Source organism: Babylonia areolata, chromosome 28 (assembly GCF_041734735.1).
Source record: "Babylonia areolata isolate BAREFJ2019XMU chromosome 28, ASM4173473v1, whole genome shotgun sequence".
Lineage (NCBI taxonomy): Eukaryota > Metazoa > Mollusca > Gastropoda > Neogastropoda > Buccinidae > Babylonia > Babylonia areolata.
Window position 1 is genome coordinate 2,041,399 of NC_134903.1, and position 121,945 is coordinate 2,163,343.

Genomic DNA, 121,945 nt, shown 5'->3' on the forward strand with positions numbered 1-121,945 from the left:
CTGTCTCTCCTAGTCTGTGTGATGAAGGAATGCACGTTTGTGTCTATATCTTCCTGTTTGTCTCTGTCTCTCCTAATCTGTGCACTGAAGGAATGCACGTTTGTGTCTATATCTTCCTGTTTGTCTCTCACCGTCTCTCCTAATCTGCATGCGTGTGTGCGTGCGTGTATATGTACATATGTACATGCAGTGTGGAGAAATGTAATCCTGTTGCCCCATTTGGGGTGTGGAGGATACAGTTACAACAAACTCATTGAACCACACAGTCATGGCAGACACAGAGAGACAGAAGCAGAAAGTGAGACGCTGGCGGAAGTGAAGGAGATAGTGAGAGAGACAGAGAGAAAGATAAACAGAGAAACTGTCCGACAAAAACAGAAAAGGTAGGAGAAGAAAAGAAGACAGACACACCGACACACACACTTTGAGAGAAGGAAGCAGCACAAGTGCGGACGATCTAAGGGAAACAACTACTTTATAGTAATTAGTTGTGTAGAGTGACCTCCCATAAAAAGGAATTCTGCCTCATTCACACCAAAAACAACAGACATAAGATTATAAGATTAGTGACCAAACAAAACACGGCTCAGACAGAACTATGAAATTTGATATCTGTTCACAAAATGTTTGTACCCTGTCATTCAAGCAGCCATACTTATGTTGGAGCTGTGTGCACGCTTGTCTGTGTTTCCAAGACCAACTGAAAACTGATCAGAATTACCGGGTATTTGACATGCATATTTGATACAACCAACAGGGATTACAACATGCACATTTTATCTTCTGCATTCAAACACCAGCAGGTCAACTTGGGAGACAGAATACACACAAAAAATTCACATCATTGTAAATAAATCACCTGATTTATTTGTAATATTTATTTCTTACTCAATCAAGGCAACATTGGAGTAATACATCCCACAATGAATCATATATATCCCACAATGAATCATATATATCCCACAATAAATCAATCATGTTATCAACAGATCCAATAAATATTGGTACATCCATAAGAATGGATCTCCAATTTTAAAAAAAACTGTTCTTATCACTTAAGTAAATCTTTATAAAAACAAATCATCTTATCAGTTAGTCATCTTTAAATATAATCATAAGACAAAATCTATCCCAAAAACAAATCGTGGTAAGTTAAACAATTTCTTCAGTTCCTGATGTACACGTGAATGAATGGCTCCATACACACAGGCGTTAATATCATGCCTTAATTTTGTTCTCTACTGTCAAACATAGAAATGAAATAAAAGACATCATACATTTACACCCCCACACATGATAAAACCAGTTCATTTTATGTACTGATAACAATAACCAACAAATAAACAATGAATTGCGCATATATGTGTGCATATTTAAGATAAAACATCTCTTGGAAAAATATCATTTCCAGCCATATCAAGTTCAATCACAGATAATCAAATGCATGTATATAAGTACAGCACAAATCATTTTTAACACCTTTGTTTTATTCTTGTTGCTGCCCTGTCTTCCACACTGTTCAAATGGCATCAGACAACTGTCAATGTTGTGTCCTCACAAGGCCACACACCGGAGAAGGCCCTGCGCTGTTGAGCCTGTATGATGTCTGTGTGATGTTGGAAAATGTGTCTCTGATACTTTGTATGCCTGTAGGATGCTTGTGTGTTGTGTGATGTGATGGGAAATATGTCACTGATACTTTATATCACCATTAGATGCTTTGTGTGATGTGTTAAAAATGTGTCACTGATACTTTATGAGACTGTAAGATGCTTATGTGATATGATGAAAAACGTGTCACTGATTCTTTCTTTTTTTTCCCCCAAATGTCTGAAGTCAAATCAAAATCGAACCAAATCATGTTAACAGCCCAATTCAAGTCATCAGCCAACCCCAGCTGTCAAAACAAAAGTCAACGTCATACAATGCTTAAAACGATCATCATCACCTATAATACAGATGATCAAGAACTGTAACTGTACAAAACCCTAAACGATCATCATCACCTATAATACAGATGATCAAGAACCGTAACTGTACAAAACCCTCCATCACAGGCAACAGCCCACCTGTCAAACAGACAGCATCCCAGCGAGTATCGTTTTTTGTGTCCCCGACCTGGTCGTGAGTGATGGGGGAAAGTTTGGACAATGTGCAGAGAAGGCCCCATCTTCGTAGACGAGAACTGTGTATGAATGTTAATTGTTCCAGACAAGGATTTAGAAGCGCTTCTTGAAAAAGTTGTTGTTTTGTTTTTGTTGTTGTTGCTGTTGTAGTTGTTCTTTAAGCGCGGAGACCAGAAAGGTTCCCGGGACTTAAATCGATTGATAATATATATATATATGTATATGTATGTAGCAGTGTTTAGAGTGGTTCTAATAGGGTACAGCACAAAAGACTTAACTAAATATGATTAATTGAAAGGATAGATGAGAATTCCCACGCACAGGCCAGGAACATATAGAGGCCAGTCACAAATGGGGTTTTCTATTGTTTTATTTACAATAGTTATAAGAACATAAGAAAAGGAAAAGCGATATATAGCAAGGTGTCAGCCGTTTTGGGGGTACACACGACACAACACACTGCTCGACGCAGCAAGGGAGAGAGAGAGCAGGCTCTGGTCAGATGACTGACCAGGTATGAAAATGACCACTCATCACTCACTGTGCCATTTTAAGCAAGTTTAGCGGACCGCAAAGGCCGTCACGTGTGCTGCGAGCAGATCGTCACTAATCAGCCCAAATCCGATGAGAACTGTGCTTGTTTCAAGGTGTTCAGTGACAGATTTCTAAATGATTCCTGAACCGATTTGCGTCGGATAAGTTGCGAAAGAAAGAGCTCAACAGCTACTTTATAATGAGTATAAAATGAAGTGCTGATTATTTAAGATAAATTTATAATCTTAATTTAAGTCACCTGAACAGGGTCAGTTTTAACGAACTCGTCGCTGAAAATTACAAACTGCGTTAAGTCAGTTTGACGTAAGCAAACACAAATGGAATAGACTTAAAGATGGAATTGCGACGATTCTGCAAGTATGTAATACTTGTAGTTTACTGATCTGACAAAAGAGTTATTAATTAAATACTTTGGAGCAGAAACACAGATTCCAGCTCAGCCAATAGCGTACTGCGACGCGACACTGGTCGAGCGTGAGCAGGAGGACAAAATGATGTAAGCGGAGTGACGTCATACATTCTGTGCGCGGGTTAGGAGGGAAAACTGTCGTCTGCTAATACAGCTTGTGCGGGAGGCAAGCTAATACAGCTTGTGCGTGAGGCAAGCTAATACAGCTTGTGCATAAGGCAAATATTGGAGCAAGCATAGGACTTGGTCACATGTATATATATATATATATATATATATATATATATATATATATATATATATATATATATATATATATGTTGTTGTTTTTACACGTTACTTTTCAGCATTCACCATTCCCATAGCCGATCCCGGGGATAAATACTAAAATAGATTGAGGTAGGGCAGCCTATTGAGGCAGGGCAGCATTAAGTCATTCTTTCGGTAAGTGGGAGGCGTTCTTTCTGTCAAGATAGTTAGACCCCCCTCTTGGACCCCATCAGTCATCGTGTAAGATTGTGTTCATGCTTGTTTGATGCACCAGTGTGAGTGTGTAAATAAGTGTTCTGACCTGTGAATGCTTTGCCTGTGTATCTCTTGCAAGACGCTGTTGAGTGTGTTACAAATCGAGCTGTGCCTGGAGACTGTTTCCCGGAATAGATCTTGGGTACGTCACACACACACACACACACACACACACACACACACTGCAACTCCAGACTGTTCCAGGTACTGTAGGGTCCATTGTTTTTTGCTGTTGCTGTTGATCAAAGACCAGATGTATGGTACATTCGTGTTGGAAGAATCGGCCGAACGTTCAATCACAACACGAAATCTGTGTGTGCATGACGAAGATAAGGTGTCCCAGCTTGCCCGCCAACAAGCCTCAAAATTCATACCAGCCGCCATGGCCAAGTGGTTAGTGTCGCAGACTATGACTGGGAGGACATTGGTTCGATCCCACATCGGAGGTGGTGATTTCCTGCCCGTGGCCGGCACGTGCTCAGAGTTGAGTGTGCTGTGGGCTCGTTTCTCTCATCCTCTCTCGCCTTCACTATTGACTGTAACTCTCTATTGTCTGGTTTGTCTCTTGACTACTGAATGTAACTCTATTGTCTGGTTTGTCTCTTGACTACTGACTGTAACTCTCTATTGTCTGGTTTGACTCTTGACTACTGACTGTAACTCTCTATTGTCTGGTTTGTCTCTTGACTAGTGAATGTAACTCTATTGTCTGGTTTGTCTCTTGACTACTGACTATAACTCTCTATTGTCTGGTTTGACTCTTGACTACTGACTGTAACTCTCTTGTCTGGTTTGTCTCTTGACTACTGAATCTAACTCTATTGTCTGGTTTGTCCTTTGACTGCTGACTGTAACTCTCTATTGTCTGGTTTGTCTCTTGACTACTGACTGTAACTCTATTGTCTGGTTTGTCTCTTGACTACTGACTGTAACTCTATATTGTCTGGTTTGTCTCTTGAATACTGACTGTAACTCTCTATTGTCTGGTTTGTCTCTTGACTGGTTTGTCTCTTGACTACTGATTGTAACTCTCTATTGTCTGGTTTGTCTCTTGACTACTGATTGTAACTCTCTATTGTCTGGTTTGTCTCTTGACTACTGAATGTAATTCTCTATTGTCTACTTTATCTCTTGACTACTGACTGTAACTCTCTATTGTCTGGTTTGTCTCTTGACTACTGAATGTAACTCTCTATTGTCTGGTTTGTCTCTTGACTACTGACTGTAACTCTCTATTGTCTGGTTTGTCTCTTGACTGGTTTGTCTCTTGACTACTGACTGTAACTCTCTATTGTCTGGTTTGTCTCTTGACTACTGACGGTAACTCTCCATTGTCTGGTTTGTCTCTTGACTGCTGACTGTAACTCTCTATTGTCTGGTTTGTCTTTTGACTACTGACTGTAACTCTCTATTGTCTACTTTATCTCTTGACTACTGACTGTAACTCTCTATTGTCTGGTTTGTCTCTTGACTACTGAATGTAACTCTCTATTGTCTGGTTTGTCTCTTGACTACTGAATGTAACTCTCTATTGTCTGGTTTGTCTCTTGACTACTGAATGTAACTCTCCATTGTCTGGTTTGTCTCTTGACTACTGACTGTAACTCTCTATTGTCTGGTTTGTGTCTTGACTACTGACTGTAACTCTCTATTGTCTGGTTTGTCTCTTGACTACTGAATGTAACTCTCTATTGTCTGGTTTGTCTTTTGACTACTGACTGTAACTCTCTATTGTCTGGTTTGTCTCTTGACTGGTTTGTCTCTTGACTACTGAATGTTACTCTATAGTCTGGTTTGTCTGTTGACTACTCAATGTAACTCTCTATTGTCTGGTTTGTCTCTTGACTACTGAATGTTACTCTATAGTTTGTTTTGTCGTTTGACTACTGAATGTAACTCTATAGTCTGGTTTGTCTCTTGACTACTGAATGTAACTCTCTATTGTCTGGTTTGTCTCTTGACTACTGAATGTTACTCTATTGTCTGGTTTGCCTCTTGACTACTGAATATAACTCTCTATTGTCTGGTTTGCCTCTTGCCTACTCAGTGTAACTCTCTATTGTCTGGTTTGTCTCTTGACTACTGACTGTAACTCTCTTTTGTCTGGTTTGTCTCTTGACTGTTCAATGTAACTCTATTGTCTGGTTTGCCTCTTGACTACTGACTAACTCTCTATTGTCTGGTTTGCCTCTTGACTACTGAATGTAACTCTCTATTATATGGTTTGCCTCTTTACTACTCAATGTAACTCTCTATTGCCTGGTTTGCCTGTTTCATCCATTCAGTCCCTTCAGTGCACACAAAACTCTGCTGCCGGACTTGTCCTCAGAAAGAATCTGAGCACATCACTCTTCAGTTGCAATATCTCCATTGGCTCCCTATCTCACACAGAATAAAGTATAAGATCAGTACTCCATGTTATAAATGTATTCACAAATCTGCCCCTTCCTATCTCTGTGGCTGCCTTCACCTCTACACTCCATCTCGCTCTCTACAATCGGCTTCGGATTCACTCTGTTTACGCATACCCAGATTCAAACACTCCACTGTTGGCCGCCGTTCTTTCTCTGTCTCTGGACCTTGCATTTAGAATGAACTTCCTCTTTCGCTTCATCAGGTCTTCGCATTCAGCTCTTTCGAGTCTGGCCTTAAAACCCACCTCTTCCCAAGACAGCCTCTCTAGCTCTTCCCTACCTCTTCCTTGTCTTCAGTATTTTCCAGTTTAGAGTCATGCATGTGCGTGATTGACTGGTTTGAAAGCGCTTTGATTTGTCTCTGTATAAGATTCAGCGCCATATAAATACTACAACTACTTATCATTATCATCATTATTATCATTATCATTATCATCATTATTATTATCATTGGATGGGAAGAAGGAACCATACAGTGCAGGGTCATCCACTTCATGGAGTCTTTGGGAGTGTGGCTCAAATTCCTGACCAAAACTGCAGATGTGTGTATCTCTCAGTCTGGTGGACGCCAGGAGAGGATAATGATGTGAAAAAGAAACAGTCTTGTCAGGTGAACCCAAACCTAAACGGGCCCCATGGCAACATCGTCATCACCCCCGTCATCTGTCATAGTCGTCAAAATAATAGAAAACAAAATATAGGAAATTCTGTGCGCGTGCACACGCGCGCGCACACACACACACACACACACACACACACACGCACACACACACACACGCACACACACACACTGCTACCCAAGTGTGTCCCAGGTACTCTATGGTCCATTGTTTTTTGCTGGTTGTTGTTGTTGTTGTTGTTTTATTATTCTCCCAGCGGCGTCAGTACGCCAGCCCTTCAATCTGTCAGCCCATCATCACGACCATCACGGCCCAAGCGTGGGGGATTCTATCAACACGGAGACCACGTGCTTGCTCCATCGCGTGGGGACAGTGATCGGCCAGAGCAGATAGCCCACGCCATCGTGACGAAGGTCCTGGCTTCAGCACGACTCTGCTCAGCATATAACCTGCGCCAGCATCCTTCTCCAGCAACGTCTCTTCTTCACTGAGCTGGCAGTAGCAGCAGTGCTGAGTGACTTGGACTTCTACAGCCGGGTGTGTATCTTCGTTGCTTGAACGAGAACAGCCAGCTACGAGGCGTCTCCTCCTCCAAAGTTTTGGGATCGTTTTGTCCATTGACAGTAATTCGTTCAGTTCACCGCTCTTCCGCCATGAGATCGCTGTGGTTTTCTGCTGCTGTCCTCCTCTCTGTGTGGGTCTGTGGTGAGTAGGACAGGGCTAGCATATATATATATATATATATATATATATGTGTGTGTGTGTGTGTGTGTGTGTGGGTGTGTGTTACAAAGAGAGGGGGAGAGAGAGATACAGACAGACGGACAGAGAGACAGAGACAAAGACAGTGAGATACAGAAAGAGAGATACAGAGCAGTTGAATGAGCCGAAATCTTTTTTTTTCTGTTTTAATTGATTGAAGCAGACAATAAAATATTGAATTGATGTAAGGCCCGACCAGCACTTTGGGGTTTATCGTGGGTCAGGCACCAGTTTCCTTTAACAATAAACAGGGAGGGGACCAACTTCCTTTAACAATAAACAGGAAAAAGAGAAAAAGAAAGAAAAGCAGATGTGTTGAATGAATGGGTTGGTCCACAGGCTTTAGTGCCTCCTGGAAACAGAGACAGAAATTGTGCCCACCTAGGGCCGTATTCAAGACAACAGTCATTTTACCTCAGGGCAAGTTATCTTCGACATGGTACAGACCCATGGGTATAGTTTAACATGAAGGTTAAATTATCTTCATATTCAAGGCATGCACTGTGCACTCATGCAGCTAAACCATCGTCAATGATTAAAATCCCGGTGATTCCCTTCTGTGCATGTTCTTTTACTTCGCACAGCACCACAGTTCAGAGCAGTCAGAGAGTTCGCAAAACACGTGCTATCCGCAAAGCACGCCTGTTTTCCCTCAACAAAAACACAAAAGGATCCGTCATATTTACCTCTGCTTCGTGGGCAGTCACCTTTGGCAGATAGTAATGGTAAATTGCCTATGGGTTTTTTGACCCGTGGGTAGGCTCTCGTGTTCCTGAATACCGGATACTGCTTACAAGTTTGCCTTGCCTCAGGCAGATTACCCGCAGGTACACATTTACCCGTGGACACGATGGACTCTTGAATACGGTCCCTAACGGGAGTCTGCCATCCCAGTCAAAGACCTTCCATTCATTGCTCAAAATCTTCTTCAGAGAAATGATGATAGGAATTCAAAGAAACACCATGATTTTTTTTAAAAGGAGTGAAAGGTCTTTGCAAACTCTACAGTTATAAGTCCAAGGATTTAACTATTGTTTTATATTAGGTAAGCCATTGGCCGACTGGATTCTTAACTCAGTGTGACATAAGTGGTTTGCTCTGAATCCCGGCTGCTTTGGAAGAAAGAGTTCAAAGTCATTTGAATAATTCAGTATTTATATGGAGTTCCAAAGTATAGACATATAAATCCATCATGGACTGCTTTTTTGAAGTCATTGGATTATGACTTTTCTGGGTTTGATTGAGAACACTAGACTTGAACATTTTGCCACAGGGGATGCTAGTTCACTGCCAATGTCGGGATGTCTGAGGACTCCACAGGGTACATAAATGCAGTCATATCAGGCATATAACTGGTTCTCTCCCTCAGAGAGAATTCAAATGGCCCCCAACTGCAGTCTGTGAAGGATGTCGGTCATCAATTTCACATTTCCCTTTTTTTTTATACAATATATATCGTTGCCATGTTATTTGAATATCGGAAGGGTTGTTTGGTTGTTATCTGCGCTTGTTTTCCTTCACTGTCAGTATATCCTTAATTTCGTCAGCCAGTGGTGGATAGCATCTCTTCGGAGATCTTCACTATTTGTATATCCTTAATTTCGTCAACCAGTGGTGGATAGGATCTCTTTGGAGATCTTCACTATCAGTATATCCTTAATTTCGTCAACCAGTGGTGGATGGCATCTCTTTGGAGATCTTCACTATCAGTGTATCCTTAATTTCGTCAACCAGTGGTGGATAGCATCTCTTTGGAGATCTTCACTATCAGTGTATCCTTAATTTCGTCAACCAGTGGTGGATAGCATCTCTTCGGAGATCCAAGTAAAGTCTTCTGTACACGACACTTTACCGGAGTCAGTGCTGTTTGGCTGTCAATGCTGACCACCGTGCTCAGTATACTTCTTCTTCTTCTTTCTTCCTTCTTCCTTCGTGGGCTGCAACTCCCACGTTCACTCTAATGTACACGAGTGGGCTTTTACGTGTATGACCGTTTTTACCCTGCCATGTAGGCAACCATACTCCGTTTTCGGGGGTGTGCATGGTGGGTATGTTCTTGTTTCCATAACCCACCTAACGTTGACAAGGATTACGGGATCTTTAACGTGCGTATTTGATCTTCTGCGTGTGTATAAACATATATATACGTATGTATGTATGTGTGTGTGTGTGTGTGTGTGTGTGTGTGTACAGAGAGAGAGTAAGAGAGACAGAGAGAGAGGGTGAAACGGGGGCACAGATATAGAGACAGAGACAGAGAGAGAGAGAGGTGTCTTTCTGTCCTTGTACACGTCTGCTTTACGTCTCCACGTGTGTGTGTGGATGTGTGTGTGTTGTGTGTGTGTATTTGTGTGTGTGCGTGTGTGTGTGTGTGTGTGTGTGTGTGCAGACGTCAGCACAGCCCCAGCCAGTATGGAGAAGGAGGAGGACAGGTTCCTGGGAGGGTATTCCATCATGGAATTCCTCTTTTACCCGTTCTATGTGGAGGTGTTTTATGGCCCCAACCACCATTGTCATGGCGTCCTCTATGACGAAAGCACCGTCATCACAGTGGCTCACTGCTATGACAATGTGTACGCTGCTCTACCTCTCGTTCTAGCTGTTGTTGTTCTTCTTCTTCTCCTTCTTCTTCTTCTTCGTCTTGTTGTTGTTCTTGTTGTTGTCGTTGTTGTTGTTCTTCTTGAATAGCAGTTTCTGTACTAAATGCATCACATTTTTAAAATAACCATAGATATATATATTCTAATTTAACACGTCAATTAAGAAATATTAGTTCCAAAATAAAAACTCCAAATGCAACAATAGAAATTTGTTTTTAAAAAAACGTGGATCTGCAAATATACAAAGATAAAATTAGAAAACAGAGCTAATGTTGAATGTGCAAAGAAAAAAGAAAGTACATTGCTTCGTGCCCAGTGACACATGAGGTCGTCACCAATGATGCCCACTGTGACACATGAGGTCACCAATGATGCCCACTGTGACACACGAGGTCACCAATGATGCCCACTGTGACACATGAGGTCGTCACCAATGATGCCCACAGTGACACACGAGGTCGTCACCAATGATGCCCACTGTGACACATGAGGTCACCATTCATGCCCACTGTGACACATGAGGTCGTCACCAATGATGCCCACTGTGACACATGAGGTCACCAATGATGCCCACTGTGACACATGAGGTCACCAGTGATGCCCACTGTGACACATGATGTCGTCACCAATGATACCCAGTGTGACACATGAGGTCACCAGTGATGCCCACTGTGACACATGAGGTCGTCACCAATGATCTCCACTGTGACACATGAGGTCACCAGTGATGCCCACTGTGACACATGAGGTCGTCACCAATGATGCCCACTGTGACACATGAGGTCGTCACCAATGATCTCCACTGTGACACATGAGGTCGTCACCAATGATACCCAGTGTGACACGTGAGGTCGTCACCAGTGTTGCCCACTGTGACACATGAGGTGGTCACCAATGATGCCCACTGTGACACATGAGGTCATCACCAGTGATGCCCACTGTGACACATGAGGTCGTCACCAGTGATGTCCACTGTGACACATGAGGTCACCAGTGATGCCCACTGTGACACATGAGGTCACCAATGATGCCCACTGTGACACATGAGGTCGTCACCAATGATGCCCACTGTGACACATGAGGTCGTCACCAATGATGCCCACTGTGACACATGATGTCACCAATGATGCCCACTGTGACACATAAGGTCGTCACCAATGATGCCCACTGTGACACATGATGTCGTCACCAATGATGCCCACTGCTGCCTGTCTGCTGCTTCGTGCTGTCTCGGCAGGCCTCCTCCATGTGTTGAACCCCTGAGCACCATGTCTCCTTTTGTTTCATCTATTGATTGATTTATTGATTTATATTCATTTGTTCATCCACCTTTCTGTTTTATTTATGTCAATTATCTTTTTATTATTTTCTAACACAGGCTATATTTTGTCTTGAACACCATCACATTTCCTCTATATATGTGTGTGGTTCGTCCGTCGGGATCGACTAGGACCATCTAGTCATCCTGGGGGTGGTTGGGTTGGGCTCTGTGGGTGTGCAGATGATTGGTCAGGCCAATCCGCGCCCGGAAGGTTCTGACGCAGTGTGGACAGGGGATGGTGGCGGCTGTCGGGTACTTGCTGGCACTGCTTTTCCTGCCCTGTCTGTGTTGCTCTGCTGCAGCAATTCTGTTGGCCTCAAAGGATTTGGCGCCTTTGTGGACAGCTGAACGCCACTTTGGTCTGTCCATTGCATTCAGCTCCCATGTGTCGTGGCTGATGTTGAAGGCCTTCAGAGAAGCTTTCAGAGTGTCTTTGAAGCGCTTCTTTTGGCGTCCATGGGAGCGCTTGCCATGTTGGAGTTTGCGGTACAGCAGTTTCTTGGGGAGCCGGTGGTCTGGCATGTGAACTGCATGGCCTGCCCAGCGCAGCTGGGCCTGCATCAAGATGGTGTAGATGCTGGGCAAGTTTGCACGAGTGAGCACCTCTGTGTCAGGGATCTTCTCATGTCACTTTATGCCGAGTTTTCTGAGGCTGGTGGTGTGGAAGTTGTTCAGCTTTTTGGCGTGGCGTTTGTAGACCGTCCGTGATTCACATCCATAGAGCAGTGTGGTGAGAACTATGGCCTTGTATACTTTGAGCTTCGTCTCCAGGGTGATGCCTCTCCTGTTCCAAACGTTCTTATGGAGTCTGCCGAAGGCAGCGCTGGCTTTGGCGAGTCTGGTATTCACCTCGTCGTCGATGACAACTGTGCGAGAGAGTGTACTGCCCAGGTATGTGAACTTGTCCATCGCATTCAGTCGTTGCCCGTTGATGAAGATGTTTGGTTCAACGTAAGGCTTTCCTGGAGCTGGCTGGTGCATCACCTCAGTCTTCTTTGTGCTGATTGTGAGGCCAAGGTTGTCACAGGCAGCAGAGAATTTGTCGACGCTGTGTTGCATGTCAGCTTCGGAGGCAGCGTTGAGAGCGCAGTCATCAGCAAACAGGAAGTCGTTGACGGTGTCTGTCCTCACCTTGGTTTTTGCTTGAAGCCTCCTGAGGTTGAAGAATGAGCAATCTGTGCTGTACCTGATGCCAATGCCTTCGTCAGTGCCTCTGAAGGCATCTGTCAGCATGGCTGAAAACATGAGACTGAACAGGGTGGGGGCAAGAACACACCCTTGCTTGACTCCGTTGGAGACAGGGAATGGTTCTGAAGTCTCTCCGTTGTCTTGGACTCGGGCCAGCATCCCATCGTGTAGTTGCCGTATGATGGTGATGAACTTTCTGGGACATCCGTACTTCGCCATGATTCTCCAAATGCCATCTCTGCTAACAGTATCGAAGGCCTTGGTCAGATCGACATAGGTGGAGTAAAGGTCGGCGTTCTGTTCCTGACACCTCCTGGAGCTGCCTGTCAGCAAACACCATGTCGATAGTCCCGCGTTCTTTCCGGAAGCCACACTGGCTCTCTGGTAGGAGACCTTGCTCGAGGTGCGCTATGAGACGGTTGAGTAGCACTCTGGCCAGAGTCTTGCCTGCAACGGACAGCAGGGATATTCCACGATGGTTGTCACAGGCCTGACGATTTCCTTTGCGCTTGTACAGGTGTATGATGGAAGCGTCTTTGAAGTCCTGTGGAACTGCCTCATGCTGCCAGATGAGCTGGAACAGCTGATGAAGCTTCTCAGTCAGCGCCATACCACCTTCTTTGTAGACCTCAGCTGGAATGGAGTCGGGGGATTTGCCATTGGATAGAAGACAGATAGCTTTCTGGGTCTCCTCCAAAGTTGGAATGGCATCCAACGACTCACTGACTGGCAACTGGGGGAGTCGGTCAAAGGCTTCCTCATTGATGGTGGAAGGGCGGTTCAGTATGCTGTCAAAGTGTTCAACCCATCTCTCAAGGATCCCGTCCTTGTCAGTGATTAGGGTAGAACCATCAGCACTGAGGAGTGGAGCAGATCCGGAGGTGGTGGGACCGTAGACTTCTTTCAGGCCGTTATAGAAGTTCTTCATGTCGTTCCTGTCTGAAAAGCCCTGGATCTCATCAGCTTTGTTGTTCAACCGGGAATCCTGCACTGTCGCAGCTTCAGCTGGATGGTGCTGCGTGCGCTTTTCAGTATGTCTTTCTTTGACTGTGACTTGGGATCTTCAATGTGAGCTCTGTAGGCTTGGCGTTTGTCTTCCAGTAGCTGCTTGATCTCAGTGCAGTTCTCATCAAACCAGTCTTTGTGCTTCCTGGCAGAAGGCCCCAGGCACTCCATGGCAGTGTTGTACACCGTCTCATGCAGTGCGCCCCATGCTGCCTCCACATTCTGGTTGTCCAGCACGGTGGACTCAAGGCGTTCCTCCAGGGTGTCAGCAAAGCTCTGCTTGATGTTGCCTAGCTCCAGCTTGTTGACATTCAGGCGTTTGGGTGCTTTCATGCCCTGAGGCCGTCTCTTGGGCTGGATGCGGAGGTTGTGTTTGGAGACGATAAGGCGGTGGTCTGTCTAGCACTCGGCGCCGCACATGGCCCTCATAACTCGTACGTCCAGCCTGTCCCTCTTCCTGACGATGACAAAGTCGATGAGATGCCAATGCCCAGAGCGAGGATGCATCCATGACGTCCTGTTACGGGTAGGGAGGCAGAAGACGGTGTTTGTGATAAGAAGGTCGTGCTCGACACATATCTGTAGAAGTAGCTGACCATTGCTGTTACAGTTGCCAACCCCATGCTTCCCAATCACGCCTTCCCAGGAGGTGCTGTCACACTAATGTAACAGAATGTCAATTTACGACACAGTGAGCAATGCATTGCATGTACCGTTTGACTACGCTCTGCAAGGGTATTTCAACAAACAAACAACACTAAACAAACGTAGAATAACGTGTAGAACATGACACCTCAGTTCTTAACTAAAGGTACATATTGGCAGTTCTACTACAGGTACAATGCCATATGATTATCTACGACTTCTCAATAGCTTTTCAAAAATATAAAAAGAACAGCAGAGGAGGTAACTGATGTCCCGACTATATGGGCTAGAATATTTGATTATAGTGGAGAGTGTCTTGCCCAAGTTACATCCCCACTTTCTCGGCCAAGAGGGTTTAAGGATAGTCGGCGTTGGGAATGATTCCCAAAGGCCAACTAGAGCCTTAGGCTGCAGCACTAACAGCCAGTGCAACTTTGCCTCCTAGATTAAGAGTCATAGTCCTTCACAAAAGACTAAGCTGTAAATGATTTCCTATTGCAATGGAGAAACCATTGATAATGCAGCTCTCACTTTGCTGCTGGCACAACTATAAGCTTATGTCAATCTATGTTATAAGCTGAGTGTTGGCAAAAAATCGTGATAATGCATTTCCTTTACATATATCTGTTTTTCTATTGTGTACTTTTTTCATATAGTTCAGTAATACATGCGTGTAAAACTGGTTTGACCTTATTCTGCATCTGTCTACGAAAAAAGAGAGCTGCCTCGTTTCGTTTTTTCATCAGTACCAGATACGATAAGCTCGAGGCTGAAGAACAACTTTCACAATTTCCACATATTTTTTTGTCTTTCATCTTATTTTCGAGCTGAAGCCAGAACAATCGTATAACTTGGCAAAACCACAAATATTGTTGCACAACATCTTTTTCAGTGTCACAAGAATTACATCTATCGTTTTCAGTATCGTCCATTTTAGAAATATTAATCAACACTAAAATTCTATCACAGAGTTTGAGTTGAAACCATTGCATCTGTATTTCCTTAATGTTCCTTATCTTTCTTAATACAGCCATCACTCCAGTGCTTGCCTAAAAGCCTGAACATTAGGTACCCCTGTTCCTCCGTTTTCTGCGTCACACACCGCAGACACTCATTTTATCTTGTTTTGTTGTTGTTGTGTCCATATCCTTTTTGAAGCCTTAAAAATTTCTGATTCTTTGGAGTTGCCCCTAATTTCCATAAAGGCGTTATAAGCTAACAAAAACTTAATTGACCTTTCCACTTTCCACTGCAACCAATAAATGCAGAGTATGTCACTGGGTTCCCGAGCAGCAGAGTACTTTTCCAGGTGACCTGTACACGCGAGCAGTGCATGTCAACAATGGCGTCTGACCCAGTTTCTTCCCAGTTCCAAAACAGACAAATCAGGCGACAAAGCCAACGTTTTACAGCGTTGAAAGTTCTGGAACTGCTTCAAACAGAACGTTCTGATGTTGATGAGTAAGGTGATGACAGTGATGAAGAACATGCAAGATTATCAAACACTGTCTTAATCAACATTGGTTTCTTTGTATCATGTATATTGCTGAAATACGGAAGTTGCAAAACTATGTTTCTTTATTTGTATCATGTATATTGCTGAAATACGGAAGTTGTAAAACTATGTTTCTTTGTTTGTATCATGTATATTGCTGAAATACGGAAGTTGTAAAACTATGTTTCTTTATTTGTAACATGTATATTGCTGAAATACGGAAGTTGCAAAACTATGTTTCTTTATTTGTATCATGTATATTGCTGAAATACGGAAGTTGCAAAACTATGTTTCTTTATTTGTATCATGTATATTGCTGAAATACGGAAGTTGCAAAACTATGTTTCTTTATTTGTATCATGTATATTGCTGAAATACGGAAGTTGCAAAACTATGTTTCTTTATTTGTATCATGTATATTGCTGAAATGCGGAAGTTGCAAAACTATGTTTCTTTATTTGTATCATGTATATTGCTGAAATGCGGAAGTTGCAAAACTATGTTTCTTTGTGGTCAATTTCAGTTTTACCCGAAATCTCACTGCACGGTGTGGCGGTTATCAACGCAGCGCTATTGAGAAAATCATCCTGGTGAGTGTGTCTGTCTACACTGTTTGTTTATGTACGTGTGTACGTATGCAACAGCAAAGTGAGAGCTGTATGATCAATGTTTTCTCCATTGCATTCAAAACTAGATGAAATAAGTTACAATTGAACGCTAACAAAACTGAAGCAATGATCATTGGAACTAAACAAAAACTATCTTCCATCACAGTGACACAGTCAAACGTGACAGTACATCCATCCCCCTTTCCAGCTCAGTCAGGAACCTCGGCGTTGTCCTTGACAACACACTGTCAACGCAAACAAATATCAGTCAGGCACGTCAATCCTGCTGCTGTCAGTTGCAGCGCATCAGTCCCCTTCAGAAATATCTGTCCACCGACGCAACATACAGACTTGTCCTTTCTCTCATTCTCTCTCGTATTGACTACTGTAACTATCTGTTGTCTGGATTGCCTGCTTCATCCATTCTGTCCCGTCAGCGCATACAAAACTATGCTGCCCGACTCGTCCTCAGAATGAAAAGATCTGAGCACATCACTCCTCTTTTGCAGCATCTCCATTGGCTCCCTGTCTCACACAGAATAAAGTACAAGATCAGTACTCTATGTTATAAATGTGTGTACAAATCTGCTCCTTCCTATCTCTGTGGCTGACTTCACCTCTACACTCCATCTCGTTCTCTACGATCAGCTTCGGATCCACTCTGTTTACGCATACCCAGATTCAAACAATCCACTGTCGGTCGCCGTTCTTTCTCTGTCTCTGGACCTTGCATTTGGAATGAACTTACTCTTTCGCTTCGTCAAGTCTCCGCACTCAGCTCTTTCAAGTCTGGCCTTAAAACCCACCTCTTCCCAAAATAGCCTCCCTTCCCTGCCTCTTTCTTGTCTTCAGTTTCTCCAGTTTGAGAGTTATGCATGCGTGTGAATGACTGGTGTGAAAGTGCTTTGGTTTGTCTCTGCACAAGATTCAGTGCGAAATGATTATCATTATTATCATTATCATCAATATTATTATGATTATAATGGGAAGTATGGGTGTACGTATATATGTTACATACGTTTCTCTCTCTCTCTCTCTCTCTCTCTCTCTCTCTCTGTCTCTCTGTATCTCTGTATCTCTGTCTCTCTGTCTCTGTCTCTCTCTCTGCACACACACACACACACACACGCACGCACGCACGCACGCAATCATACACACACACACACACACACACACACACACAAATATATATATATATGATGACTGACCAGGTAGAAAAGTGACCACTGATCACCCACTCTGTATCATTATACAAGTTAAGCAGACTGCAAAGACAATCGCGTGTGCTGCGAAACAGATCGGCTCAAATCAAGCTAATTCTGATAAGAAGTGTGTTTCTTACAAGGTGTTCAATAATATATTTCTAAATTATTCCTGAACCGATTTACGTCGGATAGGTCGCAAAAGAAAGAGCTCAACGCCTACTTTCTGATGAGTATAAAATGAAATGTTGATTATCTAAGATGAATTTATAATCTTAATTTAAGTCACCTGAAAAGGGTCAGTTTTAGCGAGCTCGTCGCTGAAACTTACAAACTGCGTTAAAACAGTTAACGTAGGCAAACATAAATGAAATAGATTTAAAGATGGAATTGCGACGATTCTGTCAGTATATAATACTTGCAGTTTACTGATCTGACAAAAAAGATATCAATTAAATACCCAGCGTCAGAAACACATATGTCAGCTCACCCAATTGTGTACAGTGATGCTGGTAATAGAGTGATGTGTGGCGAGACAAAATGACGTAAGCTTAGCGTCAGTTGAAATCTTTAGACTGACGAACATGCAACTGAAATCAAGTAAGCTTCTAGCTGATTAAAATGTGTGTGTAAGCACAACAAATATAATATTACAGTGAATGATACAGACACTTGATTTAATAAATGATTGGAGCCTTTGTCTAAAAGGGGATTTGCATTCAAACCGGGAATGGCGTCACACATTGTGCGCGAGTCGTTGTAGACCGGCAAGTCAGTTGCGAAAACGGTGTCTACTGTTGGTGTTGTGGTAAACAGTCAGTGAAGCCAGCCTAGCGCTTGGCTACACACACACACACACACACACACACACACACACACACACCTTTATATATATATGTGTGTGTGTGTGTGTGTGTGTGTGTGTGTGATAAACTAGCACAGGAAACGAACTTGACAGGGTGGTAGAAATGAATGAGACCTTTAAAGTCACCCCTTTATATTGGTGTGGTAATCAGGATCAGAGGACTACGGCAAAATAAAAATAAGATAAAGACCGTGGTGTGCCCCAATTTTAATCAACCTTGGTCTTCTGACTGGTTATGGGTACAGTATGATCCCTAGAGAAATTCAAAATCAAAGGTTAAAGGTCAAGGTCACAACCTGGCATACGATATCAATAGGAAATATTTCTGCGAGAGAGGTCTGCTATGTAATCTTCGGCAGACTTGGTAAAAAAGATTACTTGTGGTGAAAGCGAAACCATGAAAAGAAACAAAAGTCAAAGATCAAGGTCACAACATGACCCCCTAGGAAAAATGTGAAAGTCATAGAAGTTTGGTTTTTTCCGATTTTCATACAACATGGTATACCAATGCTGTGTAAAATTCTGTGTCAAAGGTAAAGGTCACATCAGTGTATCTTTTAACCATATTACCCATGATGATTGTGCATGACTTTTTTTTTCTCTCATCGTTTTTTTCATAATTCTAAGTGCATACCACAAGTTAGTCTTGAAGGCCTTGCCTCTCTCGTTAAGGTGGGGTTTTTTTAATATGATTTTATTTCTTCTTTTTTTTCTTTTTATGTTAACGTTTCACACAAACATGGAACAGGGTCTCAAGGCACGATCAGTGCGTTGGATCTATGCGAAGATCAGGCATTGACTCAAAACAAAAAAATATATATATATTTATATATAATTATGTGTGTACATATATGTTGTTGGTTTTTTGTTGTTGTTGTTGTTTTTTTAAAGCAGATGTGTTGTAGCGTATATGGATCAGTATGCATGCTTTGACACCTCAACTGAAACTGTTGCAGTTGGTGCTGTTTTGTTGTTGTTGTTTGTTTGTGTCGTTTTTGTTGTTGTTGTTTGTTTCTTGATTATTTCTCCATCCCCTCTATTATTTTATTTTTTTATTATTTTTTCTGTCTCCCATCCCCAGCACCCAAACTATACTGAGGTGCGTTTCTTGCCGTTCAACGACGTGGCTCTACTGAAGCTGGCTGAGCCCTTTGATATGTCCCACTTCTGTCAGATGGCCATTCTCCCTGACGATGACATTGACGATGACGACCTGCTCCAGGACTATGTCTTCGCCATTGGCCGTAATGCCGGTATGTATTTGTATTTGTATCGAAGTGAATTTTGCTACATGATTTTGCCAGGGACAACACTTTTGTTGCCGTTGGTTCTTTTACGTGCACTGAATGCATGCTGCACACAAGACTTCGGTTTATCATCTCATCCGAATGACTAGCGTCCAGACCACTACTTAAGGTCTAGTGGAGGGCGAGAAAATACTGGCGACTGCCGGTGTGATTCGAACCAGTGTGCTCAGATTCTCTCGCTTTCTATGCGGACTGTATCCCTCTCGTTGTCACTGGCACCATTAATACTGCTGCTGCTGTTGCTGTTGCTGCTGCTGCTGTTGCTGCTGCTACTGTTGCTGCTGCTGCTGTTGCTGCTGCTGTTGCTGCTGCTACTGTTGCTGCTGCTACTGGTGCTGCTGCTGCTGCTGCTGCTGCTGCTGCTACTGTTGCTGCTGCTACTGTTGCTGGTGATGATGATAATGCTTGTGCTACGACTAATGTTCCTGCTTCTAGTGTTATTACTACTACTCAGGATGATGATACTGATGATGATGGTGATGATGATGATAATGATGATAATAATAATAACAATGATGATAGTTTCAGTTTCAGTAGCTCAAGGAGGCGTCACTGCGTTCGGACAAATCCATATACGCTAAACCACATCTGCCAAGCAGATGCCTGACCAGCAGCGTAACCCATCGCGCTTAGTCAGGCCTTGAGGGGGAAAAAAAGGTGAATAAATGATTGATAAGCTTACACAAATAAATAAATAAATAAATAATAAATAATAACTATAATGTAAAAAAAAAAAAAAAAAAAAAAAAAGCAAATAGATGTAAAACATGAAGACACACATTCACATATACACCCACACATGCATAACAGATATGCACCGAACATGCAGTTTCACAGATATGAAAGCAGTCAAATACATATAAACGTACATGAGCTCCAACACACACACACACACACCACACACATTACCCTGCACCTCCTCTACCCCCCTCCTCCACACACTCATTTCTGGTCTACGTAACACAGCTTCCACGGCACACACACACACACACACACACACACACACACACACACACACACACACACAGATGAACACTTACTTGTACAAGCGCACACACATATGCCCATATCTCCACACACATATGTACAAAGATATATATATATATATATATATATATATATATATATATATATATACATACGTTCCAATATCCTGTTGCTCCCACAGTGTAGGCATGCATACACTCACATACCTCATCCTCTACCCCACCTCCCCCCGCACCCCCACGTCCCCCTCTCTCACACACACACACACACCCACACACACACACACACACACACACACACACACACACACACACACACGCACGCACGCACGCACGTGCACAGAACTCTACTGACACCTGTGTACACTTACACTCTCGCGCATGCACAAACGCACTCAAAAATACAGACCCACACATGCACACAAACACACACACATACACACACGCACAGAGGCTGCCACTGATTGGCCGCAAGAGGGATGGGAAAAGATCTCTGATGCCAAGAACGTGGCGTCTAGTGTGTTGCTCAGTCTATTGTATTTGGAAAAGCCCACAGAGACTCTGTTCCGTTTTGAAGAAGTTTGCGCAATGTTGGTTTGGAAATGATGCCGATATTTGTTTGATTAGCAAAGCATCGTGCTCTACCTTTCATGTTAGACTTTCGGCCACTCCCTCTCTCTGCTTTTATTTCTTTGAGGCGATCGATGGTGTGATGGCCTTGTACCTGTTCTTTTTGATATTCTTTGACTTTTCTGAGGATTTCCGATTGTCCTAGATGTAGGCCGCTCGTTGGTGTTGCGTTACCAGCAAGTCTGTCAGCTCGCTCATTTCCCTTAACACCTGCATGTCCCGGGCAGTATGACCATGTGAGTTTTTTAATCTGAAAGGCCTCTGGCCATTCCCGACAATGTCTTCCTAGAGTGGGTGAAATGGCTGTGTTGAATAGATGGTTGAGGTTTTCGGGGTTTTTGAAAATTTCACAGTCTTTCAAAGGAATGAAGGAAGAGGAGTAGCATGATGATAATAAGGTGGTATTCGTTTAGAGTTTATCCTGCAGCTTTTAGTGCATTCAGGCACTGCATCCAGTATAAATAAGAGACATGGTTCCTCGGTCCTTGACATCTTTCACAATCATGGTGACCAGGGCTCAATATTCCATCGTCATCATCGCAACACCTCTTTCGATTAGTTTGTCTGCAAGTGTGTGTGTGTGTGTGTGTGTGTGTGTGTGTGTGTGTGTGTGTGTGTGTGTGTCTGTGCGTGTGTAGGCGTATGTGTGTGTGTTGCGGCGGGGGGGGGGGGGGGTGTTGTGTGTCTGATAAACAGTCTTAGCTCGGGTGGCATTCTCTTGTGAGTTTGGAAATGGCATATACTCTGTCACGACTTGGTTAAAATGAGATATGTGTACGTGTGTGTGTGTGTGTGTGTGTGTGTGTGTGTGTGTGTGTGTGTGAGGGGAGGTGGGAGTGCGGGGGGAGGTGGGGTAGAGGATGAGGTATGTGAGTGTATGCATGCCTACACTGTGGGAGCAACAGGATATTGGAACGTATATATATATATATATATATATATATATATATATATATATATATATCTTTGTATGTACGTGTGTGGGGTTGGAGGTGGGAGATATGGGCGTATGTGTGTGTGCTTGTACAAGTAAGTGTTCATCTCTGTGAGTGTGTGTTTGTGTGTGTGTGTGTGTGTGTGCCGTGGAAGCTGCGATACGTAGACTAGAAATGAGTGTGTGGAGGAGGGGGTAGAGGAGGTGCAAGGTAATGTGTGTGTGTGTGTTGGAGCTCATGTACGTTTATATGTATTTGACTGTGCTTTCATATGTGCTTGTACAAGTAAGTGTTCATCTCTGTGAGTGTGTGTGTGTGTGTGTGTGTGTGTGTGTGTGTGTGTGTGTGCCGTGGAAGCTGCGATACTTAGACTTGAAATGAGTGTGTGGAGGAGGGGGCTAGAGGAGGTGCACGGTAATGCGTGTGTGTGTGTGTGTGTGTGTGTGTGTGTATGTGTGTGTGTGTGTGTGTGTGTTGGAGCTCATGTACGTTTATATGCATTTGACTGTGCTTTCATATATGTGAAACTGCATGTTTGGTGCATTTCTTTTATGCATGTGTGGGTGTATGTGTGAATGTGTGTCTTCATATTTTACATTTATTCGCTTATTTATCACCATTGTTGTCTTATTTATTTATTTATGTTTTATTATTATCATTTTATTAGTATTACTAATATTATAACTACTACCTTTTTCTATATTATAATTATTTATTTATTTATTTATGCAAGCTTATCTATTATTTATTCCCCCGGTTTTTTTGGTTTTTTTGGGTTTTTTTTGTTTTGTTTTTTTTTTTCTCAAGGCCTGACTAAGCGCGTTGGGTTACGCTGCTGGTCAGGCATCTGCTTGGCAGATGTGGTGTAGCGTATATGGTTTTGTCCGAACGCAGTGACGCCTCCTTGAGCTACTGAAACTGAAACTGAAATTGGTTAAAAAAAATATATAAAAAAAAATAATAATAAAAAAATAATAAAAAGCATGTGCATTTGCTTGCCCAAGAAGAAGACGGTGAAGAACAAAAAGAAAATGAAGAAGTGTTTATATGAGGAAGAAAAATAGGGAATACTTGAAAAATACATTGCCCTGGTCAAGTTAATTACGTTTCGTTTCGATTACAAAAAAGCAGAAAACAAAACAAACACACACACACACACACACACACACACACACACACACACACACACACACACACACACACACACACACACACAAACCAAAAAACAAAAAAAAAACCACACACACACAAACACAACACAAACACGCAAGCGAACATACAACCAAACATGGAAAAGACAGCAGCCCTCACTGACTTCATGAACTGCTCCTCGGACCATGACGGAGGAGTGCTGGGGGCTGCCCCCATCCTGTTTTCTCCTCACTAACAATGGTACTAACCTGTGCATTCTATTGGACCAGACAAAAACCTAATTTTTGAGTTGTGGAAGATTTCAGCACAAGGGTTGAACCATTTACGGGTTAACTGGCCACAGCAGTCATTTAAGGCCTGTGCCAGGATGAATGACGGGCACAATAGCCGAGTGGTTAAAGCGTTTGACTTTCAATCTGAGTGTCCCGGGTTCGAATCTCGGTAATGGTGCCAGGTGGGTAAAGAGTGGAGAATTTTCCGATGCTGCACATGTCAGCATATGTGCAGACCTGCTTGTGCCTGAACCCCCTTCGTGTGTATTCGCAAACAAAAGATCAAACATGCACGTTGAAGATCATGTAATCCATTGTCAGCGTTCGGTGGGTTATGGAAACAAGAAGATACCCAGCATGCACACCCCCGAAAACGGAGTATAGCTGCCTAAATGGCGGGGTAAAAACGGTCATACACGTAAACGCCCACTCGTGTACATACGAGTGAACGTTGGATCACGAACGAAGAAGTAGAAGCACAAGGGTTTTATTTTTTGTTTGTTTGTTTTTGTTGTTGTTGTTGTTGTTTTTGCTGCCCCCTCATCTGCACCGTTTCAGTGGCATTACTCCCACGCCGCTCATTTAGATTCCCCCATACACGGCCACACCCGGGTTCGTCCGTCACAGTTCCAGCGTCGGCAGTCCACAGGGAACCATCGATGTTAGGTCGCCAGGAGGCCACACACCACAGGAGACCCTGCACTGCTGCTGAGTCACTTCGGTGGTGTTCAGTGGTGCCTGTTCTGATTTAACGTACTTAGGACACCACCTACTAAGCCCCTTACTAACGACAATAATGGTTTAGTTGCGGAGCCAGACTGAGTGAGCGTCCCTTCCAGAGTGGAGACCGCCACCACGTCCCTCCAACAAGAGCCCCGCCCCCCCCCCCCCCCCCCCCCCCCCCGCCCCCCCCCCCCCCCCCCCCATGAATCTGCCGACACTGAAGACATTGACAGGACTCATCCCAAGCACAGAAGTGGAAGGGTATTGAAACTGAGGTCACCATGAGAGCAGGGCATGAAAGGCCACAGACTCTGACACTGTGTTGTCTATATTGATGATGATGGAGGAGGAGGATGACGATGACGATGTTGCCATGGAGGTCCATTTTGGTTTGGGACTGCGTGACAAGGCTGTACTCTACGCTTCTTGTCATAATGATATCCCGGCGTTAACCAGGCCCGAGAGATACAGGCACTTGCAGTGTTGGTCAAGTAATTTGAGCAACACACCCAAAGACGCATCCTTGAAGTGGATGACACTCGACTGTGTGGTCCCAGTGTCCCCATTTAAGCCCACAGCACACTCAACTCTGGGTAGGAGCCGGCCATGGGCCGAAAAACCCACCTCCGCTGGGATTTGAACCCGCGTCCTCCCAACCGTCAGTACGCGACGCTAACCACTTCGCCATGGAGGCTGGTAAGAAGCACAAGGGTTGAACTTCTCACGGGCTGACTGCCCGCTACAGTCATTTCAGGACCAGAGTTGAACCTCTTGCAGTGACTGCCCGCTACAGTCATTTCAGGACCAGGGTTGAACCTCTTGCAGGCTGACTGCCCGCTACAGTCATTTCAGGACCAGAGTTGAACCTCTTGCAGGCTGACTGCCCGCTACAGTCATTTCAGGACCAGAGTTGAACCTCTTGCAGGCTGACTGCCCGCTACAGTCATTTCAGGACCAGAGTTGAACCTTTTGCAGGCTGACTGCCCGCTACAGTCATTTCAGGACCAGAGTTGAACCTTTTGCAGTGACTGCCCGCTACAGTCATTTCAGGACCAGAGTTGAACCTTTTGCAGTGACTGCCCGCTACAGTCATTTCAGGACCAGAGTTGAACCTCTTGCAGTGACTGCCCGCTACAGTCATTTCAGGACCAGGGTTGAACCTCTTGCAGGCTGACTGCCCGCTACAGTCATTTCAGGACCAGAGTTGAACCTTTTGCAGTGACTGCCCACTACAGTCATTTCAGGACCAGGGTTGAACCTCTTGCAGGCTGACTGCCCACTACAGTCATTTCAGGACCAGAGTTGAACCTCTTGCAGGCTGACTGCCCACTACAGTCATTTCAGGACCAGGGTTAAACCTTTTGCAGGCTAACGCACTGATCTAAAAATAGATGGATAGCTCTTTGGCTAGGAAAGCTTGAGCCAACTGGACGCAATACTGACACTTGTACCCGGCTGTCAGTCCGTTGAGAAGTCGTCTGCAAACTGGTGGTAGTTGCTGAACTCTAACCTTGTATCTTCGATATAAGTCGCGTTATGTATGCTCCCATGACATACCAAATGTTGTGTCTTGATCGATATCTGCCAATGGTTTATTAACCAAAGTTACAACAGGAAAACAGTGCAATGACACGTAGCGCAAATATGCTGTGGAGGCACACACAGGAATGTCAGCTTAACTAACGCCACGAGCAAGCGAAAGCTTGCCGTTAAGCAGTCACCGTAGCCAACTGAGCGACTGGCTGCATAAGTATATGAAGTAACTGCTTCGCACTGTACTTTCATGAGTAGCATAATGGCTGATTCAGCACTTCCACTGGCTTCAGTTAGCAAAGGGGCTCAAAGAAGGCATGGGCTATCCACCGCTTTTGAGACCAGTGTGGCTAACTGCCCACTGCAGTCATTTCAGGCTAACTGTCCACTGCAGTCATTTCAGGCTAACTACCCACTGCAGTCATTTCAGGCCTTCACCAGGATGACTTCATGGGGTTAACTTGGAGGGTCGTGGTGGGAGGTGGGGGGGCGGGGGGGGAACGGGGGGGGGGGGGGCATTGTGCGCTATCACACCGGTGTTGTTTGTGACAGCGAGGCTCGGCCATGGACAGCCAGTGATAGTGGCGCTGATGATCCAGCCCGACGGTGTTTGCATCGCTTACTCTCTGGATTACGACGCTGACACACAGATGTGTCTGTTGAGCTCGAGCAACTATGAGGCAGTTTGTTTTGTGAGTGATCTGTGCTCTCTGAGCACTTTCTGTTTTTTGACATCTTTCACATGAATAAGGGTTTGGTTTTTGTGACTGATCTGTGCTATCTGTACATTTTGTTTTATCTGTGCTATCTGTACATTTTGTTTTTAATATCTTTCACATAAATAAGTTGGGGTTTTTTGTGAGCTATCTGTGCTCTCTCTTTGGGCACGTTTTGTTTTAGACATCTTTCACATGAATAAGGGTTTGTTTTTTGTGAGTGATTCGTGCTATCTGAACACTTTGTTTTTCACATCTTTCACATAAATAAAGGTTTCTTTTTTCTGTCTGTGTGTGTGTGTGTGTGTGTGTGTGTGTGTGTGTGTGTGTGATCTGTGCTGTTTTGTTTTTCACATCTTTCACATGGATAGGTTGGGGCGTTTTGTGTGCGTGAGTGAGCACTTTTTCTTTTTTGACATCTTCCACATGAATAAGGGTTTATTGTGAGTGATCTGTGTTATCTCAGCACTGTTTGTTTTTCACATATTTCACATGGATAAGGGTTTATTGTGAGTGATCTGTGTTATCTCAGCACTGTTTGTTTTTCACATCTTCCACATGAATAAGGGTTTATTGTGAGTGATCTGTGTTATCTCAGCACTGTATATTTTTCACATCTTTCACGTGGATAAGGGTTTATTTTGTTTGTTGTTGTTGTTTTTAAAGTGATCTGTGCTATCTGAACACTTTTTGTTTGACATGTTTCACATGAATAAATATTTTTTGTGAGTGGTCCATGCTAGTTGAGCACTTTTTGTTTCAACTGGATAAATGTTTGACGAACATAGTGCATGATTTTGATCACGTCTTGCCTGGTTGATGTAACAATGTTGTGCATGTCAAATTATCCACTCTCTCTTTGTTCGATGTTTGTTTGTTTGTGTGTGTGTGTGTGTGTTTGCGTGTGTGCGTGCGTGCTTCACACATGCGTACGTGTTTGTATGTGTACTTCCTTAAAACCCACCTCCTCCCACACAGCCTCCTTCTCCTGCCTCTTCCTTGTTTTCAGTTTTTCCCCAGTTTTGGGTTACGCATGGATTTGACTGACTGGTGTGAAAGCACTTTGATTTGTCTGCACAAGATTTAATGCTATATAGATAATCATTGTTATCATTATTATTATCATTATCATCATCATTATTATTATTATTACACGACTTAATGTGTGAATGACGCTAAAATGTGATGTGTACTGACCCAGTCACAAGAGGGAGAAGCCGCAGCAGCAGTGTGTTTTATGACCCTTTACTATCCATGTTGCAGAGAGATGGAGATAATCATGTGTATGACCTCTGACTATCCATACTGCAGGGCTGTGCAGGTGGCCCTGGGTGTGACCTTTGACTATCCATGTTGCAAGGAGACGGAGGCAGCCCTGTGTATGGCTGCTGACTATCCATACCGCATGGCTATGCAGACAGTCATATGCAAGATCACTCCCTAACCAAAGGGCTATACAGGCAGTTACATGTGTGACTTTTTTTACTATCCATGTTGCAGGGAGACAGAGGCAGTCCTGTGTATGGCTGCTGACTATCCATACTGCAGGGCTCTACAGCAAGTCCTGTGACTATCCATGTTGCAGGGAGACAGAGGCAGTCCTGTGTATGGCTGCTGGCTATCCATACTGCAGGGCTCTACAGCAAGTCCTGTGACTATCCATGTTGCAGGGAGACAGAGGCAGTCCTGTGTATGGCTGCTGACTATCCATACTGCAGGGCTCTGCAGCAAGTCCTATGACTATCCATGTTGCAAGGAGATGCAGGCAGTCCTGTGTATGACCACTGACCACCCATACTGCGGGGCTCTGCAGGCAGTCGTATGACTATCCATGTTGCAGGGGGACGCAGGCAGTCCTGTGTATGACCACGGACCGTCCATACTGCAGGGCTCTACAGGCAGTCCTATGTATGACCTCTGACTATCCATGTTACAGGATGACAGAGGCAGTCCCGCTATCTTGGGTGACAAGACAGTGGTGGGCCTGGGATCATGGGTCTTCAATCAATGCTGGTTTGACAAAAGGTAATGAGTCAGTACTCTGCCAAACACTCCAAATGAGTGTAACCCCTACACTGCGAAACACTCCAAATGAGTGTAACGCCTACTCTGCCAAACATTCCAAATGAGTGTAACCCCTACACTGCCAAACACTCCAAATGAATGTAACCCCTACTCTGCCAAACACTCCAAATGAGTGTAACCCCTATACTGCCAAACACTCCAAATGAATGTAACCCATACACTGCCAAACATTCCAAATGAGTGTAACCCCTACTCTGCCAAACACTCCAAATGAGTGTAACCCCTACTCTGCCAAACATTCTAAATGAGTGTAACCCCCTAACTGTTGATACCCAGTGAAATGACACACCAGTGTCGCAAGAATTTGAAGAACAATAGTTGCTATATCCGTGTTACAATTGTGTGGAGGGTTTTTTGTTTGTTTGTTTTAAGTAGATTTGTTAACTTTGCTGGGCAAAGTTAGTGAAGTCCAAAGAGGAATAACAACAACAACAACAACAATAATAATAATAATAATAAGTAGTAGTAGTAGTATTGGTAGTAGTGGTGGTGGTGGTGGTATTGTTATTATTGTTGTTGTCATCATAATAATCATCATTATCATTATTGTTATCATTAATGTTATTATTATCACTACCGTTATTATCACAAAACATTGTGGTCAGACCATATGTTCACCATTTCATGGGATATCATGACAAGGAAATAGCAGCAAGCACAAAGAAAATCACCACAACACCATCAGTCTTTGTGCAGAATCCTTTCTGTTAGTCACCGATAGTCTTTCTTTAGAGAATCCTTTATGTCAGTCACTGCCAATCTTTCTGTGCATAATCCTTTCTGTCTGTCACTGCCAATCTTTCTGTGCATAATCCTTTCTGTTAGTCACTGCCAGTCTTTCTGTGCATAATCCTTTCTGTCAGTCACTGCCAGTCTTTCTGTGCAGAATCCTTTCTGTTAGTCACTGCCAGTCTTTCTGTGCATAATCCTTTCTGTCAGTCACTGCCAGTCTTTCTGTGCAGAATGCTTTCTGTTAGTGACCAATAGTCTTTCTGTGCAGAATGCTTTCCGTTAGTGACCAATAGTCATTCTGTACAGAATCCTTTCCGTTAGTGACCAATAGTCTTTCTGTGCAGAATGCTTTCCGTTAGTGACCAATAGTCTTTCTGTGCAGAATCCTTTCCGTTAGTGACCAATAGTCTTTTTGTTCAGAATCCTTTCCGTTAGTGACCAATAGTCTTTCTGTGCAGAATGCTTTCCGTTAGTGACCAATAGTCTTTCTGTGCAGAATCCTTTCCGTTAGTGACCAATAGTCTTTTTGTTCAGAATCCTTTCCGTTAGTGACCAATAGTCTTTCTGTGCAGAATGCTTTCCGTTAGTGACCAATAGTCTTTCTGTGCAGAATGCTTTCTGTTAGTGACCAATAGTCTTTCTGTGCAGAATCCTTTCCGTTAGTGACCAATAGTCTTTCTGTTCAGAATCCTTTCCGTTAGTGACCAATAGTCTTTCTGTTCAGAATCCTTTCCGTTAGTGACCAATAGTCTTTCTGTGCAGAATCCTTTCCGTTAGTGACCAATAGTCTTTCTGTTCAGAATCCTTTCCGTTAGTGACCAATAGTCTTTCTGTTCAGAATGCTTTCCGTTAGTGACCAATAGTCTTTCTGTGCAGAATCCTTTCCGTTAGTGACCAATAGTCTTTCTGTTCAGAATCCTTTCCGTTAGTGACCGTTGTAGATTTTGTCTTGCAGCTTGATTGTGTGATGGCTTATTGTTGGCTTTGCATCGCAGTCTGAATGTTTGAGCGATGAACCATTGTTGATCTTGTTTTGCAATCTGAATGTTTGAGCAACTAATCATTGTTGATCTTGACTTGCAGTCTGAATGTTTTAGCGACGAATCATTGTTGATCTTGTTTTGCAATCTGAATGTTTGAGCGACGAATCATTGTTGACCTTGTCTTGCAATCTGAATGTTTGAGCGATGATTCATTATTGAATTTTGCCTCGTCGCCTGAAGGTTTGAGCGATAACTATTGTTGATCTTGTCTTGGTGTCTGAAGGTTTGAGCGATAACTATTGTTGATCTTGTCATGCAGTCTGAAGGTTTGAGCGATAACTATTGTTGATTTTGTCATGCAGTCTGAAGGTTTGAGCGATAACTATTGTTGATCTTGTCTTGCAGTCTGAAGGTTTGAGCGATAACTATTGTTGATCTTGTCTTGCAGTCTGAAGGTTTGAGCGATAACTATTGTTGATTTTGTCATGCAGTCTGAAGGTTTGAGCGATGAACTATTGTTGATTTTGGTCTGTAGCGTTCCATCCTACTTCACTCGCTTGTCGTCATACATGGACTGGATCGAGGAGGCTGCCGAAGGCGAGGATTAAGTCCGCACCCTGACCCACATCCACCACACAGTCTTTACGAGTCTCTACATCTCCGTCTGTGAGCTGTACCTGTCCTCATCATCAATGTCTGTGAGCTGTACCTGTCCTCATCATCAATGTCTGTGAGCTGTACCCGTCAGTCCGTCGTTCATCAGCACCAGCAACACCACCACCCTGGTTTCCTTCAACTGGAAAACAATGCTTTTGCCCTGTCAGGAAATGGATGGATAAATGAATAAATAGATAGATAAATATATAAATAAACAAATAAATATATTCTTTTAAAAGATAAAGAATTGCAAACCACGTTACAAAACGTTTGCTTATTATAACTAACTTACTAGTTAACTAACTAACAAATAAATAGACAAATAAATAAATACATACATATATATGTGTGTATATATATATATATATATATATATATATATATATATATATATATATATATATGAATATGTAAATGTAAATGAATGAAATAAAGAGATAAAGAATTGCAAACCACGTTACAAAACCTTTGCACAATGATGCAAAGGGCAAGGAAAGTTTACAGCCTCAGCCTGTATTGTTTTTTTGTGTGTTTTTGTTTTTCTGTTTTTTGGCAACATTGATATTCTAGTGGGCAGCCACCAATGATAGAATCACTGGGGTTCTTCTGGATCCCAGAGCTGATGCTGAACCACTTGTTGTTGTTGATGTTGTTTCTAAAGATTTGAGCAACCACATCAACGAAATAAATTGATCAAGAGAAAGATACAGGAGTTGGTTTTGGTTCTTTTGATTTCCTGTCCTGAAAAAAATGCTCAGGGGAAAGACAGAGGTGTTAGTTATGGTCCCTTTGATTTCCTGGTCGTTGTCTTTGGACACGGTCTTCAAAACTATAGTGCGATGTCAAAGTGTAGTTTTATGAAGAATTTGTTTTTCTCAGTGGACATTTCACTGTTTTCCAAGTGTCATTGCCAGTGTCTGTAGCTATCGCTACCAACGTTGCTCGGTGTCTGAACGTAACCCAATTGTAGCATCGTTTCTGAACGCAGTTGCTTTACAGCCTCGTTCTGATCTCTCTGGCCACAGGCATCCCGACGGACGGACCTGTCCGAGTAAGTGTCCACCTCCTTCATGTGTCCTCAGGCGGGGAAGGGGGGGGGGACAGGGGGGTTAAGGAGTCTCCACCTCCTTCATGTGTCCTCATGTGGGGAAGGGGGGAGGACAGGGGGGTTAGGGAGTCTCCACCTCCTTCATGTGTCCTCAGGTGGGGAAGGGGGGAGGACAGGGGGTTAGGGAGTCTCCACCTCCTTCATGTGTCCTCAGGTGGGGAAGGGGGGAGGACAGGGGGGTTAGGGAGTCTCCACTAGCTAACTACACAAGCAAGGAGAGTTTTGACGCCAGTGTGCACAAAAGCGCGTAGTTTAGAAAATCAGAAGATGTCAAACCCAAAAAATCAAGATAAAAAAAAGAGCAAATTTCTTTCCTGTGGTGCGAATCCAGTATTCAATGTGCTCTTCAGGAAGGTACAGACAGATCAGAAAGTGTGTGCACAGTGCGTGAATGTAATAAGAATGAAACCAAAGCATGCTGGACATGAACCGGAGCTTAGGTGAAAAAACGACCTTTTCAAAGAAAAAGAAAAATATAATCCCAACGAACAAGACCCCCACCCCCCAAAAATGATGCATCAGTTCACTCTAACCCCATAACCCCATTCACTCCCCCCGTCCCCCATCTCCCCCTAATAAAAAGGGATCAGGTTAAGGTAGAAAAATGATGCATCAGTTCATTCTAACCCCACTCATCACACACACCCTCACCACCCCTAATAAAAAGGGATCAGGTTAAGGTAGAAAAATGATGCATCAGTTCACTCTAACCCCATTCATCACACACACCCTCACCCCCCACCCCTCGTTTCTCGGACAGAGTCGGTAGCTTCTGGAGTCTGTGGGATCTTGGAGAGAATGTTCTCTCGCTCATTTCATTTTCTCTCTCTACTCTCAACTCTATGTCAGCATTAAAAAAAAAAAAAAGTGCACTCCAGTGTTTGTTAAGTCTGGCTTTTGTTGGCACGGCGCCTGAATTCTGTTTTAAAGTGTGTTCGAATTGAACTACACTCCCACCCCCCACCCCCCACCTATTTTTTTGTGGGTTTTTTTTGTTTATTTGTTTGTTAATCAAAAGCTTCTGTTAAATCAGAAGTTGTGACGTCCAGTCCTAACGGAGTATTTCAATATTTCTGCCATTTGTTGGCCATTTTATGACGGTGTAGTTCAGTGTGACTGTTCACCAGCTGAAATTAATTCTGGAAAGTTGAAAAGGTTCGTGACTGTATTATCGTCACCTTTCCAGCCAGAACGGGTTTTTTAAATCGTAACTAGTGTAAACCAGTATTCATATATTAAAGTGTGTTTTCAGTCTAATGATTGAGTACACGTGAAAAACGTGTCAGCTTCTGATTCAGCCAGTGCTAGCCAGGGTGTTTGTTGGGTGCGTCACATGTCATTCAGTGTCAGACCAGACTTGCTGAAATAAATACACGAAGTGCAAAGGAGGACTTGCTGGGATATCATTCTGTGCTGAAGGAATGCACGTTTGTGTCTATATCTTCCCGTTTGTCTCTCACTGTCTCTCCTAATCTGTGCACTGAAGGAATGCACGTTTGTGTCTATATCTTCCTGTTTGTCTCTGTCTCTCCTAATCTGTGCACTGAAGGAATGAACGTTTGTGTCTATATCTTCCTGTTTGTCTCTCACTGTCTCTCCTAATCTGTGCGCTGAAGGAATGCACGTTTGTGTCTATATCTTCCTGTTTGTCTCTGTCTCTCCTAGTCTGTGCACTGAAGGAATGCACGTTTGTGTCTATATCTTCCTGTTTGTCTCTCACTGTCTCTCCTAATCTGTGCGCTGAAGGAATGCACGTTTGTGTCTATATCTTCCTGTTTGTCTCTCACCGTCTCTCCTAGTCTGTGCACTGAAGGAATGCACGTTTGTGTCTATATCTTCCTGTTTCTCTCTGTCTCTCCTAGTCTGTGCACTGAAGGAATGCACGTTTGTGTCTATATCTTCCTGTTTCTCTCTGTCTCTCCTAGTCTGTGCACTGAAGGAATGCACGTTTGTGTCTATATCTTCCTGTTTCTCTCTGTCTCTCCTAGTCTGTGCGCTGAAGGAATGCACGTTTGTGTCTATATCTTCCTGTTTGTCTCTGTCTCTTCTAGTCTGTGCGCTGAAGGAATGCACGTTTCTGTCTATATCTTCCTGTTTGTCTCTCACCGTCTCTCCTAATCTGCATGCGTGTGTGCATGCGTGTATATGTACATATGTACATGCAGTGTGCAGAAATGTAATCCTGTTGCCCCATTTGGGGTGTGGAGGATACAGTTACAACAAACTCATTGAACCACACAGTCATGGCAGACACAGAGAGACAGAAGCAGAAAGTGAGACGCTGAGGGAAGTGAAAGAGATAGTGAGAGAGACAGAGAGAAAGATAAACAGAGAAACTGTCCGACAAAAACAGAAAAGGTAGGAGAAGAAAAGAAGACAGACACACCGACACACACACTTTGAGAGAAGGAAGCAGCAAAAGTGCGGACGATCTAAGGGAAACAACTACTTTATAGTAATTAGTTGTCTAGAGTGACCTCCCATAAAAAGGAATTCTGCATCATTCACACCAAAAACAACAGACGTAAGATTATAAGATTAGTGACCAAACAAAACAAGGCTCAGACAGAACTATGAAATTTGATATCTGTTCACAAAATGTTTGTACCCTGTCATTCAAGCAGCCAGACTTATGTTGGAGCTGTGTACATGCCTAATATGTCTGTGTTTCCAAGACCAACTGAAAACTGATCAGAATTACCGGGTATTTGACATGCATATTTGATACAACCAACAGGGATTACAACATGCACATTATATCTTCTGCATTCAAACACCAGCAGGTCAACTTGGGAGACAGAATACACACAAAAAATTCACATCATTGTAAATAAATTACATGATTTATTTGTAATATTTATTTCTCACTCAATCAAGGCAATACTGGAGTAATATATCCCACAATGAATCACATATATTCCACAGTGAATCAATCATGTTATCAACAGATCCAATAAATACTGGTACATCCATAAGAATCAATCATCCAATTCCAAAAAACTGCTCTTATCACTGAAATAAATCTTTATAAAAACAAATCATCTTATCAGTTAGTCATCTTTAAATATAATCACAAGACAAAATCTATCCCAAAAACAAATCATGATAAGTTAAACAATTTCTTCAGTTCCTGATGTACACGTGAATGAATGGCTCCATACACACAGGCGTTAATATCATGCCTTAATTTTGTTCTCTACTGTCAAACATAGAAATGAAATAAAAGACATAGGAAATTTTCTATCTAAAATTACGTTTAAATAACATACTTACCGTGACCCAACGAGTGCAGACTCCGGCAGGGGTCTGACATTCCTGTCCTGTGCAAACTACTATCCGCCTATGCGGAGCAGACGAAACTACGGCCGATAACAAAAGACATCATACATTTACACCCCCACACATGATAAAACCAGTTCATTTTATGTACTGACAACAATAACCAACAAATAAACAATGAATTGCGCATATATGTGTGCATATTTAAGATAAAACATCTCTTGGAAAAATATTATTTCCAGCCATATCAAGTTCAATCACAGATAATCAAATGCATGTATATAAGTACAGCACAAATCATTGTTAACACCTTTGTTTTATTCTTGTTGCTGCCCTGTCTTCCACACTGATCAAATGGCACCAGAGAACTGTCAATGTTGTGTACCCACAAGGCCACTCACCGGAGAAGGCCCTGCGCTGTTGAGCCTGTATGATGTCTGTGTGATGTTGGAAAATGTGTCTCTGATACTTTGTATGCCTGTAGGATGCTTGTGTGTTGTGTGATGTGATGGGAAATATGTCACTGATACTTTATATCACTATTAGATGCTTTATGAGACTGTAAGATGCTTATGTGATATGATGAAAAATGTGTCACTGATGCTTTCTTTTTTTTCCCCTAATGTCTAAAGTCAAATCAAAATCGAACCAAATCATGTTAACAGCCCAGCTCAAGTCATCAGCCATCCCCAGCTGTCAAACAAAAGTCAGCATCATACAATGCTTAAAACGATCATCATCACCTATAATACAGATGATCAAGAACTGTAACTGTACAATGGCAGGCAGTGAAAACCCTCCATCACAGGCAACAGCCCACCTGTCAAACAGACAGCATCCCACTAACTCAAAAAACAACTGATATACTGGTCATACCATCCACTCTAAATCATCCATCTCTCCCTAACCTGTGCCCACAAAATTCACACAGTGTACAAACTGGATGCATGTATATAAAAATCAGTTTGGAATGTCTCAACCCAAGCAAGTACAATTTCTAGAAAACAATATGAATGATTACAAAAGTAACATTTAAATCTGATTGATACTTGATACTCAGTGGTCATAATTCAAAGAAAGATAGAGGGAAAAAAAATCTTTAAATTGTTGATTCTGACAGCAGCTCGGCATTAATTTTGACCAATCTATTAACCAGATGAAAATGAAGCTTGGCTGGATTTGTTGACGTTGTCCAGCAGGAAGTTACACATGAGGCTCTTATTTTCAAACTATTATTCTATTCTGATTTTACTGCTCCTCTGTCTAATGTGTTCATACAGCCTTGCTTAGTTTCCAACCATCCTTCCTTATAAGAATTATACTTGTCTGTCTAGAACTCCTACAGACTTGCTTAGTTTCAAACCATCTGCCTAAATAAAAATTAAAAAAGATACTTGTCTGTCTACAGCTTTTACAAACTCTGTTTATTTTCTTTTGCCGAATCTTTAGTGCCATTTCAATGGCAAATCATTTTCAAAGTATTCATTTTAAAATTTATACTGCATTCCTGCGGAATGTTTACAGAATCTTCCAGATTTTCTATTCTTTAAAGTTGTGTCTTTTTACACACTGTTTATATATATATATATAGTTCTTCCTTCAGAAATTGTGAAGAAAGTTGCATGCATTCCTCAAACGGTTCCTCTCTCTCCTCCTGAACAGTGTGAGTTCAGAAACTGCCGTCAGGCTGGATGTGCACAACGCAGTTCTCTTTCCTGGCTTTCTCAGCGGCAAACACCAGCAGGTGGCTCCCCAATGTGTCGTCCGCCCCCGTCCTGATCAGCTCTTTGTTCCCCGTCTGTCACAAACAACAAAAGGATGTTTGAACAAAACAAAAAATGAAAAAAAATGAAAAAGAAAAAAAAAGGCAATCACTATAAAAGACATATACAAATTTTCAGTCGATACACTTTTTTCCATGAACAAATGACATAATGTGAAAAATTATGTATGAAATACATTCATTTTTTTTTATGATTCATATCCTACCACTACCACCACTACTACTGCTGCTGCTGCTCTCTCTCTCTCTCTCTCTCTCTCTCTCAGTGCTTTCAACAGTATGTTTTGTTGGTATTCCTGTCTGACTGACTGTTGCACACCCACAGCATGAGTTCCAAACACTCAACTGAGTGCAGAAAAGACAACCAGACATCAAAGGGCCGTCCCATGTTTCTTTGAGAAAAAGATACAGAGAAATAGAGATGACAAGAATCCTTGTCCACACACTGTATTCACATACACACACACACATGTAATCTCATGCTGTTCAAAGAGCTTTTACATGACTGTATTCACACATACACACACACATGTAATCTCATACTGTTCAAAGAGCTTTCACATGACTGTATTCACACATACACACACACATGTAATCTCATACTGTTCAAAGAGCTTTCACATGACTGTATTCACACACACACACACACACACACACACACACATGTAATCTCATACTGTTCAAAGAGCTTTCACATGACTGTATTCACACACACACACACACACATGTAATCTCATACTGTTTAAAGAGCTTTTACATGATTGTATTCACACACACATACATGTAAATCTCATGCTGTTCAAAGAGCTTTTACATGACTGTATTCACACACATACACACACACACACACACACACACACACACACACACACATGTAAATCTCATGCTGATCAAAGAGCTTTTACATGACTGTATTCACACACACACACATGTAATCTCATACTGTTCAAAGAGCTTTTACATGACTGTATTCACACACACACACACATGTAATCTCATGCTGTTGAAAGAGCTTTTACATTACTGTATTCACACATACACACACACATGTAATCTCATACTGTTCAAAGAGCTTTCACATGACTGTATTCACACACACACACACATGTAATCTCATACAGTTCAAAGAGCTTTCACATGACTGTATTCACACACACACACACACACACACACACATGTAATCTCATACTGTTCAAAGAGCTTTTACATGACTGTATTCACACACACACACATGTAAATCTCATGCTGTTCAAAGAGCTTTTACATGACTGTATTCACACACACACACACACACACACACACACACACACACACACACACACATGTAATCTCATACTGTTCAAAGAGCTTTTACATGACTGTATTCACACACACACACACATGTAAATCTCATGCTGTTCAAAGAGCTTTTACATGACTGTATTCACACACACACACATATGTAAATCTCATGCTGATCAAAGAGCTTTTACATGACTGTATTCACACACACACACATGTAATCTCATACTGTTCAAAGAGCTTTTACATGACTGTATTCACACACACACACATGTAATCTCATACTGTTCAAAGAGCTTTCACATGAATTGCATTCACACACACACACACATACACACAAGTAGTCTCATACTGTTCAAAGAGCTTTCACATGAATTGTATTCACACACACACACACATGTACTGTTCAAAAAGTTTTCATATCAAACTTCTGGCCAACCTGACATCAGCGTTCTCAAGTGGTCTTCGTGCTACAAATGTAAATTCTGACTGCTTCAGTTTCAACTTTCAGTTTCTTAAGGAGGCGTCACTGCGTTTGGACAAATCTATATATTCCACAACACATCTGCTAGGCAGATGCCTGACAGCAGCATAACCTAACGCACTTGTCAGGCATTGAGTGTATGCTTATATATCTGTGTACCTATCAGAGTGGATTTCTTTTCTTTACAGAATTTTCCAGAGGACAACACTCTCATTGCCATGGGTTCTTTTTCAGTGTGCCAAGTGTGTGCTGCAAACGGGACCTTGGTTTATCGTCTCATCTGAAAGACTAGATGCTCAGTTTGATTTTCCAGTCAAACTTGGGAGAAAGGGCAAGAGTGGGATTCGAACCCACACCCTTACTAACTCTCTGTATTGGCAGCTGAGCGTCTTAACCATTCGGCCACCTTCCTCCCAATTCTAATTCTGACCTGCCCTCCACCACACCAGAAACAATGCATACATTTTTAACATTCAGAACTGAAAGACAGCAGAGTCCACTGAACACAAGAACAGACAACACAATCATCTGGTATCAACATCTCCCATTCCTCACCAATGCTCTTTGCAGTTCATTAACACAATGCTGGTTAACACACATTTATCTTGTTCAATAAAAAATAAATAAATCCTAGTTCCTCAAATGCTCACCAGACTCATGTGTAAACAAATGCAAAGAAAACAATAAAAAGGTAATTATCGTAAGTTAATGTCAATGGTTGTATTGATGTCTGTTGAAAATATCATTCCAAGAACCTTAAAAATTCCAGGATTCCACTGGAAATTTTTTATCTTTCTCTCGCTGCTTAACACTCCTTGTCCCTTAGATGTTCAGCACATTTCAGTGTAAATGAATGTAGAAAAAAAGAAAGAAAAGAAATTGTACAAGATTTTCTAAGATGATGAATAAAAACAATTATTTTTAAAAAATCTTCTTACCTTCAGAGCGCTGACAAATGCCTTCATAAGCCCATAGTCTGCTCCACTGTGGCCCCTCAGACGGCCAGGAGGTTTCTCTTCCATCGCTGACAATGGCACTTGTCCTGTGCAAAGGGGACTTAATCATATCATCGTTTCTCCATCTTAGTATTCTTCTTGTGCAAACTTGTTGGGTTTTTTGTTTTGTTTTATTTTTAATAAATATAAAGCTGAAGCTGCACAATGCCAGAAGGGGACTTGGTTTCTCTCTTTCAGCATTTTTTTTCTCTCAAAACTTGATACTTGTTCACACATATAACGTGAAGCAGTAAAAAGTAGAATGGTATACAAGCACCCCTCACAAGACTCTCTGATTATCTCTGGTGGAGAATTTAAAGTATTTTAGCACAGAACTGGCAAACAGCGAATGAAGTATAAGTAAAGGTTTTAAAGAAATGCACACACACACACACACACACACACACACACACACAACACACACACACACACACCAACACAAAAAGAGACACACACACACACACACACACACACACATAGCACGTTGGGTTACGCTGCTGGTCAGGCATCTGCTTGATGTGGTGTAGCGTATATGGGTTTGTCTGACTGCAGTGATGCCTCTTTGGGAAACCGTGACTTAACTGAAACTATGTAACAGCGCGTTGGGTTACGCTGCTGGTCAGGCATCTGCCTGGCAGATAGGGTGTAGCGTATATGGATTTGTCTGAATGCAGTGACGCCTCCTTCAGCTACTGATACTGATACTGAGACTGTCAGACTTACTTGTATTCTGTGTCAGAAAGTCGAAAACCTCCACTGCCCCGAATCCACCGTCACATCGAATTTCACCCTGAAACAAAACACATTCCCCCAATCACTGGTCATTTGGATGGAATGATAAACTGAGTTCCTGTGTGTAGCATGCACTCACTACACGTAAAAGAACTCATGGCAACAAAAGGATTGTCCCTGGCAAAACTCTGTGGAAAAAGTCCACTTTGATAGGAAAACACATCCACATGCAGACAGAAAAGAACTGAAAGGCAAAAAGGGGAGTGGCACAGCACAGTAGCAACAGACTCTCCTCGGTGAAAATCAGCCCAAATTACACAGCCCCAATTACACAGCCCTAATTAAAGTCTGCTGTGTTAAAGAACAATACAATATGATACAATGCAATGCAATGCAATGTAGTACAATACAATGCAATGACAGAGCTGTCTACTATACTTCATGAAACTACAGCAGCCTGAACCATGTTGACAACACCACCACCATCACTGAAGCAGCAGCAGCAACAACAACAACAACAGTTATACTTTGGAAAATATTCAGAGAGAGGCTTAACCATTATGACATATATTGATTCCTAATAGTTTTAGCCACACAAAAAATAATGCAAGACAAACCATTCTTCCCTCTACCGCTCCCGAGAATAAAACCCAATCAAGAAAATAAAACCAACCAACCCCTCTCCCACCACAAAAAGGACAACACTCACTCACTCACTCTCTCACTCACACACACACACACACACACACACACACACTCTCTCTCACACACACACACACACACACTCACTCACTCTCTCACTCACACACACACACACACACACACACAAAATAAAACAAACACAAAAAAAACCCAAATAATACAAAAACACCCAAAACTGCTTTACTGAATTCTAGATTTAAGTAAAGCCAGTCTACAATATTCGCAATGCCTTTACTACAGATTTTTTCCACATAATTTTGCCAAAAGAGGACAACACTCTTGATACTATGGGTTCTTTTTCAGTGCGCCAAATGCACGCTACGCATGGGACCTTGGATTTTTGTCTCATCTGAACGACAAGATGCTCAGTTTGATTTTCCAGTCAACTTGGGAGAAAGGACGAGAGTGGGAATGGATCCCACACTCTCACGGACACTGTGTTGGTAGATAAACCTCTTAAACATTCTGCTACCTTGAACCCACACTCTCACAGATACTGTGTTGGTAGATAAACCTCTTAAACATTCTGCTACCTTGAAACCACACTCTCACGGACACTGTGTTGGTAGATAAACCTCTTAAACATTCTGCTACCTTGAACCCACACTCTCACAGATACTGTGTTGGTAGATAAACCTCTTAAACATTCTGCTACCTTGAAACCACACTCTCACGGACACTGTGTTGGTAGATAAACCTCTTAAACATTCTGCTACCTTGAACCTACACCCTCACGGACACTGTGTTGGTAGATAAACCTCTTAAGCATTCTGCTACCTTGAACGTACACCCTCACGGACACTGTGTTGGTAGATAAACCTCTTAAGCATTCTGCTACCTTGAACCTACACTCTCACAGACACTGTGTTGGTAGATAAACCTCTTAAACATTCTACCTTGAACCTACACCCTCACGGACACTGTGTTGGTAGATAAACCTCTTAAACATTCTGCTACCTTAAACCTACACCCTCACAGACACTGTGTTGGTAGATAAACCTCTTAACTCACTCGCTGCCATTGTCCGCATATGCGGACATCGTCGGAGAAAGCGTTGGATGCCAATGTCCGCATATGCGGACTTGGATTTTAAAAAGTCGTGCTGTCGGAGTGACGCGTCGGATGCGAAAATCAAAAGCAGATGTGATATCTTACGTCACCTCTGGTCAGCTTTTCATTCACACACGCTGCGTGTGTGTCGCGATAAGCTCAACCGCAGTTGATAACAAAGCGTGCCCCCTGTCAGCTTTGTAAGTTGTTTGACAAGATGGCGTCACGGCGAAGTGTTCGACACGGTTGGAGAGGTGAAATGTTACTCAGCGTCGAAGATGCTTTGGAAATGATCCAAACTGAAGGCTCTGATGTCGAAGGAGATAATGTTGATTCTTCGGACAGTTAATTTGAACCAGATCCCGATGAACTAGAAACAGATTCGGCCGCTGAAGAGAGTGTTTACAATGGAGAGGAAAGTGAGGAACATGTGCCAGCAGATGAGACAGACACAGACGACGAAACCACTGAGGAAATGGACGATTTTGCAAGTGTTTTCATCAGTGATTGGACTGACAATTTTTCCTTTTTCCCTCTTGCACATCCCTTCACTGGCATACCAGGTTTGTCAGCTGACTGGCCAGTCAACACCCAGCCGGTTGAGTTTTTTTCTTTGTTCTTTGATTTTCATTATGTAGAGACAATATTTTTTTTTGTATGTGTGAATTTCAACTTTCTTCACCACCTGTTCATACTTCATTGCATGCACTAGGTCTTCAGTTCCTCAAATAGTGTTAGAATGTGATGTGGAACATGTTGGTGTACCTTTCTGATGGGTGCAAAAATGCTAAAAAATACACTAAATATGGATACCGCGATCAACATCAAGATGGTGAGTAAATACTTTGATTTTTTGCACACATATGGAACAACATTCCTTGCATACATATACTAAATATCAATTGTCTGGGTGTTTATTTGCTTTCTTTACAATTTTTTCCCCATCCTATACAAACCCTGGGTTTTCAGGGATTGGCAAGGGCAAAAACTCTTGGCATGGAGTGAGTTAAACATTCTGCTACCTTGAACCTACACTCTCACAGACACTGTGTTGGTAGATAAACCTCTTAAGCATTCTGCTACCTTGAACCTACACTCTCACAGACACTGTGTTGGTAGATAAACCTCTTAAACATTCTGCTACCTTGAACCCACACTCTCACAGATACTGTGTTGGTAGATAAACCTCTTAAACATTCTGCTACCTTGAAACCACACTCTCACGGACACTGTGTTGGTAGATAAACCTCTTAAGCATTCTGCTACCTTGAACCTACACTCTCACAGACACTGTGTTGGTAGATAAACCTCTTAAGCATTCTGCTACCTTGAACCTACACTCTGACAGACACTGTGTTGGTAGATAAACCTCTTAAACATTCTACCTTGAACCTACACTCTCACAGACACTGTGTTGGTAGATAAACCTCTTAAACATTCTGCTACCTTGAACCTGCATCCTCACAGACACTGTGTTGGTAGATAAACCTCTTAAACATTCTGCCTTGAACCCACACTCTCACAGACACTGTGTTGGCAGAAAAACCTCTTAAGCATTCTGCTATCTTCCTCCTCAGTTTCTCCACAACTGTTAAAGATCCCTGTAGTCAGCATTCAGAGTCATGGAAACATGAACATACCCTGCATGCCCAGCTCTGCAAACGGAGTATGGCTGCCTCGGTAAAACATGCACAAAGAGCCTACTTGATGACACGAGTGAATGTGGAAGAAGCAGCCTACAAAGGAAATAACCAAAACAAATTGCAGCTAAAATGTAAAATTCACCCCAAACAAAAATATACAATAATTAACCCAAAACAAACTATACAGCTAGAGGAAAAGAAATACCTCATACACAATGTTTGCAACACCTTTACTATAGATTTAAAAGAGTGCTGAATCCAAACTGGTTTGTATGACAGTCAGTCTTGTCTGACTATGGCTATCGGAACAGCAGTGGGGGCAACTATCTGGTTAGAATCTGATTACAGCAGACAGTGTCTTGCCAAAGCTACATCCCCACTTTCTCCCCCACTGGTTCGAATCATGGTACAGTCGCCAATATTTCCTCGCCCTCCACTAGACCTTGAGTGGTGGTCAGGATGCTAGTCATTCAGATCAGACGATAAACCAAGGTCCCGTATGCAGCATGCACTTAGTGCACGTAAAAGAACCCATGGCAGCAAAAGGGTTGTTCCTGGCAAAATTCTGTAGAAAAAATCCACTTCGATAGGAAAAAACAAATAAAAAACTGCAGGTAAGAAAAAATACAAAAAAAATGGGTGGTGCTCTCAGTGGAGGTACGTGCTCTCCCTGGCGAGAGCAGCTCGAATTTCACACAGAGAAATGTGTTGTGACAAAAAAAAGAGAAATACAAAAACAAGGTTACAGAACTAACCTTAGTCCCATAGATTCTGACCTCCCGAGAACACAATCGGCTGGTGAAGGCTACCATCGTGAGACTGGCTGTTGCTCCGCTCTCAAACTGGAACGTAGCCACCTTCACAATCAACAGAAAATTAGTGATAAACACATCCCTGTGGTGGGTTTTAAAAAAACAGAAAAAAGTTATCAAGTTCTTTCTGTGTGCGTGTGTGTGTGTGTGTGTGTGTGTCTGCATGTGTGCACATGTGTGCATACTCAGCTGCACATGTGTGTGCATGTGAACACGTGCATGCATGTATGTACACGTATGTACACACGTGTGTGCAAATGTCTGTGCATGCATTATTTGCTTGATAATCATTATAAATATTGACAAGATTCCAGATTTTTGTTTTAAAATTCCCCATGGAAAAAACAAACTGGTCAAAAAGCAAACAACACATGGCGACAGTGTGTGTGGCAATGTTACACAGAACATGACGGACTTGTAGTAAAGTGAATGAAATCATGTTTAGAGTATCATCTGAACACAAAGCATCTGAATTCACAAAACAAATGAATGAACTGAAGAGACATGAACAGGAGTTTGTATCACACACCATGTGAACAAGGGATCACTTCATACCTTCATGATATCATGGCAGAAAAGAGAAGAAAGCACACCAGTCTGGCTTCCATTCAGCTAAACCACTGACAATGACTTCATAACCACTGGCAGGTAGTGACTCCTAGTTTTGTGCTGTGTGCACTCACATGCACACACAGATACTAACATACACACACACACTTACACACAGATACTAACATACACACACACACACTTACACACAGATACTAACATACACACACTCACATGCACACACAGATACTAACATACACACACACACTTACACACAGATACTAACATACACACACACACTTACACACACAGATACTAACATACACACACACACTTACACACACAGATACTAACATACACACACTCACATGCACACACAGATACTAACATACACACACACACTTACACACACATATACTAACATACACACAACACACACACACACACACACACACACACACACACACAGAGCTACTAACATACACACACTCACATACACACACAGATACTAACATACACACACACACTTATACACACAGATACTAACATACACACACTCACATGCACACACAGATACTAACATACACACACACACTTACACACACAGATACTAACATACACACAACACACACACACAGATACTAACATACACACACTCACATACACACACAGATACTAACATACACACACACACTTACACAGATACTAACATATACACGACACACACACACACACACACACACACACACACACACACACACACAGATACTAACATACACACACTCACATGCACACACAGATACTAACATACACACACACACTTACACACACAAATACTAACATACACACAACACACACACACACACAGATACTAACATACACACACTCACATACACACACAGATACTAACATACACACACACACTTACGCACACAGATACTAACATACACACAACACACACACACACACACAGATACTAACATACACACACATACACACACAGATACTAACATACACACACACACTTACACACAAACAACATGCTCAGACATAAACACATAATTATATTTACACACAGACACATACACACACAGACATTGTCTAATATCACTCAAAGTGAAAAGAGTTAAAGATGTTAAATTAAAGAACAAACACACAGACACACACACATACTTACATAAAAGCATACACGAGTGTTTGCAAACACACATGTTAACACACGTGTGCACACACTCACACACACACACACACGAGTCACACTCCGTGAGACAGTCTATGGGAGTCAACTCTGGGATGAACCTGGAGTGTTCAATAACAGGGTGATGCCCCTTGGTGGGAAACCTATTTTGGGGATCTAGTTAGAAGAAATGAAATGAATGACTTCAAGTCACTGATTTACATATGGGGAGAGGTGGTCAGATACTGCATGAATGATCTGACCCATGAATCAGAATTCATTTTCTTCCAGTGCCCAAAGAGTCAGTGACCTGGAAGATTTGGGGAACTGGAAGAGTTAGTACATTCCTTCAGCTGCAAAGCCGATCAACCCTGAGGGCTTCAGTTGTAAATTAGGGAGCATCTGCAGCGATCTGATGCCCACATACACTGTACAAGGATACACACACACATAAATGTTTACAATTACAAACATACACACATGTTTACAAACACACACACACACACACACATATGCACACACATGTTTACAAACATAACACACACATATGTTTACACACACACACACACACACACACACACACACACACACACACACATATGCACACACTTTTGTTTACAAACACAACACACACATATGTTCACACACACACACACACACACACATATGCACACATATCTTTACAAACACAACACACACATATGTTCACACAAACACACACACACACACACATATGCACACACATATGTTTACAAACACAACACACACACATACACACACATGTTTACACACACACACATGCACACATGTATGTTTACAAACACAACACACACACATATGTTTACACACACACACACACATGCACACACAAATGTTTACAAACACAACACACACACACACACACACACACACACACACTCACACGCACATACACGCACAATGTATACACACACACGTTTACAAACACAACACACACACACGTTCATACACACACACGCATGCACACACGTATGTTTACAAACACAACACACACACACACACACACACACACACACACACACACACACAGAGCATACCTGTTGAGACATGACATCATTGTCAGACTGGTAAACACAGCGACCATAAGGGCCTGTCTTCAAGGCCTCTGTGACACTTTCTATGTCTGGTTCCTCGGCCACCACCTCCACCGGCCAGCCTGTGTGACCCTGCACATCGTCGTCATCACCATCATCATCATCGTTATGGTCATCATCATTATCATTACCATCAGTACCACCACTATCACCACTGCCACCATCAGCAACATTATCATCGCCACCACCACCACCACCACCACCACTGCCGTCATTGTTGACATCACCACCACCACTACCACCACCACTGCCGTCATTGTTGACATCACCACCACCACCACCACCACTGCCGTCACTGTCAATGTCACCACCACCACCACCACCACCACCACTGTCGACGTCACCACCACCACCACCACCACTGCCGTCATTGTTGACGTCACCACCACCACCACCACCGCTGCTGTCATTGTCGACGTCACCACTACCACTACTGTGGCCATCTACCGGCCAAATAGTTTTACTATAATAATAATGACTTTTTAACCATAATAATAATAACAATAATAATGATTATCATAACAGTTATAATAATATAAATTCGACAGATAAACAAAAATATAAATAGAATAACAAAATACAGTAGAAAAAAAAGATGATATAAAAAATTCTATAACAATAACGATAATAATACAAAGAAGATGACTAAGTTAACACAAGAACAATGATGACAAGAATCATCATCATCACCATCATCATCAAATATGCAGAAGAAGAAGAATTAATAAAAGAAAACTTACCTCCCCCCCCCCCCAACTCACCCCCACACACACACGCCCCCTCCCCCCACACCCCCACCCATTCCAATTTTGATGACCAAAGTCACTTCGCTGCCATATGTACAACAAAATCCTGATACAGACACTGGGTAAAATAGCTCAAGAATGCAAGCACCACTACACACCGAGAACGACCATCCCCCACTACCGCCCCTCCTTAAAAGAAAGACAGAAGATGGCTACCTCCTTGACGAAATCCAGATAAAGTCTCTTGGCAGAATACGGACACTGCTGTTCTATATTGCAGTCCAGACATCGACTTCCTGCTCCCTCTGGCTGCAGACACATCACACTGAGGACTCTTGCTTCACACAGCGTGCAGCTCATCAACATCAGTCAATATCAGGTATCCCATCAATATCAGTACATCAGACATCCACAGACCATCAGTACATCACACATCTGAATAATGTCAGTCCATCCAGCTGCTGATCAACATCAATTATTCAACATCAACCAACACATCAGACAGCCAATCAACATCAACCAACACATCAGACAGCCAATCAACATCAACCAACACATCAGACAGCCAATCAACATCAACCAACACATCAGACAGCCAATCAACATCAACCAACACACCAGACAGCCAATCAACATCAACCAACACATCAGACAGCCAATCAACATCAACCAACACATCAGACAGCCAATCAACATCAACCAGCACATCAGACAGCCAATTAACATTAACCAACACATCAGACAGCCAATCAACATCAACCAACATCAGACAGCCAATCAACATCAACCAACACATCAGACAGCCAATCAACATCAACCAGCACATCAGACAGCCAATTAACATTAACCAACACATCAGACAGCCAATCAACATCAACCAACACATAAGGCAGCCAATCAACATCAACCAACACATCAGACAGCCAATCAACATCAACCAACACAACAGACAGCCAATCAACATCGACCAACACATCAGACAGCCAATCAACATCAACCAACACATCAGACAGCCAATCAACATCAACCAACACATCAGACAGCCAATCAACATCAACCAACACATCAGACAGCCAATCAACATCAGCCAACACATCAGACAGCCAATTAACATTAACCAACATCAGACAGCCAATCAACATCAACCAACACATCAGACAGCCAATCAACATCAACCAACACATCAGACAGCCAATCAACATCAACCAACACATCAGACAGCCAATCAACATCAACCAACACATCAGACAGCCAATCAACATCAACCACCACACCAGGCAGCCAATTAACATCAACCAACACATCAGACAGCCAATCAACATCAACCAACACATCAGGCAGCCAATCAACATCAACCAACACATCAGGCAACCAATCAACATCAACCAACACATCAGACAGCCAATCAACATCAACCAACACATCAAACAGCCAATCAACATCAACCAGCACATCAGACAGCCAATCAACATCAACCAGCACACCAGGCAGCCAATCAACATCAACCAACACATCAGACAGCCAATCAACATCAACCAACACATCAGGCAGCCAATCAACATCAACCAACACATCAGGCAACCAATCAACATCAACCAACACATCAGACAGCCAATCAACATCAACCAACACATCAGACAGCCAATCAACATCAACCAGCACATCAGACAGACAATTAACATCAACCAACACATCAGGCAACCATTCAACATCAACCAACACATCAGACAGCCAATCAACATCAACCAACACATCAGACAGCCAATCAACATCAACCAGCACATCAGACAGACAATTAACATCAACCAACACATCAGGCAACCATTCAACATCAACCAACACATCAGACAGCCAATCAACATCAACCAACACATCAGACAGCCAATCAACATCAACCAACACATCAGGCAACCATTCAACATCAACCAACACATCAGACAGCCAATCAACATCAACCAGCACATCAGACAGACAATTAACATCAACCAACACATCAGGCAGCCAATCAACATCAACCAGCACATCAGGCAACCATTCAACATCAACCAACACATCAGGCAGCCAATCAACATCAACCAGCACATCAGGCAACCATTCAACATCAACCAACACATCAGGCAACCATTCAACATCAACCAACACATCAGGCAGCCAATCAACATTAACCAACACATAAGGCAGCCAATCAACATCAAGCACACAATCAATATTGGTGGTGTTCAGAAGTGTCTATGCTGATGATTTAACATATTTCTGACACCACCTTCTGAGTTTGTTCAGTTACTCAAGGAGATGTCACTGAGTTCGGGCAAATCCATACACCCTACTCCACATCTGCTAAGCAGATGACGACCAGCAGCATAACCCAACACGCTTAGTCAGGCCTTGAAGGAAAATATTAAAAAATGAGGAGGTGCAATAAATAAGATGCATAAATTAACAAATTGATGAATAATTAAATACATAAAGCAACAAATTAACCACCTACTTTGCTCTTTATTGATGGCAACAACTGTTTTTGTGGCCAGCACTGCCAACCTCTATAGAAAACTAAATGTCCTAAATACTGTAGCACCAGGAACAATGATTTTTTTTTTTTAATTCATTTCATCGGGGTGGGAGGTTTGGGGGGGTGTTCATTTTCAGCCTCTAACCTTGTCTTCCTTCCGAAAATGGGCGAGACTTCCAAACGATGACACTCTCATGCACTTCCCAGCACCCTCCATCCAGTACTTTATGAGGTCGACATCATGACAGCATTTGGCCAGCAGTGAGCAGGAGCTGAGGCTTTCCTTGTGCCAGTTCCCCCGCACGTAAGAATGGGCAAAGTGCCAAAAACCAATCTGGACAACACAGACTTTTGCAAGACAGTGAAACAAGAGACGGCATGTAAAGGTATTGACACTATACAGTGTGTAAAGGTAATGACACTATACAGAGTGTAAAGGTAATGACACTATACAGTGTGTAAAGATATTGCACTATATAGTGTGTAAAGGTAGGCTATACAGTGTGTAAAGGTAATGACACTATACAGTGTGTAAAGGTATTGACACTATACAGTGTGTAAAGGTAGACTATACAGAGTGTAAAGGTTATGACACTATACAGTGTGTAAAGGTATTGACACTATACAGTGTGTAAAGGTAATGAGACTATACAGTGTGTAAAGGTTATGACGCTATACAGTGTGTAAAGGTATGACACTATACAGTGTGTAAAGGTATTGACACTATATAGTGTGTAAAGGAATAACACTATACAGTGGGTACTGACACTACACAGTGTGTAAAGGTATTGACATTATGCACTATGTACAGTTATTGACATTATGCAATGTGTACAGATAGTGAAATTGTACACTGAGTAAAGGTATTGACATTGTACATTATGTGAATGTACTGACATTATACAGTATGCAGTTATTGACACGCAATGTGTATAGATAGTGACTGTGTACACCGTGTAAAGGTACTGACATTGTACATTATGTAAAGGTATTGACATTCTACTGTGTGTAAAAGTATTGACATTGTACATTGTGTAAAGGTATTGACATTATACAGTATGCAGTCATTGACATGCAATGTGTACAGATAGTGACAATGTACACTGTGTAAAGGTATTGACATTGTACATTATGTAAAGGTATTGACATTCTACTGTGTGTAAAAGTAATGACATTATACAAAATGTAAAGGTACTGGCATTGTGCAGTGTGTAAAGGCACTGACATAGTGTGTACTGGCAAATTACAGTGTGTTATGGTACTGATATTGCGCATTTTCACTCAATGTACATCTCCAGAACACTATCAACACTTAACTTCACTGATGATTCCACCGACCTGTTCCACACACACACACACACACACACACACACACACACACACACACACACACACAAAGTTAAAGTACAAAGACTCTTTTTTTAAAATAAAATATAATAACAACAATAATAACAACAACAATAATAGTAATAATAATAACAATAACAATGATAATAATAACAATAATAATAATAATAATCTTCATCATCATAATTGCAGTAGATATCTACATGAATGAATAGATATTTAAACTATGAAAAAGACACAGCAACCATGCGGCACTGACGGGCTCAGTGTGCTGAATGTTGACCACCTGGCCGATCTCCCCGCTGTCGATGATCTCCTTGGCCTTGCACACCCAGGGGAGGTAACGCATCACGTGACACACAGCTAGCAACACATCACTGCTCTTACACGTCGACGCGATCTCCCGACAGTCGTCTTCCGACACCTGAAAACGCGTCATCATTCAGTTTCAGTTTCTCAAGGAGGCATCACTGTGTTCAGACAAAATCCATACATGAACATGCAACATACGGTGAGCAACACATCACTGCTCTTACAAGTCGACGCACTCTCCCAACAGCCTTATTCCAACACTTGAAAAAGTGTCGTTTGGTTTCAGTTTCCCAAAGAGGCGTCACTGTGTTCAGACAAATCCACATATGCTACATACTGTCAATACCGTTGCACACTGTCAATATTTTTGTATAATGCATATATTCCTTTTGTTTCACAACTGCAAATACACCTCAGCAATGAAACACATACTGCTTGTCTTTCACTTCGGTATATACACAGATATTACTTCTGTAAACAAAACTGTATTCATTGTCCCTCACTGCTATAAGTATACATCAATTACCTCAGTAATGAAAGCATACTGCTTGTACTTTACTACAATAAACACACAAACATTACCTCAGCAGTTAAACAAGCATTCCTTGCTCCTCATCACGATATATAGATAGATATATATATATTACCTAAGGAATGAAACATATTTCTTGTCCCTCACTACATTATATATCAAAATATTACGTCTGTAATTAAACATGTATTCTCTGTATATGAAACTAAAAATACACACATTTCCTCAGTAATTAAACACATTTTCAACTGTCTATCTTACTAAAGCTGAGTGGTTAAAGCACTGAACTTTCAATCTGAAGGTCCCGGGTTTGAATCCTGGCTGACACAACTGACAGGTTAATTGTTTCTGGAGCTTTTTATTTCAATCTCCGAAGTCAACAGATGTTTGACCTGCTAGTGCCTGAACCCACATCATCTGTAGACCCATGCACAAGATCAAATGCGCATGTTAAAGATCCCCGTGATCCCTCTCAGCATCTGGTGGGACATGAAAACAGGTCCACTTCCAGCAAGCATATCCACCAAAATGGAGTACGGCTGCCTACACATCGGGGTAGAAGTCATGCACGAAAAAACCCACAGGTATATATTTGTATTTGTATTCCTTTTTATCACAACAGATTTCTCTGTGTGAAATTCGGGCTGCTCTCCCCAGGGAGAGCGCGTCGCTATACTACAGCGCCACCCATTTTTTTGTATTTTTTCCTGTGTGCAGTTTTATTTGTTTTTCCTGTCGAAGTGGATTTTTCTACAGAATTTTGCCAGGAACAACCCTTTTGTTGCCGTGGGTTCTTTTACGTGCGCTAAGTGCATGCTGCACACCGGACTTCGGTTTATCATCTCATCCGAATGACTAGCGTCCAGACCACCACTGAAGGTCTAATGGAGGGGGAGAAAATATTGGCGGCTGAACCGTGATTCGAACCAGCGCCCTCAGATTCTCTCGCTTCCTAGGCGGACGCGTTACCTCTAGGCCATAACTCCACATTATGTGAGTGATCATGGGAGTAACAGTCTATGAACGTACAATAAGAAGAAGAAAGTGTCTTACCGCCATGGGTTTTTCCAGCAGAATGTGGTATCCCTTCTTAGCAAAAGCCACGGCAGGGTCCTGAACAATACACAGCCAACACAGTCAGTGATACACACTGCATCATCTGCTGTGAGACAGCGGTCAGCATCACAGACATAGAACCTGGAGGTGAGGTGTTCAAATCTCATCAGCTGCTTTACTGTTAGTGTTACTGTAGGGTGTTTAAAACACTGGCAATTAACATAGAAATCCTGTGTAAATGTAATAACTTGATAAGATATGTGATAGTTCAATATGCTTTTTTTTTTTTTTAATGGAAAGGTCTGTGCCAGTTGTGTGTGTGTGTTTTGTGTGTGTGTGTGTGTGTGTGTGTGTGTGTGTGTGTGTGTGCATGTGTGTGTGTGTGTGTCAAAACATCAACATTCTGAAATGACTTGCTTTCATACATTTATCTGCCTTTTTCATTTATCATCATTATTATCACTGCATCATTTTCATCATTATCACGCAGAAAAACTTTCTTTTAAAGTATCAACATTCAGAAATAACATACTTGCTTTCACTCCATTCATCTTCCTCATCACTACCCCCTCCCTCCACTTCATCACCATGACCTCATTCACCCTCACCCTTCCCCCTCCTCCACCAACACCATCCCCCACCCCACCCTCCCCTCACTGAACCAACCCCCTCCCCCACTCACTTTGTGCAGTCTGTCGGCCCCCCCCCACCCCCACCCCCACCCTCCCCTCACTGAACCAACCCCCTCCCCCACTCACTTTGTGCAGTCTGTCGCCCCCCCACCCCCCACCCCCACCCTCCCCTCACTGAACCAACCCCCTCCCCCACTCACTTTGTGCAGTCTGTCGGTCGTGGCAATGATGACGCAGTCAGCAAACTTTTCCTTCTCTGCTGCCTCCGTCCAGCCTGAAATCACTTCACAGTTTCAGTTTCAGTTTCTCAAGGGGGCATCACTGCACAGACGCCTGAACAGCAACATGACTCAACATAGTAGTCAGGCCTTGAGTGCATGCAGGTACGTCTCTTTGTGTACCTATCATATATGTATCTTTGTGTACCTATCATTGTGTACCTATCATACACGCATCTTTGTGTACCTATCAGAGTGGATTTCTTCAGCAGAGTTTTGCCAGAGGACAAAACTTTTGTCGCTGTGAGGTCTTTTTCAGTGTGCCAAGTGTGTGCTACACATGGGACTTCTGTTTTTCACCTCAACTGAATAACCAGATGCTCAGTTTCATTTTCCAGTCCAAGGCCGTGACAGGATTTGAAGCAAGACCCTCAGAGATGCCGTGTTGACAGATAAGCATCTTCACCATTCTGCTGCCTTCCCCCTTCACAGGAAACGTTTAACGCCCTGACTGAGATCAGTGTGCTGTGAGTGTGCAGTGCACTCACTACTTTCTGTGCACTTAGCAATCGTGTCACTCGTGGAGTGCAGTCACTACTTTCTGTGCACTTAGCAATGGTGTCACTCATGAAGTGCAGTCACTACTTTCTGTGCACTTAGCAATGGTGTCACTCGTGGAGCGCAGTCACTACTTTCTGTGCACTTAGCAATGGTGTCACTCATGAAGTGCAGTCACTACTTTCTGTGCTCTCAGCAATGGTGTCACTCATGAAGTGCAGTCACTACTTTCTGTGCACTTAGCAATGGTGTCACTCATGAAGTGCAGTCACTACTTTCTGTGCACTTAGCAATCGTGTCACTCGTGGAGTGCAGTCACTACTTTCTGTGCACTTAGCAATGGTGTCACTCATGAAGTGCAGTCACTACTTTCTGTGCACTTAGCAATGGTGTCACTCGTGGAGCGCAGTCACTACTTTCTGTGCACTTAGCAATGGTGTCACTCATGAAGTGCAGTCACTACTTTCTGTGCACTCAGCAATGATGTCACTCGTGGAGCGCAGTCACTACTTTCTGTGCACTTAGCAATGGTGTCACTCATGAAGTGCAGTCACTACTTTCTGTGCACTCAGCAATGATGTCACTCGTGGAGCGCAGTCACTACTTTCTGTGCTCTCAGCAATGGTGTCACTCGTGGAGCGCAGTCACTACTTTCTGTGGACTTAGCAATGGTGTCACTCGTGAAGTGCAGTCACTACTTTCTGTGCTCTCAGCAATGGTGTCACTCGTGGAGCGCAGTCACTACTTTCTGTGCTCTCAGCAATGGTGTCACTCGTGAAGTGCAGTCACTACTTTCTGTGCACTTAGCAATGATGTCACTCATGAAGTGCAGTAACTTCTTTCTGTGCACTTAGCAATGATGTCACTCATGAAGTGCAGTCACTATTTTCTCTGCACTTAGCAATGATGTCATTTATTTTGCTAAACAAGAGAAGTGCAATTCCTAGAGGAAGAAATCTGGCTGAAGAATCTGAATGGTGACGGACACCCTGACCTGTAAGGTCTGGCTGATCTCAGCGAGCTGACAGCCCCTCAGGTTCAAAAGTAATCAAATGGACACACACACACACACACACACACACACACACACACACACACACACACACACACATACATTATACATACAAGCATGAATGCTTGTACACACATGCACAATTTGAACGTGAAGGCACATGCATATTACATGCACACAAACATGCACACACACACACACACACACATATGCAAAAGTGATGACAACATACTCTGAAAGGCAAATTTATCTGGAATGTCGTGCTCATTTTGTACTCTCTTTCTGTAGAAATCTCTAGGATCCGCTACTCCGACAATCTGAAAGGACAGAAAGACAACAGAAATTAGAATCATCAGCACAGTAAATACCTGTTACACATGAGTTACCTGCAATAGGGGGAGTGTGTGAACATGTATGTGGGAGTGTACACATGTACAAACTTCTACATGTGACACCTCAAACACAAGAAAGAATGAGAGATGTGTGCATGTGTGTGTGTGTGTGTGTTCAAATCTTCATGTGTGTGTGTGTGTGTGTGTGTGTGTCTGCGTTTGTGTGTCTCTGTGTGTGTGTGCGTGTGTGTGTCTGTGTTTGCATGCACATGTACATGCATAAATGTTAGTGCACACATGTGTATGTGTGTGTGTGTGTGTGTGTGTCTGTATGTGTATGTGTTCATATAAAGTATGTAGATTTGAATGTTTTTGCTTCTTCTGGGTACCAATGAAATCATGGTGTAAAAATATGAAATCTCCAAAAGCCATCAGGTACTATTTGCTGTTGTTGTTGTTCTGTTGTTTTGTTTTGTTTGATATTTGGTGGTGGTGGTTGTTTCTTTTAAGAAAATACAACCAAATTCCCATTCATTTTTCTCTTGCTTTGTCTGTCTGTCTGTCTGTCTGTCTGTCTCTCTCTCTCTCTCTCTCTCTCTCTCTCTCTCTCACACACACACACACACACACACACACACACGTGTAATATGGAAATAATCACAATAAATCCTCCACAACCAAGTATCGTTTGTGTGATTTAATTTTCATATTAATAAATTTCAAAACTCTCTCCCTCTCTCTCTCTCTCTCTCTCTCTCACACACACACACACACACACACACACACACAGAAAGTTACATCCACACATACATGTCCAAAACAACAAACCAAGCACAGTTTTTTGTCATCACCTTGAAATCCTGAGGAAAAGCGACAGCATAGAAAGCATATCTAAAGCCCCGGTTTCCCGCTCCAATCAGAACACAGGTCACAGGTTTTGCTGTCCCTTCTCCCCCTTCCTTTCTTTTGTCTGCCGACATCTTTCCAAACTTCAGTAAATCTGGAAGCAAAGAAATGCACTATGACTGCTCGGGAAGAGAAACCATTCGAAATTTGCTTTCCTCTTAAGAGTCAGAATCATGTTACAACTAATGTGTGTAAACTGTAATTCCTTTTTTTTTTTTTTTTCCCCCTGTAATAGTTGAGAAACAGGCATTATTCTAACTGGACATTTCAAAGGCAATATGAATACTATGTTTTTACACTTGATAATATTGTGTGCACTGTGCTACAATGCTGGCAGTATTGTTTACACTGTGCTACAATGCTGGCAGTATTGTTTACACTGTGCTACAATGCTGGCAGTATTGTTTACACTGTGCTACAATGCTGGCAGTATTGTTTACACTGTGCTACAATGCTAGCAGAGTATGGCTCACACAAATGGCCTGATGGAGAATAAAGATGTAAATGTGAAAGGTCAATGCTCTTTGTGAAAGGGTGTGTGAATACTGTTCCAATCCTGACAACATCAGTGTCTCTGACCATCTGTGTCATTTTGTGATCATGATACCGCTTTCTCTTTTATCTTAAGCCCTTTGTAGCAATATAAATACATAAATTTCAGAATGTAGAGTTGATATTTTTGGTAAACATTAGTAGGCTTTTGGGTTTTTACAAAACTATAAGAATACATTCATGGTCTTTGTACTACATGTAAGTTCCTCCTTCCTCCTGATACACAACTGAAACAACGGCCATTCTTTCTGATGACCGTGTCACCACTGGTTTGTGCTGGGGATTTTCATATTTCTATAATTCAACCAACTCTGATATAGATTACATGATTTTTGATCAGTTGACCTCATGCATGAATGTGGTATAATACACACAAAGGAAGTTCAAACATTAACAGGTGTATGCACCTGTATCGTACTGTATTGTAATGTACTGTATTGTATCCCGTTGTATTGCCTTGCCTTGCGTTGTGTTGTGTTGTGCTGTGTTGCATTGTGCTGTGCTGTGCTGTGCTGTGCTGTGCTGTGCTGTGTTGTGTTGTCATTTTTGGTCAAAACAGATTTCCCTGGGTGAAATTCATGCTCCTCCCTGAGAGCACATCACCACAGTGCAGCATCACCTTTTCGTTTTCTTCTTCTGTCTGCAACGTGCAAGTGCTTAGTACTTTTACGGTCAAATAAGATTTTTCAACAGGATTTTGCCAACCTTCTTTTTGCTGTGGGTTATTTTACATGCACAAAGTGCTGCTGTACACAGTCTCGTCTGAATGACCAGGTCCCAGACCACCATTCAAGGTCTATAGTGATTAAAGGTCCCATTGCCTTTCATGGCCATCTGGGTGGTGAAACCACTGTGTCTTGGACTTGGCACAGAAAGGCAGAACCCCCATCAGTGCAGTGAACCACTGTGTCTTGGACTTGGCACAGGAAGGCAGAACCCCCATCAGGGCGGTGAAACCACTGTCTCTTGGACTTGGCACAGAAAGGCAGAACCCCCATCAGGGTGGTGAAACCACTGTCTCTTGGACTTGGCACAGAAAGGCAGAACCCCCATCAGGGTGGTGAAACCACTGTGTCTTGGACTCGGCACAGAAAGGCAGAATCCCATCTTCTCCTTCCACCAGTTTAACTTCACCTGACTGATGTTGGGTACCTGTTCACAACCTGGGTGTAGTAAGGAAAATCTGATGTAGAGTGCCTTTCCTAAGGACTGAACACTATGCCGAAATGGCGCCTTGAACCTTGATCACTGATGAACAACGGATAAGGTCAACGCTTAACTGATTCTGCCACAATGCCTCTGAAGGTCTAGTGGAGCTGGTTGTAAAAATCCTTGTCAGCATATGGGACTTGAACTTGTGGATACTTTATCGCTTCCTAGTCACTTGGCCACTGCTCCACACGGCTGTTGATTCAGACTATCATTCCCTTCCTTCTTTGAAATGAATCTAACTTCTAAGCTATCTTTTCCCTCTCCCTCTAAATATGATCAATCAAAAAGTGTAACTGTAAGTGTAATTCAGTATTTCTCTACTTTGAATCAACAGGTTAATTACGGAGAAAATAAACCATCAATCAAGTATAGTAGCTTTAAGGCAAAGTGTATACTGTTAATGAATATGCCATTATCATATGGTTTCTAAAAGTATATGAGTTTTCATTACAGTACCCTCATGGACAGTATAATATAACTGTGAAAATGTGAAAATATTAAGTACTAACAGCATGTACGCATCGTCACATCTTTAAAATGGAATATCTTCAGAACCAATCAAGATATTCACTTACTCTTTTTTTTTGTTTTTCTTATATTGTCATGTTGTTTGCCAAAAATCACATTTCAGTCCTTGTAATGAACATTTAAATTTTCACTGCCACCACCTACTGTTATTCAATAATTCACCACTTACAATCAACAGCTGATTACAGAAAATGATTCCATCAATCGAGTATGTTTTAAGGCAAAGTGTAGACTGTAATTCAATATTTCACCAATCAGGATCAACAGGTTAATTATGGAAAAAGAAAACCATGAATCAAGTATCATTGTTAACTTTTGGGGTGAAGGTTGACCATCTATAGCTCTTTAGTTAAAAGTATGACAGAATTGGTGATAAACTGGGTCAAGAGTTCCTGGGCTGGGGTTCATGTCAGTATGGAAAGGGAACACAACTGTTGTCTCCCTTGTCGAATTTGTAGGTCATGACAACAACTAATGAACCTCTCCCCCGATCTCAGTCAACATCCTCACCTTAGTTTTACTGTCAAGGAGGCAACAAAAAAGGCAAACATGAATGCTAGACATAGCACATCTCCCACAAAATGCTGCAGAAATAAAATAACAAAATTTTTAACTCATAATGAAATAAATAAATACATAAACCAAACTGATCAATGAAATAATAAAACAAAAAATTAAAACATACACTGAATGCAATTAAGAAAATTAAAATAAAATAAAAATGGTCAGTGTTTATCAAACTTATACACACACACAACCACCAGCAGCCCCCACCCCACCCCACCCACACACACATAAACACACACACGCACACACGCACACACACACACACACACACACAGCCAGTTTTGGGACTTGTCCACACCTCCGCCACTTCTAAGTTTTGAGTGAAAAACTTTACATAACTACAAGCAAAGCATACTGCAGTAAGACCTAAAAACTTTACATAATCATAAACACATCATATTACAGTATGACCTAAAAACTTTTCATCGTGATATAAACTTATTATACTGCACAACTGTACATTCAGACTACTGGAGTCAACATGACCCCACCCGCACTCCATCCTCCTTCATCTCTCACACACAATTAACTGGGTCATTTCCAAAGATGTAGGTCTTCCATCTAGCTCGGCAAACAACCTAGCCATCACAGATTGACATAAACTTACAGTTGGGCCACCATGCAGCAAAGTGACAACTGTGTAACCCATTGTGACATTTGAATTACTTCCCTTATGCATGTTATCATTGTTTATCTAGAAATATGATTGTATTTTGAACACTTTGTGCATTTTTTTCCAAATGCTGGGCACTTTCTTTTTGCATGTGTGTATCCACATCTTGTGCATTTGATTTCTTTATCATCTTTTTCCTTTGCTTTGTCATGTTGCTTTTTGTCTTTGCAATCTCAACATGAGTCTCTGTATTCTGGTCCACGAATGTGGGCGTGGGTTCGTATCCCACTTCTGACACCATGTTGTGTTTCTTTCATTGTATCAATATATACACATAAGAAACTAAATGTGGATTAACAAGATCTATTTATTGAAGAGAACGTTAAGTTGCCATCTTTCAGTCTAGTCCCCAACCAATCATATTTCTAGATAAACAATGATAACATGCATAAGGGAAGTAATTCAAATGTCACATCTCCCTTCTTCAGTATAATGTTCATTAAATCTACAGAATACAGAGACTCATGTTGAGATTGCAAAGATATGATTTAGACATAACATACAGACCTGGAAAAGAAATGTATGTTGCAGACACACTGTCAAGAGCAACAGCAACAGAGTCACAGTATCAAACAAAAAAGTCAGAGGAAGAGGAAATTCTCAGAATACATGTAAACACACTTTTGGAAAATATAAAAGTGAAAGATTACAAACTGGAAGAAATGAGACAAGAAACAAACAAAGATCCTGAATTTGTCATGCTCAAAGAACAAATATACAAAGGATGGGCTGCAAATAAAATAAATATACCAGCAGAAATCAGACAGTACTTTCAGTACAATGAAGAACTAACTGTCATTGATGGTCTAATTTTCAAGGCAAACAGAATCCTAATTCCAAAATCAATGCAGTCAGAAATGCTTGAAAGGATTCATGAGGGCCATTTAGGCATAGAGAAATGTAAAAACAGAGCAAGAAGAAACATGTTTTGGCCAGGCATGAATAAACAAATTGAAAACATTGTCACAACGTGTGCAACATGCATAAAGTACAGAAACAAACAACAAAAAGAACCTTTGCTGAATCATGATATACCAGAAAAGCCATGGCAAAAAGTAGGAACAGATCTGTTCACTTGGGAAGGACATGATTATTTGCTTATTGCAGATTATCATTCAAAATTCATTGAATTTGCACTACTTCCAGACACAAAAAGCAAAACTGTCATTACATACATGAAATCCATATTCAGCAGACAAGGCATACCTGAAGAAGTAGTCTCAGACAATGGTCCACAGTATACAAGTGAGGAGTTTCACATGTTTGCACAAAAATGGGAATTCAAACATGTTACATCTAGTCCCAAATATCCTCAATCAAATGGATTTGCAGAAAGAATGGTACAAACACTAAAAAAATTGTTCAAAAAGGCTAGGGACAGTGGACAAGATGTGTATCTGGCAGTACTGAACTACAGATCCACACCAATAAACAGTACACTTCCATCGCCAGCAGAGATACTCATGAACAGAACACTCAGAACAAGACTCAGTGTTCCAACAAAGCAACACAAAAGGAAAAAATCAAACAAAGTCAAGAAAGAGTTGAAAGAAAAACAAAAGAAACAAAAAGACTACTATGACAAAGGAGCAAAGGAGTTATCAAAACTCAAACCAGATGATAAAGTCTATGTGAATGACAATGGTTGGATACCAGGAAGAGTTGTAAAAGCAGCAAAAACACCCAGATCATATTATGTTCAAACAGAGAAAAGTACATTGAGAAGAAACAGAAGAGATCTGATAAAGGTAAATGAGAAAATGAGTATGAACCCAGACAACTCCAAACAAAAGACAATGTCAACCACACATGAAAGCACACAAAAGAATAGCTCACAAACAAAACATGACAAATACTATACTCATTTAGAAGAAAGTGATAGTGACAATGATGATGACAGAAACAATCGATTTGTTCCCCAGCAAACAGACAAAACATGTGAAGAAAATTCACCAGAAAAGCAAGACACCAGACACAAAACAACAAAGAGTGGTAGAAATGTGAAAATGCCTGCAAGACTGAATGATTATTTTCTTTAACAAGAAGTGGTGGTAAAAATGTGAGAGTGCCTGACAGTGACAGAATGAATGATTTTTTAAATTTTTATTTGGAGTACAGTATAAATTCTTTGGTTTCTGTTCAAGATCCAAATATTTATTATCATCCGATATTTTACTGTGTTTAAAAAAAAAAAAAAAAAAAAAAAAAGGAAAGCAAAGCAATATCAAATGTATGTCATTATAAAAATTGCCATTTCAGCAATACCTTATAAAAGAATAATGAATGTTATAATAGTTCAAAATTTATTCATAAGCATAGTAGAAATGTTTATATTAATTTGTTCAAAAGTATAAAAAGAATGGAGATGTGACATTGATGAACATTATACTGAAGAATGGAGATGTGACATTGATGATCATTATATTGAAGAATGGATATGTGACATTGATGAACATTATACTGAAGAATGGAGATGTGAAATTGATGAACATTATACTGAAGAATGGAAATGTGACATTGATGAACATTATACTGAAGAAGGGAGATGTAGATTTAATGAACATTATACTGAAGAAGGGAGATGTGACATTTGAATTACTTCCCTTATGCATGTTATCATTGTTTATCTAGAAATATGATTGGTTGGGGACTAGACTGAAAGATGGCAACTTAACGTTCTCTTCAATAAATAGATCTTGTTAATCCACATTTAGTTTCTTATGTGTATATATTGATACAATGAAAGAAACACAACACCCATCACCAATAGCTATTTCCCTAAATCTCTCTTGGCGGGGGAGTGGGGATACAACTTGGGCAAGACACTCTCCATTCAGGTTCAGGTTCAGGTAAAGGGCGATGCCAAGCATCGCAGCCTTGCGGCTTTGTAGTTGCACGCCCCGTCAGTTTTCGTTTTGTTTTTTGTCATCATTTTTTTTGGTCAGGTACTCCCATTGTGATCGAATTTTCAAACCCTGATAGCCAGGACAGTCGTTGCCTCCATTGCAGTTCTGATGGTTACAGTCGGACACTATCATTCATAAAAAGGCCTACCTGAAGCTTGAGCGAAAATAAAACCCTTGTGCAGATGGACAAACGTTACGCGCGTGTGCTCAAAACATGTCGTCTGCTCTCAATAGTCTCAAACACAAAATTTTAAAAATCTAAAATTCAAAAAGATTTTCTTTTCTACGCGATTTTTGTGTTCATCTTGTATACATATATATATATATTTGCAAATGTTCTCAACCCTATAAAATCAAAATCACACATACTGGGAAAAATGAAGAAGAAAGCGAAGTTTATATAGAGAGATTAACGCATTTGTTTGGTCATTGACCTAAAATGTTAGCCTATTTCTCGGTGACTGGTCCCATTTTGTGACCATGAAGCGAAATAAATTAACATACCTCTGAATTTGAACGGCATCGGTTGGCGTCTTAAGTTTTTTTGCTGCTGTGCGCACAATATCGCAGTGAAAACTGTTTTTATGCGTAGGTTCGGGGTGGGTATTGCTTCACCTCTCTTTTCAACGTCGTGTTCGGTGATTGTGTTTCTTGAAATAGATCGGATCGGTTGATCCAGAAAGTGTGTCAAATTTGGGCCCCGAATGGCTCAGGCAGAGTACCGGACGTGTGACCCTGGGGTTGCGGGTTCGAATCTCTGTCCAGCCGTTTCGTTTTGGGAGCATTTTCTACACTCGGAGTTATTCAGTTAACCTTGCGTGCGAACACACGCATTTACATCGTTACTTGAATCCCATCTTCCATTGGCTGCCCCCAGAAGAGAAGGCCAGATTAGCATGCCACAGGGCCGATGACATGGATGACACGTATTCAAACAGCACGCATCATTCCGGAAAACGGAATATGGCAACCTTCATGGTGGGATTAAAAACGCTTGGTCATTTTCGACGCAAACAATCCAAGTAAAAACTCCCCCCCCCCCCTCAAATACCTACCCATCCCACATCCATGACCCAGTGCAGCAGGTAATTCAACCAGGAAGTTGACTGCCAAGCAACAAAATGAGAAGAGGATCAATTACATCACAGTGTACAATGTCCATGTAAAAAAAAAACAAAAAAAAAAACACCAACATTATATGATGGGGTGATGAAGTAAAATGTACATGTAATGTGGTGATAGGGGAAAATAAGTACCAAAAGAAATAGATCAACACTAATAGTGGACATACATATCCGGTCATCGCCACAACACTGAGACTTGGAAAGGTGCATGTAACTATTTATATTGTTTAAAAAAACAAAACAAAACAAAAAACTCCCGGGAGGCAGCTACCTGCATGGAAGTGCTGTTCTAGAATACACACTTTACTGACTGCTATTCTGGCAACTTCTTCCAACTGGTCTTCCCAACTTCCATTCATTTGCTGTTCTTATGAAGAATGTTTGGTTTTTTAACTCCTCCTTTATGCCAAGTGGAATGGCAAAGCCTTTGCTGTTCTGGATTGTTCTTCCTTTTAAATAATCATCAGATCATAATCTCTGTAACCTGTACAGGCCTGTTCCAGTTGGCCTGGGTCTTCTGCTGGTCATCTTTGTAGGTGTCAGAATTTTTTCTGGCAGTAACTGACTAAGTCTGGAATTTGTATACTGAGATCCAATGATACTGATAGTGAGGTTGATGAGTCTACGGCATTCATCCAGGGCATAGACACTGTAGTATTATATTGAGATAAAAGTGTTTATGTCCTGGGATTGGAACAAAGACCCCCATAATTATATATACATGGTCGGTGGTGGAAATTTCTGGTCCTGCAGCATACGAGCCCTGAAGCTTAGATCAGTCCCTGGACCCAAAGTCCTTTGCAGTGAACCATGCAGCCTGACACTGGAATTGTTCAAGTCATTCTATTATTATATTGTCTTCCTTTTCCTTCTTGGAACCTGAAAATTAGTATCTGGATAACGACTGACTTGTTTTCCGCAAGTGATTCAGGACTACGACAATGACTGCAGCCGAGTTGTCTTCCTGACAAGACACTGTCTGTGCTGCAAGCCCTTCAAAATAACATGCTCCCAACCCTTGTCGGCAATGCTGCAGAAAGTGGCCTGTCCACACAACACTCATGACCAAAATACGTGGCAACTACAAAGAACAGGAGAAACAACGTTGTTGATCACCACAACTGCACTGATGGTGTAGCTGTGAATGCCAGAAAGAAGAAAAGAAGTTTTCTGCATGAACCTGTATGGCTCCAAGATCTCAGCTACTGTAAAAGGCAAAACATCTGATATAAAAATGTGTTCCCCATTGAGGGATCCGTTATATCGTTGTTGTTGGTGTGTGTAGCTTTTTTCATGGTGATCCCTCGACCATGCCATTTCATATTTTCAGTGATTGTGAACATGTGTGCATGCATCTGAGAACACACACACACACACACACACGCACACACACACACACACACAAACACTCATACAATGCACAGGACTTAAACACAAATAAGTATGGACATATTCCACTTTATTTTCATCATTCTATGTACATTCTTCTTACACAGAAGTAGTCAAATACAATGTTCCAATGCTGGCTGCAGAATAAAGATGACTGGGCTTAATGACATACCCAAAAATGTACACAACTTATTTCTTATATCACCCCATCGCATATGTAAATGACCGATTTCTTACAATGCCATCCTTACATATGTACATGGTTTCTCTGCTTGGGTGGAGTACCAGTGGTAATTTGCCCAGGACATGAATCAAAACCCTGTTGGAGTCTGCACCAGTGAAACTGAATGAATTATTTATTTATAATCAAAGCCTCAAAATATACGAACTGTACATGCAACATAAGTGAATCACTGATTTGTGAAACACACACACACACACACACACATGCATACATGTATGTATCCTGATTTATACTGTATCTGTGTTTGTGTATGATTTTCGATTTATGTTTGTATCTTTTTATGTACTATCCCCCCTCATATTCCTTGTGATCCCAGTACACTTGGTAATAAACACATATTCTATTCTTCTATTCTACATGGACACATATACACATACACACAATATCACACATATTACTTTCACATCACTCAGATAAAACAAAAACAAAAACCACCCTTGTTCCAACACACGTACAAACCATATCAAAATAAACCAATATCTTTCATTCCCAATACATGTACAAATCACTTCAAAAGCATGTGAACATTTACAAACACATCCGCTGCCTCAAAGTCAAATGTCTGTGTTTTTGGCTGTCAGCAGTTCAAACTTATAAATAAACGATGTAATCTGTTGCATATATAAAGGTAACTGATTTGAAAGAAGAAATGAGCAAGAAATCTTAGCAGTTAATGAATCAGATTTTCTTATATGACAGATGAGGAAATCGATTCCTGGCAGCGTTTGGTGGGAAAGGGATTCGTTGGGTTTCCCCCCAATTTCTCAGAACATAGTGAAAATGGTGTCAGCTGGTACTGGTGATCCATGGAAAAAACAAAACAAAAAAACCGCCCCTTACATGGAAGAAGAGTTTATCAAATACTTCTCTCTTTTTTAAGGCAGCAATTCATATAAATCAGTGGATATAAGAATTGAAGTACAGAAGTGAAATGAATTTACAACAACAAAACAAACAAAAAACCGATTATGAAATAAAAAATAAAAGCACATAAAAATTTAAAGAAAAACAACAAATCAGACAAAATATTTCACACCAACAAGAAAAAGTAGATAGGCATGCAAGTACAGCTATAGATAAATTCTTAACTCTATCATTATCCTGTGCTAGATAAAGATGAACAACTAATGTAGCTTCAAATATTTTAATTGCAGAAGCCCCAGGCAGTTTCATGGGTACTTGTTGTCACTGTGACAATGCTGTGAGGTTCTTTGAAGGAACTTCAATTTCTGCTTGTTTTTACTGTTATTCTCCTTTCAGAACAATTGTGGCTGACTTTCTGAATTAATCTCAGATGAAAAGCTTCCATGGTAACAGTGTTACTGATGGCCCGAACAGCTGAGCGGGTAAAGCGCTTGACTACTGAAAATCCTGGGTTTGAATCCCAGTTGCGGTGGCTGGTGAGTTAAGGGGACGGAGTTAAAAGATTTTTCTGATCTCTCAGGTTAACTCACTCAGTACGGCCAGTCCTCTCTTCTCCTCTACACAGACCCCTCGGATGTCCAGTGGGTGTCTGAATGACCCAACCTTTAACTTCCGTCATCAGAACTGTGGTATTCTTTGTCAACATTCACCTCTTCAGTATAAGAGCCTTCTGCTTGCAATATTTTGATGATGGTAATTGGGATGAAACGCTGTTAACGTCGTCTCTTTCGCCGTTCGTATGGAGAGAGTTAAACGATGTGCAGACCTGCTAGTGCCTGAAACCCCTTCATGTGCACAGGCATGCAGAAGATCGAGTATGCAAACTGAAGAATCTGAAAACTTTGTCAGCATTTGGTGGGTTTGGGAAACAAGAACATAACAAGCATGGTAACAGAGTATAGCTGCCTGAACAGTGCGGTAAAAATGGTCGCACACTAAAAACCCACTTGTACATACGAGTCAACAAGCAAGCTTCAGCCTACAAACACAGAAGAAAAAGAACAATCATTCCACTGCTTACAGAGTCCATGTATGTTTGAGGAATCTGCTGGAGATGTTCAGTCGCTTAATTTTATTTTTTTATCATTGTTGCTTACAGCCAAGCCGACCACATTGGGGCCGTGTCAGTGTGTGTGACTCAACCATCAATCCTAGTTTCAGTTCATGTAACAAATCTTTAAACAAAACATCCAGACTGATGGTCTGAAACCAGTAATACAGCGTTCTCTTGCATGCACATCCCTAAAAACGTATCTAAATCTGTACTGGCTGCCATTCTTTATTTTTTTAAAACAACAACAAAACATAGCTGCCTTGATATTAATTTTCACAAATATGTCCTCTTTTCTTTTTTTTTCTTTTTTTTTTCTCAAAATGAGATGATGACAAAGAGGCAGCTAATATTCATCAACCAACTACAACAACAGATATGAAGGTTTATTCCACTCAATGAAATGAACTACTGTTTTGTTCCATTTGATTAAATCAAAATATCAATTGATTCCAGCTGAAATGAATATACCAGTTAATTCCACTCAATGAAATGAATGCATCAGTTGATTCCAATTATTATTAATAAAATGAACGTATCAAAATCACACACAATGACAGTGACCATGTGTATTTCCAGATCACAGTCCAAATTTTCACCACTGCTGACAAGGCAGGAGATGAGAAAGGGGAAGAGAAAACACAGAATACTGGTATGGATGTGTGGGCAGGGATGGGTGGGCACATGGGTCATCCAAGGCTTTCTGGGGACACATGGGTCATCCAAGGCTCTCTGGGGACATCATCATGGGTCATCCAAGGCTTTCTGGGGACACATGGGTCATCCAAGGCTCTAAGGGGACACGTGGGTCATCCAGGGCTCTAAGGGGACATCATCATGGGTCATCCAAGGCTTTCTAGGGACACATGGGTCATCCAAGGCTCTATGGGGACATCATCATAGGTCATCCAAGGCTCTAAGGGGACACATGGCTCATCCAAGGCTCTCTGGGGACATCATCATAGGTCATCCAAGGCTCTAAGGGGACACGTGGGTCATCCAAGGCTTTCTGGGGACACATGGGTCATCCAAGGCTCTCTGGGGACACATGGGTCATCCAAGGCTTTCTGGGGACATCATCATAGGTCATCCAAGGCTTTCTGGGGACATCATCATGTGTCATCCAAGGCTCTAAGGGGACACATGGGTCATCCAAGGCTCTCTGGGGACATCATCATAGGTCATCCAAGACTCTAAGGGGACACGTGGGTCATCCAAGGCTCTCTGGGGACACATGGGTCATCCAAGGCTCTCTGGGGACACATGGGTCATCCAAGGCTCTCTGGGGACATCATCATGGGTCATCCAAGGCTCTCTGGGGACACATGGATCATCAAAGGCCCTCTGGGGACACATGGGTCATCCAAGGCTCTAAGGGGGCACATGGGTCATCCAAGGCTATCTGGGGACACACGTGTCATCCAAGGTTTTCTGGGGACATCATCATGGGTCATCCAAGGCTCTCTGGGGACATCATCATTGGTCGTCCAAGGCTCTCTGGGGACACATGGGTCATCCAAGGCTCTCTGGGGACACATGGGTCATCCAAGGCTTTCTGGGGACATCATCATGGGTCATCCAAGGTCTATGGGGACACACGGGTCATCCAAGGCTTTCTGGGGACATCATCATGGGTCATCCAAGGCTCTATGGGGACACCTGGGTCATCCAAGGCTCTATGGGGACATCTGTCATCCATGTCTCTCTGGGGACATCATCATGGGTCATCCATGTCTCTCTGGGGACATCATCGGTCATCCAAGTCTCTCTGGGGACATCATCATGGGTCATCCAAGGCTCTATGGGGACATGTGTCATCCAAAGCTCTCAAGGGTTACCAGGCAAACAGCCTGTCTTGACTCATCCACAGCCATAGTTTAAAAAAACTGATAAAATGTCGGGAGACAGATGGAAGAAATTTGGATACTTATCCCCAAAAAGGTTACTATTTCTCTCTCAAACTGTATCTCCTATTCACAGAAACAACAAGAAGAAGAAGAAAACCAAACCCTTTAATACACATAAAACTTTTGATGCTCTTTAACACACACAAAACCCATTTGTTTCTCTTACTCTTTTCAAACCATGAACCACACGCCACAGCACACAATTATACTACACCTTGAAAAATAGTTCAATGCACACAAAATCCAATGAAGATGTTGCTCTCAACAAGCCTCACTGACAGAAAGAAATGTTTTCTCAAAACGTATTAGAATTATACTGAAAATAGTTTATCAATCAACACATTATCCAAATACAAATTGCCCTCAAACACTCTCACTTGGATACAGAAATGTTTCCACACACAATGTATCAAAATCATGTCAATTATGAAGAAAGTGCTGAACTGCCTAAATACAGATTCAGTCACTGCCGTGGGTGACTGATAACATTTACTCACCAAGACTGGTAAATTGTATGAATTTCTTCTGCTCTTGTGACATTTTTCAAACCGAGTTTCAGCATTCAATGCTTTATATTGCTTAAATCCACAGACTGCATTGAAGATTTTGACAGCTTTTGAAACAGCTACAAAAAATCTGAAGCTTTTTATGAACACACACACAAACACACACACACCCTACAAAAAATCTGAAGCTTTTTATGAACACACACACAAACACACACACACAAACACACACACATTATATATATTACAAACACACACACAAACACACATATCTTCACTCATTCAGGATGATTACAAGCACAAACCCATAGCTGTAGCATCATCCACGTTCTGTAAAATGTCAAAATAAAATGCCACTTTAGGCAGGAGGTGCTCCCAAAACAGATGAGCAGAATCTCACTGGTTATCGTCGTGTGAACACACACAACAAGTCAGATGCTATTTACTGACTGAGAAGTCACCACTCTCACCTAGCAGCAAACTGGGATCAAGGTATGTGTAGACTGACCTCAATGCAAATTTCACAACTGTGAAATGCGTATGTGTTTGTATCATGTGTAAAATGTTCAAGTAAAACCTGTAAACTCGTATACAGAAGGGGTGCTATAAAAATGTTCATGATTATTTCTATTATTAAATATAAAACATCATTTCACATGAACCTCATTTCAAAAAGTCATCAGTAAAGACTGTGACAGTGTGCGATAAACTCCAGGCAAAAAAGTGCAAAGTTGTGGAGGTGAGGCCTCACAAGGATTGCATGACAGATTTTACCACTCAAGGTGAGGCCTTAAAAGGGTAACATGAATCTTTCTTTTTTCAATTTTTATGATTTTTGTTTTTGACTTCAAAGTCTCAGTCAGCTTTTACAACATCAGCCTTCACGCAGCAATGGAGCTCCCCTGTCAATACACCATTTTCTGTTGCTTTTTAACCAAACAAAATTAAAACCAATTTCCTGTGCTCTTTAATTTCACAACAAACTTTTTTCCAACTGAGCAAAACCATTCAAAATTATCTTCCATTCTCTCATCAAGATGGCAAACTGTGAGCACAGCATACTGCGGCACTTGTCATTTGACGACGGGACAAGTCATCCATATATATTATACTGCAAGTCAACATTATTGTCTCTCTCTGCAGGTCCGCCATGATTTCTTCTTCGCAGTCGTGATGGAAGTCGGCACTGTCTTCTCTCGCAGCGGATCCATCACTATTTTTTCTTGCCGCCGCCGCCAGTCTCTGAGGTGAAGGTGATGCTCTTCTTCTGCTTGGCACCGAACCGTTCCTTCTTGCCCTGCACAAATCAAACCCTTGGCATGATCACAACACTGCAACTCTGCATCACTTCATCCAGGTTAACCCACTCAACCCTGGAGAGTTTACAACCGTACTGCTGAGGAAAAAATGCAGGAGATATACCGTTTTTCTTCCAAATTACCTTTAGATAAATCCAGAAATAATGTATGAGTTAGTTCCCTTCCCTTACGATTCATGCATATGGAAGAAAGTGAAAATCATTTTAATAAGACAAATTTTGATGCCAGGGCAACGCTTGGCACAATGTTGAATGAGTTAACCCTCTGCTGGACAATAATAATATGACACGGAAACTAATTTACCACCTGACTGCAGTTGATACTACACTCAAAGCACTTTTCAAACACCAAGTCATTTGCACAACAGGCTTCCTACCTGATTAGAGCCAACTGACAATTAACAGCTGTCTCTGGGTGCTCATCATTCATTTCCTGTGTCATTCAGTTAGAGCCAACTGACAATTAACAGCTGTCTCTGGGTGCTCATCATTCATTTCCTGTGTCATTCAGTTAGAGCCAACTGACAATTAACAGCTGTCTCTGGGTGCTCATCATTCATTTCCTGTGTCATTCAGTTAGAGCCAACTGACAATTAACAGCTGTCTCTGGGTGCTCATCATTCATTTCCTGTGTCATTCAGTTAGAGCCAACTGACAATTAACAGCTGTCTCTGGGTGCTCATCATTCATTTCCTGTGTCATTCAGTTAGAGCCAACTGACAATTAACAGCTGTCTCTGGGTGCTCATCATTCATTTCCTGTGTCATTCAGTTAGAGCCAACTGACAATTAACAGCTGTCTCTGGGTGCTCATCATTCATTTCCTGTGTCATTCAGTTAGAGCCAACTGACAATTAACAGCTGTCTCTGGGTGCTCATCATTCATTTCCTGTGTCATTCAGTTAGAGCCAACTGACAATTAACAGCTGTCTCTGGGTGCTCATCATTCATTTCCTGTGTCATTCAGTTAGAGCCAACTGACAATTAACAGCTGTCTCTGGGTGCTCATCATTCATTTCCTGTGTCATTCAGTTAGAGCCAACTGACTAGTAACAGCTGTCTCTGGGTGCTCATCATTCATTTCCTGTGTCATTCAGTCACGTTTCAGTCATGTACACACACACACACACACACACACTCACACAGATACGTAATTTTTTTTATGTAAATGACAGTTTGTTTATTATCCCTCCATGTAGGCAGCCATACTTCATTTCTGAGGGTGTGCATACTAAGTATGTTCTTGTTTCCATTACCCACCAAAATGCTGACATGGATTTCAGAAGTTTTAACACGCATATTTATCTACGTGTGTATACACACGAAAGGGGTACAGGCACTTGGAAGCCTGCACATATCTTAACCTAGGAGATTGGAAAAATCTCCACCCTAAGTCCATCAGGTGAGCAGGGGATCAAACTGACCTAGGAGATTGGAAAACTCTCCACCCTAAGTCCATCAGGTGAGCAGGGGATCAAACTGACCTAGGAGATTAGAAAACTCTCCACCCTAAGTCCATCAGGTGAGTGGGGGATCAAACTGACCTAGGAGATTGGAAAACTCTCCACCCTAAGTCCATCAGGTGAGTGGGGGATCAAAGTCAGGAAACTCAGACGAGAATCCTGCATTCTAACCATCTGACCACCACACCCACACTGAACTGGATGCTGGTCATTCAGATGATACATGTGTGCATTCATTTTCTTTCTTTTCCAATCTTCTTTCTTGATACTAACTTACTCTTAACATTAACTTACTCAGCTCCAGATTATTTGTATTGTATCCTATTGTTTGCACATGTTAAGCAGCAGAATTCTGTACTGTGTGTCCAGACAATAAACCAGTCTTGAGATGTAAGTACCGGTAGTCTAGAACATGGTGCACTCATAGCTTTTCATCAGTGTGGAGGGTTGGCCAAGGGAATGACACGCCCACCTTGGAATAGAAAATATCACAGTGAGAAAAGCAAGAGCCATCTACAATCCACAATCCACACCTTACTTTTCTTCTCTCCTCCCTTCCTTCACACCTCGAGCTGTGGTCTGGGTGCTGGTCTTTCAAATGAGGCAATACACTGAATGAAACAATGTGTGCTGCATGCACTTGGCACATGTAAAAGAACCCATAACAACAAGAGAGCTGCCCGTGTCAAAAACTGCATAGTCATCAATGTTGACAGGAAAACAAATACATAATTGAAGCCAAAAAAAACAAAAACAGAAAACCAAAATGGCACAAAGTGATTGCAACATGCTCTCACCTGTAAGGAGCACAATACAATGCAGCATGATTCAGAAACCTGTGCCACCAATTCTCTTCATTTATCACACAACATTCAAACGGGGAGTGCTGGCCTTAGTAGTAATGCATCTGCCTTGGAAGTGAGAGAATCTGAGCCCACTGGTTCAAATCCCCACACCCACAAGTATTTTCTCCCCCTCCACTAGACCATGAGTGGTGGTCTGCATGCAAGTCCTTCGGATAAGGCGATAAACTGATGTCCCATGTGCAGCATGAACTTACCAAAGGTAAAATACCCACAGCAACAAAAGGCTTGTCCCTGGCAAAATTCTGTAGAAAAATCAACTTTGATAGGAAAAGCAATACATTTACAGGCAGAAAAAAAGGGGGTAGCTCTCTCACTGTACAAACACGCTCTCCCTGGGAAGAGCAGTCCGAGCATCATACAAAGAAATCTACAAGGACAAAAAAGCAATCAAATCAGTCAACAATCAAGAAGAATGCTGACTGTGACCATCCAGTGAGGGAATAACAGACATCCCTTTCAGCTTTTCAAGAAAATGTATTGGTGCATTTCTGAAGAAATAAATGGCTCTCTCTGAGAAGAATGCATACACTGGTGGAAGAAGTGAAAGTGGATGTATACACATATTCTGTGAGCGAGAATCATGTTCTAAACTCTGAGAGTATTGTTTAGTTTATATTCAAATCTGCTATATTCTAAAAGAAGTCTGAGTTTTGCTGGCAACTCCTTTACAAATTCTGTTTCTAGATCTTCATGATCGAAAGGAAATTTTCTATCTAAAATTAAGTTTAAATAACATAGTTACCCTGACCCACTAGTGCAGACTCCGGCAGGGGTCTGACATTCCTGTCCTGTGCAAACTACTATCCGCCTATGCGGAGAAAACAAAAGTATCTACGGCCGATAACCTCCGGGAAGTAGGTAACCTCCCCTTTGCCCCCCTGATTAACGCCCTCTTTTTCCAGCAGCCATCATGACTCCTGTTCCTGTGCTCTTCATATGGCTAAGTTTTTTTGTACTTTCTGTCTGTCTGTCAATTCTCTGGCATTCTTGTTTTTTGTCAAATTATGTCTCCAACTAGGTCACATAATTATATAGCTTGATTGGGCGATCGCGCTAAAATTAAGGCGCGATCGCAATCAATTCGCTGACACTCTGGGCCCTCTACTCCTGACCCTCTCAACAACGCCAACCCGCCGCCTCATGATCGAATCAGTGTTTACCTGAAAGCAAGCAGCAACACAGAGAAGCAACAATAAAGTCAGACAGACGTATGCAGCCACTGAACATTCCTAGATCACATGCTGCAAGATACACTGGGGCAACAGTTGTGCCCAACAACCGGGAAAAAAGGAGCGAAAGCTATTAGTTTAAGGTTGGTGTGAGTGAAGACTGCATTTTAATGTTTACTGAGGAAGAATGAAAAAGAAGAAAAAAGAAAGAGGAAAAAAAAAAAAAAAGAGAGGATGTAAGCCACCCTTTCCCCTGCCCACCACACCCCCTCACACACACACAGCAATAAAATAAAAAAGAAAGATTTAAAATGAAGTGGGTAAAAATAGGAGGATGGCGGTCCCACCAAAACAAAACAAACAAAAAAAAAGAAAGATCAATGTTTACCTTGTTGTGCTTTTTCTTCTGGCCTCCTCTGAAGTGAGGGCTGTACACATCAGCATGGATCTTTGTCTTCTTCTTTCCTGGAAAACAAACACAAGAAATTTTCTGTCTCAGTAAACATTCCAAAGACATTTCTGCCCGCCTGAAACATTTCATGGGATAACTTAGTACAAAAGCAAAATCTTTTCCCAAGTGAACCCTTCACGTGAACTTAGATGGACAAAGTACAAAAACAGACCTTTTCCCATTTCAACTTTTTTTCTTTGCAAATCACAAATCTTATTCTTAATTTTGTAACAGTTAAGCATGTGGTACAAATATCAATATTTTGTCATTTGTATGTCATGCAAAGTTTGCATCAGTTTGACATGGTACAGTATATGACACCAAAATCAATATTTTGTCATTTGTGTGTCATGCAAAACTTTCACCTGTTTTAAAACTTAGAACGAAATTGTTTTGCATGTAATTTTTTAAATGTTTCTAATTACTTTATTTCTCAGTACCTCTTATTCACCTGAGTACAAGTGGATGAGAGGTGTTCAGCAGCAATGGAAGTTGTGTCCCTTTGTTTAAGTTAACACCTTGTACCCTGAATACTGACTTTTCTGCAACACCCTGTTGCTTCCCTTGGACTGATTACACTGATATATCAGACCAGCAGAAAGTATTGATCAGTTAAGCTTTCTCAATCAGTAGCATTTTTAAGTGTTGCTTGCAGCTTGTCTTTAGTCTCTACATTGTTTGTTTGCAGGTGTTTACAAGGGACTTGAGCATGCTTTTGATATCGCTGTGTGCGTTTTGTGGATGGAGAATGGCTCTCTTAACAGTGCACTCATCCATTGTAGGACTGGTTCACACACACTGCAGAGCAGCTGCACTGAATGGCTCTCTTAACAGTGCACTCATCCATTGTAGGACTGGTTCACACACACTGCAGAGCAGCTGCACTGAATGGCTCTCTTTACAGTGCACTCATCCATTGTAGGACTGGTTCACACACACTGCAGAGCAGCTGCACTGAATGGCTCTCTTAACAGTGCACTCATCCACTGAAGGGCTGGTTCACACACACTGCAGAGCAGCTGCACTGAATGGCTCTCTTAACAGTGCACTCATCCACTGAAGGACTGGTCCACACACACTGCAGAGCAGCTGCACTGAATGGCTCTCTTTACAGTGCACTCATCCATTGTAGGACTGGTTCACACACACTGCAGAGCAGCTGCACTGAATGGCTCTCTTTACAGTGCACTCATCCACTGTAGGACTGGTCCACACACACTGCAGAGCAGCTGCACTGAATGGCTCTCTTTACAGTGCACTCATCCATTGTAGGACTGGTTCACACACACTGCAGAGCAGCTGTACTGAATGGCTCTCTTTACAGTGCACTAATCCATTGTAGGACTGGTTCACACACACACTGCAGAGCAGCTGCACTGAATGGCTCTCTTTACAGTGCACTCACCCATTGTAGGGCTGGTTCACACACACTGCAGAGCAGCTGTACTGAATGGCTCTCTTTACAGTGCACTCATCCACTGTAGGGCTGGTTCACACACACTGCAGAGCAGCTGCACTGAATGGCTCTCTTTACAGTGCACTCATCCACTGTAGGACTGGTTCACACACACTGCAGAGCAGCTGCACTGAATGGCTCTCTTTACAGTGCACTCATCCACTGTAGGGCTGGTTCACACACACTGCAGAGCAGCTGTACTGAATGGCTCTCTTTACAGTGCACTCATCCATTGTAGGGCTGGTTCACACACACTGCAGAGCAGCTGTACTGAATGGCTCTCTTTACAGTGCACTCATCCACTGTAGGGCTGGTTCACACACACTGCAGAGCAGCTGTACTGATATGGCACAAGGACTTTAAGTGTTAAAACTGCAAAAATTACTGCAAAGATTTGTTCTTCAACGATCAACTTTGTGTCATTTCAAGTTCTGTTCATATAAGATGAATTCTATCCCCCCACTCCCCCTCCCTGCCCTCTTGAACCTTCACGGAATTGTTCCTAGTTGTTGTTTTTTTTATCTGAGGCAGCGTTCAACTAGCATTCTTAGGTAATGTTCTTAGTCACAGTGGCAGTTTAGGGATTAAATGTAATTTTATGGAGAAAACAAAATTTACTTTTAACTCTTTCACAACCAAGTTTCCGTGTGTAAAACGCTCCACTGCGCCAAATATTTTAGATAGGATGCTCTCAGTCATAGGCTTCAGTTCACGTTAAAAAAATACAATGGACTTGCTCACTGCAAACTGGGTCAGGGGGCGAAGGTTAGTCATTGTTCTAATGGCAGTGTTTATCGCTATATCATTAGAGCATGTGTGCAGGCGTGCGTACGTGCGTGTGTGTGTTCGTTGTTGCGTGTTTCGAAGACATTGGACTGAAGTTATGATTCAATGAGTACGTACTGTTAATTCAGACTCACCTGTCACAGCCGACTTGTCTGCAGCAGAATAGTCAAAGGGTGTGATGTTCTCCTCCACTTCCTCCACTGCAGTCTCCGTCAGCGTCTTCTTTTTCTTCTGCTTCTTCTTCTTCTTCTTCTTCCCCTCCTCCACCCCTCCCTCGTCGGCATCCCCTGCAATCTTTTTAGGCTCGGCCGCGAAGGAAACGCTCAAGATTTGCTGCTGCTTCTTCTTCTTTTTCTTCTTCTTCTTCTTGTCGTCTTCGTCCATTTTTTGAGGGGTGGTGGTGGTGGTGGCGGGTACAGACTGGGTTGTCTTCTCTTCTCCCTTCGGGGATTGTGGGGTCGGGGGAACAGGTGAGGGGGAGTCTGGGGGGCTTCCGATGGGGGAGTCCGTGATGAAGGCTCTCTTCTTGGCCTTCTTCTCTTTCCTTTTCTTCTTCAGCTGAAAGACAGTAACATAACGGTGACGTTAACGTGAGAATTTAGGTGTTGCTGTTACTTTGTTTTCTTGCTTTTGTGTGTGTGTGTGTGTGTGTGTGTGTGTGTGCCTATGTGTGTGTGTGTGTGTGTGTTTGTATGGGTGCCCTTTGTTTTCTTTTCTTTCTTTTGTGCGTGCATGCGTGTGTGTGTGTGTGCGTGTGTGTGTGTACCTATGTGTGTGTGTGTGTGTGTGTGCGTTTGTATGTGTGCACTTTGTTTTCTTGCTTTTGTGCGTGTGTGTGTGTGTGTGTGAATGTGTGTGTGTGCGTGTGTGTGTGTGTGTGTGTGTGTGTGTGTGTGTGTGCCTCTGTGTGTGTGTGTGTGTGTGTGTGTGTGTGTGTGTGTGTGTGTGTGTGTCTGTTCACAGATGTAAGCACACAACCCTACAACCATCACTCACCATCTGGTTTGACGACAAGGGCATTTCTTCCTCCGCCGGCTCCACAGGTTTTTTCTTCTTCTTCTTCTTCTTCTTCCCTGCTTCTGCCGTTGACTTGGTGTCGGCTGGCGTCAACGATGATGATGTCATCGGTGTTGTAGCTGCTGAACTGGCAGAAGGTTGTGATGGAGTCAGCACTGCTGCTGCTGCTGCTGCTGTTGTTGTTGACTTGAATGTGTTGGCCTGGACATGTTTCTTCACTGGTGGCGCTAAGAAAAAGATGATGATCATCATAATAATGATAATAATGGAAAGAAGATTAATATTATTATTATCATTACTATAACAACAGCAACAACAAAAATATGAAAAACTACGAGAACGATGATAACGATAAGCAGACAACGCAGAAGGAGAATGACAACAGCCGGTGGAGTGATGCCCTAGAGGGTCCGCCTTGGCAGCGAGAAAATCTGAGCGCGCTGGTTCTAATCATGGCTCGGCCGCCAATATTTTCTCCCCCTCCACTAGACCTTGAGTGGTGGTCTGGATGCTAGTCATTCGGATGAGACAATAAACCGAGGTCCCGTGTGCAGCATGCACTTAGCGCACGTAAAAGAACCCACGGCAACAAGACGGTTGTTCCTGGCAAAATTCTATAGAAAAATCCACTTCGATAGGGAAAACAAATGAAACTGCACGCAGGAAAAAAACACAAAAAAATGGGTGGCGCTGTATCATAGCGACGCGCTCTCCCTGGGAAGAGCAGCCCGAATTTCACACAGAGAAATCTGCTGTGATAAAAAGAAATACAAATACAAAGACAAATACAAAGTATCCAGAAGAATATAGTTATATTATCTATACCACACTTATCTAAAAGCACTTCTTAAAAAAATAATAGTAATAATAAAAAGAAGATTTTTTAAAGAAACACCAAAATAAAAAAACACAACCAGCAATTACTACAATCATTTGTAAGCATTCATTACAACTAATACAAGGAATACAATAAATATTCTCAAACAGCACAAAGTGAAAAGACTTTTTTTTAACGTAACAAAGTAGCTTACAGATCACCATAGGCTGTGAACATTCTGAACACTTTTAGCCTTACACATTTTCCACACAGATCTGCAGATCTGTTCCCAACTATTTATCATCTTATTTACAAGAAAATATGTGTGGTGACACAAAAAAAGGTCCCCCACTCACCATGTTTTTCGCTGTTCAACCTTTTACTGATTTCTGTACAGTACAAAGCAATGCAATCTAATGCAATCCAATACAGCACAGCACAGCACAGCACCAGCACAGCACAGCACAGCACAGCACAGCACAGCACAGCACAGCACCAGCACAGCACAGCACCAGCACAGCACAGCACAGCACAGCACAGCGCAGCGCAGCGCAGCGCAGCACAGCACAGCACAGCACAGCACAGCACAGCACAGCACAGCACAGCACAGCACAGAACAGCACAGCACAGCACAGCACAGCACAGCACAGCACAGCACAGCACAGAACAGCACAGCACAGCACAGCACAGAACAGCACAGCACAGCACAGCACAGCACAGCACAGCACAGCACAGCACAGCGCAGCGCAGCACAGCACAGCACAGCACAGCACAGCACAGCACAGCACAGCACAGCATAACACAACACATCTTTATTTATCAACAACACTTTCAGTTTCAAATGAAAAGCAAGTTGTTTTTTTTCAGTTTCAAGTTTCAAGGGGGCGTCAAAGTATGCAGAGTGATTCATATACCTAAGCTAAACCAATTCTGCTGAAAAATTAAACTGAAATAGAAAAAAAAAAGGAGTTGGGGGGGAGGTGTTGGAGGGGGGGCGGGGGGTGTGGGGGGGCCACAGATACCTGACCAATACATCCATCATATGTGCTGGTCAGATCTTTGATCACAGAACACAATACTCAAACTGAATATCACCGGCATATACAGCACAATACACCACAATACAGTGCCCCTACAATACAACACAACACAATACACCACAACACAATACACCACAATACAATGCCCCTACAATACAATACAATACAACACAACACAATACAGCACAATACAATGCCCCTACAACACAATACACCACAACACAATACAGCACAATACAATGCCCCTACAATACAATACAATACACCACAACACAATACAGCACAATACAGTGCCCCTACAACACAATACACCACAACACAATACAGCACAATACAATGCCCCTACAATACAATACAATACACCACAACACAATACAGCACATTACAATGCCCTACAACACAATACACCACAACACAATACACCACAATACAATGCCCCTACAATACAACACAATACAACACAACACAATACAGCACAACACAATACACCACAATACAGCACATTACAATGCCCTACAATACAATACAACACAACACAATACAGCACAATACAATGCCCCTACAATACAGCACAACACAGTGCCCCCACAATACAGCACAACACAATGCCCCTACAATACAATACAGCACAACACAGTGCCCCCACAATACAGCACAACACAGTGCCCGCACAATACAGCACAACACAACACAAAACACCACAATACAGCACAACACAGTGCCCCCACAATACAGCACAACACAGTGCCCCCACACCACAGCACAACACAAAACAGCACAACACACCACAACACAATACAATACAATACAACACAACACAACACAACACACCACACCACAATACACCACAACACAGTGCCCCTGACTGGGAAGAGAGTGTGAATGTTTCCAGTCCCACACACAGATCACATTTTCACTCCACCACCCCACCAGACCCTGAGTGATGGTCTGATCACCAGTCTTTCTGATGACATTATCAACTGTGTTCTCGAGTGCAGCATGCACTTAAACGCACATTAAATAACCCATGGCAACAAAAGGGTTGTTCGTGGCAAAATCATGTGGAAAAAGGAAATTTTCTATCTAAAATTACGTTCAAATAACACACTTACCGTGACCCAGTTAGTGCAGGGGTCTGACATTCCTGTCCTGTGCAAACTACTATCCGCCTATGCGGAGAAAACAAAACTACGGCCAATAACCTCCCGGAAGTAGGTAACCTCCCCTTTGTCCCGCTGGCTAGCGCCCTCTTTTGACGGCAGCCATTATGACTCCTGTTCCTGTGCTCTCCATACGTCTAAGTTTTTTCCTATTTTCTGTCTGTCTGTCGATTCTCTGGCGTTCTTGTTTTCTGTCAAATTGTCTTGAACCAGGTCACATAATTATATGGTTCGACTGGGAGATCGGGCTAAAATTAAGGCGCGATCGCAAAATCATGTGGAAAAGCCCACTTTGACAGTAAAACAAGGACACTTGCAGACAGAATTAACAAACACAACAAAAACCAAGAAAAGAGTAGCGTGCTTTCTCCGCAGGGAAAGCTGCACAGATTTCACACTAAGAAGTCTGTTATGATAAAAAAAAAAAAAAAGTAATACAATTCACTCACCAAATTCCGGAGCAAAGGTATTCAGGTCAACATCACTTTTCCGCTTCTGCGAGGCAGGGGCCGTGTGCTGCTTCAGTCGCCACACCTACCACACACATCACATGATCAGAAACGTCCAATGAAAACCAGTCTTTACAACACCATCATCCAATGAAAAGTAACCCCACATTAATACCCACCCAATGTAGACTCTCCTCATGTCCGAACTGTCCAATGAAAAACCCCCTCCCGTTATAAATCATTCAATGAAAACTGACCTGACATTAAAAAAATGTAAAATGAAATCAAAGTAAATTCAGAAGTGACCAATGAAAAAACTGTACAGATATAAGAGTCATCCAATGAAAATTATGCTTCATCACACACGCCTGTATGTGCACACGCATGCACAATCTCACACATACACATAATGCGCATGCATGCACGTACACAATCTCACACATACACATACCTGCGCATGCACGCGCATGCACATACACACACACACCCCTTACCTTTGCTTCAGTTCTTGGTTTCAAGATGCTTTCTTGGTGTGAACCATCCCCATTAGGTAAAAACTGAAAAAAACACAAAAAACTGAAGAATGTCAACCACCTGACTCAAAAACGTTGAGCACTCCTCATCAGAACGAAATCATACCAACACTTTTCTTTCTGAGCTCCTTTCAACTGGAACTCACTCTTACGTCAAGAATAAAACTCATCAAAATACGGTCTCCTTCATATTTGTTCAGACTTGAAACAGCTCACCAAACTTGCCTCCTGCTACCTATCTATCTATCTAGGTAGAAAAATGAGAACACAAGCCAAATCCTGGAACTGCAGACACCACTCCATGAAAACAATTCAACAACTGAACAAGGGTAGACTCTCAAATGAGAACAGCAAAAATACTGGAAAATCCCCCAAGAAATAAACAGCACGCCTTCTTCCTTTTCTCTCTAAAGTTTTCACCCACTGGGCTTCCTCAGGAGAGTGTCTTGTCTGTGACGTATTGTCTATAACATGTCATCACTACACAGCTGATGTCAATGTCCCTGACGTATTGTCTATAACATGTCATCACCACACAGCTGACGTCAATGTCTGTGACGTATTGTCTATAACATGTCATCACTACAAAGTTGATGTCAATGTCTGTGACGTATTGTCCATAACATGTCATCACCACACAGTTGACGTCAATATCCATGACATATTGTCTATAACATAAGTCATCACCACACATTTGACATCAATATTGATGTTGCTACAGAAGAGCTGTCAAAATACTGAACAAACATTGAAGAATTTTAAAAATCACAAGCAGCATTCTTTTCTTCTTGATCATACCAAACTAAAATAACAATATCTTAGCACCAGTAGCATCTATCAAACTTTGCAAATGGTCAGCTTATGAAATATTCTCTCTGCTGACTAACTGAAATTGAGTCTAAAATCCTTAGGTAATACTAAGGATAGATAGATAGATAGATAGATAGATAGACAGATAGATAGATATATATATATATATATATATATATATATATAGATAGATAGATAGATAGACAGATAGACAGATACACAGATATAGATAGACAGATGGACAGATAGACAGATAGTTACAGATACATAGTAATTCAAACCTGGATTGAAACATAAATGGGGAAAAACACAACTCTTAAATCTCTGACAGTTTTCATTAACATCCTTATCCAAATGTTTTAAACAAACAAACAATATAGCAAGTATATGTCAACAACAAAGACAACAAAAACAACAACAACAACAACAACAACAAAGCAAGAATATGTCAATAACAAAGGAACAACCTTACACCCCCACCTCCCCACCCACTTGTCAAAGACACAATGAGATTCAGTTTTATGTTTGAAACCCAAGAAGCACACTGAAATAAAATATATCACACACAAAAATTAAGGAAAACAAAATCAAACAAAACCCTACGCATTTTGAAATAACATTAGAAGCAAAAACAAAAAGGTCAATAGTGGTTGAAGGAGGCTTTACCACCATGATTTTTTTTTTTTTTTTTTTAAGCAATAAAATAATTATACACTCAAATTACAATGCTAGTATACCCCCAACCCCAACACACAAGTCATTCACACACTCAGTCTCTCACACACACAGACACTACATACACAAGGACAGTAAAGCCTCAGGACATACGACAGCAGCTGTTGACATAAACAACAGAAACTTACACAGAGAAAGGGGCTGATGAAGGCATTCTGGATTCTACTGGCAACGCTGTTTTTCTTTCCTACATTGTTCTGGAGAAAAAGAAGAAAAACAAGTTTTAACAGGGCTTTAAGATGTGAGAGAGTGATAGAATAAGTGTGTGTATATGTGACTGATAAAACAAGTGCATTTGAGTGTGAGTGTGAGTGTGTGTGTGTGTGTGTGTGTGTGTGTGTGTGTGTGTCTGTGGGTGCGTGTGTCTGTGTGTCTGTGTGCCTATGTGTCTGTGTGTGTCTGTGTCTGTGTGTGCATGCATATCTTGTTGAAGATTCAGTTTAACTTTGAAGTGATACTCGCTTGAAACATGTGTGTATGTGTGCATTGGTCTATATGTGTCAGTGTGTCTCCATGCATGTGTGTCTGTCTGTCTGTGGGTCTGTTTACCTAAGTATATCAGTGTGTATGTTTGTTTCTGTGTGTGTGTGTGTGTGTGTGCGTGTGTGTGCCTGTCTGTCCGTCTGTCTTAGTCTCTGTGCCTGTGTGTATATTTATGTACGTGTGTATATATGCAATGCTTGCATGTGTGTGTGAGTGTCTGTGTTTGTGATCGTGGTGTGTGTGCGTGCATGTATGCATGTGCTTGGTTGTGTGTGTGTGTGTGAGAGTGTACAATGTGCATAATGTGTGCATGTGTGTGTGCATGTGCATGTGCGTGTGGGTGTGTATGTGTGTGTGTGTGTGTGTGTGTGTGTGTGTGTGCGTGCGTGCGTGTGTGCGTGTGTGTGTGTGTGTGTCTATTCAGCCCCTGACTCACCAGACTGTTGAAGGAATCCAGAGCGGACAGGACAGGTCTTTTCTTCAGGGGGATGTCCGTTTCCTCCCCTGACAGGGAACTGCTGGGCTTTTCTGGGACACCACCTGCAGAAACACACACCCACATGTACCCATCAGTAAGGTAGCCTGATAAGGTTTCTTTGCAATAACACACACCCACATGTACCCATCAGTAAGGTAGCCTGGATAAGGTTTCTTTGCAATAACACACACCCACATGTACCCATCAGTAAGGTAGCCTGGATAAGGTTTCTTTGCAATAACACACACCCACATGTACCCATCAGTAAGGTAGCCTGGATAAGGTTTCTTTGCAATAACACACACCCACATGTACCCATCAGTAAGGTATCCTGGATAAGGTTTCTTTGCAATAACACAGACCCACATGTACCCATCAGTAAGGTAGCCTGGATAAGGTTTCTTTTCTTAAATCAATAATAGATAAATAAGCAAATAAAAACATTTATTTATAAATATAGCAATATATATTTTCATCGACATGTAATGTTCATCTGTTATATTGAAGCTGATCTGAAAGCTGATCCAATCTGAAACACCTACCTGTGTCAGGTGGGGGCAGGTGGGCGCCGTGTTTGGACAGGTCGTGGGGGCAGGCAGTGACGGAGGTGTGGTGGTAGTGGGGGTGCTGGGCAGAGGAGGGCTCCAAGGGTGTCTTCTTGGCCTCCATCTGTTAACAGACCCCAACCCCTGTCAGTGTTTGTAGGAGCACTCAGAGAAACTGCACAGATGCCAACCCCTGACCAGTGTTTGTAGGAGCACTCAGAGAAACTGCACAGACCCCAACCCCTGTCAGTGTTTGTAGGAGCACTCAGAGAAACTGCACAGATGCCAACCCCCGTCAGTGTTTGTAGGAGCACTCAGAGAAACTGCACAGACCCCAACCCCTGACCAGTGTTTGTAGGAGCACTCAGAGAAACTGCACAGATGCCAACCCCTGTCAGTGTTTGTAGGAGCACTCAGAGAAACTGCACAGACCCCAACCCCTGTCAGTGTTTGTAGGAGCACTCAGAGAAACTGCACAGACCCCAACCCCTGACCAGTGTTTGTAGGAGCACTCAGAGAAACTGCACAGACCCCAACCCCTGTCAGTGTTTGTAGGAGCACTCAGAGAAACTGCACAGATGCCAACCCCTGTCAGTGTTTGTAGGAGCACTCAGAGAAACTGCACAGACCCCAACCCCTGTCAGTGTTTGTAGGAGCACTCAGAGAAACTGCACAGACCCCAACCCCTGACCAGTGTTTGTAGGAGCACTCAGAGAAACTGCACAGACCCCAACCCCTGTCAGTGTTTGTAGGAGCACTCAGAGAAACTGCACAGATGCCAACCCCTGTCAGTGTTTGTAGGAGCACTCAGAGAAACTGCACAGATGCCAACCCCCGTCAGTGTTTGTAGGAGCACTCAGAGAAACTGCACAGACCCCAACCCCTGTCAGTGTTTGTAGGAGCACTCAGAGAAACTGCACAGACCCCAACCCCTGTCAGTGTTTGTAGGAGCACTCAGAGAAACTGCACAGATGCCAACCCCTGACCAGTGTTTGTAGGAGCACTCAGAGAAACTGCACAGATGCCAACCCCTGACCAGTGTTTGTAGGAGCACTCAGAGAAACTGCACAGATGCCAACCCCTGACCAGTGTTTGTAGGAGCACTCAGAGAAACTGCACAGACCCCAACCCCTGACCAGTGTTTGTAGGAGCACTCAGAGAAACTGCACAGATGCCAACCCCCGTCAAGTGTTAGTAGGAACATACAGGAAATTTGGTTGGAACACTCGGGACTCTGAGCCACATCAGCAAACGTACATTTAATCTACAAGGCATACAAACACTTGGGCCTACCTCCAACACGGTGTAACTCCTACGATTAAGCTGATTGGTCCACTCAACTCTTTTGATGTAAACACGCACACGATTAGCTGAGCATCATCATGTGAGACCAATGTTAGTAATGACTGCCATGTCTCTTTAACGACAGGTCCAGAGCGTCTGGGTAATGTGACGACAGGAAAGCATGTGACCAAGCTATGAAGTCGAAAATGAACTCAGCGAAAAACTTTTGATGTTGGTGTTGGAACAAACTGCGATGGAGCATAGCAAAATATGGCAAAATCATAACAGCTGGCATCTCTGCATCTGTCGACAGGGTGCTTACATGGTGAGGACATCTGGAGTATCTCTTGTGCTTACATGGTGAGTGCTTACATGGTGAGGACATCTGGAGTATCTCTTGTGCTTACATGGTGAGTGCTTACATGGTGAGGACATCTGGAGTATCTCTTGTGCTTACATGGTGAGGACATCTGGAGTATCTCTTGTGCTTACATGGTGAGTGCTTACATGGTGAGGACATCTGGAGTATCTCTTGTGCTTACATGGTGAGGACATCTGGAGTATCTCTTGTGCTTACATGGTGAAGACATCTGGAGTATCTTTTGTGCTTACATGGTGAAGACATCTGGAGTATCTCTTGTGCTTACATGGTGAGGACATCTGGAGTATCTCTTGTGCTTACATGGTGAAGACATCTGGAGTATCTCTTGTGCTTACATGGTGAGTGCTTACATGGTGAGGACATCTGGAGTATCTCTTGTGCTTACATGGTGAGGACATCTGGAGTATCTCTTGTGCTTACATGGTGAGGACATCTGGAGTATCTCTTGTGCTTACATGGTGAGGACATCTGGAGTATCTCTTGTGCTTACATGGTGAGGACATCTGGAGTATCTCTTGTGCTTACATGGTGAGGACATCTGGAGTATCTCTTGTGCTTACATGGTGAGGACATCTGGAGTATCTCTTGTGCTTACATGGTGAAGACATCTGGAGTATCTCTTGTGCTTACATGGTGAAGACATCTGGAGTATCTCTTGTGCTTACATGGTGAAGACATCTGGAGTATCTCTTGTGCTTACATGGTGAGGACATCTGGAGTATCTCTTGTGCTTACATGGTGAGGACATCTGGAGTATCTCTTGTGCTTACATGGTGAGGACATCTGGAGTATCTCTTGTGCTTACATGGTGAGGACATCTGGAGTATCTCTTGTGCTTACATGGTGAAGACATCTGGAGTATCTCTTGTGCTTACATGGTGAGGACATCTGGAGTATCTCTTGTGCTTACATGGTGAGGACATCTGGAGTATCTCTTGTGCTTACATGGTGAGGACATCTGGAGTATCTCTTGTGCTTACATGGTGAAGACATCTGGAGTATCTTTTGTTCTCTGTTTTTTGTTGTTGTTTTTTTGTTGCTGCCCTATCGTCTGCCCCGTTTCAGTGGCATTAGTCCCACACCACTCATTCCAAGTCCCCCCCTGCCCCCCCCCCCCACATCCCCCTACACACACAAACCCAGGTTCGTCTGTCGCAGTCCCAGCGTCAGCAGTTCAAAGGAACTCATTGATGTAAGGTCGCCCTGGATGCTTCAACACAATGCAAGGCAAGGCAAGTTGTTCGTTTTTTTGTTTTGTTTTTTCATAACATTTTGTGCCAAGGCACATACCAGAGGAGACCCTTCACTGTTGCTGAGTCACTTCGGCGGTGTTCTCAACAGTAGTGCCTGTTCTGATTTAACATACTTAGGACATGTCCCACTGTTTTCATCCATTAGATACACATCCATCAGAGGTACAGTGCATGTCTGCACTTGGCGGTCACAGTAATGGATATGTCACTAACCCCTTGACTGCTAAGCTCCCGTTTTATCTCAGTGACATGACAGCCCTTCACTGACATCCTGACCTGTAAGGTCTGTCTTACCTCAGTGATGGTGACAGCCCTTCACTGACATCCTGACCTGTAAGGTCTGTCTTACCTCAGTGATGGTGACAGCCCTTCACTGACATCCTGACCTGTAAGGTCTGTCTTACCTCAGTGATGGTCACAGCCCTTCACTGACATCCTGACCTGTAAGGTCTGTCTTACCTCAGTGATGGTCACAGCCCTTCACTGACATCCTGACCTGTAAGGTCTGTCTTACCTCAGTGATGGTGACAGCCCTTCAATGACATCCTGACCTGTAAGGTCTGTCTTACCTCAGTGATGGTGACAGCCCTTCACTGACATCCTGACCTGTAAGGTCTGTCTTACCTCAGTGATGGTCACAGCCCTTCACTGACATCCTGACCTGTAAGGTCTGTCTTACCTCAGTGATGGTCACAGCCCTTCACTGACATCCTGACCTGTAAGGTCTGTCTTACCTCAGTGATGGTGACAGCCCTTCAATGACATCCTGACCTGTAAGGTCTGTCTTACCTCAGTGATGGTGACAGCCCTTCAATGACATCCTGACCTGTAAGGTCTATCTTATCACAGTGAGGTGACAGCCCTTCAATGACATCCTGACCTGTAAGGTCTGTCTTACCTCAGTGATGGCATACTTGGCAGCAGCAGTCCATGGGGTGAATGTGTACAGAACAATACCACAGACCAATTCCACAGAACAATACCACAGAACAATACCACAGCCGCCACAACCGTCACTAACAAATATTTCCCCACCTCCGCCACTGGAAAAAAAAAAGGGAGGGAGGCAATCCATGCACCCACCTGGGTAAGAGTGGTCTCCCTGGCCTGCAGGATGAGGCTGTGCAGTTCGTGCTGACACTGCCGCACCAGTGGAGGGATGGGGTTGCAACAGGCCAGCACTCCCTGGCGCTCCCGGGGGAGGATCTCCGCCATCTGGAGCAGCATGTGGTTCGGCAACACATACCTGCACACATTAACATTTCTTTTCTATTCTCATTCATTCTTCTTCTTCTGCGTTCACTCGTATGCACACGAGTGGGCTTTTACGTGTATGACCGTTTTTACCCCACCATGTAGGCAGCCATACTCCGTTTTCGGGGGTGTGCATGCTGGGTATGTTCTTGTTTCCAGAACCCACCGAATGGTGACATGGATTACAGGATCTTTAACGTGCGTATTTGATCTTCTGCTTGCGTATACACACGAAGGGGGTTCAGGCACTAGCAGGTCTGCACACATGTTGACCTGGGACATTGTAAAAATCTCCACCCTTTACCCACCAGGTGCCGTCACCGTGATTCGAACCCGGGACCCTCAGATTGACAGTCCAACGCTTTAACCACTCGGCTATTGCGCCCGTCATTCATTCTATTTAGGGTGATTATCTGTTTAATGTGAACAATATATTTACAGTAGTATTTTTGGGGGGAAAGGGGGTGGGGGGAATAAATGGTTTTCATTTCCATTTTAGTTACATATGTATACATATGCCAAATGAGGGGGGGGGGGGTTTGGATTAACACAAATGAAACAATGTTTGTCTGAACTATCTATAGCAGGCATTATGTCAATGTTTCAAAGGCCGTAAGCAAAATATTTACGGCACTCAACTGATTACACAGAACAATGAGATACGACGTTTTATAAGAAGCACTCTCTAATCCTCGTCCCACCCACCATGGACAGCTCTGAGGGCCTGCAGATGCTGTTAAATTCATAACACATTGTTGCTTCCCCTTCCCTCCCCTCCACTTTCACTTTCACTGCGTTGACGGCCACAATCATCAATTTGATTTTTACACCGTTTTTGTTGGGTTGCGATGGAAGAAAAACAAGCAACAGAAAGCGACAGACCTATTAGTGAGGATGAAAACTTAGTCCTACTCTAAGTGGGTTCTCCAGCAGGCTACTATCACTTCACTTTTCGCCCTTCCGAGCTAGCCGGTCCCTTGCTGATCTAAGACAGCAGGGCCCCCAAAATAAATTAAAAAACCCAAAAGTATTGGGGTAAGAGAGGGTGTGGGGGGAGGGGGAGGGGACCTATTATCTAATTAACTACTGATTGGGGGCCACCCTAGACTTAAAGGTGTCCAAGGTGTCTGCTGCTATAGCTGTTTCAGGCAGGTTGTTCCAGTCACATATAGTCACTGCCTTCCCCCCTCCCCCCACCCTCCCCTCCACACACAGACAAACACACACTCACATCACAGATCAAAGTACCTGCCTGATCAACTGTCTAGGGACAACTAAACCTTCTGGCATTCCTAACCTTCTACATAAAAAAAACAGAGGTCATCACAGACTTTAAACCGGAGTAAAGATCAGTCTCTTTCCTTTGGGAGGGCAGTTAGAAATTTGGTGAACAATTACATTTTTGTTTTTTTTTTTTTATCAACTTGTCCCCAGGACAGTTAAAAAAACAAAAAAACAACTATCTGGGATTTTTTAACCATGCACAAACACACCCCAGGGAGCCCAAACAGATACTGGCCGCTATGATGAAGTGGTTTGCGTTGCAGACAAATGGCAGGATGGACGCTGGTTCCATTCCCATCAGAGGTGAGTTTTTACCAGCCTGCAGCCAGCTCCTACCCAGACCTGAGAGAGCTATGGGCCCAACTGGATGACAGGGACCACACAGTCCAGGGTTATCCACTTCAAGGATGCCACTTTGGGAGCGTTGCTCAAATTTCCAGACTTAACACAGCAGGTGTCTATCTCTCAAGCCTGGTTGACGCCAGGATATATCACAAGTACCCAGTCAAAACCTAAATGGTATCACATAGTAGCATCTTCATCACCCCCATCATCATCGAAATGTTGAAAACTAAATGTCCTAAATGTGAGGAAAAAAATAAAATAATAATAATCAGGATAAGATACCGTAAATTTCTGGCTATAAGGCGCTACTTTTTTTTTTTACTCAAATCTGACCCCTGTGTAAGTCTACATGAATGTGCCCTATGTCTGAAAACTAAATTCTGACCAACACACAGGGTCACCTGACACAACAAACTCCATATATAACATCATTGATCACAATAAAATAACACTCACAGTCGCACTGAACAGCAACAGTCTTAGCACTGTTCAAATCAACATAGTTCATGTTCACCATTGAACCAAACTGAAAACCGAATTGCAAAACAACATCAGCTGTTACCAGAGAGAAAATGGAGGACTTTCACTTAACGGCAGGAGCATTTTTCTTTAAATTCAGGTGGTGTGCCTCATGCGCTACAGTGCACTGTAGGCCGAAACAGCCGACAGCACTGAAAAAAAGACAAAAACATGCAAATCACTCACTGCGTGCTCTCGTCCTCCTCACGAGCCGTCCTGTCTCTCCAGGCGTAGATGTCCTTGAGTGCCTGCAGCTGCTGGGAGTTGAACACCTTCTTGCTCTTCATGTACAGGTCGTGGTGACTGTCCGCCGTGTGCCTCGGCTTCCGGAACACCTGCACCCAGTCACACACACTGTCCTGTAGTGTGGTGTCATGTAGGAGACACAGGACTCTCTCCTCTCCCTCTCCTGCTCATCCAATTCAACCCTGTGGTGTGGTGTAGGAGACACCGGCCTCTCTCCCTGTGGTGTGGTGTAGGAGACACACGCCTCTCTCCCTGTGGTGTCATGTAGGAGACACAGGCCTCTCTCCCTGTGGTGTGGTGTAGGAGACACCGGCCTCTCTCCCTGTGGTGTGGTGTAGGAGACACACGCCTCTCTCCCTGTGGTGTCATGTAGGAGACACCGGCCTCTCTCCCTGTGGTGTCATGTAGGAGACACACGCCTCTCTCCCTGTGGTGTGGTGTAGGAGACACACGCCTCTCTCCCTGTGGTGTCATGTAGGAGACACACGCCTCTCTCCCTGTGGTGTGGTGTAGGAGACACACGCCTCTCTCCCTGTGGTGTGGTGTAGGAGACACACGCCTCTCTCCCTGTGGTGTGGTGTAGGAGACACACGCCTCTCTCCCTGTGGTGTGGTGTAGGAGACACACGCCTCTCTCCCTGTGGTGTGGTGTAGGAGACACCGGCCTCTCTCCCTGTGGTGTCATGTAGGAGACACACGCCTCTCTCCCTGTGGTGTGGTGTAGGAGACACCGGCCTCTCTCCTCTCCCTCTCATGCTCATCCAAATCAACCCTATCTATAGCATCCGCTGCGAATCGTTTGGAGGGGCTGGAGATGGTGTGAGTTCAACATCTTGCTGTGTATGAGTGAGTCCTTTTATTCTTAAGTTTTATGTCTGTTTAAGTTACAGGGTTCGAATTTAGCGGGTGCCTGGGTGCAAATGCTATGAAAAGTTGGCTCGGGCACGCAAGTTGTCTGTCGGGAGTGCCCAGCTGGCACTCAAACACTGATAGTGGCGAAAGAAAACAAATTAAAAGACACACCAAGAAAGCAAGCTTGAACGCTATCGATTGAAGCGTCGTCTGCTGCAGCTCGCTTCGCGGAGCAACATCTTTGCTCATGTGTGATCAGATTTTGACATTCATGGCGTGTTAGTGATGAACGATATTTCCTATCTTCTATGTTAAAAGAAAGGCTCCCGAAACAGAGACAAAAGCTGAGGATGACAAAAAGAATGAACAGCAGGAGTACGAATCAAAGCACCAGTGAGTGTACTTGCCTGGCACAAAGGCTGTCCGTGACACACCTTTGAAACGAAGGAAGATTTTATTTCATTTTATTATGCTGGTACCCAAAACCACAACTGGACACTCAAATGTTTTGTCCACAGTGCCCGACTGGCACTCAGAAAAAAAGAGTTCAATTTGAATCCTCAGTTATAAGATATGAACGTGCATGCACATATGTGCATACGTGCATGTGTGTGTGCACATGTGCATGTGTTTGTGTGAGCGCCATGAATACGTGTGTGCCTGTGAAAAGCAAGCAAACATACATTACCACTGTGTGCATGCACGCAAATGTGGCGTTAACACATACACATCCATACACAGAGTCAAGTGTATGCACACACTTAGATATGAGCACAAGCCCTGACCCTCACCTTCAAACACACGTTCTTGCTGCGCTGGTACACACACACTCACCTTCAAACACACATTCTTGATGTACTGGTACACACACCCTCACCTTCAAACACATGTTCTTGCTGCGCTGGTACACACACCCTCACCTTCAAACACACGTTCTTGCTGCGCTGGTACACACACCCTCACCTTCAAACACACGTTCTTGCTGCGCTGGTACACACACCCTCACCTTCAAACACACGTTCTTGCTGCGCTGGTACACACACCTTCACCTTCAAACACACGTTCTTGCTGCGCTGGTACACACACCCTCACCTTCAAGCACACGTTCTTGATATGCTGGTACACACACCCTCACCTTCAAACACACGTTCTTGCTGCGCTGGTACACACACCCTCACCTTCAAACACACGTTCTTGCTGCGCTGGTACACACACCCTCACCTTCAAGCACACGTTCTTGATATGCTGGTACACACACCCTCACCTTCAAGCACACGTTCTTGATATGCTGGTACACACACCCTCACCTTCAAACACACGTTCTTGCTGCGCTGGTACACACACCGTCACCTTCAAACACACGTTCTTGCTGCGCTGGTACACACACCTTCACCTTCAAGCACACGTTCTTGATATGCTGGTACACACACCTTCACCTTCAAACACACGTTCTTGCTGCACTGGTACACACACCCTCACCTTCAAACACACGTTCTTGCTGCGCTGGTACACACACCCTCACCTTCAAACACACGTTCTTGCTGCGCTGGTACACACACCTTCACCTTCAAACACACATTCTTGCTGCGCTGGTACACACACCGTCACCTTCAAACACACGTTCTTGCTGCGCTGGTACACACACCTTCACCTTCAAGCACACGTTCTTGATATGCTGGTACACACACCCTCACCTTCAAACACATGTTCTTGCTGCGCTGGTACACACACCCTCACCTTCAAACACATGTTCTTGCTGCGCTGGTACACACACCTTCACCTTCAAACACACGTTCTTGCTGCGCTGGTACACACACCCTCACCTTCAAACACACGTTCTTGCTGCGCTGGTACACACACCCTCACCTTCAAACACACGTTCTTGCTGCGCTGGTACACAGACTGCAACAGGTTCCTCTGCTCGTTGCCCCGATCAATCAGCTCGTTGCGCATGCGGTCATAGATGTAGAGAAGGTAGTGGGTGTCCTCCTGGGCGTAGCGGATCATCTTTTCATGGAGAGGCCTGCGGGAAGACAGTGAGATCAAATCTGGATTGGTTTAAACAGTATTTTATTTGGAACATTTCACAATACAGCACAGTTATAGATGAACAGGACAACAAGATCTTATATAAAGTCCTGTTTAAACCAGTATTTTATTTGGAACATTTCACAATACAGCACAGTTATAGATGAACAGGACAACAAGAAGATCTTATATAAAGTCCTGTCCTGATACATGTACATACTCAGTATGTGACGGATGTCTTCATAGCTAGAAGTTTAAACGTGATCATACATGAATTTCAACAAAACTAAGCTAAGCTATAAATAAAATGAAACAAACAAAAGAATAACTGCGTGGTGGAGAGAGAAGTCAACAGAGAGAGAAGTAACAAGACCAGGGCACACGCACATCACGACAGTCCCACCAAACCTGGCCAACAAAGCAGTGACGGCCTATGAAATAATGTCTATAAAGTAAATCAATAAAATAAAATAAAATAAATCCCACTTAATTTTTGTTTTTGTCCAACACCCTAACAAGGTTTGACAAGTGTGAATTCATGTCTGGCAAGGGGGTGGGGGAGGGGGGTGGGGGAGGGGCAGAAAGATAAAAAATAAAGGTTAAAGTTCCTATAGCCTTTTACAACCATCAGGACAGTGATTTCACATCCACTGTGTCCAGGACTCGGCACAGGAAGGCACAGCCCTCTCTGCTTTAACCTTCCCCATCAGGACAGTGATTTCACATCCACTGTGTCCAGGGCTCGGCACAGGAAGGTGGGGCCCTCTCTGCTTTAACCTTCCCCATCAGGACAGTGATTTCACATCCACTGTGTCCAGGACTCGGCACAGGAAGGTGGGGCCCTCTCTGCTTTAACCTTCCCCATCAGGACAGTGATTTCACATCCACTGTGTCCAGGGCTCGGCACAGGAAGGCGGGGCCCTCTCTGCTTTAACCTTCCCCATCAGGACAGTGATTTCACATCCACTGTGTCCAGGGCTCGGCACAGGAAGGCCCGGCCCTCTCTGCTTTAACCTTCCCCATCAGGACAGTGATTTCACATCCACTGTGTCCAGGACTCGGCACAGGAAGGCACAGCCCTCTCTGCTTTAACCTTCCCCATCAGGACAGTGATTTCACATCCACTGTGTCCAGGGCTCGGCACAGGAAGGCACAGCCCTCTCTGCTTTAACCTTCCCCATCAGGACAGTGATTTCACATCCACTGTGTCCAGGACTCGGCACAGGAAGGCGGGGCCCTCTCTGCTTTAACCTTCCCCATCAGGACAGTGATTTCACATCCACTGTGTCCAGGACTCGGCACAGGAAGGCGGGGCCCTCTCTGCTTTAACCTTCCCCATCAGGACAGTGATTTCACATCCACTGTGTCCAGGACTCGGCACAGGAAGGCGGGGCCCTCTCTGCTTTAACCTTCCCCATCAGGACAGTGATTTCACATCCACTGTGTCCAGGGCTCGGCACAGGAAGGCGGGGCCCTCTCTGCTTTAACCTTCCCCATCAGGACAGTGATTTCACATCCACTGTGTCCAGGGCTCGGCACAGGAAGGCCCGGCCCTCTCTGCTTTAACCTTCCCCATCAGGACAGTGATTTCACATCCACTGTGTCCAGGGCTCGGCACAGGAAGGCGGGGCCCTCTCTGCTTTAACCTTCCCCATCAGGACAGTGATTTCACATCCACTGTGTCCAGGACTCGGCACAGGAAGGCACAGCCCTCTCTGCTTTAACCTTCAGGACAGTGATTTCACATCCACTGTGTCCAGGACTCGGCACAGGAAGGCACGGCCCTCTCTGCTTTAACCTTCCCCATCAGGACAGTGATTTCACATCCACTGTGTCCAGGGCTCGGCACAGGAAGGTGTGGCCCTCTCTGCTTTAACCTTCCCCATCAACACAGTGATTTCACATCCACTGTGTCCAGGACTCGGCACAGGAAGGTGGGGCACGGCCCTCTCTGCTTTAACCTTCCCCATCAGGACAGTGATTTCACATCCACTGTGTCCAGGACTCGGCACAGGAAGGTGGGGCCCAGTCCTCTCTCTTCCTCTCTGCTTTAACCTTCCCCAACTGAAGTCAGTACCAGACAGTGTGGAGTGATGGCATGGAGGTAAACACGTCCACCTAGGAAGCAAGAGAATCTGAGCGCAGTGGTTTGAATCACGGCACAGTTGCCAGTATTTTCTCCCCCTCCACTAGACCTTGAGTGGTGGTCTGGACGCTAGTCATTCAGATGAGACAATAAACCACAGCGACAAAAGGGTTGTCCCTGGCCAAATTCTGTAGAAAAATCCACTTTGATAGGAAAACAAAAGCAAACAAAAAACTGCATGCAGGAAAAAACCAAAAAAAGGCTAGTGCTCTCAGTGTAGCGACACGCTCTCACTTTGTGAAAGATGTCATATTGTTTCTCTGGATGTGTGTGGGTGAGTTCAGGTGTTGCAGGAAATGAACTGCTGTCTTTTCTAATATTCATGGCCAAATGATGTGTGGTTTTCTAACATATTAGCTGACAGGGATTCTATGAGCTGGAGTAATGTTTACTTTGAAGAATGGTCATGTTCTCAAAATAATTGCACTGTTTATGTTTAGTGTGACGCAGACTTGAGCTGACAGAAAAATTTATGTGAGGTTTACAAACTGTCAAGCTGTGTCTTTAGTCATCTGATTACTTATACCCCTCCACAATGCAGCGAATCAATGTTTGTATGTGATGACTGTGTGTTGTTGTTTTGTTTTCAAGATGATGGACAGGTGAAACATTGCATCAACTGTGTAAAATGACCACATCCTACACTATCAGTTCAACCAAACACCCCTTGTGGCACCTTTCCCTCATCCCTCAAACCCTGGAGAACACACAGGGTCTGCAAGCACATGACTGAAGTAATGTAACCCTTCTCACCACCCTGCACACACACACACACACACCTGAAATAACATACGGATACACCCTCTCCACACAACACTAACCCCCTACACACACACACAACATGCCCTCATCCTAACCCTTCCCCCCACACACACTAACCCCCTACACACACACAACACGCCCTCATCCTAACCCTTCCCCCCACACACACTAACCCCCTACACACACACAACACGCCCTCATCCTAACCCTCCCCCCCCCACACACTAACCCCCTACACACACACAACATGCCCTCATCCTAACCCTTCCCCCCACACACACTAACCCCCTACACACACACAACACGCCCTCATCCTAACCCTTCCCCCCCACACACACTAACCCCCTACACACACACAACATGCCCTCATCCTAACCCTTCCCCCCACACACACTAACCCCCTACACACACACAACACGCCCTCATCCAAACCCTTCCCCCCACACACACTAACCCCCTACACACACACAACACGCCCTCATCCTAACCCTCCACCCACACACACTAACCCCCTACACACACACAACACGCCCTCATCCTAACCCTTCCCCCCCCACACACTAACCCCCTACACACACACAACATGCCCTCATCCTAACCCTTCCCCCCACACACACTAACCCTCTACACACACACAACACACCCTCATCCTAACCCTTCCCCCCACACACACTAACCCCCTACACACACACAACACGCCCTCATCCTAACCCTTCCCCCCACACACACTAACCCCCTACACACACACAACACGCCCTCATCCTAACCCTTCCCCCCCCACACACTAACCCCCTACACACACACAACATGCCCTCATCCTAACCCTTCCCCCCACACACACTAACCCCCTACACACACACAACACACCCTCATCCTAACCCTTCCCCCCCCCACACACTAACCCCCTACACACACACAACATGCCCTCATCCTAACCCTTCCCCCCACACACACTAACCCCCTACACACACACAACACACCCTCATCCTAACCCCCCCCCCCCCCCACAACCTCCCCTCCGCACACACACCACACCCTCATCCTAACCCTCTCCCAAAACCACCACCACCACCCCCCAACCACCACCACCACCCCAACCACCCACCACCCCCCCCACCACACGTCACCTCATCCTCCAGTCAGACAGCTGGTACTGCTTGTCGGCCTCCACCTGGCAGTACACCTGCAGCAGGTGGGCCAGGGAGAAGCGGGCACAGTTGAGGACGCGGGCCGCCTGCCCTGTGTCGAACAGGTTCACCAGGTACACCCCAAAGTCACGCTGCAGCCACTCCACGTCGGAGTCCGCCCCGTGGAACACCTGGATCGTAGATAAAAAGTTGAAAATTAATTCAACCCTCATTACCCAGGAACGTCCGCTTAAAATTTGGTCTTGAACCCAGAGCACCCCTTAGTGCCACCTTCCTACAATGGGCTCAGCCATTGCTGTTTACGTAAATCAGATTCTTGCCAGAGTCACTTCCTGCTGAACATTCTGCACCTTTCGGGGTTCAATTTGGTTAAGTTTTCCCTATGAATTTTCAAAGTTGCAAGATGAGTCTGATCGACTGCTAAGAGCTTCAGCACAATCTGAACGACGATTCTGAAGATGATTTTTAACCGTTTCAATGATTTCTGCGTGAGAATCTGATAAAAATCAGTCGTACTGAGTGACCCAGATACTGACTGACCGAGTTTCACCAATGATGAGAGTGAAGTCGGTACTGAGTGTGAACAGATCGCCGGACCTCCAAAATCAATATTGTCAGTGAGTCAGTCGTTGATTTCACTGATATTTATTGGCATTCTAAACAATCTTGTGATAGCTGAATGGATTATATTTCTCTTTTCGTTATGGAGAAGGTATCAATCAGGTAGGTCTGTTGGGTTTTTTGTTGTTTGTTTGTTGTTTTTCTCCCGACCATCAAGGGAAAATACAGCATCACTCAAAATGAAAAGAACAAAAATCAGCATGTTCACTGTCGCTATCAAGTTGAGGAAGAAAAAGAAAAAGATTATGGTGCCAGGGGTACAAACTCTTCCAATTTTTTTAATTATATTTTTGATTTTTTTTTTTTTTCAATAACTATGGAAAATTGGAAGAGTTTGTTCCCCTGGCATGGGATTCCAAAGGTGCTGGGTGACCTGGGGGTAAGAGAATGAAAAGTCATAGGTCCCAGGTTCAACACATACACCACAGAGTCACGCTGCAGCCACCCAACGTCAGAGTCCACACCGAGGAACAACTGGACCATGAAAGCTCAGAGTTCCCAGAGCCTTTAACTGGCCATAAGGGCACTGAATTCATATCCACTGATTCTAGGGTCAAAGGCCCAACAGCCTTTTATGGTCACATCAGAGTCAACCCCATGGAACATCTGTATCATGAAAGCTTAAAGGTCCCATAGCCACCAAGGCAGTGATTTCATACCCACCGTTTCCAGGGTGATTAGGTTCAGTTCGGTTACTCAAGGAGGCGTCACTGCATTCAGACAAATCTGTATACGCTACATCACAACTGCTAAGCAGATGCCTGACCAGCAGCATAACCCAATGCACTTAGTCAGGCCTTGGGAAAGGGTGAAGGACCCCACAGCCCTTTTCTGTCTCTCTCTCTCACACGCACACTCACACCCCTTGCCAAGCTGTCTCCCTCTCACACTCACACCCCTTGCCAAGCTCGCTCTCTCTCTCTCTCTCTCTCTCTCTGTCTGTCTCTAATTTGAATAATGCTGATAGTTGCTGTCCTTTTTGCTCCAACAAGATTGAAAATGAAATACACTTTATTTTTGTATGTCCTAAATGTACAGAACTGAGACACGAATTAATACCGTTTAAATACTTCAGAATCCCATCATTGTCCGGACTCTCTTCTATCGTAGCTAGTGAAAATTCTGAAACAATCTTGAAACTGTGAATGTATATCTATTAAGCACTAACTTTGTGGAAAAAATGCCTGAATGGTATGTAAATGAACACATATTGCATGTTACATTTTGCTGTGACTCCTGTTGTTATGGGCCAGAGGCCTGACAATTAAAACATTTTTTGACTTTGACTTTGACTCTCTGTCTCTCTGAAGAAAATGAAATCCATGTCATGTATTGTTGTCCTGTTCTACATGACCTGAGGGTGGAATTAACTGGATCTAAGTATTATCAAAATCCATGTCTTTTCAGATTCAGTTTACTTATGGCGTCTAAAAATGAAAATGTCCTGACAAATGTGGCTTTACTTGTCTACAAGGCATTGAGGCTACTGTGCATTAGTTCAACCTAACCTTTTGGATGTATTAATGTGTTTCATTTGTACACATTTTTGTTTACATTTGTTTAGAATTTATGCTGGTATTATAATCGCAAAATTGTACTGGCTCTTAGTGCTGCAGCCTTGTGGGCTAGTTGGCCTTTGGGAACTATCCCAAAGCTGACTGTCCTAAAACCCTCTTGGCCGAGAGAGTGGGGATGTACTTGGGCAAGACACTCTCCACTATAATCAAATTCTAGCCCAAACAGTCAGAACAGCAGTTGCCTCCTCTGCTGTTCTGATGGTCATAGTCGGACACAACTGACTATCATATATATATATATATATATATATATATCCATATTCTGTAATGTCTCCTACAGAGAGGGGTTATGGCCTATTCTAAACAAAAATATTCGCATTCGTATTTGCATTCTGTCTCTCACCTTGGTGATAGCGGGGTTGGTGAAGACCTGGTTGAGCAAGCCAATGTGGGAGCGCAGAGTGAGTGTGTCCAGCAGGAAGTCCTGACAGCGTGTGGAGATCTGCATCAGGCACACGAAGCCTTGGAACGTCCGGTAACTGTGGTGCTGAAAGACAGTTTCACTTCCACTTTCAGTCTCTCAAGGGACGTCACTGCCTTCCCACAAATCTGCATACGACACACCCACATCTGCTAGGCAGCTTCTTCTTCTTCTTCTGCGTTCGTGAGCTGCACCTCCCACGTTCACTCGTATGTACACGAGTGGGCTTTTACATGTATGACCGTTTTTACCCCGCTATGTAGGCAGCCATACTCCGCTTTCGGGGGGTGTATGCTGGATATGTTCTTGTTTCCATAACCCACCGAACACTGACATGGATTACAGGATCTTTAACGTGCGTGTTTGATCTTATGCTTGCGTATACACATGAAGAGGGTTAGGCACTGGCAGGTCTGCACATATGTTGACTTGGGAGATCGGAAAAATCTCCACCCTTTACTCACCAGGCGCCATCACCGAGATTCGAACCCAGGACCCTCAGACTGAAAGTCCAACACTTTAACCACTCGGCTATGGTGCCTGTCCCTGGCCGGCAGCATAACCCAACGCACTTAGTCAGGCGTTGTGTGTATGTTTATATAAATATTTGTGTACCTTCCAGAGTGGATTTTTTCTTCAGAATTCTGTCAGAGGACAAAACTCTCATTGCCACGGGTCGTTTTTCAGTACGCCTAGTGTGTGCTGCACATGGGATTATCGTCTCTTCCGAATGATGACGACACTCAGTTTGATTTTCCAGTCAAACTTGGGAGGAAGGGCGAGAGTGGGATTCGAACCCACACCCTCACAGACTCTCTGTATTGGCAGCTGAGCATCTTAACCATTCGGCCACCGTCCAGAAGACAGAGAACGCACAGACATACACACAGACACCACATGAGTATCACACTCATACTGCATCCAATGGTAACGCATCCACCCAGGAAGCCAGAGAATCTAAACAGTGTGGGACTGATCACACTCGGCACAATTTTCTCCCCCCTCTGCTGGACCCTGAGATGTGGTATGGACGCTAGCTGTTTGAATGAAACGATAACAGAGACGATAATATGAGGCCCCCACGTGCAGCAAGCACTTGGCGCACATAAAAGAACCCACAGCAACAAGAAAGTTGTCCCTGGACAGATCTGATTTGATTTGACCCACAATGAAAAACAAGAGAGGCAAGGCCTTCAAGACTCACTTGTGATACACTTTAAAAAAAAAAAAATCCAAGCTTTTTATGTACTGAGTATAATTTCAAAATGTAATGTTTAAGATGAGAAAGATAAGTTTAAAGCAAATTAAGTCCCCTAGCATTAATTACAGAGTAAGTTCCCTTTTTTTACCATCTGCACCAAAACGTTTGCAAAATAAATAAAACTTCCATGCTTAGCAAAAGAAGTTCCTGTTTGAACAAAAAATGATAATAATGACTGCTCTTGTTGTTGGGTCAGAATATCAGATCAAAGTGCCAAGTTTAGAGAATACAAAAAATATAAATATAACAGTAAATGCAGTTTGCATATAATTTGGCTTCATTTTTTTTTTTTTTTGCCCATCCCAGAGGTGCAATATTGTTTTAAACAAGATGACTGGAAAGAACTGATTTTTTCCTATTTTTATGCCTAATTTGGTGTCAACTGACAAAGTATTTGCAGAGAAAATGTCAATGTTAAAGTTTACCACGGACACACAGACACACACAAAACACAGACAACCGAACACCGGGTTAAAACATAGACTCACTTTGTTTACACAAGTGAGTCAAAAAGGAAAGGCCACAACTCACCTCCAAGTCCACAGCGATCTCCTTCTCTTTCGACAGAAGGTCACAAAGGTCACCAAGGTCAGAGGCCGTGTCGATGAACTCCGGTGGTGTGGTGTCCACTGGCTTGGGCTCCTGGCGAGACAGGTGTGAGGGTGTTTGGTGAACGGTATTGCAAATACATAGACTTTTTCCCCGTTTCTTTTAACTCATTCAACTCCAGGTACCAGTTAACTTGTACAATGATTACTTCCCCTGTGGACCAGGTATGAGTATTCTCCTTCCAACACACTTCTCTGATTAAGTTTAGTCTTACTTGGTAACAGGTGGCATTCTAAGCTAAACCATTTACAGATTATGGATGCAAGAAAACGAAAGCTTTTTTTTTCTTTTTCTTTTTTTAAATAATCAGCCAAATAAACAATTTTCCATCAATTTTCGCCGTTTTAGCGAACAACCTTTTTTTCGTTTCTTGCAGAGGTCTCAGTCCAAGTAGGCATGTGGCTGTGGGGTATAATGAGTTAAAGGAATTTGTTTTCCTAAAATCCAATTCAATGACACATACTATAGCATGAATCACGACCCACCAGTGCAGACTCCTGGAAGAAGTCTGATTCTCTTTTAACTTTACCTTTGTCATGGCTACGACTGAAAGTAAAAACATATAGATAAACAGATGGACAGACAGATATAAATATCTGTGTATATATATATATATATTTACTTATTTACATACATCTATATATACGACCTGCAGACTAGAATTTTTTAAATCATCTTTTGACATGGCTATTGCGGAAAGTAATAACAATACCTAGATCAACAGACTAGTAGATAGATACATTTATATACATACAATTATGTACATATATATACATAATATGCCTAGAATTTCTCTTCATAGTTTTTTTGGGGGGCTAGGGCAGAAGGTAAAAAAACATACATATATAGACGGATGGAAGCTTCTGACTGAAGTAGCAAACAATGTGGTGAGGTCTCAGAATGAATGGCACTGGAGTGGGTGCTGCTGAAACGGTGGACATGATAAGACAGCAAAAAAACAAACAACAATTTCAGTGAGTCCTCCTTCTACCGCCCCCCACCCCCTCACCCCCCTCCTTCTACATATGTGGGCTCTACATTAGTAATCTACAAGTCGGCTTTTACAAGTATGACCACCATGTAGTCAGCCATACTCCATTTTTGGAGATGTACCTGCTGGGTATGTTTTTGTTACCGTAACCCCCCAAACACTGATATGGATTACAGGATCTTCAACAAGCCTATTTCATCTTGTGCATGCGTACACACTAGTTCAGGCACTAGCAGGTCTGTGCATACTCATGTTGATCTGGAAGATCAGAAAAACCTCCACCCTTAGCCTGACAGGAGCATCAAACCTTGGGATCGAACTCAGGAAACCTGGGCCAGATTCCAGCGCTCTAACCATTCAGCCAACGCCCAGTCACAGTGAGAAGATGCTGAGGGAGACTGCCGCCAGCACCTCTTACCGATGTGTCACCCGGGAAGGGGGGTGGGGGGTTACCTGAGGGACCACTTTCTCCAGCTGCTCTGGCGACGGCTGCCACTCGTCCAGCTCAAACTGGTATGGGTGGGGGTACCTGCACAGGGGAAATAATCAATGACAGGACAAGTTGGCCACTGTTCATTCTCACAACACGAGGTTCCCACAGACGTAACCAACATTCCGTACTTTTTCAAGACCAGACTGAAAATTTTCAGTACCAAACACAAAGCCAATCTTTATGAATAAAAAATTTGTCTGCTTCATCACTGACAAAAGAGTTTGGCTAATATCCTGGCATCTATGTTCTTTTTTTTCCCCCTCTTTTTTAAATGCATTAAGGTTTGTGTTCAGTGGTACTGGTCAAATGTTTTAATTAAAATTCCAGTACTTTCCCACACCCTAAAAGGCAAAACATATTGTTCCAAGGCTTTTCCAGACTTGCGTGATTCTGTATAAACTTTATTTTTATTCTGGTGTGGTATGGATACAACACAACACAGCAGGAGTGCAGTGACCCTTCACTCACATACAGACATGGGTACTGATACACTTCAAAATGTGAGTGTGCAGACCCACACCCACGCTAGTCTCATGCAGGTACACATGCACCGACTCACAGCTCTGACAGTAAGTCTTAGGCAGGTACACATGCACCGACTCACAGCTCAGACAGTCTTATGCAGGTACACATGCACCGACTCACAGCTCAGACAGTCTTATGCAGGTACACATGCACAGACTCACAGCTCAGACAGTAAGTCTTATGCAGGTACACATGCACAGACTCACAACTCAGACAGTATTACTTAAGTGATGTACAGTGCCACCCAGTCAAACAGAAACATATATGTGTGGTAACTACAAACAGCAATTGAAATAAAAGGCATTATGATTCAGTCTCCCACAATTTTTCATAAGCTCTCTCTTACCTGTGGATATCTATACAAAGATGAACAAAACAGTATAAATATGAGGATCATAAAAACAAGCATGTTCACAGTCACATACACACATAGAGGCATGCACACACTTACATACACATGAACACACACGTTGACACAAAACCCATCAAAAAGAACAGAAACAGACATATCCATACACAATCAACAGCCCCAATACTTGATAGAAAGAGTATTTCAGAAAATGATTTTGCTCACACAAACTCCGGATTCTCTGTATCCTCCAAAGTGACACCAGCTGGTAACTGTAAGCTTTCTGCAACACACACACAACAGTCTGTCAGTCAGTATCATTACCGGTAATCGGATTCTCCCCGGCAAAATTCTGTGTCACTCTTTTAATATCATGTAATTCTCGTGTTTGTCAAGGGTTACATGTAAGTTCTAAGTAAGTTCTGTCTATAATTTGGAAACATTCTCCTTCTTCTCCGTCAGCTCTGTGAAGAGTAACTGGAGTGCCACACAGTAGAACTGTTCGCCGGTTCCTCCTTGTCTGTGGGTTGTGTGTCAAAGCATCAGTCTGCAAATGGTTTTGCCATCCTTCTTCTTCTTCTGCGTTCGTGGGCTTCAACTCCCACGTTCACTCGTATATACGCGAGTGGGCTTTTTATGTGTATGACCGTTTTTACCCCGCCATATAGGCAGCTATACTCCGCTTTCAGGGGTGTGCATGCTGGGTATGTTCTTGTTTCCATAACCCACCGAACACTGACATGGATTACAGGATCTTTAACGTGCATATTTGATCTTCTGCTTGCGTATACACACGAAGAGGGTTCAGGCACTGGCAGGTCTGCACATATGTTGACCTGGGAGATCGTAAAAATCTCCACCCTTTACCCATCAGGCGCCGTCACCGTGATTCGAACCCTGGGACCCTCAGATCGAAAGTCCAACGCTTTAACCACTCAGCTATGGCACCTGTCAGTTTTGCCATCCATTCTGCAATGATGTCATCCCATTGTTGTTTTTCTGCCTTCCCCTCCCTTCCCCTCCCTCTACAGCTCCTTGGAGGACTGGTGAAGCAGGACCATAGGACTTTGTTAAGTGGCCGTACCAACACAGCTTTCTTTTTGCAGCTGATGTCAGCATCTCTTCATCATTATGGTCCAGTATGCTGCTTGCTGGTTTGGTGCACTTTCCAGTTGAGTCAGGACCCTCGGTGTTGTCCTTGACAACACACTGTCCATGCAAAAATTTGTCAGTCAGGCATGTCAATCCTGCTACTGTCAATTGCAAAGCATCAGTTCCATTCGGAAATATCTGTCCACCGATGCAACATCTAGACTTGTGGTTTCTCTCGTTCTCTCTCGCCTTGACTACTGTAACTCCCTATTGTCTGGTTTGCCTGCTTCATCCATTCAGTCCTTTCAGCGCATACAAAACTGCTGCCCAACTCGTCCTCAGAAAGAAAAGATCTGAGCACATCACTACTATTTTGCAACATCTCCATCGGCTCCCTGTCTCACACAGAATAAAGTATAAGATCAGCACTCTATGTTATAAATGTATTCACAAATCTGCTCCTTCCTATCTTTGCGGCTGCCTTCACCTCTACACTCCATCTTGCTCTCTACGATCGGCTTCAGATCCACTCTGTTTACGCATACCCAGATTCAAACACTCCACGGTTGGACGCCATTCTTTCTCTGTCTCTGGACCTTGCATTTGGAATGAACTTCCTCTTTTGCTTCGTCAGGTCTCTGCACTCACCTCTTTCAAGCTGGCCTTAAAACCCACCTCTTCACAAGATAGCCTCCCTCCCCTACCTCTTCCTTGTCTTCAGTTTCTTCAGTTTTAGAGTTATGCATGCGTGTGAATGAGTGGTGTGAAAGCGCTTTGGTTTGTCTCTGCAAAAGATTCAGCACTATATAAATACCATTATTATTATTCATTATTATCATTATTATGTGTTGATTGGAAATGCTGCCATGGGGCAGAAAACAACAACCCAAACACCCAGAATTCTAGAGAGGGGACCAAATGGAGATGGGTGAGAGAACTGAGAACTAAGACAGATGGGGGGAGAAGGAAGGGGTGGGGGCCTTTCAATAGCTGTACACAACATCTGCGCTTTTTCATTTCTTTTCAAAGAAGAAAAGCAGCGTTCAGCTGCAGGCGTGTACCTCTGCTGGCCCATTTTTGTGGCTCAGGCAGTACTCAGACAGAACCCAAGGACCAGTTCTGGTTCAGCCAATCAGCACAGTTTGCTCCCCTAAGTGCTGAACACTTCTGTGATTATTCATTCTGTGGCCAACAGTGATATGGACGACATTCAGGTCTACACTCTGTCTCGTCGCCAACACTTTCTCGTTCACTTTGTGTGCTTGGCATTTTGTCTGTATCTACTCTGTGGCTCACTTCCCTTTCTAAACTGTAGCAGTCATTTTTTTCCCTACAGTCTGTTGTTTTTCTGGCATCAAATTCCTTTTTCTCTCCTTGTCGAGACCTGAACTGCCAGTCAAAGTCTCTGTGCACTGGAATTTGGTGCACTGATTTTTTTCTGTTTCATTTTTTGCAATCGTAACAGAATTTCTCCCCACCAATATTTGGTTTCATTTTTGCAGTCACAAAATTTCTCCCCACACTGATCTTTCTTTCTCATTTTTGCAACCTTAACAAGTCCTCTACCATTGCAGATCAGAATAAAAACTTTTTTTCTCCACCAGAATTCGAACAATTCTGTTTTCTATATCGTGATGGTGAGGCTGTACTCTTATACATCCCAGAATCAAGCAGGCTAACAGACACAGGAAACCTGAGCAACACTCCCACAGAAGCATCTGTAGTGAAGTGCATGACCCTTGGCTGTGTGGTCCCAGTCTTCCAAACTGAGCCCACAGCACACATAGCTCTGGATATATCCAGCCAAGTGACTATGGGGAAAAAAAAACAAAAAAACCCAAAAAGCACCCCAAGTCTGATGGAATTTAAACCCACGTCATTTGTTACCTAATTATTTTGTGCACATGGGCTGGTGTCAAAATACTGTCACTTGACACACACAGAAAGAAAACTGACCTTGTAAAGACTTCTTGGCATGTGGCTTGTGTCGGATGACGGGGACGAAGGGCTTGTTGCTGTTGTCGATCTTGTCGCGGAAGCTCAACTGGGGGCGCTGGATGTTCTTGGCTGTCAGCAGCTGTACAGGGACAGAGCCCCCAGAACTGGTCCGCTGAAAGTAAAGGTATAGGACTAGCACCTGACCATTAGCAAGGTGTGTTTTAGTCACCTGTTTTTACATACAGGTATAGGGCTAGCACCTGACTGTTAGCAAGGTGTGTTTTAGTCACCTGTTTTTACGTACAGGTATAGGGCTAGCACCTGACTGTTAGCAAGGTGTGTTTTAGTCACCTGTTTTTACATACAGGTATAGGGCTAACACCTGACTGTTAGCAAGGCGTGTTTTAGTCACCTGTTTTTACATACAGGTATAGGACTAACACCTGACTGTTAGCAAGGTGTGTTTTAGTCACCTGTTTTTACATACAGGTATAGGGCTAGCACCTGACTGTTAGCAAGGTGTGTTTTAGCCACCTGTTTTTACGTACAGGTATAGGGCTAACACCTGACTGTTAGCAAGGTGTGTTTTAGTCACCTGTTTTTACGTACAGGTATAGGGCTAACACCTGACTGTTAGCAAGGTGTGTTTTAGCCACCTGTTTTTACATACAGGTATAGGGCTAACACCTGACTGTTAGCGAGGTGTGTTTTAGTCACCTGTTTTTACGTAAAGGTGCAGGGCTAACACCTGCGCAAGGTGTTTTCTTCACCCTTTTTAAGTACAGGTATAGGATGACCACCTAGAGTGTTTAAAAGTATAACTATAGATAGAGGACCAACACCTGATTGTCCGCATGGTATATTCTTCACCCTTTTCAAGTACAGGTATAGGATGAACACCTAGAGTGTTTAAAAGTATAACTATAGATAGAGGACCAACACCTGATTGTCCACATGGTATATTCTTCACCCTTTTCAAGTACAGGTATAGGATGACCACCTAGAGTGTTTAAAAGTATAACTATAGATAGAGGACCAACACCTGATTGTCAGCATGGTATATTCTTCACCCTTTTCAAGTACAGGTATAGGATGACCACCTAGAGTGTTTAAAAGTATAACTATAGATAGAGGACCAACACCTGATTGTCAGCATGGTATATTCTTCACCCTTTTCAAGTACAGGTATAGGATGAACACCTAGAGTGTTTAAAAGTATAACTATAGATAGAGGACTACACACCTGATTGTCAGCATGGTATATTCTTCACCCTTTTCAAGTACAGGTATAGGATGAACACCTAGAGTGTTTAAAAGTATAACTATAGATAGAGGACCAACACCTGATTGTCAGCATGGTATATTCTTCACCCTTTTCAAGTACAGGTATAGGATGAACACCTAGAGTGTTTAAAAGTATAACTATAGATAGAGGACTACACACCTGATTGTCAGCATGGTATATTCTTCACCCTTTTTAAGTACAGGTATAGGATGACCACCTAGAGTGTTTAAAAGTATAAATAGAGGACTACACACCTGATTGTCAGCATGGTATATTCTTCACCCTTTTTAAGTACAGGTATAGGATGAACACCTAGAGTGTTTAAAAGTATAACTATAGATAGAGGACTACACACCTGATTGTCCGCATGGTATATTCTTCACCCTTTTTAAGTACAGGTATAGGATGAACACCTAGAGTGTTTAAAAGTATAACTATAGATAGAGGACTACACACCTGATTGTCCGCATGGTATATTCTTCACCCTTTTTAAGTACAGGTATAGGATGAACACCTAGAGTGTTTAAAAGTATAACTATAGATAGAGGACCAACACCTGATTGTCCGCATGGTATATTCTTCACCCTTTTTAAGTACAGGTATAGGATGACCACCTAGAGTGTTTAAAAGTATAACTAGAGGACCAACACCTGATTGTCCGCATGGTATATTCTTCACCCTTTTCAAGTACAGGTATAGGATGACCACCTAGAGTGTTTAAAAGTATAACTATAGATAGAGGACCAACACCTGATTGTCAGCATGGTATATTCTTCACCCTTTTCAAGTACAGGTATAGGATGAACACCTAGAGTGTTTAAAAGTATAACTATAGATAGAGGACCAACACCTGATTGTCAGCATGGTATATTCTTCACCCTTTTCAAGTACAGGTATAGGATGACCACCTAGAGTGTTTAAAAGTATAACTATAGATAGAGGACCAACACCTGATTGTCAGCATGGTATATTCTTCACCCTTTTCAAGTACAGGTATAGGATGACCACCTAGAGTGTTTAAAAGTATAACTATAGATAGAGGACCAACACCTGATTGTCAGCATGGTATATTCTTCACCCTTTTCAAGTACAGGTATAGGATGACCACCTAGAGTGTTTAAAAGTATAACTATAGATAGAGGACCAACACCTGATTGTCAGCAAGGTATATTCTTCACCCTTTTCAAGTACAGGTATAGGATGAACACCTAGAGTGTTTAAAAGTATACTATAGATAGAGGACCAACACCTGATTGTCAGCATGGTATATTCTTCACCCTTTTCAAGTACAGGTATAGGATGAACACCTAGAGTGTTTAAAAGTATAACTATAGATAGAGGACTACACACCTGATTGTCAGCATGGTATATTCTTCACCCTTTTCAAGTACAGGTATAGGATGACCACCTAGAGTGTTTAAAAGTATAAATAGAGGACTACACACCTGATTGTCCGCATGGTATATTCTTCACCCTTTTTAAGTACAGGTATAGGATGACCACCTAGAGTGTTTAAAAGTATAACTATAGATAGAGGACCAACACCTGATTGTCAGCATGGTATATTCTTCACCCTTTTCAAGTACAGGTATAGGATGAACACCTAGAGTGTTTAAAAGTATAACTATAGATAGAGGACTACACACCTGATTGTCAGCATGGTATATTCTTCACCCTTTTTAAGTACAGGTATAGGATGACCACCTAGAGTGTTTAAAAGTATAACTATAGATAGAGGACCAACACCTGATTGTCAGCATGGTATATTCTTCACCCTTTTCAAGTACAGGTATAGGATGAACACCTAGAGTGTTTAAAAGTATAACTATAGATAGAGGACCAACACCTGATTGTCAGCATGGTATATTCTTCACCCTTTTCAAGTACAGGTATAGGATGACCACCTAGAGTGTTTAAAAGTATAACTATAGATAGAGGGACTACACACCTGATTGTCAGCATGGTATATTCTTCACCCTTTTCAAGTACAGGTAGGATGAACACCTAGAGTGTTTAAAAGTATAACTATAGATAGAGGACCAACACCTGATTGTCAGCATGGTATATTCATCACCCTTTTCAAGTACAGGTATAGGATGACCACCTAGAGTGTTTAAAAGTATAACTATAGATAGAGGACCAACACCTGATTGTCCACATGGTATATTCTTCACCCTTTTCAAGTACAGGTATAGGATGAACACCTAGAGTGTTTAAAAGTATAAATAGAGGACTTACACCTGATTGTCAGCAAGGTATATTCTTCACCCTTTTCAAGTACAGGTATAGGATGAACACCTAGAGTGTTTAAAAGTATAAATAGAGGACTAACACCTGATTGTCAGCATGGTATATTCTTCACCCTTTTTAAGTACAGGTATAGGATGACCACCTAGAGTGTTTAAAAGTATAAATAGAGGACTACACACCTGATTGTCCGCATGGTATATTCTTCACCCTTTTCAAGTACAGGTATAGGATGAACACCTAGAGTGTTTAAAAGTATAAATAGAGGACTAACACCTGATTGTCAGCAAGGTGTTTCCATCACCTTTTAAAAACACAAGTACAAGACTAACGTGTGATTGTCAGCAAGGTGTTTCCATCACCTTTTAAAAACACAAGTACAAGACTAACGTGTGATTGTCAGCAAGGTGTTTTCTTCACCTTTTTTAACTTCAGGTACAGGACTAACACCTGAGTGTTAACTTTTTCTTCCCAGGTTTGAAGTATTTGTACAAGACTAATATGATTTTAGCGAGGTGGTTTATTCACCTTTTTCAAGTACAGGTATGCGCAGGGTTCCAAAAGACATGGGCAAACAAAATTCCAAAATTAGAACTCAATGTCACGGACACCATTCACACTTTGTCATCAATATAATTTGCATCACAGTCAGAGATATAATTAGTATTCTGTGACTGATACAGTTTGCATACTATTTGCATCACCGTCACTGAGATAATTAGTACCTTGTCATTGATATAATTAGTACCCTATCACTGACATAATTTATAAACTCACTGAAATAAATAGTACCCTGTCACTGACATAATTTGCACCCGGTCATTGACATAACTAGCATTCTGTCACTATAATTTGTATCCTCTTTCACTGATATAATTTGTATAATAATGACCCTGTCACTGACATAATTAATATCCTGCCACTGACATAATTAGTCCCTTGTCACTGACACAATTAGGAAGCAGTCACTGACATAATTAGTTCCCTGTCATTGACATGATTAATACACAGTCACGGACATAATTAGTCAACTGTCATTAATATAATTAGTACCCTGCACTGACATAATTAGCATAAACTTTCACTGACATAATTTGTACCCTGTCACTGACATAATTAGTAAAGTGTCACTGACATATTTAATACTCTGTCATTGACATGATTAGTAAACAGTCACAGACATGATTAATAAATAGTTACTAACACAATTAGTACCCTGCACTGACATAATTAGCACAAACTGTCACTGACATAATTAGTTAACTGTCACTGACATATTTAATACCCTGTCATTGACACGATTAGTAAACAGTCACAGACATAATTAGTAAACTGTCACAGACATGATTAGTTAATTGCCATAAACACAGTTAGTACCCTGCACTGACATAATTAGCACAAACTGTCACTGACATAATTAGTTAACTGTCACTGACATATTTAATACCCTGTCATTGACACGATTAGTAAACAGTCACAGACATAATTAGTAAACTGTCACAGACATGATTAGTACCCTGCACTGTCATAATTCGCATGAACTTTCACTGACATAATTTGCATCCTGTCACAGACATGATTAGTACCCTGCACTGTCATAACTAGGAAAATGTCACTGGCATAAATAGTAAACTGTCTCTTGCATAATTAGGACACTCTCGATGACATAATTAGTACCTTGTCACAAACATAACTGATAACCTGTCACTGACATAATTAAGAAACTGTCACTGGCATAATCAAAACACTGTCAATGACATAACCAGTAAACCGTCACTAACTTAATCAGTACCCTGTCGAACTGTCACTGACATAGGACACTGTCACAGACATAATTAAGACACTGTCACTGACATAGGACACTGTCACAGACATAATTGAGAGACTGTCACTGACATAGGAAATTGTCACAGACATAACCGAGACACTGTCACTGACATAGGACACTGTCACAGACATAACTGAGACACTGTCACTGACATAGGACATTGTCACAGACATAATCGAGACACTGTCACTGACATAGGACACTGTCACAGACATAATTAAGACACTGTCACTGACAAAGGACATTGTCAGAGACATAAATGAGACACTGTCACTGACATAGGACATTGTCACAGACATAATCGAGACACTGTCACTGACATAGGACACTGTCACAGACATAATTAAGACACTGTCACTGACATAGGACACTGTCACAGACATAATTGAGAGACTGTCACTGACATAGGAAATTGTCACAGACATAACTGAGACACTGTCACTGACATAGGACACTGTCACAGACATAACTGAGACACTGTCACTGACGCACATTGTGTGCTGTAACCTACCTTTTTATTCCAGGAGGCCACAGCGGGGTTGGGTCGGTTGATGGCCGACACCACCAGTTTCTGTTCGTTCTTCTTCACCCCTGTCGCTTCGTCCACTGCAGTACCCTGACAACAACAAACAAAAATAAAATAAAATAAAATTTAAAAAATGCATGCAACATTCACCTTTCACTGGCATGCGCTTAACACTAGATAACTAAAATACAAATGTTATGGACAGGAGGCTCAAAATCTCACTCAAGCAGAAAGAGGTGTTTTTTTTCTTTTTTCTTTTTTTTTTTGCAATTAATAATAGAATGGTATAACATAATTCTTTGACAATAGTACTTTTTCTATAGCCAAGAGGTTCAGAGAATACATGCACAGTGCATACACTTACCGAGTGATACAGAATGTTACACAACTGTTGCCAATGACAACACAAGACAAGGGGTTCAGAATAATGTGCATCTTTAAGTGGCACAGATATTCTGCAGTGACATAGATTTGCTATGTAACAATAACACTGATTTAGAACACAGTCTGAAAACCATTTCTGCACACAAAATGACTAACTGATCAAATGTGTTACATCTTCATAAGAAACGTCAATGTTCCAGATCTCTCTCTCTCTCTCTCTCTCTCTCTCTCTCTCTCTATTTCTTGCTCCATCTTCTGCGCCTTTTCAGTTGCATAATCAGAATCATCATGCCAGTAATTAAAAAGTAATTTTTAAAAATCCACTCAGATAGTTGTAAAACAAAGCCTTTCTATATTTTGGCATTTGCCACAATACTGACACATGCTTGTCAAAACTTCCATTGTGATTATTCTGAAGAAATCAACGAACATAATCTCTTTTCTTGCTGAAATTAGTGAAAGGCCAAACAGATTTCATACTTTCGTAACAGTGATATTTCTGTTGGTTTTCTGAAACAGACTGTGTGTATGACAGACATGTCTGCAGCAGTAATGAGAAGAAGAATGGAAACTGACACAGCACTCCATCCAGAAAACTGCTCTTGGTGCTTTGCAGAACACATTATACTGTTACAGTGTTACATTCACACACACACACACACACACACACACATATATATACACGCATCAAAATGTACCAAGCAAACTATACACTATACATTGTAATACAAACATGCATACTTTCAAATATAAATACACACACACACACACACACACACAGACACACACACACACACACAGAGAAAGTACACACACACACAAACACACACACAAAGTACACACACAGACACAAAGTACACACACACACACACACACACACACACACACACACACACACATACACATATCAGTTTGTGTCTGTGGTACATGTAACTTTGCATGCGTGTCTTATAAACCTTGTTAAGATTTAATTGACATTAAAATTGATTGTGATTCACACACACACACACACACACACACACACACACACACACACACACACACTGTGACTCACAACTCTCTCCAGGATCTGATCGTTGGCGTCCATGATGACGTCAAACTGTTCATCCAGCTCCAGAGCATGGCTGGTGCCGGAGATGGTGCCCTTCACATTGTGGTGTCGCATCACGCTCTGCAGCCTGTGCCACAAAGAAAAGAGAGGATGTCACAGCTCTTTAAGAGAGAGAGAGACAACCCCATCCCAACCCCCACTGCATACCCGCCGTGGAGTGATGGCCTAGAGGTAACGCGTCCGCCTAGGAAGCGAGAGAATCTGAGCGCGCTGGTTTGGATCACGGTTCAGCCACGGATATTTTCTCCCCCTCCACTAGACCTTGAGTGGTGGTCTGGATGCCAGTCATTCGGATGAGACGATAAACCGAGGTCCCGTGTGCAGCATGCACTTAGTGCACGTAAAAGAACCCACAGCAACAAAAGGGTTGTTCCTGGCAAAATTGTGTAGAAAAATCCACTTCGATAGGTAAAACAAATAAAACTGCACGCAGGAAAAAATACAAAAAAAATGGGTGGCGCTGTAGTATAGCGACGTGCTCTCCCTGGGGAGAGCAGCCTGAATTTCACACAGAGAAATCCGTTTTGATAAAAAGAGAAATACAATACAATACAACACCAAGTACCAACATCCAGACTACACAGTACACAAATCCAAACTATAAATAAAAATCAAATATTTTTTTCCCAAAAAAATATAAATATAAAACAAATTTGACTCAAGTCATCAAATGCAAAGGAACCCAATATACCTCAATGAAAAAAGTCATTAAACAATAACAACATAAAATAAATAAACAAATGAACAAACCATTTCCGCCAACCATACACTGGATCTGACTGTTACAGAGTAGTCCCAAAAAACCCATCCTTTTCTCCCTTTTTATTTTTTGAAAAAAGGATACTCACAGTTGCAGAAGACGCCTGGCCTCCAGGTCCATGATGTTGCGAACATTGTCGTACGTGGAGTAGTAGTCGTAGTCATCCCCTGTCGGAAGATCATTGGATGCTTTTGTTGCCTGCACCACTGTTCTCAGCATTTTCTGTTCAACAGAGAGAGAAGTATGAAAAATCAAGCACCATTTTTATGTTTGTTTGTTGTTCCTTTTCAATTACATGTTCCATTTGTTCAAATGTTTATAATTTTCATTTTTCTAATGAAACATTTTTTTTCCAACTAGAACGAGTAACAACAAAAGGCTAATGATTTTTTTCAGAATTTATTCCACTTTCAGCTGGTCAAACTGTCCTGTATGACAAGTTAAGTTGTATCATAAATATCCTTTTTGCAACTTCAGAAGAAAACTCAACAATTTTATTAATATATTATTATACTTTGGTATGTGAATAATCAATATAACAAAGACTACAACTAGTACAAGTATATCAGCTTTTAATTTAATAATAATAACAAAAACATTTAATTTCAAATCTTAAATAGTTAAAAAAAAAGAAAAAAAAGAAAAAAAAGCATCTTCTCTTTCACAAAAATAACATCCATTCGCACCAAAAGAATGAAAGATGCTGAGATTGGAACACAGATGTCAATGCCATTCCAACTCTTGAATTCCTTGTGACTTATCTGATGTAAGTTCAAGAGCTACAAAAGTCTAAAAGCACACTGTATACAATTCACTGATGGCTTCACACAAAATCTTAACATCCACAAGCCTCCAAACTGCCAGAGCACAGTCATAAGAGCAAAGATATGGCAAATATTGCAATAAATGTGAATAATCAAACCACTATCTCTATTATTTCAGTGTATGTGTGTGTATTATTATGTCACTTTGTGTTTGTATGCGCACAGCTGTGTGTGTGTGTGTGTGTGTGTGTGTGTGTGTGTGTGTGTGTGTGTGTACATACATGTAGTATGTACATTTACATATATGTTTGTGTGTTGAAATTTCACTTTCACTTCAGTTTTATTAGCTCGAAACACCTTTGTGAATAACCGATAAATATGAATACATTTCCAGCGATTATACCAATTTTCTACTAGTATATGCTATTTCAATGCTCAGGATTTTTTTTAAATATTTATAGAGCGCAGAACCATAACTTATAACCAGTCCACATTATCATGGATGTCCTGGAACTTACTGTGAAAACACGTGCAACTTACTTTCAACTTGTGGACAACGCAAAATGTTCATGTGTATGTTACAAAATATCTACCATCATGAAGTAAACTGACTCTTACCTGCGAAAAATCATTAATGCTTGTACATCCTGGAAACAATTCCGCAGGCTTTTCTTCTGAATTATTCGTATCAACATCCATTTTACTGGTCGAGGCATCACAATCGTGTGCTCCAGATGAGGCCATGTTTTAGCCTTTATATCTTATTGCCGGAAGAATCTAAAAGTAAGAGGCTGTACATATATATAAACCGGACTCTGTATATCTATATATATCTTTGTATATATGTATATATGTGTGGGGGTGTGGGATATGGGCGTATGTGTGTGTGCTTGTACAAGTAAGTGTTCATCTGTGTGTGTGTGTGTGTGTGTGTGTGTGTGCTATGCTCAATTTTGTAATATGCTCAATTTTGTAATATGCTCAAAGGAGGCAAAAAAGTCATTTTAGCTGTTAGTAAGATGATTAGATTTACAAATGTTGCCTAGTTATACTTTTGGAGTTAAAAGACATTTGTGTTGTCTCAACTTTTATGTGACATTGTTGTGTATTTGGAAATGTTTGTTATGGGCACGAAAAGAGTATTTTGCAGTAATCCTCCATACTCCAATAGGAGTGAAAGGATAATTAAAACTTGAAACTTGAAACTTGAAACTTGTGCCGTGGAAGCTGCGATAGGTAGCCTAGAAATGAGTGTGTGGAGGAGGGGGGTAGAGGAGGTGCAGGGTAATGTGTGTGTGTGTGTGTGTGTGTGTGTGTGTGTGTGTTGGGGCTCATGTACGTTTATGTGTATTTGACTGTGCTTTCATATCTGTGAAACTGCATGTTTGGTGCATATCTGTTATGCATGTGTGGGTGTATGTGTGAATGTGTGTCTTCATGTTTTACATTTATTTGCTTATTTATCATCATTGTTGTCTTATTTATTTATTTATTTATTTATTATTATTACTACTACCTTTTTTCATATTATAATTATTATTTATTTATTTATCTATTTATGTATTTATTTACTTATTTATGTACGCTTATCTATTATTTATTCACCTTTTTTTCTCAAGGCCTGACTAAGCGCGTTGGGCTACGCCGCTGGTCAGGCATCTGCTTGGCAGATGTGGTGTAACGTATATGGATTTGTCCGAACGCAGTGACGCCTCCTTCAGCTACTGAAACTGAAACTGAAACGGACTCTGCTCTAACAAATCGTTTCATCATTCGTTTTTTGTTGTTGTTGTTGTTGTTGTTGTTGTTGTTTTGGGGTGGGGGGATGGGGGGGGGGTTGTTTGTTTGTTTGCTGTTGTTGTTTTGTATTTTTTGTTGTTTTTAAGAGGAAAACGTTTATTGTTATGCGTCCATCCTCATACAGATTTACCTGCTTCTTTTTCCTAAAGACGTGACAGTTATTTGCTAAACTGGGCCCAGTAACTGTTTTACATGAATGACTCCGCCCACTGGCAGCTGTGTTCACAGCAGCGTCTGCCGTTTTTTTTTCAGACGATACAAGGAACTACGTCAACGAGGCCACAAGTATCCTCCAGAGAGATCTGAACATTGGCAGACTACATGATTGGTCAGAGGCTCCTCCGTCCGTCAGTTTCAACCCACTGGCAGAAAAACCGACTCAGTGATGCCACGTTCTCAAACTGAATGGGAGAGAAAGAAAAAAAGAAACTAAAAAGTAGAACGCGCTTTGTCGGCCAAATGAGAGGGAGGAACGCTCGGTGAAAGTGAATCCTACTCCATCAATCAAACTGAGAGTGAAGTGGAGAAGAATGATCTCGGTGTCCACATCTTTTCTTCTTTTTTTTTCTTTTTTTTTAACTGAGATAACAAGTTCTCCTCAGTCAACTCAGTAGTTCAAAGACCACTGATATGGCCCGGCCAAACAACATCAAAACCAACCCTGCACACGGGACCCCGGTTTGTCGTCTCATTCGACTCGGAAAGACCATGAGTCAACTCAGTGAACTTGGGCCGAGAAAGGGCGAGAGCGGGATTCGAACCCA

General features: G+C 42.6%; 3 protein-coding genes across 5 annotated transcripts; 1 reads left to right on the plus strand and 2 right to left on the minus strand.

Moving 5' to 3' along the window:
• Positions 1–1,783: 1,783 nt before the first annotated feature.
• Positions 1,784–65,152, minus strand: LOC143301817 (putative oxidoreductase YteT). Of its 3 annotated transcripts, XR_013057843.1 has the most exons (14): positions 64,882–65,152; positions 57,885–58,033; positions 56,934–57,018; positions 55,114–55,187; positions 54,279–54,338; positions 52,641–52,805; positions 51,180–51,368; positions 48,742–48,834; positions 47,723–47,851; positions 44,864–44,965; positions 40,705–40,771; positions 39,925–40,028; positions 36,182–37,236; positions 1,784–2,006 (listed from the first exon to the last, which is right to left on the minus strand). XR_013057843.1 is itself a non-coding variant. In XM_076616216.1 (13 exons), exons 1-13 carry the CDS (start codon positions 64,898–64,900, stop codon positions 37,108–37,110), a joined length of 1,365 nt encoding a protein of 454 aa, XP_076472331.1. In that variant the 5' UTR covers positions 64,901–65,152; the 3' UTR covers positions 35,016–37,107. The 3 variants fall into 3 exon arrangements, 2 of the variants coding, with proteins under 2 accessions (XP_076472331.1, XP_076472332.1); XM_076616216.1 differs by lacking the exon at positions 1,784–2,006 and having other exon boundaries at positions 35,016–37,236; XM_076616217.1 differs by lacking the exons at positions 1,784–2,006; positions 64,882–65,152 and adding an exon at positions 64,526–64,585 and having other exon boundaries at positions 35,016–37,236.
• Positions 7,137–32,168, plus strand: LOC143301880 (trypsin-like). Its single transcript, XM_076616301.1, has 7 exons — positions 7,137–7,354; positions 9,801–9,984; positions 16,189–16,255; positions 19,422–19,593; positions 26,431–26,570; positions 28,531–28,619; positions 30,930–32,168. The coding sequence occupies exons 1-7, from the start codon at positions 7,303–7,305 to the stop codon at positions 31,000–31,002; spliced, it is 777 nt and encodes a 258-aa protein (XP_076472416.1). The 5' UTR covers positions 7,137–7,302; the 3' UTR covers positions 31,003–32,168.
• A 4,249-nt stretch (positions 65,153–69,401) lies between the features above and the next one.
• Positions 69,402–120,126, minus strand: LOC143301816 (exosome complex component 10-like). Its single transcript, XM_076616215.1, has 22 exons — positions 120,000–120,126; positions 118,706–118,839; positions 117,801–117,924; positions 116,348–116,452; positions 110,495–110,648; positions 107,672–107,729; positions 106,533–106,608; positions 105,011–105,121; positions 103,141–103,284; positions 100,579–100,769; positions 96,382–96,538; positions 93,605–93,753; positions 91,100–91,262; positions 87,095–87,221; positions 86,511–86,614; positions 85,720–85,788; positions 84,008–84,070; positions 83,514–83,598; positions 80,027–80,274; positions 79,165–79,588; positions 76,726–76,802; positions 69,402–72,819 (listed from the first exon to the last, which is right to left on the minus strand). The coding sequence occupies exons 1-22, from the start codon at positions 120,123–120,125 to the stop codon at positions 72,736–72,738; spliced, it is 2,973 nt and encodes a 990-aa protein (XP_076472330.1). The 5' UTR covers position 120,126; the 3' UTR covers positions 69,402–72,735.
• Between the last annotated feature and the right edge of the window lie 1,819 nt (positions 120,127–121,945).

Bases quoted from the DNA above. Each gene is read 5' to 3' on its own strand.
- LOC143301880 (XM_076616301.1), top strand. From the start codon at position 7,303: ATGAGATCGCTGTGGTTTTCTGCTGCTGTCCTCCTCTCTGTGTGGGTC. The intron at 7,355-9,800 runs GTGAGTAGGACA...GTGTGTGTGCAG, and splicing joins CCTCTCTGTGTGGGTCTGTG to ACGTCAGCACAGCCCCAGCC. The intron at 28,620-30,929 runs GTAATGAGTCAG...TTTGGTCTGTAG, and splicing joins CAATGCTGGTTTGACAAAAG to CGTTCCATCCTACTTCACTC.
- LOC143301817 (XM_076616216.1), bottom strand. The intron at 57,019-57,884 runs GTGATGACAAAA...CTGTCCTTTCAG, and splicing joins CTTTTCCTCAGGATTTCAAG to ATTGTCGGAGTAGCGGATCC. The intron at 40,772-44,863 runs GTTAGTTCTGTA...GTTTTGTTTCAG, and splicing joins TCAGAATCTATGGGACTAAG to GGTGAAATTCGATGTGACGG.
- LOC143301816 (XM_076616215.1), bottom strand. From the start codon at position 120,125: ATGGCCTCATCTGGAGCACACGATTGTGATGCCTCGACCAGTAAAATG. The intron at 118,840-119,999 runs GTAAGAGTCAGT...TCTGTTGAACAG, and splicing joins GCATTAATGATTTTTCGCAG to AAAATGCTGAGAACAGTGGT. The intron at 86,615-87,094 runs GTAGGTGTTTCA...GTGTTTCTGCAG, and splicing joins CCTGCCCCCACCTGACACAG to GTGGTGTCCCAGAAAAGCCC.